Genomic DNA, 110,047 nt, shown 5'->3' on the forward strand with positions numbered 1-110,047 from the left:
AAAACAATAAATAATACAGCTTCATCAACTGCACCAAAGAATAAAACAATTAAATGTGGATTATTAAACATTAGGTCTCTCTCTTCCAAGTCCCTGCTAGTAAATGATTTAATAATTGATCAACGTATTGATTTATTCTGCCTTACAGAAACCTGGTTACAGCAGGATGAATATGTTAGTTTAAACGAATCAACACCCCCGAGTCACAGTAACTGTCAGAATGCTCGAAGCACAGGTCGAGGAGGAGGATTAGCTGCAATCTTCAATTCCAGCTTATTAATTAATCAAAGACCCAGACAAAGTTTTCATTCTTTTGAAAGCCTGACTCTTAGTCTTGTCCATCCTAATTGGGAAAATCAAAAACCTGTTTTATTTGTTATTATCTATCGTCCACCTGGTCCTTACTCAGAGTTTCTGTCTGATTTCTCAGACTTTTTATCTGATTTAGTGCTCAGTTCAGATAAAATCATTATAGTGGGTGATTTCAACATCCATGTAGATGCTGAGAATGACAGCCTCAACACTGCATTTAATCTATTGTTAGATTCAATTGGCTTCTCTCAAATTGTAAAGGAGCCCACCCACCACTTAATTCATACTCTGGATCTTGTCCTGACATATGGCATAGAAACTGAAGACTTAACAGTATTCCCTGAAAGCCCCCTCCTGTCTGATCATTTCTTAGTAACATTTACATTTACTTTAATGGATTACACAGCAGTGGGGAATAAGTTTAATTACAGTAGAAGTCTTTCTGAAAGTGCTGTAACTAAGTTTAAGGATCTAATTCCTTCATTGTTATGCTCTTACATAACATAACAGTTATGTTATACTCAGACACTCAGGAAAATCAGGGATGGAAAAAACATCTACAGGAAGAAGATGGAGGACCAGCTACAGCAGAGCAACATCAGTGGGGTTTGGAGGAGTTTGAACTCAATTTCAGGCCACAAACCAAGCCCTAGGGCTGTGGGAGACTTAGAGTGGGTTAACAACCTGAACCAGTTCTTTAACAGGTTTGACCAGCCACCCACCCCTCCCCCAGCCCAGTCCCCCCTGCTGTCAGCCCCACCATCTTTAATGACTGCCAACCTTTCTTCTTCTTGGGACCTCACACCTCTCAGCTCTCAGCCATCACCCACCCCCTTCACTTCTGAGGACTCCATCTCACAACCCCCATCCCCCACCTCCATCTTGTCCCTCTCAACTCATCATGTGAGGAAGGAGCTACGTAAGATCAAGGTGCGAAAGGCTGCTGGTCCAGACGGCATCAGCTCCAGGCTCCTGAGGTGCTGCGCAGATCAGCTGTGTGGCATCATGGGATACATGTTCAACCTGAGCTTGAAGCTGGGGAAAGTACCACAACTGTGGAAGACCTCCTGTGTGGTACCGGTACCAAAGACCAAACATCCAAAGGATCTTAGCAGCTACAGGCCGGTAGCCCTGACATCGCATCTAATGAAGACCCTCGAGAGGCTGGTCCTCAACCATCTACGCCTCATGGTGTCGTCTTCGTTGGACCCGCTGCAGTTCGCCTACCGGCCTGGCATCGGGGTGGATGACGCCATCATCTACCTCCTGCACCGAGCTCTGACCCACCTGGAGAAGCCTGGAAGCACTGTGAGGATCATGTTCTTTGATTTCTCCAGTGCTTTTAACACCATCCAGCCAGGACTTCTGAGAGACAAGCTGGAACTGTCAGGAGTGGACCACCACATCTCCGAGTGGATACTGGACTACCTCACTGACCGTCCACAGTACGTGAGGACACAGGGCTGTGTCTCTGACAGGCTGGTCTGCAGTACGGGGGCCCCACAGGGAACTGTGCTGGCACCGTTCCTCTTCACCCTCTACACTGCAGACTTCTCCATCAACTCCCCACGCTGCCATCTGCAGAAGTTCTCTGACGACTCTGCCATAGTTGGCCTCATCACAGGTGAGGATGACTCAGAGTACAGACAGTGGACTCAGGACTTTGTGGACTGGTGCCAGCGGAACCACCTCCTGATCAACGCCGCTAAAACCAAGGAGCTGGTGGTGGATTTCCGCAGGCGCAGACCCACCACACGGACACCGGTGAACATCCAGGGAGTGGACATTGAGATAGTGGACTCTTATAAGTACCTGGGTGTTCACCTAAACAATAAACTGGACTGGACTCATAACACTGATGCGCTCTACAGGAAGGGTCAGAGCAGACTCTACCTGCTGAGAAGGCTGAGGTCTTTTGGAGTGCAGGGGACACTCCTGAAGACCTTCTATGACTCTGTGGTGGCATCAGCCATCTTCTATGCAGCAGTATGTTGGAGCAGCAGCTTGTCTACAACTGAGAGGAAGAGGATAGACAAGCTCATCAGGAAAGCCAGCTCTGTCCTAGGATGTCCTCTCGACTCAGTGCAGGTGGTGGGAGACAGAAGGACTCTGACCAAAATAACATCACTGATGGACAAGGTCTCCCATCCCATGCATGAAACTGTTGCTGAGCTGGAGAGCTCCTTCAGTGACAGACTGCTGCATCCTAAATGCACAAAGGAGCGTTACCGCAGATCCTTCCTCCCAGCAGCTGTAAGACTTTATAACCATCACTGCTCCCAACAAAAACCACAATAGCCTACACAATGTAGGATAATATATAATAATAATAATAATAATATACTGTAAATAGTCCGGCACATCATGCACATTGTATATAGTGTTATTATTATTAGTAGTATTAAGGTTAATATTGTTTGTTGATTTTATATATATTCTTTTCTTAATAGTGTGAATTATTATATCTTTATTTATATTTATAATAACTGCGGCTGCTGTTACACCCAAATTTCCCCTCTGTGGGACAATAAAGGCTGTTTCTTCTTCTTCTTCTTCTTCTTCTCTTCAGTGCCAACACAGTACAGAGCAGCTACCTAAACTCTGCTCCCAGTGAGGTCGATTATCTCGTCAATAGTTTTACATCCTCACTGCGTATAACTTTGGATACTGTGGCTCCTCTGAAAAGGAAAGCTTCAAATCAGAAGTGCCTGACTCCGTGGTATAATTCACAAACGCACAGCTTAAAGCAGATAACCCGAAAGCTGGAGAGGGAATGGCGTCTCACTAAATTAGAAGATGCTCATTTAGCCGGGAAAAAGAGTTTGTTCCTCTATAAAAAAGCTCTCCGTAAAGCTAGGACATCTTACTATTCATCATTAATTGAAGAAAATAAGAACAACCCCAGGTTTCTTTTCAGCACTGTAGCCAGGCTGACAAAGAGTCAGAGCTCTGTAGAGCCGAGTATTCCTTTCACTTTAACTAGTAGTGACTTCATGGATTTCTTTACAAATAAAATTTTAGACATTAGAGAAAGAATTATTCATAACCATCTCAAAGATTATTCTTCATGTTCGGCTGCTTTCAGCACTGCTGGTATTTGTTTAGACTCTTTTGCTCCAGTTGATCTTTCAGAGTTAACTTCAATAGTTACTTCCTCCAAACCAGCAACATGTTTATTAGATCCCATTCCTACTAGACTGTTCAAAGAAGTCTTTCCAATTATTGATGCTTCAATCTTAAAAATGATCAATCAGTCTTTATTAGTTGGCTATGTACCACAGACCTTCAAGGTGGCTGTAATTAAACCTCTACTTAAAAAGCCATCACTGACCCAGCTGTCTTAGCTAATTATAGGCCAATCTCCAACCTTCCTTTTCTCTCAAAGATTCTTGAAAGAGTAGTTGTAAAACAGCTAACTGATCATCTGCAGAGGAACGGTTTATTTGAAGAGTTTCAGTCAGGTTTCAGAATTCATCACAGTACAGAAACAGCATTAGTGAAGGTTACAAATGATCTTCTTAGAGCCTCTGACAGTGGACTCATCTCTGTTCTTGTCCTGTTGGACCTCAGTGCAGCTTTTGATACTGTTGACCATAACATTTTATTACAGAGATTAGAGCTTGCTATAGGTATTAAAGGTACTGCACTGCAGTGGTTTGAATCATATTTATCTCATAGACTCCAATTTGTTCATGTAAATGGGGAGTCTTCTTCACACACTAAGGTTAATTATGGAGTTCCACAGGGTTCTGTGCTAGGACCAATTTTATTTACATTATACATGCTTCCCTTAGGCAGTATTATTAGAAAGCACTGCATCAATTTTCATTGTTATGCAGATGATACTCAGCTTTACCTATCAATGAAGCCAGATGACACACATCAATTAGTTAAACTGCAGGAATGTCTTAAAGACATTAAGGCCTGGATGACCTCTAATTTCCTGCTTCTGAATTCTTCTGAACTGAAATTCTTGTTCTCGGCCCCACAAATCTTAGAAACATGGTGTCTAACCAGATACTTACTCTGGATGGCATTACTTTGGCCTCCAGTAACACTGTGAGAAATCTTGGAGTCATTTTTGACCAGGATATGTCCTTCAATGCACATATTAAACAAATATGTAGGACCGCTTTTTTGCATTTGCGCAGTATTTCTAAAATTAGAAACATCCTTTCTCAGAGTGATGCTGAAAAGCTCATTCATGCATTTATTACTTCTAGGCTGGACTATTGTAATTCATTATTATCAGGCTGTCCTAAAAGCTCCCTGAAAAGCCTTCAGCTGATTCAAAATGCTGCAGCAGAGTACTGACAGGGACTAGAAAGAGAGAGCAGATTTCTCCCATATTGGCTTCTCTTCATTGGCTCCCTGTTAAATCTAGAATAGAATTTAAAATTCTTCTCCTCACATACAAGGTCTTGAATAATCAGGCACCATCTTATCTCAAAGACCTCATAGTACCATATCACCCCAATAGAGCACTTCACTCTCAGACTGCTGGCTTACTTGTGGTTCCTAGGATACTTAAGAGTAGAATGGGAGGCAGAGCCTTCAGCTTTCAGGCGCCTCTTCTGTGGAACCAGCTTCCAGCTTGGATTCAGGAGACAGACACCCTCTCTATTTTTAAGATTAGGCTTAAAACTTTCCTTTATGATAAAGCTTATAGTTAGGGCTGGATCAGGTGACCCTGAACCATCCCTTAGTTATGCTGCTATAGGCCTAGGCTGCTGGGGGGTTCACATAATGCACTGTTTCTCATTCACCTTATTTACTTTGTTTATACTCCACTCTGCATTTAATCATTAATTGATATTAATCTCTGGCTCTCTTCCACAGCATGTCTTTCTCTCCCCTCAGCCCAACCGGTTGCGGCAGATGACTGCCCCTCCCTGAGCCTGGTTCTGCTGGAAGTTTCTTCCTGTTAAAAGGGAGTTTTTCCTTTCCACTGTCACCAAGTGCTGCTCATAGGGGGTCGTTTAGACTGTTGGGTTTTCTCTGTATTATTGTAGGGTCTTTACCCACAATACAAAGCACCTTGAGGCGACAGTTTGTTGTGATTTGGCGCTATATAAATAAAATTGAATTGAATTGAATTGAATTGAATTAATATAGATGAAATTTAAATTCAGTTAAAGTATACTTTATCCTAAAAGCACAAAATATGCAATAATAATAATTTAAATAATATAAAATAAATATGCGTTTTGCATTTTTATTGTGGGTAGATCCTTTTGGCTTGGTCATCTTTCAAGTAGCTCGCAAGCTGAAAAAGTGTGGGCACCCTGCTTTAGGTGGTGCCCTGTGGTCTCTATCAACTGGTAATACTGATATATATAGAGTGTCTGACTAAGATGGCGCCAGTGTGTTTGGCGGGCCGTCAGTCATCCGCGTTTTTACTTGTGTTTCTCCTGTTTTTTTGTTTTATAATACGCAACAAGTCTATACTCGTATATGATCGATATTAAAAGTCGTGCGGAAAATCTAGGTGTAAACGGTGTAAACGGTATGAGTGACAGAATACCTTGCCTCCACAGAGAGCCCCCCATTCTTTCCGGGCGGCATTACCGGCCTCTCGGCGAAAACGCCGCCGTCATCGTGGGAAACGTGGAGGACAGCTGGTAAAGATCAAATGCCATCTAGCACGCTCGACTAACACCTTCACGGCTAAAAATGGATTATTATTTTTTTCTGGACCGTGGCGCCTTTTAGACCCCATTGACACTTGTTTAACGTACGTTGCTGGCCTGGATGAGCGTACCCTACCACGCCACTCCTGTTTCTCTGGACTCCGTTTGCGCGGAGCTACTCTGCAGAACTTGAGGACGTTACCCCAGGCCCCTCAGTCTGCCAACCTGCAGACTGCGGTTCCCTCTAGGTTGGGTTTGGTGAACGCAAGATCCTTAGCAAATAAAACCTTCATCCTGCAGGACTTTATTGTTTCCAGTGGTCTGGACCTGCAGAAACGTGATGGAAGATTATAATTTTGACGTTTAAGACAGATTCAAATTTAGTGACATCTGAGAACGCCACCTGTTGTGTTATTCCTAGCCCTGCGTTTATGTGCGTCTCTGTAGCTATAATGTCTTTTTCTGACTCTGATTTTTTTGGGTGGAGTTTGTGTGTGAGACACCTGCTGAAACACAAGTTATTGTCCAGATTGTATAAATGCTTCCCTTTTTTAGCCAAAATTTCATCATAAAGCATATTCCCCAGTCTTAACCGCTTACCACCACCGCCACTCCTGTTCCGTGCTACACTGACAACGAACTCAAGCTCATCGTCCTCCAGTGTATCGTCATTACTTTGCATAACTTGCGCTATCTCATCAAGAAAAATATCAGCGTTATAATCGTTGTCTGAATTTAACACAGCTTGTACGTCGCTAGATAAGCTAGGTCCTCTTAAAACAACGTTCAAAACACTGTCTGGGGGTGTACCGTCCACTGCGCGATCTATAACACCACTTAAACACTCTCTCACTACGGCTGGGGCTTGATCAGGATTATCTAATCTTATGTTTATGAAATCTACAGTCTAAATTCACGCCCATTAAAAACAGGTATATCCCTATCCATGCCGCCACATTGGAAAACTTCAGAAGGAGTGGAATCCACACGTCGTCATTAACACTGTCTGTAGTAACATCACTTCCCCCATTGGCAACAGCATTGCATGGTCTATGATGAGAGGAAGATGGCATCACAAGTTGATCACCATCAACACTAAGTGTGTTTGCATTATTGCTACAATCAACAATAGACACACCGTCACCCATCTGAGCCGGCGGTTGAATCAACCATTCATCTTCTCAAAAATCAATCAGGTCAGGGGCTACTACTACATCATTCACATCATAGCTATGAGATGAAATGTCTGACACACACAGAGCATTGGATTCGCAAGCAGCACCAATATCAGCAGGTAAAGCATCACAGCTAACAGGAACACAAGTTGTATGTGAGCGCTCGCAGTGTACACCCCCGCCGCTAGGGAGTGTGACAACTGCAGTAGCAGGGTTGGTACATCCGTCATATCCACTAACATTAGCATCGATAGCATTAGCACCACAAACATTACCATTAGCAACACAAACATTAGCAGCAGCAAGGTCAGCATCAGCAGTAACACACAGCGCATCCCCATCGCTAGGGGGTGGAACAACAGCAATAGCATTGATGGTAGCATATCCGCTAACATTAGCAACAGCAGTAGTGGCAGGATCGCAAAACATGTGGCTGTGTGAAGACTGAATATTGCAGTCTGTGTTGTTAACATCTACAGAATGTGGAATGCATGGTTCTGTTGTTTCAGAATTTAAAGATGGGTGATCATTGTCTAATGAAGACTGTGGGATCATCACACTTCTTTTTAGACCCTCACAGGATTTAATCAACTGATTAGTCAATATATTTAAAATGTACAGATGTGTACGAAGTTTATTATCTATATTCAAACTGTCAGAGGATTTAAATTTTTTCTTTGGGGGTTCCATTATTAATTGGTGATCAATTTGCTGTCCACGCAATATCCTTATACTTATTGACTCTAAAACAGTTTTTAAAATCTCCACAATGGCTAATTGTCCGTTTAAAATTTCTGTCACGAATTGTCTTGTTTCTTTTAATTCAGCAGTGGTTGTTTCTCTGTTACAATGTCTGATTTTGATGGAGTTTAAAACAGATGATAATAAATCCGGATTACAAAGATTTTTATGACTGATGACTTCAGGAGAAGGGGTTGATACAGCCCAAGCATTGTAAGCATCAAGCATTTCTTGATCACTTAAATCGTGAACATAATTATTTTTGGGATCTCCCACCCTCATACAACGTGGAATTGTGGGAAATAGTATCTTGTGTAGTGGTGGTGGTACAAAAAGAGTTGCGGTTGTCACCTGGTTCAGAGGAGTTGCACACTTGTCCTGGCAGAATCTGGTCCTCCTCCTCTTCGCTGAAAATTTCTCTGTTGTCCAGCCATTGTAAGTATTCGTTCAAAAGAGCGAGCTTGTCCTTTGCACAACTTTGTAGTGATGTAGGGTGTGAGACTGATTTATGATGTGAAGATGATCCAGCGAGAGCGTCCTCTCCCGTAGGCGATCTAATGTCCGCAGACAAGCTTCCGTGTGTGGGACGATAGCTTTCACTCCTGGGTCCGTGAAATAATGACTGGCGTCCTCCTGCTCCTTCTCCGTGATGAAACGCTCTCCTGTGGAATGGATGAATGAATGAATGAATATCACATAATAAAAATCAAATATAAATACAAAAACTGCTTTACTCACCAACGATTTTCAGATCCCCTTCTTGACGACTCAGCTAACGCTGCAAAAAAAAAAAAAGTATGGGTTTGAGAAAACGCATGGCTTTTAATTCAGACATACAGTGTTAAAAAGAAAAAAAAAAAAGACTCACGGTTTGTAACAACCTTCAACTCGCCCAACGGCCTCCTTATTATTTCTCCCGCTTCATTCGTGTAAGGTAAGATGAAATAATCTGGTGTACATAGGAACATTAGATAGAAAGTTTTTATTTTTAAGACAAAAGTATATATATATATATATATATATATATATATATATATATATATACAGGGGTTGGACAATGAAACTGAAACACCTGTCATTTTAGTGTGGGAGGTTTCATGGCTAAATTGGACCAGCCTGGTGGCCAGTCTTCATTAATTGCACATTGCACCAGTAAGAGCAGAGTGTGAAGGTCCAATTTAGGGTAAGAGCACAGTTTTGCTCAAAATATTGCAATGCACATAACATTATGGGTGACATACCAGAGTTCAAAAGAGGACAAATTGTTGGTGCACGTCTTGCTGGCGCATCTGTGACCAAGACAGCAAGTCTTTGTGATGTATCAAGAGCCACGGTATCCAGGGTAATGTCAGCATACCACCAAGAAGGACGAACCACATCCAACAGGATTAACTGTGGACGCAAGAGGAAGCTGTCTGAAAGGGATGTTCAGGTGCTAACCCGGATTGTATCCAAAAAACATAAAACCACGGCTGCCCAAATCACGGCAGAATTAAATGTGCACCTCAACTCTCCTGTTTCCACCAAAACTGTCCGTCGGGAGCTCCACAGGGTCAATATACACGGCCGGGCTGCTATAGCCAAACCTTTGGTCACTCGTGCCAATGCCAAACGTCGGTTTCAATGGTGCAAGGAGCGCAAATCTTGGGCTGTGGACAATGTGAAACATGTATTGTTCTCTGATGAGTCCACCTTTACTGTTTTCCCCACATCCGGGAGAGTTACGGTGTGGAGAAGCCCCAAAGAAGCGTACCACCCAGACTGTTGCATGCCCAGAGTGAAGCATGGGGGTGGATCAGTGATGGTTTGGGCTGCCATATCATGGCATTCCCTTGGCCCAATACTTGTGCTAGATGGGCGCGTCACTGCCAAGGACTACCGAACCATTCTGGAGGACCATGTGCATCCAATGGTTCAAACATTGAAGGCGGTGCCGTGTATCAGGATGACAATGCACCAATACACACAGTAAGACTGGTGAAAGATTGGTTTGATGAACATGAAAGTGAAGTTGAACATCTCCCATGGCCTGCACAGTCACCAGATCTAAATATTATTGAGCCACTTTGGGGTGTTTTGGAGGAGCGAGTCAGGAAACGTTTTCTTCCACCAGCATCACGTCGTGACCTTAAAATCCCTCTGACCACTGTGCAGGACTTGCATATGTCATTAACAAGACGAATTGACGCCATATTGGCCGCAAAAGGAGGCCCTACACCATACTAATAAATTATTGTGGTCTAAAACCAGGTGTTTCAGTTTCATTGTCCAACCCCTGTATGTATATATATATATATATATATATATATATATATATATGTGTGTGTGTGTGTGAGACCGATGTCTGTCTGGTCATATCTCTTTGCTGCTCAATGATCCACTCCGCATCAGTTGGTTGTGACAGCAGTTTATTATCTGCACAAAATATCACAGCAAATCAGTTGTTGTGGATAGAGATCGTGCGGACACTTAGCATGAGCTCTGTTTTGCCTGGAAAACAGCACCACTGTTAGCTGCTAGCTCAGTTGATAAAATAATGGCAGATACAAAGACATCTAACAATATCTATCAGCAAAACATGGTGAAAACAAAACAAGGAGCATAGTACACAACATAAAATAGTTAGCTTTTAGCTCTCAAGTACTCTGGGATGACTCAAATATTATGTTTTGTCCACACATATTCGCAGCCATGTTACCTCGTCTCAAGCAGTTCTATGCAGTGAGGCCGATCCACAGTTCCCACGACTGCTATACAGTGCAGGTACGACTGGCGACAGCAGATGGCGCTGTTTCATTCCCAATTTAGTGGGATTTAACAAAAGCTTATTTTACCTATGTTACATATATATATATATATATATATATATAAATATATATATATATATATATATATATATATATATATATATATATATATATATATATATATATAGATAGATATATATATAGATATATTATGGCGTTGAAACCACGCACCTCTTTAATCACGCACACTTCTGATGGGACGATTCTGACTGCGATTGTCTAAAATCAAACTGTGTATTTTTAAAAAAGAAATGAGATGGTATACAGAATACAATTTGGTTCACATAATTTTGTGTAAAAGAATATGCATACCTGAATCCATTTAAAAGACAGAGAGTGTAGCGATGCGCCGGAGTCAGTGAAAAAACTGGGAATAGAAAACCATGCGATCCTCTTCACAATGAGTGTTAGTGTTTTGAGACAATCTTCCCACTACCCCTGTTTTATAAGCCACGACCCTTTTTTATGAGTGAATGATCCATTGTTTTGAAACCGTCCCAGTCCTTTTTTCATGATCCCATTGTTTAGCATGGAAGAATGGATCCTCCGACACGTGTGTATTATCATTATTTCCTGAGAAGTCGCCGATGGGAAAATCAGATTGAAAATAACCACAAAGCGATTTAAGAAACTAGCGCTGAAATGTGAAAACACTAAACACTACAACCATCTGTTGTCGATGGGTTGTGGCGTTGTAAAAGCGACATGTTGCTGAGTTGGTTGATAGGAAATGTAGTGGATGTCAGTATATTATTTATTTATTTATTTTATCACTGCATAGACTTTTAGTAAGACCAATGGTGTAATTATTATTTGGGTGTGTGGAAATAAAAGCTAGGGTTTCAGGCGGAATCTGCTAACAGATATTTTTAACCTTTGATGTGCGCCCTGGGCCAGCCGGCTTTCTGTATGTAAATGATGTAGCGTAACACCCCACTGGTGAGCTCGGACATTGTCTTATTTAGCATTGTATTTTTATTAACCACTGTGTTGTCTTTTGCTGTCCCCTTGGCCAGATCTCTCTGAAAATGAATATGTAAAAGTCACTTTGCCAGAACGTGACTGCAGCTTCTGCCTGTGACAGGAGAGTTCTCTGTCACTCAGAATGAACTGATATCATTCATGTGAGATATGTTTGACAGATTAGAGGCCCAAAACTCATTTACACCAGTTTAAATACCAAAAATAATTTTTTAACAAATACCAAAAATTTCAAAAAGTGTCTCTGCAAAGGTTGCAGCTTTGTTTGCAGCGAGGTCCATGGAGTGGGGAGATGTGAAGTCCCAATGTAAGAAGTGTCATGGTCCTGGGCCGTCTGCCCAGCGTTCTGTGTTTAGTTTTATTTTCCCTGAGTTTTGTTGTTTCCCAGTTTGTTTTGATTCTTTTGTTCCCTTCGTCTCTGTCTCTCCTGCTTCGTTGGTCTTGTCTGTTTTGTCATTTTGTCTTGACCCTGACCTCCTGTTTTTTCATGTTGAGTTTTATTCCTAGTGTTGTGACCAGTCTGCGTCTCTGTCCCATGTCTGTGTGCCAGTCCCCCGTATGCAGTCTGCGTGTACCTTGGTTAGTCACTTCCTGTTTTATTTTACCAGTCTTGTGTTCCCTGTGCTTTGTGTTTAGTTTTGCTTCCCCTATGTTAGTCTCATTTGCTTCACCTGCTGTGCCCTGCTGTCTCCTCTTGCCCTGATTACCTATTGTTTATTTAAGCCCTCAGTTTTCATCTGTCTGTTGTCGCGTTGTCATCATTGGTCCCTATTCTGTGTGGCCATAGTTTGGACACCCCTGCTCTAACTGGTCACTGCAATTTTGTGTAGTGCACCTTTTCAAAAGCGAATGGGGATGAGACTCTTCTCGCTGGCCATGCATATCCAGCTCAGGAGTGGGAGATGGGTGTCACCCATGAGTTGATAATACACAATGTCACTGAGGGTAATAGTTCAATTCAGTTTTATTTATATACCAGATCACAACAGTCTCCTCAAAGCACTTTATATTGTAGTGTAAACACACAATAATACAGTATTATAGTAGTAGAATAATAATGTTATTGTAATAAATAGTAAAGTCAGAGGTTGGTTGCTGTAGCAGATATTTGGAATAAATTTATTATTTGCAGCACAGAATCAGGATAACCCACAGGAAGGTCTACATGCGCCGTCATAAACACTTGCCATGGCATAAGATTTTGGAAAACTTCTCCAGATCTGGGGTATCAAAATTCAATAATCCCACGTCTGAACAATAGGCTTAGCCAATTTTGTACTTTATTTCCATATCTTATTATTTGAAAGCATTAATGTGACATAAAATCTGTTCTTCTTGTCCATCACTTCCTCAGGCCTCAGGGTCTAAAGTGAATTAACATGTACACTCCTTTTATTGTATATCAATAATATATTTTTCCTGGGATCCAGGAAAATTTTTTTTTTTTTAATTGGATTTTTAAAACTTACCATACAACACAAATTGAACAGCAGCATAGCAGCTCAGACCCCAATATGTCATACACGGGAGAAAGTGAGAGAAAAAAAAAGGTCACTAAAATAAGATAAAATAGAATAAATAACAGCAACAGCACATTAATTTAAGCAAGACCCTGAAACATGATGGCTGAGATTTCAGGTTCGACATAGTCCAGATATGGTTCCCAAACCTTAATGAAAAAGTCTGTCTTGGAGTGTTAAGAGGCATTTAAAGTATTCCAAAGGCATTAAGTCCTGCAGTATCCTTTGCCAGCCTTTAACAGTAGGTCCTTTTACACTAGTCCATTGCATCAGGATATTTTTCCTTGCACTCAGTGTGAGTATGCAATACAGTCTTTTTTTATTCTTCGAGGTCACGTATTTATCAGGCAACCCTAATAGAAAGGACAGAGGGTTTATTTGTATACATATTCCCAATATTGTATTTCATAAATTATATCAGACACATATTTTTGCAGCTGAAGACACGACCAGAAACAATTTGTCAAAGTCCCAATTTCTGTTTTACACTGAAGACATATGGGAGACAGATCAGGACTTAAGTAATGTCTGCGGTTAGGTGAAATATGCATCCTATGATAAATTTTGAGCTGTATTGATCTTATTCCATTGCATACAGAAATGAATTTAGCAAATTTCTAAATCTTATACCAATTCTCATCGTCAATTAGAACTGAAAGTTCACGCTCCCAAGTGTCCTTCAGTGTGTGTAAAGGGGCCATAGAAACAGGGGGTAATACTTTGTATAGTATGCTTATAGACATCTTTATATTTCCCAGAAACAATGCGTTTTCAACTGATGAGACCACCAAATTTTCTGTCAAAGTTGTACTATGCTGAACGTAATGCCTTAGTTGCAGGTAGCAAAAGAGGTCTTGACTGGGGAGATTATGTTTCATGGACAGTTGTGCAAATGATATCAGTGTGTTGTCAGAAAAAACATCTTTCAGCATTATAATCTCTCTATCCCTCCATACATTGAAACCCCTCTCAGTCAAGCCAGACTGAAAATCAAGATTGTTCATTATGGGGGTGAAAAGTGAAGTGATCTTAAATCTCCCTTCCAGACAACGTACCAAACGACAGGCTTTAACTGTGTATAGTATAACAGGATCGCTGTTACTCAGTCTCACATCACTCATCCTGTTGAAAAACAACAAACATCTCAAATTATACCTTGTAAGAGAAGTTTCAATATCCAACCAGATAGAGTGTGAATTGTCTGTAATCCAAACATGTTGATATTTAAGGTGGCTACACAGCTGATGCACTCTGATATTTGGCAAATCCAGACCACCCTCAACGCCTGGCAGCTGCAAAATTGACATCTTGAGTTTGGGTCTGCATTTACTCCATATAAAAGAGCTCAGCCAGCCATTAATGGTTTTAATCTCCTTGTGTGAGAACACTATTGGGATCATCCTAATAGGATATAATAGACGAGGCAATATATTCGAACGGCCTGAGCGAACACACTGCTGCCGGCATCAAATGCCGGCATCAGAGACATTCTTTATGTTCAAGATGGCGGCGCGGATGACTGCTGCGGCCCTGAGCTCCTCAAGCCTCGGCAGCTATTTTATCTTTTTTATACTCTGTTCATTTTTCTTCATATCTGCGGGACTTCAGTATAGCAGAACATATTTGCTAGCTGTTGCAAACAATATAACTCATCACAAACATTGGGACTTTATCCCTCCGGAGATTCGAAGATATCCCGAGGGCATCAACATCATCCCTCCTCTGCTGAAGCGACACAGACGGCGGCGCGACAGAAAACAAAAGAGGGGGAAGAGGGGAGGACTAGCGGCTAAGCTAAAAGCTAAACCATTTAAGCCGGCCATTCCAAGTCTGTTTATAGCCAACACCCGATCGCTACATAACAAAATGGACAAACTAAGACTGCGGATCGTATCACACGAACTGGACTATTGTGCACTCATATTCACAGAGTCTTGGTTGGACTTAAACATCCCCGACGCCAGTATCACGCTAGCAGGAGGTACTATCTTCAGAGCGGACAGAACAGCGGACTCTGGTAAGAGCAAAGGAGGGGGGCTTTGCATTTACATTGACAATAGATGGTGCACAAATATCACTGTCAAAGACACTCACTGCTCTCCGGATATTGAATTTATGATGCTGCAGTGCAGACCGTTCTACCTGTGCAGAGAGTTTACATCAGTGACTATTATTGCTGTTTATGTCCCACCGCAGGCTAATGATAAACTAGCCATGGAGAAACTGTACTCTTCCATTAGTAAACAGTTAGCAGCACAACCAGACAGCATCGTCATCGCTGCAGGAGACTTTAATCATGCCAACCTAAAGTCTGTCCTGCCGAAATTCTACAAATATATAAACTTTCCCACACGAGAGAGGAACACTTTAGATCAGGTCTACTGCAACATCCCTCATGCTTACAGAGCCAGGCCCTTACCACATCTGGGGATCTCTGATCATCTGTCTCTGTCCCTAACACCAGCATATAAACCACTCATCTGCAGACAAAAACCAACTATAAAGACAGTTAGAGTATGAACTGAAGAAGCCACCTCAGCCCTGCAGAACTGCTTTGAGAATACAAATTGGGGAGTTTTTGCTGAGGGGACAGATTTGAATGGACACACATCAGCTGTGCTGGACTACATTAACTTCTGTGCTGAATGTGTGACCAAGACCACAACTATCAAAGTGCTGCCCAATCAGAAACCATGGTTCAACGGAGAACTGAGGTCCCTGCTCAAGGCTAGGAACTCTGCTTTCAAAAACAGGGACCTACTGACCTACAAGACAGCGAGAGCCAACCTGAGGAGAGGCATCATAAAAGCCAAGAACAAATACCAACTTCGTATCCAAGAGCACTTCAATCAAAATAACTCAAAAGGAATGTGGCAAGGAATAAAATCCCTCACTGGATACAGACTCACACCTCCAACCTCCACAGACAGTACCCACCCTGATATACTGAATCAGTTCTTTGCTCCCTTCGACCACAAGAATAACAACAACCTGGAATCCGCCACAAAGCCTAGGCGGGCAACTGATGACACCCTCATTCAGCTGCATCCAAATCAGGTCCATTCTGCTTTGCGCAGGATAAACACCGGCAAAGCCCCTGGACCAGATGGTGTTGCTGGACGCATTCTCAAGGCCTGCGCAAACCAGCTGTCAGGTGTGTTCACTACAATTTTCAACCTCTCACTGCAGCAATCTGTTGTTCCCACCTGCCTCAAATCGGCCATCATCATCCCAGTGGCAAAGAAAAACACAGTGATCTGCCTCAATGACTTCCGCCCGGTCGCTCTAACCCCCATCATCTCTAAATGCTTTGAGAGACTAATTGTCCCTCATATCAGATCTGCTATCCCTGCTGACCTCGACCAACATCAGTTTGCCTATAGCGCAAACAGGTCAACTGAGGATGCTGTGATCACAGCTCTCCACACAGCCCTCACTCACCTAGAACGGAAAAATTCATATGTGAGAATGCTATTTGTGGATTTCAGTTCAGCCTTTAATACAGTTATTCCACTAAACCTGGTTAAAAAACTGAGCGATCTGGGTCTGGGTAGTTCACTGTGTTCATGGATACTTGACTTCCTGAGCAACAGACCCCAAGTTGTCAGGTTGGGAGATCGCACATCCTCAACTGTCATCTTGAACACTGGTACCCCACAAGGATGTGTTCTCAGCCCCCTCCTCTACTCGCTCTTTACCCATGACTGCTCCCCCATTCACACCTCCAACACCATCATTAAGTTTGCTGATGACACCACCATTGTAGGACTGATCACGGACAACAACGAGTCAGCCTACAGGGAGGAGGTCCAACATCTGATAGCATGGTGCAATAAAAATAACTTGGAATTAAACCCCAACAAAACCAAGGAGCTGGTGGTGGATTTTAGAAGATCCACTCGCACTATGAGGGTTAGGGTTAGGGTTAACCCCTAACCCTATTAACGGAGTCGAGGTCGAGAGGGTGGAGAGCTTTAAGTTTCTTGGGGTGCACATCTCTGCTGACCTCACCTGGGCTCTCAACACTCGATACCAAGTGGGGAAGGCACAACAGAGACTGTACTTCCTCAGGAAGCTCAAGCACTCCCACCTCCCTCAACGCTTGCTGGTGAACTTTTACAGAGCTACCATCGAAAGCCTCCTGACCTACTGCTGCACAATCTGGTTCACCAGCTGCACAGCACGGGACAGAAGAGACCTGCAGCGAGTGGTGAGAGAGGCAGAAAAAATCACTGGTACCCCCCCCCCCCCCCCCCCCCCCCCTCCCCCCCTCAGTGACATCTACAACACCCGACTTCAGAAAAAGGCTCTCTGCATTGCAATGGACACTACTCACCCTGGATACTCTCTGTTTTCCATCCTCCCCGCAAAAAAGAGATTCAGACAGTTAAAGGCAAACACGAATAGGCTGAAACACAGCTTCTTCCCTCAGGCCGTGAAAGCCATCAATCCCCCACCTTCAGCCAAACTGTTCACCCTGATGGGCAAACAGCAGAACTAATGGACAATTGACTCAAATGGACAATTACAGTGAAATCCACCCCAATCCCCACCCCACCCCCCCATCTGCCAGCCCATCACCGACTGCACTCGTCACTTTAAACAATCTAAGCTTGTACATACTTTTCCTAGCATTGATATACTTACCTTAATCTACTACATTTACTTATTTATTGTTGTCTTGCATATGTTTTTTTTTTTTTTTTAATTACTGCCGCAGAGAGGATGCTAAACTGCATTTCACTGTTTTAACATTGTTCTTAGCATTGTTTCTTTTTTAACAGTGACAATAAAATGCTATTCTATTCTATTCTTGATCAGCGATATACGGCCAAGCCATGATATTGGTAAGGAGTTCCACCTATCCAAATTGTGTTTGATTTTATTAAATAAAGGACAAAAGTTTGTTTTATATATCTCGTTAAATCTCGGGGTAATGAAAATGTCCAGATATTCGATGTCTGCTGGTGCCCATCTGAAAGGCAATGGGGGCCAGATTACAGGCTTTGACTTAAGGCTCCCTAGCAGCATGGCCTCTGATTTACTCAAATTCACCTTTTATCCTGAAAATCTACTAAATGAGTCAATAACCTTTATCAACGCTGGGAGAGATATTTGAGGATTCGAAATAAATAATAAAATGTCGTCCGCATATAGGCATATCTTATGATGTTTGTCTTCATTAACCAGGTCTTGGATAGAGGGCATAGCCCTTATTGCCTCCACCAAAGGCTCGATTACAAGAGCGAACAAAAGCAGAGACAATGGACAACCCTGTCATGTTCCACGATGCAAAGGGAAAGCCTCTGATCGCACTCCATTTGTCAAGACACAGGATAAAGGGTGGTCATACAGCACATTAATCCACTGAACAAAGTTATCACCCAGACCAGATTTATTTAGGGAATAGAAAAGATAATCCCATTTTACCCTATCAAACACCTTTTCGGCATCTAAAGGAAGCACTAAACCATCAGTACCATGGTGCTGAAAACTCTGGATAACATTTAGGAGGCACCTGCCATTGTTGCCAGAACCACGGCCTCTAATGAAGCCCGTTTGGTCTTCCTTGACAATGCGTAGGAGAAGTTTTTTGAGATGGGTAGCTAACACTTTCAAGGGTATCTTTTTAGGTCTATATGAAGAGCAGAGCTCTGAGTTCTTACCCTTCTTTAAAAAGGGAGACATATGCTTCTCTTAGTGTTTGAAGCAGGCTATTTTGTTTGAACGAGTCATTAAACATATTCAACAGTGGGTCCCACGAGCAGATCGGCAAATTCTTTGAAGAAGTCAGCAGTAAACCCGTCAAGCCCAGGAGCCTTCCCACTTTTTAACTTCTTGATAGCATTTACAACTTTTTTTCTGGAGATGGGTGCATTAAGAATAGTTTGTTGTTCTGTTGTAATGCTGGGTAGCTTAATTTGTGAGAAAAAATCCTCCATTAGGTTATGTGCATCTATTGACTGTCTCGATGAATATAATTCGTAATAATTTATTTGAATGTTATCATGTACTCTTGTCCCTTTATGATCACAAATGACCACAATTGAATGGCAATCTGCTCTTTTCCTCATAAGGTAAGCCAAATACCTCCCCGGTTTATTGCCATGTTCATAAAATCTCTGACAAATTTAAGTTTAATCTCCTCTTGTTGTGTGAGTAGGCTGTTAAGAGCTGACTTAACTGCAGAAATTTCCTTTAACAGCTTAGTGGACGGGAGTCAATATATGCTTTCTCTTTCGCCTTGAGTTCATTGCTAAGTTCCTGTTGCTTTCTTAGTTTTTGCTTCCTTTTATTGGCCGAAAACGAAATTATCATACCCCTGACATATGCCTTACTAGTTTCCCACAGTAAGCAAGCATCATTTGTAGATTCAGAATTAATGTCAAAAAAGGTTGTCAGATGATTTTCAAGATAGTGTGTAAATGTGTGATCTTTAAAATAGTGTTATTTAGCCTCCATTGTCTGACTCTACCCCCAGTTCCTTTAAGAGAAATGTCAAGTGTCACACATGCGTGGTCAGAAATAAGAAAACTACCAAATAAGCAGGACAAAACCAAGTTAAGATAATGAGCTGGCAAGAGAAAATAGTCTATTCTGGTATGGCATGAATTGCTAAACCAGCAATCACCTAGATTCAATGGGCATATTTTCGAGGTTGCTCACGGAGACATAAATATGCTCCATAAGATAAGGCACAAAATAATTAAAATTACATCCTGTAATCAGTAAAGAGGAAAGAAACAAACTTTTATTTCTTCTCACTTTTTTTAACACGAAAACATTCAGTCTTGTGCTTACCACTCCAAAAGTTCCTAATCATATGAAGGTTGCTGGTTTAACACCGTCATCATCTACCAGGGAATTGAACGCATCACTGATGGTGTATGCAATGTTTGTGGACAGTTTAGTTTCCAATAGGGCTGCAACGATTCATCGATTAACTCGATTAATTCAATTCTAAAAATTATCGACACAAATTTACTGTGTCGATGCTTCGTTTAAACTCCGCAGCGCTCAGCTGTCTCGGTGTAAGCGGCGCTCCTCACTAGCATTAGCAGCATTAGTGCTCCGTCATCTTTTTGTGGGTTTATTGGTGGCTGCCAAACCAACATAGAACTGCATTACCGCCCCCTACTGGACTGGAGTGTGAATCACGAACGCGCACACACACACACACACACACACACACACACACACACACACACACACACACAGATTCTAAAAAGCTCTCCGTCGCTGCGATGGATTTCCTTTCACACAGAGTGGATCATCTAGAGTTCCCACCTGTCTCGTAAAATACAGAACCCCGTATGTTACGGGACTCCGTGGAATACGGCTCCATAACATGCGGGGTTCCGTACTTTACGGGACGGGTGGAAACTATCGCTGACATGCATTTCCACGCCTCCACTGCTCTCTGTGTGTCTGTGTGTGTTGTGCTTGCTGAGAATTTCAGCTGCTATTTTTGTCTTTACTTCAGCTGTAGCTACCAGAACTGGTTTGCTAGCGAGCGCGGGCCATTAGCACTAGCGATGTTCGGTACCGGAAGGCCCGCCCCCCAGGACCGAGGGGCTCCTTCAAAATATTTTTTATACTTTAATCCCTTATTAGTGACTAAATATAGACCTGCAGTAGAAACGTATTTTCGAGAATGCTTGTGAATACAAAGCATTACACCATTACTCACACATGCGCCATGGCTCCCGCAGCCACTAGTTTTTCAACACACTCATAGCAGGCAGCGGTTTGAACTGCGCAAGCGCAAAGAGGCGAAGCTGTGACGGTGAGCTCAAGTAGTGAAAAAGGAAACGTTTTTCCAGCGTCCAAAACAGCAGCTTTTTCTTTTAGTAACCATTTTAGTAAAATCTTTACTGGGAAACAGCTGGAGGTCCCTCATCAAGCACCTGATCAGCAAGTGTTAAGGTGAAGAAAGAACTTTGTAGCTGCTCCATTCACCGCTGTTTGTTCACACGGCAAAAACTGCAGTACGGAAGTTAAAATATGCAGATAAACTGTTAATAAAAAAAAAGTATTTCTTATCCGATTACTCGATTAATCGATGGAATAATCGATAGAATACTCGATTACTAAAATAATCGTTTTATGCAACCCTAGTTTCCAAAGAGTAGTCTCTGCAGTACTAGGATCTCACAGCTGTGTTGCAGCTGACTAGGATGATTAATTTTGCAGCATGGCTCTTCTCGATCCTCCTGCAGTGCAATCCTCAGTAGATGGAGTATGGCAATTTTAATGTTGTTTACTCTTTCTCAGATCCCTCTGGGAGTCCGGATGCACCCTGCAAGTCATGCTGTGACAGCCTGATTGCCCATCATTAAACATGCCCTGCATGGTTTGGTTTTTTTGTTTGTTTTTTTCCCCTATGGAGTTTACAGCCACTCCCTGCCTGGTGCCAAGCAGTTAGATTTTCTCCCTTTTTTATGACCCAGGCACTATGAAAAAAGCCAGTAAAGAAGCAGATGGAATTTTTTTCTCAAGCCATATCTTGGCTGTGAAGGCTGTTCATGCTGCATTCATCCCTTTGCAAAGGTTTCTTTCAATAAATCTCAGAAGATCAATTTGATTTCAGCTCTCAGTTTATTTTTCCACCACATTTCCTACCTTCAAACAGATGTTCTATATTCCAGCCAATACATAGCAGAGTGTTTTTAGATGGACCAGTATAACCATTCATACTCACTCACCAACATGGCCAATAATGAAGAAAACATATATTTATGTTTACCATAGTAATTATTATACACACTATGCTACAAGTTTGGTGTAGGAAATTCAATCAGCTAACAGAAGAAATAAATTTATCAAATAAATGTGACAACCACAAACAATAAATGATCCTTAGTGTAGCAGCAATCTTCAGGCCTTCATTGCCACTTCCGTAGGATGTAAAGTTTCTGACTCATGCTTTTAGGAGGCAGCTTGCAAACAAATATAAACTGCTGGCAGTGGTCAGAAAACTGTTGCTCCACATCCTGCTTACTAGCTTAACTCTGAACCTGCCATGTGGGCCCAACTACATACACCCATTCATGACAAATACCCACACTTTACAATAACAGAACAGATTCAAAATAGCAGGATGAACCAATGGAACATAATGTCTGAAATTACAAAATAAACAATCAAGATCAAACCAAAAGTGCTACAAATTAAATATCGTAACAAAATACTTAAACGTGGCTCAATTATATTTATATAGGGTGGGACTTTTTGATTAATTAATTACATAAAAAATTAACAAATTAAAAATTTTAACGCATTTTAATCGCACTTTACACCGTGGAACGTTTCTCAGTGCACGAGTGCAGTGCAGATTATATCGACGCACAATGTCCAGATACAGGGGCCGCATCGTTCGAAGGACCCGGCCCACGTCCTTTGCAGCCCATGAAGACCGCAAAGGCCGGAAGTGAGCGGCTAGCCTTCATATCAGCGTCACCTGCCCTCACCTTTCACCTCACCTCAGCTCATGTCGCCTAGCAAGCGTGAGTGCGAAGCACAGCTGTGTAAAAGCAGCTGGTTAAACGGAGAACGAACATTTGCTCCTTTTTGTGGTTTAATTTTAATTTTTTAATTCAAAATAAGCTGTTAAAACAAGCATAACAACATCAAGGAATACAGCTGAGAGAATGATTAACTTCCAACTATATTGAGACATTAATGTTGAATAAAACTATCCAGTTATGATGCTTAACTTTAATTTCAGGAGTTTGCTTATCACAGGAGCACTTCCACCCTTTGTTGGTCTGTGTAGCAGACTGGTGGGAAAATAAACAAAATTTTGAAGTTTAAGCTTATGTATATTGATTCATTCATCAACTAAACTTAAATTAATATTTATCATGTCAAATATTGAAATGTGATTAAAATGCGATTAATTTTCGATTAATTAATTACAAAGCTTGTAATTAATTCAATTAATTTTTTTAATCGAGTTCCACCTCTAATATAGGGATATATATATATATATATAGCCCTGTGGCCAGTCTTTGTCCTCCAAGCTAGGGTCTTCTGCCAGAAGCCTGGGAGTTTGAGGGTCCTGTGCAGTATCTTAACTGTTCCCAGGACTGCGCTCTTCTGGACAGCCATTTGCCCTGCTTGGGGGTCACTCTGAGTATTTTGATTACATCTCTTGCTCTTTCTTTTTGATGTTTCTATCACTTGGTATTACAATGTCTATCACTATGGCCTTCCTTCCTTTGTTTGTCCACCACTATGATATCCGGTTGGTTAGCCATCACAAGTTTGTCTGTCTGTATCTGGACGTCCTACGCTCGCATGCTCTTTGTGGATTACAGCTCAGCGTTCAGCACAATCATCCCGGACATTCTCACCACCAAACTGCACACCCTGGGCCTCCCCCCTCTCACATGTTACTGGATCAAGGACTTCTTAACCAACCGGCCCCAGACTGTGAGACTTGGCCCCCATCTCTCCTCCACCCGCACACTGAGCACTGGCTCCCCACAGGGCTGTGTGCTGAGCCCCCTCCTGTACTTCCTCTACACCCATGACTGCAGTCCGGCCCACAATAACAACCTCATCGTCAAAGTTGCTGACGACACCACAGTGGTCGGACTCATCTCAAAGGGAGATGAGGCAGCTTACAGAGAGGAGGTCCTGAATGACAGCCTGGAGTTCAGAGAACAACCTGGTACTGAACACCATGAAAACCAAAGAGATCATCATCGACTTCAGGAAGCACAGGACTGACCCAGCTCCCCTCTACATCAACGGCGAGCGTGTGGAGAGGGTCCACACCTTCAGGTTTCTTGGTGTCCTCATCTCTGCTGATCTCTCTTGGTCAGATAACATCACAGCTGTTATCAAGAAGGCTCAGCAGCGACTTCACTTCCTGAGGGTCCTCAGGAAGAACAACTTGGACTCAAACCTGCTGCTGACCTTCTACCGCTCATCCATTGAGAGCCTGCTGACGTACTGTATCACAGTATGGTACGGCAGCTGCACTGAGGCAGACAGGGTCAGGCTTCAGAGGGTAGTTGAGACAGCACAAAGAATCACCCTGGCTTTGACCTGTTTGACCTCTGGCAGGAGCTACAAAGCCAGAACAAACTGACTCAGGAACAGTTTCTTCACCAGAGCAATCACCACCCTGAAATCTCACACTCACCCACTGTAACTGTGCAACACCCACATCTCTGTGCAACATTATATTAGTCATACTGAACAATATCTATCACTCCTATATTGTGCAATATACGATATTCATTCACCAAGTACAAAACTCACATCTTCATTATATGTATACACTTATTTATTTTTTTTACAAAGTATATATATTTTTATACATTCTCCTATTTTCTGTATATTTTATACATTGTGTTTTATTTTTTGTATACTTTAGACTATATTACTATATTTTGGGTTTGCTGCACCTTATACTCAATAGTATTTTATAGTTTGTTAAGTCGTGTTGTTTTTGTTGTGTTATGCTATAAAATAATCCCAGTGTCCACATCTGAGGGCATTTTTCTCACAAAAATATGTAACAACCATGTAACAAAATACAACTTCCTTTTCAAAGAGCAAGCTTACTTTATATACACATCAGGTCCATCTAATTGGAAATATCTAGGAGGAATTAAAATGCATCCAAACAGGAGCTCAGGTATCAGGATGTTAAGTTACTTTTAAATTGTGAAAATCTATTCAAAATGGTTGATTTTTGGTAAAGAGATCTTTTCAAGAAAACAAAAGCTCTCACAGTATTAGTTTACAACCTACCCAAAGCCTACACCGTAAACCCTGATAAGTTGAATCTACTTAAAAAAAACCAAGGTAACTCGTTGCCTTAAATTTTTTAAGTAATGAAACAGTTTATTTAACTCAGCCTGTTAAGTAAGCATTACTCCATTTCCAATTGAACTAAATTGCATGTTCTAATTGACCAAACTTATCTTTTATAGTTCATGAAAAAATAAAATGTGTTTTGACCAATCCCCCCCTATCCTTTTCATGGCTGTGTGGGGGTGGTGGGGGCTGGAGCCTATCCCAGCTGCCAAGGCAGTAAGATGCAGGGTACACCCCGTACAGGTCACCACCCTGTTGCAGGGCTGACACAGACAACCATTCACACCTGTGGGCAATTTAGAGAGACCAGTTAACCTAACCCCAGTAACTGCATGTTGTGGGAGGAAACCCACACAGACACAGGGAGAACATACAAACTCCACACAGCAAGAGTCCCGGACTAAGGTGGAATTGAACCCAGACCTTCTAGATGGCATTCTAGCTGTGAGGCAGCACTGCTAACCATCATGCCACCATGCAGCTGCGCATTAACCCAGTCTGTTAAAACTGGTATAAACTAGATTTTTAGCAGGTGCAAAACTTGATGATATTAAGTTGTTTGAACACATGATTACAATAAAAGAGACCATCAAAAAGTACAGCCTACTCAGCATTAACAAGTAATGTTCACATTCTAGGCAATTTTAAGTAATATGAACTTAGTATTTTTAAGTGGAATCAAAATCTGGGTTTACAGTGCAGACAGGGAACTTTATAAGAGGCAAAGGGTTAAATCACAGCAGTTTCAGTCTTTTCTGGAGTAAATAGCTCCTGAATTTGGTGACGTGCCTTATTACACAGGTGTGATGAGCTGCCTGAGGAAATCTGTCAGTTCATATTAAGTGAAGGAAAAGCCTCAGCAGGGCTCCGGCATGAATGGTGGCTGTGAGAGTCGTTTTTCTCCTGAAGCATCATAATGCGTCCCTGCAGCTTCGGGGACTGGACCACGTGATTACGAGTCTCCACCGCTGTGTTTGCAGCTGCGCTTTTTGCTGATAAACTGGACACACTGCGCAGTTTGTACAGCGTTGTTCCGACTGTGAAGCGCAGACTGTGAAACTTTTCATCAGTGTGAAATATTTTCATTTTTTCTGATGTGATTTTTGAAGAATAATATAATTTTATATTTTATTTAATGTGTTGAGGGAAAAAGCTGCTGTATTCTGGCCATTCAAATTCATTTTACTGATTTAAATAATAATTTTTAATCCTGTTCGGCCCGCGAATCAGAATGTGTCTTCAATTTTGTCCCGTCCTGTGATTGACAGCCCTGAAACAAACAGGGTGGATGGAGCAGCTACAAAGGTCTCTGTTCTTCATGCTGCTGATCAGGTGGTTGATGAAGGACCTCCAGCTGTCCATTTTTAATCACTAATCAGGGATTAAAGCATAAAAATATTCTGACGGAGCCCCTTGATGCTGAAGGGGGGGCACACCAAACAATCGCAAGTAACATTCTGACACTCTCTGCACAGTGAGTAAAATGCGCACACAACCACACAAACAATGGAGGCATGGATGATCCACTTGTTTTAAATCATGCCTGAAATTTTCATTTGATCTTCGTTTTTCCTCTTACTTCTCTTCGCGTTCATGCCGGTCTCACTGGGAGCAGAGTTTAGGTAGCTGCTCTGTACTGTGTTGGCACTGAAGAGCATAACAATGAAGGAATTAGATCCTTAAACTTAGTTACAGCACTTTCAGAAAGACTTCTACTGTAATAAAACTTGTTCCCCACTGCTGTGTAATCCATTAAAGTAAATGTAAATGTTACTAAGAAATGATCAGACAGGAGGGGGCTTTCAGGGAATACTGTTAAGTCTTCAGTTTCTATGCCATATGTTAGGACAAGATCCAGAGTATGATTAAAGTGGTGGGTGGGCTCCTTTACATTTTGAGAGAATTGAATCTAACAATAGATTAAATGCAGTGTTGAGGCTGTCATTCTCAGCATCTACATGGATGTTAAAATCACCCACTATAATTATTTTATCTGAACTGAGCACTAAATCAGATAAAAAGTCTGAGAAATCAGACAGAAACTCTGAGTAAGGACCAGGTGGACGATAGATAATAACAAATAAAACAGGATTTGAACCAAGGATCTCCTGATAACTAGACACTTTAACCCACTGAGCCACAGTGCCACATGCACTATGGGTTCAATAATTCTGTGTCTGGAACACCACAATCCCAAACTGTGACTACCTCAGCTTCAGATTGTAGCTTAGAGCTGCAGATCTAACCTGCTCTGGAGCACGCTGTGTTTGAAAGAAGAGATCAGCACATGGAGAGTCACTGCCTGCTGACCAATCACATCTTTGGAAGCAGTGGCACCATTTCTTGAAGATCCCATGGAGCTTAGAGCACAGATAGCAAGATGATGTAGAGAGCCAGAAATAACTATCAATGTGAACAAAGTGTTTTAAAAGTCCTACTTTATACTCTGCATTTTGAAGCCTCTTGTTTGAGTCTGACTGCTCCCTGAATGCCTCACATACAGCTCCAAGACTTTCAGCCAAGGGCCAGAGATCCAAACACCTTCAAACACAACACCACACTTACTGGATCACTTCTCTTTGTTCTTCTTCTTTTGGTTTTATTGGAGTAGAGACAGATGAGCTCAGTGTGTCGGTGTTTGAAGCTGACCTTTATCCCTGTTACTCTAACAGTCGCATTCATATCAGTGTAATCAGGAGGATTTGGATTCAGTGCACAGCGCTGAATGTGTCCTAACAGTCAAGGGCGTAACTTTGGGTCCAACATTGGGGACCTATTTATTTATTTATTAAATCATTTAGTTTTCTAAAAGGATTCAGGAGATTTTGGGTTAACATATTAGAAATACATTGTAATGCTTTTACTATGTATTTATTTAACTTTCTTTGTACTCTGCACCTTCAACAATTAAGAAAAGGCTTACATTTTTCACCTTTCTTCCAACAGTAACAAGTATTTGACACTTTTAGAATCTATTATATGACACATCTAAATGTATCAATTTTCCAAGTGGAGTAATAGACGAGGCAGGCCGATGGACCTGGACGCACAGTGTTTCTGGACTTCTCCAGAATGGACAAATTGCCAGTCACCCTCTATGTGCGGGTGCCGCGTGTGCACAAATAACCACTTTTATCTTCTTTTCTTTTGACTCATTGTCAGATTAGGAGGAGCAGGTCTAACGGAGCTAACATACCTGAACGGTATTCATAGTGTGTCTGATACATAGCGGCATAGTTATTAAATCATCAGCTGACAATACGTATACATTTACCTCATTTTGATTTTCCACTTTTTACAAGGAGGTGTTGTTGACCAACAATGACAAATTGTTGGTTGTCCCTTTTTGTTCTCTTTTCATTTTTTTGAACTACCCCCCCACCCCCCCAGCAGCTGCTTCCACAGGCAAACGGTGAAGAAAGCGGGTTGGGTGATACCAAGTTTTTGTGTGTGTGTGGGGGTGGGAGTTAAATTACCAAATGATTAAACATGCTAGTATTTTACCCAAAATTGATAATGAATAAAGAAAATTAACATGTTATTCATGTAAGATGTTTTTTGAAAATCAAAATGATGTGACTTTATTTGGGGGGGTCAAACCCCCCCTATCCCCCCTGTGCTTGCTTTCAGTAGATGCAGGAACTCTCTCTGGACTGAATCCACAAACCAATGTCACAGTGTTCATGTATACAGTCGATCACAGCAGAGCCTTTACAGAAAGGCAGCAACCAGCAGCACATGAAGCCAACTAGACTGAAACACAGCAGCTGAGGATTTTCTGAGCTTTCAACAATCTCTTTCATACACTCTTCTTCTCTTTGTCCTGATGTGATGTCGTTTAAAAGAACTCTTATTGTGAAAGCTTTCAGGGACTCTACATCTGTTTCCTGTGGCTCGTTGGTAAGGGTATGATTCTCACTTTGGGTGTGAGAGGACCAAGAGAGAGGAATAAAGCGGAGGAAGCTGGTTTTCCAGGATCCAAAGGGAAACAGGAGGAATGAGCAGAGAGGAGACTCTCAGATGAAGACTCGCTGGATTAAACAGAACACTGTTCATAATGGAGAAGCTCAGCAGGGACATGTGATCATTGTGGACAGCATGAAAGCACAGAGCAGCTGTTGTTACGCTGTCGCAAAGATGAAGAAACTTCACAGAGGTCAAAGTTCACTCATAGCTCAATTTATGAAGCCGTGTTTTAGCTCCCCCACACCAGCTGGCGGCGGTAATGTGCACATTCATTGCTTGCCAGCCGCCAGTAGAGCGGAGGAAGAAGAAGCAGAGCTGCAGCTTCGTTTGTCTCTGCGGTCCGGGCTCATCTAAAGGTAAGCAGGAGCTACTTTAATGCGAGATCAGTTCATCTGGAGCTGAGCTCCTGAATGAGCTCTTCGGCTGCTCTCCTCAGTGTCTGTTCACTTTATTGTGAACACGCTGAGAGGAGAGAGAATGGAGACCAACACCAGCTAATCATTAGCTCAGCATGCTGGCAGAAGGTGGAGCACAAACTCTTGTTTCTCTGCCTGCTTCAAAGCTCTGCAGCCTCATTTCTATTTCAAGGAGAACAGGAAGTGCATGAGAGCGATGTGCTGCAGGATCAGGGTCACAACCGCAGGGTAATTAACACTTATTTGCTGCTGGTGGGATCTGCACAAACACCACAGCGGTGCCAGTATAACCAGTATTTGCTGTGTCAGCGTGATTAATGCTGATTCAGTCTGATCATGTTTCCTCTGAGCTGTAATGGGCCAGCCTGACTGGAATCAGGGGCGGAGAATCAGGCAGGGACGGCAGGGAGATGCCCCGCCCCCTGGAAACATGCTATGTCATTGGCAATGACGTGGACTGATGTCATTGCCAATGGTAATACCAAACTTTTGAATACAGGTCAAGGTTCAAGCCAAAAAAATGTTTCAACCCCCCCACCCCATTTTTTTTCCCTGAGGGGGAGTGTGCTAATCCCAACCACTAAATCCTGCTCCTGCTTGTTAATTGAGTGACAGGTATTTAACCAGAAACCACCTCTGAACAAAGACAGTAATCACAGTCTTTGTGGATGTCTTGTTACATTTCTCGGTTATGTATGTAAGACTGATGCAGAACTCTAAATCAGGCCTTATTAGATTGATAGTGATCATTTTTGCGTATACTCCAAAACAGTTACACTTATATCATGCATTTAATGTATCCCAGAGTGCCGTTTCCTTCCACTAATGGGTTTGCAGAAATGACGCAACTATCAATTTATTTCAGTAATCGAGTATTCCATCAATTAATCAAGTAATCAGATAAGAAAATTTTTTTTGTATTAACAATTCAACTGCATATTTTAACATCCATACTGCAGATTTCTCTGTGTGAAACAAGGTGGATGGAGCAGCTCCAAAGTTCTCTTCATGTTGCTGATCAGGTGGTCGATGAAGGACCTGCAGCTGTTTCCCGGTTGCTCCACCTGACCTCACCGTCTCAGCTGTTTCACGTGCAGAGAAACTGCACGTGAAACGCCCGCACGCCCGTAGCGAGATCACGTGTGCACATTGTGAATGAAACTGTCCATGCGGTGAAACGATACAGGCACAAGTGGCGATAATAGCAGCAACATAGCCAGGGCGGGGTACGCTCCTGTTTGCTAAATGCAGTGATAGCAGAGCTCCAAAACTGAAGCGGTGAAATTCTCAGCCCACAGCAAGGCGCAGCGCCTGGTGATCAACCGCGAGCTAGAACACTGTAGGTGCAGGATCTGTCAGGATGATGTGGCACTAAAATGTGAGCAAATAACTTGATCCTAAATATGGCTTCATAGTATTATTAGTCATGATAACTGGCATCACCTTTCTATTTATTTATTATTTAAATTTATAATGTAGTTATTTATATTCCAGTTTATAAGATAAGATAAGATAAGATAGTGTTTATTCGTCACATGCACAGTACAATGCACAGTGAAATGTATTTTGTACCTGCAACCATATATACACACACACATATATAAATAAGAAGAATAAAAATAAGCAATTCACACTATACACTATACACACTTTTACATGGAATTATAGATTATAGATTATAATATTTACATTGTGCAATAATGGTCCAGTTAGGGCTCAGAGTTGAGCAGACGGATGGCTTGTGGGTAAAAACTCTTCTTCAACCTTTCAGTCTTAGCCCTCAGGCAGCGGTAACGCCGGCCTGATGGGAGCAGGGAGAAGAGAGAGTGTCCGGGGTGGCTGGGCTGTTTTAGGATCTTCATGGCCCTCAGCCTGCACTGCTTGGTGTAAATGTCCTGCAGGTTGGGGAGGGTGGTTCTGATGGTCCGTTCAGCTGAACGAACCACCCTTTTTAGGGCCATGAAGTCCTGCTTGGTGCAGTTTCCCATCCAGGTGGTGATGCTCCCACGCATGATGCTCTCGATGGTGCAGGTGTAAAAGTTCCTGAGCACCTTGAGTGGGAGCTTGAAGTCTCTCAGCCGCCTGAGGAGGTAGAGACGCTGTCTGGCCTTCTTCACTGTGATGTTTATGTGATGAGTCCAGGACAGGTCCTGTGAGATGGTCACTCCCAGGTATTTGAAAGTGTCCACTCTTTCCACCTCAGCACCACTGATGACAAGTGGATGGTAGTCCCTCTGCTGCTTCCTGCTGAAGTCCACGATCAGTTCCTTCGTTTTGCTGACGTTGAGCAGGAGGTGGTTCTCCTGGCACCAGTTCTCCAGGCGGGAGACCTCTCTCCTGTAGGCTGTCTCCTCATTGTGAGAGATTAGTCCCACAACAGCAGTGTCGTCAGCAAACTTGATGATGACGTTGGACTCTGACGTGGCCTCGCAGTCATGGGTGTACAGTGAGTACAGCAGAGGGCTGAGCACACAGCCTTGGGGGGATCCAGTGTTGAGGGTGAGGGAGGATGAGGTGAGGTGACCCACTCGTACCACCTGTGGTCTGCTGGTCAGGAAGCTGTGAACCCACCTGCACAGGGATGGGCCCAGGCCCAGGTCCAGCAGCTTAGAGACCAGCCTGGAGGGAACTATGGTGTTGAATGCTGAGCTGTAATCTACAAACAGCACTCTCACATAGTTCCCCTTACCAGTGTCTATGTGTGAAAGGGTCTTGTGGAGGAGGAAGGATATGGCGTCATCTGTGGATCTGTCTGGCCGGTATGCAAACTGTAGTGGGTCGAGGGTGGTGGGCAGTGAGGAGGTGATGAATGTCTTGATGAGTCTCTCAAAACACTTCATCACCACAGAGGTGAGCGCTATGGGCCTGAAGTCATTGGGGCTGCTGGGGTGTGGTTTCTTTGGGACTATGATGGACTTTTTAAAGCAGGTGGGAATCACACACAGTTTCAGTGAGAGGTTGAATATCAGTGTAAACACAGGTGCCAGCTGGTCAGCGCAGGTCTTAAGGACACGTCCACTAATACCGTCTGGTCCAGCCGCTTTCCTGGTGTTTACATGTCTAAACGCCCTCCTCACGTCGCGCTCCGTCACAGTGAGTGTCTCCGCCCCTCCGGCTGGGAGCGCAGCGGGCTGTCGGCTTCCCGACTCAAAGCGCGCAAAGAAGATGTTGAGTTCATCAGCCAGAGAAGCGTCGGCACTCACCGGGTGTGTGTGTGGTGCTTTGTAGTCCGTGATGGTGCGTAGTCCCTGCCACAGTCCCCTGGAGTCAGACTGTTGTAGTTGCTGGTCCAGTCTGCGGCCGTAGCGATGTTTTGCCTCTTTCACCGCTCTGCGGACGTTGTATGATGCAACCTTGTAGTCCTCCATGTTCCCAGAGGCGAGGCCGGAGTTGTAGGCAACGGTGCGGGACCTCAGGGCGTCGCGGACAGATTTATCCACCCACGGCTTCTGGTTGGGAAAAGTCCGGATGGTCCTCCTAAGTGCAGTGTCATCAACAACTTTCCCAATAAATCCCACAACAGTTTCCGTAAACTCCTCAATGTCTCCGCCCGCGCTGCTGCGAAACATGTCCCAGTCGGTTGAATCCAACGCACCCTGCAGAGCGGCCTCTGTTTATTTATATATAGGTTATTTTTTATTTATATGTTCTGTATTTTTATATTTATTTATATTTTTTAAAGTACCAGTCAAAAGTTTGGACACTCTCCCATTTAAATGAATGTCCAAACTTTTGGTTGGTACTCTATATTTTATTGATGTATTCTGTATTTTATTTTCAAGAGATTGTAGAAGTTTGTCAGATTCACTGTTTAAGTGCAATAAAAACAGTGTGTTTTTTTTTTTTTTTTTCCATAATTGAGCAGCTGTGCTGGAGGCTGACACACTGACTGAAGACAATTAGTCTGAGTGGATCTGAACTTTCCTTCTTGATGGTTTCCATCTTGCTCTGACTGCAGCTGTAACAACACTGATTCCAGCAGGATGTGTGAAAAGCATTTTGACAGACACACAAAGCTGGACAGCTTTTGTTCTGAGGGTTTGGAGAGAGTGTGTCTCTGTGTGTGTGTCTGCGTTCAGTTTGTTCCTCTAATAGAAAATCAGTGTGCAGATGTTGATTCCTGCACTGACTGCTGTTCTTCAGCCTGTAGAAACCATCCTGGAGCTGCTGGAACAAATGAATCTTCTAAATGTTGCTTTGCTCAGGTTTTTGTTTGCTCTGCTTCTTTTTGTCAGAATCAAATACAAACAGTCGTCTCAGAGACGTCAGCATCTGAACAGGGACTCCAACCACAAACCTGTGGGTTACTAGTCGGCTCTTCAGACCTTCTGTCTTTGTTTCAAACAAGTTTCCCACCTACTGTTTCTAGATGCCCACCCTAACATAGGCTGGAACCGACCGTATCCCACAGAAGTATGCCTTAAAGGCCTCATCCCCCCAAACAGTGCAGTGTGGTAGCTTCTAATAAAGATCTGTTCTCCTGCAGCTGATCATCAGGAGGAGGAGAGTCTGACGGAGCAGCAGAGGAACATTTTCAGCCTCTACAGAGGAAACAATGAGTTCAACACAACAGGTGAGAAAAATATCAGTGTTACACTATTATTGAAACTGTGTGACTTGGTTTGTTTTATTATGGTCCCAGTTAGCACTGAAGTTACAACAAGACCAAATAAAAAGGTCACATTTTAACAGGACACTGAAACAAAGACATTAATAATCAAGATTCAGATCAAACCCACAGTTTATCACACAATACATCATTTTCATTGAACACTGTTTGATCTATAATGTCATTTTCATTACAGTTATAATTGGCTGTAGCTCAGTAGGTAGAGCAGGTCACCTATTGATCGGAAGGTCAGCGGTTCGATTCCTGGCTATTCCAGGTTACGTGCCAATGTATCCTTTGGCAAGATACTTAACCCCAAGTTGCTCTCTGACCGTCCTGTCGGAGTATGAATGTGTGTGAATGTTAGCTAATTAAAAGCACTTAGCTTAGTAAACATGGAAGTGCTTGTATGAATGGGAGTGCATGGGTGAATGTAAAACATGTTGTATAAGTGCTTTGAGTGCTCTGACTGAGTAGAAAAGCACTATATAAGAACTAGTCCATTTACCATAATTACACATTTCATATTTTCATAGCACTTTTCCATTCTATCCTCATTAGATGGTTCTTATGGGTGCTGGAAACACTAAAGAACATAATAAGCTTGAATTCAAACTGGAAAATCTAGAATCCAGTTGCAGGTGGCGGTCGGGACCCCCAGGTTTTTGATTGGGGAAAATGTAGCATGCTGTTCAAGGACCTCTGGGGCATAATCCTCCTAGATTGCAGTAGGGTGACCATGGAATTGCAAGTTGCCTCTTCAGGAATGTGCTTCACAGATAATGCTCTCCTCCACTTGAAAATAATGCAGCCTGATAATGACTGCCCTTGGCCTGTTAGTATATTCCAACCTGTTAGCCAAAAACTGGTGAGCTCGGTCTAAAGCACATCACCAAAAACTTCTGATAAAAATTCGGTGAAGAAAATGGTAGGACGTGGACCTTCAACAGACTTGGGAACACCGATAATACAAATGTTGTTGCATCTGCTGTGTAATTCTAGGTCAATAGCTTTAGCATGTAGCTTAGCATTAGCTTGTTTCAGCTCAGAGCATGATGCTTCCAGTGCACAGACCCGTTCATCCAGTGATTTTGAGTTGGCTTCAAGAGATGCAATTTTTTTGTTTTTTCTCCGTTGTCAGTTACTGTAAGTTGCAATTGGTCCATCTTAGACCCCAGTGTAGTGAGTGCAAGTCTGTGGTCCGCACAAATAGTGTTGTGGTGTTCCTCGAGCAGGATGGTCAGCTGTGCAACACTAACTTGCTGATCTGGGGCACTAGGTGAAGAAGCAGGCCTCTTTTCTGGTCTTACTCCCTGCTTTTGAGGCCATTCTCTGACTCACACATAGCTTATGATATAAGTAGATGTACTGTAAGGGATGATGATGAGAAATTAGCGGACGGGTTCGAGGGGGCTGGGTGAGGAAGGAGAGGGTTTAACGGAGAGCAGGCGTTACACATCCTACACTCTTGCCACCATCTTGGTTCTTCTGAAAGATCGAGGATTTTTAATCAAATTTTTTGAGTTGCCTGAATCGTTGCAGCATTAAAATTTGCATTTAATTTTCAATTTATGTATCAAAATACATGAAGGTTGGTATTTACCTTTCATGCTGGGATTTTTTTTTTTGTTTGTTTAATAGGAAGCCTGAAAATTTCATTTGATCTTAATTTTTCCTCTTACCTTTCCTCATGTTCATGCTGGTTGTCATTTCAATTTCTGTAGCGAAATCAAGTGTGCGCGCACGACCGTAGCAAGATCGTGCTTCCACATTGTGAGTGAAACCGCCCATGCCCTGTGGTAGATCGCAAATTACAGTGAAATGATATTGCGGCGATAATAGCAGTGATCTAGCCGGGGCGGAGTCTGTGGGGTGTGCTGCTGTTTGCTAATTGCAGTGACAGAGTTCCAAAAGTAAAGCAATAAAATCCTCAGCCTGGCATGAGTTCACCTCAGCAGGGCGCAGCGCCTGGCGATCAACCGCTAGCTAAAACAATGAGATACCAATGAGATAAATTGCTCTTTTTTTCTATTTTTTTCCCCTGTGCAAGGCTGCATGCACTATTGTCACCAATAGGTGGTGGTAATAATCCTAGTAGGTGTTTTAATATTTAATATTTAATAACTCTTAATATTAATGGAGCTTCAGGTTGTTCCACGACTGCGTTTCACTCACTGCCTCTGTTTGTATCTGTCACTGCAGGACCAACATGGACTGAGAAGTCAGCGCTCTCAGGAGGCTGACAAATCTCACAGAAGGAAAAAAGAAAAAAACTACACATGTGATCTGTGTGGGAGGAATTTTACTAGGACGATTTCATTAAAAAGACATCAAGTCATCCACACTGGAGAAAAATCATTCACCTGTGAGTTGTGTGGAAAGTCTTTTGCCCAGGCTGGAAACTTAATAAGACACCAACTCATCCACAGTGGAGAGAAATCATACAGGTGTGATCAGTGTGGCAGAGCTTTTAATCACAGTAGCAGCTTACAGAGGCATCAAGTTACCCACTCTGGAATTAAGGCATACAGCTGTGACTATTGTGGAAAAACTTTCAGTCTGCTAGGGAGCAGAAATATACACCTGCGCATTCACACTGGACACGATGTGTACTGCTGTGATCAGTGTGGCAAAAAGTTTGGAACAAATGCACAGTTAAAATCCCACATGGTTACCCACACTGAGGAGAGACCTTATCAATGTGACCTGTGTGATAAGACGTTCAAAGCTCCACGTTCCCTGAAAGCACACCAAGAGATCCACAGCAGAAAGAGACTCTACGAGTACAGTTACTGTGAGGTATGTATTTTTATTTTGAGCTTGTAATTTTAGCCTGACTGTTTGGAACAACTCTGCTTATTAAATGGTGTTAGCATGTTATCAATTCTACTGCATGTAAAGGCAGTGCTGGGAGAGTCATCACATTTTAATTTCAGTTATGATTTTTGCTTCCATGATCATAAGAAACTCAATTACTTTTTGTAGTTTCAAAAATGTAATCACTGTGATTCTGGCAGTTTCCTGGTATTAATTTATTTATTTAATATCTGCCTAAATGGGCCTTTATGTTGGTTTCCAGTGGCTTCTTCTTCAGTCAGATGTATATAGAATAAAAAACATTTAATGTCATTGTTACATCCCCTGGGTCTAGTAGGCAAGGGAGCAACATACGATCAAGAAAACAAAATCATCATCCAGAGTAGGAGATAATCATGGAAATTTGAAACTGCTGGCTAAGGCTTATCGTAGATTTGGTAAGATCGTTATTCACGTCGGCAGTAATGACACCCAGTTATGCCAATCGTAGGTCCCTAAGATTAATATTGACTCGGTGTGTAACTTTGCAAAAACGATGTCGGACTCTGTAGTTTTCTCTGGGCCCCTCCCCAATCAGACCAGGAGCCACATGTTTAGCCGCATGTTCTCCTTGAATCGCTGGCTGTCTGAGTGGTGTCCAAAAAATGACGTGGGCTTCATAGATAATTGGCAAAGTTTCTGGGGAAAACCTGGTCTTGTTAGGAGAGACGGCATCCATCCCACTTTGGATGGAGCAGCTCTCATTTCTAGAAATCTGGCCAAATTTATTAACCCTCCTAAAACCTGACTACCAAGGGTTGAGACCAGGAAGCAGAGTTGCAGTCTTACACGCCTCTCTGCAGCTTCTCTCCTCCTGCCATCCCCCCAAAACCCCATCCCCATAGAGTCGGTGCTGCTCCCAGACCACCAAAAACAAAGCTAAAATCAGCAAAAAGCTATTTAAGCATAAAAATTCAAAAACAATAAATAATACAGCTTCATCAACTGCACCAAAGAATAAAACAATTAAAGGTGGATTAGCCGCTACCTAAACTCTGCTCCCAGTGAGGTCGATTATCTCGTCAATAGTTTTACATCCTCACTGCGTATAACTTTGGATACTGTGGCTCCTCTGAAAAGGAAAGCTTCAAATTAGAAGTGCCTGACTCCGTGGTATAATTCGCAAATGCGCAGCTTAACCTGTTAACTGGCAGTGTCCCGCCCGCGGGATGTTTGTGGTGCTTTCCGACTTTGAAGCCTCATACGTCACAGTAAAGCTGCAGTCTGCCTGTACGATGCTTTTATATGACAGAGTAGACCCTCCGAATTGGATTGACACCCCATTTGGCCAATCATGTTATGAAATGAGTTTTCCAGAGCCAATACTGGTATGGTACAATACGGTCGGGTACTGCGTACCACTAAAAGATTCTGCGCTGGTACGCAGTACCGGCAAGAGTTTGTGCGGCTGTCTGCTGTAAAGCCGTCATTCAGAACCGGTCACGGCTGCACTTCGGGTCAGAATAGATCCGTTAGCAATAAGCAGTCTAAAACACGGCTTAATCAGTTAATAATGTTCCTTTGATCAGCCGACTCTGCGCTGATATGCCACGTCTCAATCAGCTGTTTGCTGCTATTGAGGGCAAGTAAGGGCGCTTCAGCAGCGATTGCCCGGCGTTAAAGGGATAAATCCAGAATAGAATTTAAAATCCTTCTCCTCACCTACAAGGTCTTTAATAATCAGGCACCATCTTATCTCAAAGACCTCATAGTACCATATCACTCCAACAGAGCACTTCTCTCTCAGACTGCTGGCTTACTTGTGGTTCCTCGGATACTTAAGAGTAGAATGGGAGGCAGAGCCTTCAGCTTTCAGGCCCCTCTTCTGTGGAACCAGCTTCCAGCTTGGATTCAGGAGACAGACACCCTCTCTATTTTTAAGATTAGGCTTAAAACTTTCCTTTATGATCAAGCTTATAGCTAGGGCTGGATCAGGTGACCCTGAACCCTCCCTTAATTATTAATGATATCCTCTTTACCCACAATACAAAGTACCTTGAGACAACTGAATTGAATTGAATTGAATTATTTTATGAATATATATGATATTGATGAATAGGTGTGTGTCCTTCATCACTGTGGATGTTTATGAGCTGATTGGCTGGGAGGATAAGGGGGCGGGGCATCACTGTGTGTGTGTTTGTGGCGATCAAGTGAACCAGTGATGGCGTGAGAGTGAGACAGTCAGTCAGGTTCATTCCTTCATGCCTGTACAGTTTTGGAGTAGTTACTGTCAGCAGCAGGGTTATTATAGTTAAGGAAAACGAACGAAATAACGAAAACTGAAATTGAAAAAACATTGTCGTTAACTGAAATAAATAAAAACTATAATTAAAAGGAAAAAACGATAACTAATTAAAACTGAATTGTGAGTTTACAAAACTAACTAAAACTAACTGAAATTATCGATAAGCTGACTTTCATTTACTTGTTTTTTTTTTTTTTTAAGCCTTGTGGATTGATATGAAATCCTTGTTTCCGCTCTCCGAGTTTAAGCTGGGAGCGCCACAGGACAACTGTGTGAGTGTGTGCGCATGTGCGTGCGCTCACCGCGCTGGTCCGCAAAGTAATGGCTGCGGTCTGCCGAGTCCCGTATGGAGGTTCTTTGAGTACAAACACCTGCACACAACCACAAGGCAGTTAACACACACAATCCAGCTACACAAGCATAAATGTGGACATGAGGTCGGCAACTTCTGTAGGTTGTGTACAGAGGCCGCAAAGGCCCTGCAGGTTTAATTAGCAGCATCTAACCAAGCTAGCTCCAAAACAGAAGCAGCTTCAGGTGGTGAGAACATCAGGATGCAGCTGGATTTGAGCTTTGACTCCTTCAAAGAGTTTGTTTTTGTCAAACACCACATGTAGCTGTTATTAATCTGCTGCACTGATGCTGAACTTTATTGTGGAGTTTATTGTAGAATTTATTGAGTTTGGGAGTTCATGTTTTTCTTTGTTTCTCCCTGTTGATGTTCATGTGTGTCCTTAATATTACACACATTTAGCATGTCTTGTGAACAGTTGGTTGTTGAATATATTTCTTTAAACTGTATCTTTTGTCAAGTTTTCATTACACAATAGTCACTTTTGCGCCTTGAATCTTGCACCTGATCAGGTATGAAAATACTAAAACTAATACTGAAACTAACTGAAACTAACTAAAACTAAGCATGAAACCAAAAATAAAAACTAATAAAAACGAGCAAAACCACTCTGAAAACTAATTAAAACTAACTGAATTAGAGAAAAAAAAGTTAAAAACTAACTAAAACTAAACTATAATGTAAAATCCAAAACTATTATAACCCTGGTCAGCAGTAACCCCTGCATTATAAATCAAAGGCGACTTTTGCTGCAATCTCTCGCCGATCCTTGCAACGTCCTGATGGACGCTGCCATATCAAGATTAACATAGAAGTGTATGGCCTAAAATTAAAAAGTTTTGCGAGATCTCGCAAAAGTAACTTGTGACATTGGAAAAGTACATCTCTCTCTCTTTTTTTTTTTTAAACTTTTCTTCCCATGTTCCATCCATCCTTCCATTCTCTCCCACTTATCCGGGGCGGGGTCGCGGGGGCAGGAGCCTAAGCAAAGAAGCCCAGGCTTCCCTCTCCCCAGCCACCTCCTCCAGCTCATCCGGAGGGACCCCAAGGTGTTCCCAGGCCAGCCGAGAGATATAATCCCTCCAACGTGTCCTGGGTCTACCACGGGGCCTCCTCCCAGTGGGACATGCCCAGAACACCTCACCCAAGAGGCGGCCAGGAGGCATCCTAATCAGATGCCCGAGCCACCTCAACTGGCTCCTTTCGATGTGGAGGAGCAGCGGCTCTACTCTGAGCCCCTCCCGGATGGCCGCACTCCTCACCTCATCTCTAAGGGAGAGGCCAGCCACCCTTCGAGGGAAACTCATTTCTGCCGCTTGTATTCGCGATCTTATTCTTTCGGTCACTACCCAAAGCTCGTGACCATAGGTGAGGTTAGGAACGTAGATCGACCGGTAAATCGAGAGCTTCGCTTTTACACTAAGCTCTCTCTTCACCACGACAGACCAGTGCAGCGTCCGCATCACTGCAGAAGCAGCCCCAATCCGTCTGTCGATCTCCCGCTCCCTTCTCCCATCACTCGTGAACAAGACCCCGAGATACTTGAACTCCTCCACTTTGGGCAAGAACTCATTCCTGAGCCGGAGAGGGCACTCCACCTTTTTCTGGCTGAGGACCATGGCCTCAGAGGTGCTGATTCTCATGCCGGCCGCTTCACACTCGGCTGCGAACCGTTCCACTGCGAGCTGGAGGCCACCCCCTGATGAAGCCAACAGAACCGCATCATCTGCAAAAAGCAGAGATGAAACTGTGAGGCCACCAAGGAAGAAGCCTTCCACCACCTGGCTACGCCTGTTTTTTTTTTTTTTTTTTTTTTTTTTTTTTCACCCATGTGCCTTGTGGGGTTCCGTACTTTTTAATACTTCCTATTATGTTAAAATAGAATCTGGTGAAATAAAATGTCATGAAAAGAGATCAACATTTTCTTTGTATACTTTTTTACTTTTGGGGGCGGGTCGGAAAAAGAGTATGCTTTGTACACTTTGGAAAATGTTGATAATTGTAAATCATCCCTAGAATAACGTTTATTTATAAGAAGAATGTTTTGTGTTGTGGCTTGTTTTTGGCAATCTCGAAACAGGAGACAATAGGCTAAAAACTCGCCAGAACACAACACAATCTCTAAATGGGAGATGCCACCTATCCTGCAAGGGGAGAAAAGAAAAGAAGGGATAGCGCTGTGGTCTGCATAAATAGGGTTGTGGTGTTTCTCGAGCAGGATGGTCAGCTGTGCAATGCTAACTTGCTGATCTTGGGCACCAGGTGAAGAAGCAGGCTCCTTCTTACTCTTACTCCCTGCTTTAGAGACCATTCTCCAACTCACACATAGCTTCTGATATAAGTAGATATACTGTAAGGGATGATGATGAGAAATTAGCGGACGGGTTCGAGGGGGCTGGGTGAGGAAGGAGAGGGTTTAACGGAGAGCAGGCGTTACACATCCTACACTCTTGCCACCATCTTGGTTCTTCTGAAAGATCAAGGATTTTTAATCAAATTTTTTGAGTTGCCTAAATCGTTGCAGCATTAAAATTTGCATTCAATTTTCAATTTATGTATCAAAATACATGAAGGTTGGTATTTACCTTTCATGCTGGGATTTTTTTTTTTGTTTGTTTAATAGTAAGCCTGAAATTTTCATTTGATCTTCATTTTTCCTCTTCTCCTCATGTTCATGCCAGTTGTCATTTCAATTTCTGTAGCGAAATCAAGCGTGCATGCACGACCATAGCGAGATTGCACATCCACATTGTGAATGAAACTGTCCATGCTCTGTGGTAGATTGCAAATTGTGGTGAAATGATATAGTAAGTAAAATTTCATTTATTTAGCACCTCTCAAGACATAAATCACAAAGTGCTTCACAACAGTAAAAAGAAGTCTAAAAAAATGAGTTTTTAGCTGTTTTTTAAAAGACACCTCCGTATCCACAGTTCTCATACTCAAGGGGATAGAGTTCCAGAGTCGGTGAGCCACTATATAGCAAAAGGACTGTCTCCTTTAGTTTTCAGCCTTATATGATGTAAGGCCAGTACGCCCTGATCCCATTACCTCAGAGACCTGGTGGGGATGTACAGATGCAAGAGTTCACTGAAATAAGTTGGTCCTTGACCATGAAGAGTTCTATAATTCAGGACCAGAGTCTTAAACTGGACTCTGAATTTAATGAGGAGCCAGTGCAGCTGGATCAGTAACGGTGTGGCGTGAGGATACTTGGAAGACTTTGTCAGAACCCTCAGAGCAGCATTCTGAACAACCTGGAGACACTCCAGGGAGTTTTGCCAAGACAGGTAAATAAAGCGTTATAATAATCCAGATGTGAGGAAATGAAGATGTGGATAGCAATCTCAAGTTCAGAACATGACACAATGGAACTTAACTTATCAAGGATCCTTAAATGATGGGAACAGGAGTGAACCAGAGATTTGACATAGGTATCTGAAGAGAACTCGGAGTCAAAGGTTACCCCAAGGTTCCCGATGGAAGATTTAGCAAATTTGCCAAGGGGACCAAGAGCTTGACAAATTTCCTCTTTTGTGCCCCTGACATTTGTCAGGGTCACAAAATTAATGTTGGGCTGTTCAAAAAAATAGCTGTGTCTGCATTTTTCTTTATAAACTCAAATACTCACTTTATGAACTGAAGAATCTTTAGGAATTAGCATTCTTGTGAATCACTAAACTAATATTTAGCACCATAACCACTGTTTTTGATAAGTGCTTCACAACTGTGTTGCATGGAGTCGACCAACTTCTGGCACCTGTGAACAGGTATTCCAGCTCAGGATGATTTAACAACTTTCCACAGTTCCTCTGCATTTCTTGGTTTTGCGTCAGAAACAGCATTACAAGTTTTCTATGGGATTAAGGTCCGAGGATCGGGCTGACCACTCCATAACTTTAATTTTGTTGGTCTGGAACCAAGATGCTGGTCGCTTACTGGTGTGTTTGGGGTCGTTGTCTATTTGAAGCATCCATTTCAAGGACATTTCCTCTTCAGCATAAGGCAGCATGACCTCTTCAAGGATTTTGATATATGCAAACTGATCCATGATCCCTGGTATGCAATAAACAGGCCCGACACCATAGTAAGAGAAACATCCCCATATCATGATGCTTGCACCACCATGCTTCACTGTGTACTGTGGGGTCGTCTGGCAAACTGTCTGGGCCCTTGGACCCAAAAAGAACCGTCTTACTTTCATCAGTCCACAAAATGTTTCTACATTTCTCTGCAGGCCAGTCGATGTGCTCTTTGGCAAATTGTAACCTCTTCAGCACATACCTTTTTTTTTTTCCCACAGTGGGACTTTATGGGGGCTTCTTGCCGGCAGGTTAGCTTCACACAGGCGTCTTCTAATTGTCACAGTACTCACAGGTAACATCAGACTGTCTCTGATCACCCTGGAGCTGATCATTGGCTGAGTCTTTGCCATCCTGGGTATTCTTCCATCCATTTCAATGGTAGTCTTCCATTTTCATCCATGTCTCTCTGGCTTTGCTTTCCATTTTAGAGCACTGGAGATCATTTTATTGTTTTCTGCACTTCTTTATATGTTTTCCCCTTTCCAATTAACATTTTAATCAAAGAACATTTTTCTTTTGAACAATGTCTGGAACGGCCCATTGTTCTCAGGTTTTCAGTGAGAAATGCATGTACAACATGTGTTGGCTTCATCCTTAAATAAGGGCCACCTGATTGATGCCTGTTTTTTCACAGAATGAACGACCTCACTGATTGGATTCTATACAGTAATCCCTCACTTATCGCGGGTGTTACGTTCCAGGACCACCTGCGATAAGTGAAAATCCGTGAAGTAGGGATGCTATATTTATTTTAATACGTATACATTATTTTAGTAGTTATACACTATTTTAAGTTTTTATAAACCCTCCCCACACACACTTATAAACCAAATTTATACATTACTGTACAACACGCACTACGCATGTGAAGAACGAGTATCGCAAAAACCTGCGAAACAGCAAAAATACTGCAACAAATATTTTACACTAATATTGATTGAAAACCCGCGAAACAGAGTCTCTGAAAAGCGAACCACAAAGTAGCAAGGGATCACTGTACTGCTATTTTTTTGAACATGCCCCTTTCAATTAATTATTCAGTTACACAGACTCAGGAGCATGCATCTCATGAATGTTGGGTCTGTTGGTTTTCTATGACTCTGCTACACCTACTGGTAAATTATTTGCCACGTAGTAATATGATTTCTACAAAAAATATTGATTGATCTGGTTAGTCATGTTGGACTGCTATTATTTTGAACACAACTGTATAATCAGCAACTGTAACTTAGAGACATGTTCAGGCTTAAAGGAAATATATAGATGAATGTCATCAGCATAACAGTGATGAGAAATGCCTTCAAAAGTGCTCAGGATGTGCTGTAAAGGAAGCAAATACAACAAAAATTAAAGCCGCAAGCAGCGTTAAAGGCCCTCGCCACCTGTGCACCCGCCAAACCCCGTGCGAGCCGCCTGTGAGCCCCCGCGAACCCCCAGCATGCCACCTACAAGCTCTGCAAACCCCCAGCCAGCCACTTGCAAGCCACACAAACCACCAGCGAGCCCCTTCTTTTACTGAATGTAAAACGTGAGTTAGAGCTGTTATTGCATGTGTTTCCAGTAGGTGGTGCTGCAACTGGAATTCAATAATGCCATGTGCTTGAGTTCAGGAGTGGATCCTTATCACACTTGTGAAGTTTCATGCAGATTGGACAATGAGTGTTTGAATTAGAGCAACTTCCTTGTTCCACAAGGGCGCTATAGCTGCATTCAATAATGTCATGTGGATGTGTTCAGGGGTGGGCCCTTATCACACTTGTGAAGTTTGAGGTTAATCGGACAAAGTATGTGAGAATGAGAGGCAGTTGAAATGTCACAGCAAAGGATCGAAGCTCGCCATTGCGCCAGGGCCACGCCCCTCTGCAAGTGTAACATCATCATGGGCTTTACTGGAAATGTTTGTGGTCAATGTACAGCTCAAAAGACGTGAATAAAGTGTGTCATGCAGAAATGTTAGGTTTTCCATTGAAAATGAATGGGGAATTGGGGGCGTGGTTACGGGGGCGGGGTGCAAAATGAGGCATGGGTCTGATTGGCTTTTTTGATCAGGGTCATATACAGAATGTGTAAACCAAATTTCATAATTCTAGGAGTAACTAAAATATGGGAGCTCCATGTAAATTTTAGTTTGATTATGTAGGGGGCGCTATTGCAGGAATTGCCATTGTTTCTCCATTTATGGATTCATGGTGGGTCTGTACATAAGTTATTAAAGTTTGGGAGAAATCGGGCAAAGCCTGTACGAGTGATGACAGAAAAGGTGAGGGTAAAAAAGGCCAAAACGAAGGCCAAATTCAGCGCCTCCTTGTGAAAAGACCGTTTAATATTCTATAAAACCATGAATAACTTTTGATACCCTGGTTGTGTAGATTATGCTGTGCAATTTTGGTGTAGGTATAACGCCCTAGGAGGAGATGTTTCAAATATGAGGTGTGGACAATTGCTGACATGGAAAAGGTCAAAGTTCAGGCCAAGATGGCTGACTTCCTGTTTGTTGAGTGGGGGTGCTCCAAGAGGATTTTTTGCTTGTCTTGACATGATCTGTGTGTGACACGAATTTCGTGGTTCTACATCAAAGTTGATCTTGGCTTCTCCCATAGGAAGCCGAAAAATTGACTTTTCTGGGGGGCGCCGTGGAGCCCCCTTTTAGAGTTTATTCTTGGCGACAGTAAAAAAAGAAATTTTTTGCCAGACCTGACCTCTGTGCAAAAATTTGTGAGTTTTCGTATATGTTCAGGGGGTCAAATTTGCAATGAAAGCCGAACAAAGAAAAAGAATAAGAATATAGAAAAAGAAGAATAATCACAAACGCTAACAATTCCAATTAGGCGCTTTTCCAGTGACCCTCATATATACATTTTCAAAAACGTTTCGAAATGACGCACGTCCCCATGAGGTCCGGGGTCACTTGCGACCGCGTCCCATGCGACCGCCCCCATTTTTGCACCTACCCCCCTTACAATCACAATAGGCTCCTCGCCGACCCTTCGGTTGGCTCGGGCCTAATAAGGGCCCTAAGACAGAACCTTGGGGCACACCACAAGCAAGTGAGGCTGGAGAGGACCTGTTTCTAGAGACACAGAAGCATCGTTCAGATAGATATGAAGTGAACCACTCTAAAGCAGACCCAGATACACCCACCGAGTGTCTCAGCCTATTGAGCAAGATTTGATGGTCAACAGAAGGCAGAAGTAAGGTCCAACAAAACAGAACATTCTCCTGCATCACTTCGCAACAAAATGTCACTGGAAACACTAACGAGAGCTGTTTCTGTGGAATGAACCCAGACTGATATTTGTGGAGGATATTGTGTTTGTCCAGGAAGCTGTTTAACTACAACCTTTTCAAGAATCTTAGATAGAAATGGTAATTTTGAAATTGATCTATAACTGTTGAAGATAGAAGGGTCAAGCTTGTTTTTTTTTTTTTTTTTTATAAAAAGATGGACATATATAGCCGCAAACGGCGATAATAGCAGCGATCTAGCCGGGGCGGAGTCCGCGGGGTGTGCTCCTGTTTGCTAATTGCAATGACAGAGTTCCGAAAGTGAAGCGGTGAAATCCTCAGCCCAGCACAAGGGCGATTTAGCAAGTTGCAGCACCTGGCGGTCAACCGCTACCTAGAACAATGACATAAATTTATGTTTCTTCTTTTTTTTTTTTTTTGTCCCCCGTACATGGCTGCATGTATTGCACTATTGTCACCAATAGATGGTGGTAATAATCCTAGTAGGTGTTTGGAGGCTACCACAAAAACTCTTAATATTAATGGAGCTTCAGGTTGTTCCACGACTGCGTTTCACTCACTGCCTCTGTTTGTATCTGTCACTGCAGGACCAACATGGACCGAGAAGTCAGTGCTCTCAGGAGGCTGACAAACCTCACAGAAGGAAGGGAGAAAAAAAATACACCTGTGATCTATGTGGGAGGGATTTTACCTGGAAGATTTCATTAAAAAGGCATCAAGTCATCCACACTGGAGAAAAATCATTCAGCTGTGAGTTGTGTGGAAAGTCGTTTGCCCAGGCTGGAAACTTAATAAGACACCAACTCATCCACAGTGGAGAGAAATCATACAGCTGTGGTCAGTGTGGCAGCGCTTTTAATCAAAGTAGCAGCTTACAGAGGCATCAAGTTACCCACTCTGGAATTAAGGCATACAGCTGTGACTATTGTGGAAAAACTTTCAGTCGGCTAGGGCACCGAAATATACACCTGCGCATTCACACTGGACACGATGTGTACTGCTGTGATCAGTGTGGCAAAAAGTTTGGAACAAATGCACAGTTAAAATCCCACATGGTTACCCACACTGAGGAGAGACCTTATCAATGTGACCTGTGTGATAAGAATTTTAAAGTTCCACGTTCCCTGAAAAGGCACCAACAGATGCACAGCAGAAAGAGACTCTACGAGTGCAGTTACTGTGAGGTATGTATTTTTATTACTGTGAATGCATTCACAGTATTGTTGTATTCTTTAATATTATTATTCTTCCGTACGTTTTTCCGTCGCTAAAAACTCAAACTGCTTAAGCTACAGAAACTGTTCTGGTATCAAAACGTTCAGCTTCTTCAGGAGAAGTGGGCTATTACTTTTCTGGTTCAAATCTTTAAGCATTAATTTTATATTATTTTTTCTGAATTTTTTTCCCCATTGAAAATGAATGGGGAAGTTTCAAATCCTTTTCAAATCCTTTAAGGATTTAAAAGCTAATAATGTCAGCATACTTTCAGCTAGAAAAACTATTTAAACTTTAAAACGAAGCCAAGCCTTTCAGCTATTCAGCTATTGCTTGGTGTTTCAAAATCTTTTACGGTTTAAGCACAGTGAGTGTTTAAGTTTAAGGAGTTTTTTCAGCCGTTTCAGAGTTTATAATGGTTGTGTATTGCGTTTGCTAGAGTGGGAGCCTGATTAGTAGAGTGGGAGACTTCAAAACTTTCATGTGGAAAATTTATTTTTAAACTGCCACTGTGTCCACACTCTTCACTCTACAGCCATCATTTTATGATTAAAATGTAGAGCTGCTTCTCTACTTTCAAACAATGCGTCTCTAAACCCTGTCTAATGTACACTTTTTAAACTGTAAGGGTTCAAACAGAGAGAGAACCTTCCAACTCCTTCATTAACCTCCATAGTAATTTCAGAGACCTGATTTTCTCCAAAGCAGAAATGAGCATCTTTTTTAAACTGCTCCCACAACCACAATTACACCACTGTTTAGAGCAGGTCCTTGTGGCGCTCACAGTTTAAAAATTATTTTGATAGGAGCTACGGTTTTTGATTTAGAAGCAGTTATTTGACAGTTGCACTGAGCCAAATTTGACAGAGATTTGGCCAGAGTGCATGCACCTCAGCAGGTAGGCAGTGCACCTGGCAAGTGTTTTCAGCTTGGGAGAGCTCTCTAATATGTATGCATGCAAACCTCACTCTTTGTGTGAGACTCCTGTTGGCTCAGACAGAGCAGGTTCAAGTCCCACTTTACCCCAAACTTAAAAGATTTTCCATTGAGTTTTGAACTTTAAATCTTTTCATATTCAATGATATTATACTGATTCTTTCCACAGTTTTCTGCACCTTCTTTCTCCTTCATGTTTAGGACAAAGTTTCAGTGTGTGTTTATTTCTTCAAGCCATTTTTGACCCTTTAAAACTTTTTATATTGACACTTTAGCAAACTTCAGCTGAACAAGAAAAAAATCTCGTTGCTTTTTTGCTGTGACTGCAGTCACCCCAGCACCCCAGAGAAGCAGCAGCTTTAATGACGCAATGTCAGAACAGCATGCTCAGGAAAAATGGCCAGAGGTCATCAGCTGCCATAGCCACTTTAGTCACTGTGGCCCGTTATCAGCCACCCTCAATAACAACACATTGACATCACAAACCAACATTCACAATGAAACCAACAAAACATCACTGAATAACTGATAAACACTGATAACTAAAACACCCACACACTAGCATAAAAAGTCCCACAAGTCCTTGCTCTGGTGGCTCCTCCCATTGGCTGCCACAACAGTAGATTCATTCTTTCCACAATTTTCTGCACTGTCATGCCCTTTCATGTTTAGGAGAATCATTCAGTGTATTTTAACATTTTCAACAAGATTCCCAAATATTTCAGGAATGACAGCAATTCAGCTGAAAGCCTTCAGTTGCAAAACATTAAACTACAGTACTAAACTTGGATTTAACTTCTCAATATGTTTTACGGTTTTTCTTCAACTCCAGTTTAAATTTCTTCAGGCTGATTCTTGCCATTTAAAACTTGTCAAATTCATTGATATTTTGGCAAGCTAGAACTGAAGTCCTTGTAGCTTCTGACAATTCATGTGATCACCTACTGGTTACACAGAGAAGCTGCATTTAATTTACACAAACTGAGAACACCTTAAACATGAAAAATGGCCCAAGGTCTTCAGCTGCCACAGCCACTTGAGTCATGGTGGTGCCCTTTCGATATCTTTTCTGGTTTTTCTTCAGCTGCACAACCCTTTATATTGATTGATAATTTAACAAAATTGAGTCATAGAAAAGAAAGATTCTTTGCCATCGCTGTGCTCACCTACTGGTTGCACATAGGACTGGCACTTTAATTACACAAACTTCAACAGGAAAAATGGCCCAAGGTCATCAGCTGCCATAGCCATCTCACTCATGGTGGCCATTTCACCCATTTCAATGTCTTTTATGGTTTTTCTTCAGCTGCTGTTAAAATTTCTTCATGCTGTTTTTCTGCCCTTTAAGCAAATCGAATTTAATTTAGCTACTTTCTTGACAATTTCAGCTGTTTTGCATTTCAAACTCATTTTTCAGCATTTTTCATCTGCTTTAACTCTTTCAGCCAATCAGAATTCAGCTCTGAAGCATTTCCTGGCATTTCAGCTCCAATCATTCAGCATGCAGCATTCACAGTGCATTTTCTTCAGGAAATGCTTTTTCTAGTTTTTAGCTTGTAATTTTAGCCTGACTGTTTGGAACAACTCTGCTTATTAAACTGTGTTAGCATGTTATCAATTCTACTGCATGTAAAGGCAGCACTGGGAGAGTCATCACATTTTAATTTTAGTTATGATTTTTGCTTCCATGATCATAAGAAACTGAATTACTTTTTGTAGTTTCAAAAATGTAATCACTGTGATTCTGGCAGCTTCCTGGTATATCATGGTATTATTATTATTTCTCCATAAATGGGCCTTTATGTTGGTTTCCAGTGGCTCCTTCTCTGGCCAGAGAAGGACTATTGGGAGGATTGTGGTTTTTTTTTTTTTTTTTTTTTTTTATGTGAATAGGTAGTGTTTACATTTACTGTAAGTTTTGAGCAATATACAATTTATTTATTTTGGGTGTGTGAAGGAATCACTGAAAATAGACTGGGGGGGGGGGGGTTGTGAATGAAGGCCTAACATTTTCCTTCTTTTACAAATTAGGGCAACCTCTGATTTATATTTCTATAATTATAATTAATTTGTACTATCAGTAACTTTGTGTATAGCAGAGGATTCCTCAGGGTAGTATCTTTGATTAGAGCCTCGCAAATGATGTCTCATGCGGACCTGAACCAAATACCAAAACAGAAATCTTGTTGAGCACTTTCTAGTTTACCGGCACAGCTTTCACAGTCCTTACGGTAGTGGTGAAGTGCCCAAGGAAACACACTGACCAATTGCATGCGAGTTTGGCAGTACCACATGATACCACCAAGCTGGTTCCTGCCGGCTTGTAAACTTTGTAACAAACAGGGTTATTATAGTTAACGAAACCGAACAAAATAGCAGAAACTGAAATTGAAAAAAACATTTTTGTTAACTGAATTAAATAAAAACTATAATTATAAGGAAAAACAATAACTAACAAACTGTATAGTGAGTTTACAAAACTAACTGAAATTATAGATGAAAATGACCTTCTTTTTCATTGTTTTATTTAAAACGCTTGTTGATTGATATGAAATAATTTTTTTTTCCCGCTCTAGCAGTTTAAGCTGGGAGCCCCATCGGGCAGCTGTGCATGTGTGTGCGCGTGCTCACTGCGCCGGTCTGCAAAGTAATGGCAGCGGTCTGCAGAGAAAGCAGCAGAATCCCATGAAGAGGTTTCTCGTCTGGTCCGCGCAGCCCGCAATGCTGTGATTAACCTGTTCAGTCCTTGTGCGTTTCTGGCTACTTTTCGCCACAGTGTTTGTTATTCTCTGACTGGTAAATTCAATCAGGAATAATAATCAAAGCATCAAAATAAGGACTCACAAATGTCAGCAAATTCCTGCAGGGAGACTGCTGAAACTGTTGGAATGGACGCGAGGGAATGAAGAAAGTTAAAAAACAGGGACAAATATGTTTGCAGCCAAAAAACTGAGCACAAAGAGTGAGGACCAAAAGACACCAGCACGTGACCACAAGGTAATTAACATACATAATCCAGATACACCCCGGGCGATCACTAGTGCTAATGTCGTTGCCTGCTAGCAAACTGTGGTGATAGCAATTGTTTCGGATCAGCTGAAATTCTTAGCCCAGCAACCACAGCACACGCACCCACACACACACACACACACACACACACACACACACACACACACACACACACACACACAAGGGTGCAGCGAGCAGTGGAGGCATGGAAAAACGTGTCGGCGACGATCCACTCGGTGTTAAAGGGTCACCCCCCCACCCACCTGGTTACACGGTGACACCTGAGAGCTGCAGCATTAAATGATGTATCAAAGCAACAACGTTGCGTCAATTTTTTTTTTTTAGAATCAATTTATTCAACTTACTCGAGGAATTGTACTGTACCTACTATGCAGTGTAAACTTTGAATAACATGGAATTATCATTTCATTTGCTTTTAGAAAAATTTCTAGAAGATGAAACATCATATACAGATCCAATATCTGACTACAACCTCTAAAATGAATGATAACGTTACCTGTAAGCTTTAAATTTGTAGTTTATGGGGGGCGCTGTTGAGCGGTCAATGGAGGAGAACGTGGGGTTTGTAGCTCCTGCCAATTTTGGTTAAAGAGGTGTTTATATTAAGGCTTTTATAGCAGTTATGTTGTTTAATACTAGGGCTAATGAAAGGTAGATCTGAGATTTTTATTTTTCCACAAAGTGCCTGTTTGTGCTTTTCTTTTTTTTTCTTTTTTAGTAACCCAGGTGTTTTTCTCTATACCTTTGTAATTTGGGCCTGAACACATACTTTTACACCACTTTGCAAGGTCAGCAAGGGGTAAATCTCGTACTATTCAGATGCAGCTAACGCTGGGCTTACAGGCCTCAGCTTCTGTGCCGCTAGCTCCGGAGGTGAATCTGGATGCCAACGCTCTAAAACTTGAGCTTATGTCTTCCTTGAAACAAGATATCGCCAAAATTATTAAGAAGGAATTGCAAGAGGTTCTCGGAGATGGTAAATGGACTAGCTCTTATATAGCGCTTTTCTACTCAGTCAGAGCACTCAAAGCGCTTATACAACACATTTTACATTTTACCCATGCATACAAGCACTTCCATATTAACTAAGCTAAGTGCTTTAATTATCTAATATTCACACACATTCATACTCCGACGGTTGCATCGGAGAGCAACTTGAGGTTAAATACCTTGCCCAAGGATACATTGGCATGTAGCCTGGAGTAGCCAGGAATCGAACCCCTGACCTTCCGATCAGTAGGAGATATTCAGTTGACTTCCCACAAATGTAGCCAACCTTTATGGCAGTTTAATTATCTCTTATTGGCAGATAAATAGTTTTGTGACTTTATTTCTAATGCAATTGACGAGGTTCTGGTGTTCAATAAGAATGGTTTTACTTCTCATTCATTGTTATGCAAGACACTTAAATCCTACCTCAGAGGACAAATAATTTACTACACAGCACTTTCTAATAAAAGATATAACTCAAGGCTGACTGAACTGACAACTGGATCAAAGATATGCCATAAATCCCTCACCAGAATTATTCAAAGAACGTATGGGTGTACAATCAGAAATTGATTTAATTTCTACCAGAGAAGCTGAACGCTTACTGTTGCATAGTCGAGGCTCATATTATGAATATGGTGACAAAGCTAGCTGTTTATTGGCACATCAGGTGCGGCATCAGGCCAGCTCTCGAATAATGTCTAGTATTCAAAATACCCAACATGTAATTACGACCGATCCCACTGAAATTAATGCCACCTTTAAATCATTTTATTCTTCCTTATATACATCGGAATTTCCCACAGACACTAATAAAATGGAAGAATGTCTTCATTTCTTCTTGCAGTATTTCAATAATATTTTAGTATTATATTTTATTATAGTGTGACATTAGTATTGTAGCACCACATTGTTAGCAGTTCAGCAGGACAGTGATATTGCAGTATTATGGTGATATTATTGCAGTGTTACGAAGGTAGTACTTGAGTATGACATGAAGGTTATTATAGTATTAAATGAGTATCCATCCAGCCATCCATCCATTTTTTTCAGCTTATCTGGGGCCTGGTCACGAGGGTAGCAGCCTAAGCAGAGAAGTCCAGACCTCCCTCTCCACAGCCACCTCCACCAGATCATGTTGGTGGACCCCAAGGCGTTCTCAGGCCAGCGTGAGATATTATCTCTCCAGCATGTCCTGAATCTGCCCTGGGGCCTCCTCCCAGTAGGACATGTCCAAACCACTTCAACAGGCTTCTTCGATGTGGAGGAGCAGCGGCTCTACTTTGAGCCCCTCCCGAAAGGGTGAGGAATGTGGCCAATCTCTAAGGGAGAGGCCAGCCACCCTTCAGAGGAAACTCATTTCTCCTGCTTGTATTTGCAGTATCATTCTTTTGGTCGCTACCCAAAGCTCATGACCATAGGTGAGGGTAGGGACGTAAATTGACCAGTAAATTGACAGCTTTGCTTTCACGCTCCACTCCCTCTTCATCAGAACAGACCGGTGCATTGTCCGTATCGCTGCAGACACGGCCCCAATCTGTCATCTACCATTTCCTTCTCCCGTCACACGTGATCAAGACCCCAATATAATTGAACTCCTCCACCTGGGGCAGCAACTTATCCCCGAGCCAATGTGGGCACTCCACTGTTTTCCGGCTGAGGACCATGGCCTCAGAGTTGGAGGTGCTAATTCTCATGCCAGCCGCTTCACACTCTGCTACGAACTGTTCCACTGCGAGCTGGAGGCCACCACCTGATGAAGCCAACAGGACCACATTGTCTGCAAAAAAGAGAGATGAGATTTTGAAGCCACCAAGCCAGAAGCCTTCCACCACTTGTCTACGCCTAGAAAAATTGTCCAAAAAAAAAAAATATGAATAGAATTGGTGACAAAGGGCAGCCCTGGCTTATTACCAGCAATATGGACCAAGCTCTCGCTGCCGTTGTTCAGGGACTCAATGGCCTGCAAAAACACCCAATACTCCTGCATCACCTCCCACAGGATACCCTGAATGACTTCTCCAAGTCCACAAAACATATGTAGACTGGACAAACTCCGACACACACTTCAATATCCTCGAGAGGATGAAGAGCTCATCCAGCGTTCCTTCTTAAAGATGGGGCCCACCACCCCAGTCTGCCAATCCAGTGGCACTGCACTAGATCTCCATGCAACTTTGCAGAGGCATGTCAACCAAGAGATCCCTACAGCATCCAGAGCCTTCAGGGGCCCTGCCATCAAGCAGTTGTGTAACCTTATGCCTCCAAACGTGCTGAATGCGACACAGCATACTTCAAAAGTGCTGCCATTCGTGGACTTAGGCAACAAATACCGTAATACCGCTATATGGCTGTGAAGTGCATTTTCTGAGCCTTCAGGAACCGTTTGAATTTTTCCGATAGGACAAACGGTCGTGGAGTTATGGTAAGAAGCCAGTCGATCAAAGTTCCTTTAATCAACCGACTCCGCACTGATACGCTACGTCTTAACCAGCTGTTTGCCGCTAGTAAGGGCAAGTAATCGGCGCTTCAGCGGCGATCGCCTGGTGTTATAGGGTTAACCACCTCAGTGACCTCACCCCCAGTGATGGGCGAGTCATCCCCAGACTCTGCTTCCAATACAGAAGGCGTGTCAGTGGGATTAAGGAGATCTTTCCACCGCCTGACTATAGCCTAAGTTGAAGTCAGTCGCTATAGTCACTATAGATCATGTGAGTAGAGCACAACTTTCCTGTCCTGAGTTGCCTGACGGTTTATCAGGAAAACAGTGCTTCCTGGCTTCAAAGCAGAATCGTTTTGAGGCCACCCAGAAGTCTTTTTCCATGGCCTCACCGAACTCCTCCCACACCCAAATTTTTGCTTTTGCCACCTCTTAAGCTGCATTCCTCTTGACCTTCTGGTATCCATCAGCTGCCTCTGGAGCCCAACAGCCTAAACAAGCCCGATAGTACTCTTTCTGTCCGCTTGATAGCTTGCTTCACATCCAGTGACCACCATCTGGTTTGGGGATTACCACCACGACAGGCACCAACCACCCGAGTGGTCAGAACATGTGGCCGTAGAGCTGATGATCTGATTATAAAAGGATCATCGACCTGGGCTCTAGGGTGCCACATGCACTTATAGACATTTTATCTTTGAACATGGTCTTTGTTATGGACAAATTATGGTTTATTGAGGCATTGAGGTGAGCCTGAGTATATCTAGGTGTTATCTCTCAACCTCATGTACTAGCTCAGGCTCCTTCCCCACCAGAGAGGTGACATTCCATGTCCCAATGGCAAGTCTCAATAGCCGGGGATCGGTCTGCCAGGGCCTCCATCCTTGGCCAGCGCCCAACACACATTGCACATGACAACCACAACACCTCCTGTGGGCGGTGGACCTACAGGAAGGTGGCCTGTGTCTTCTCTTCGGGCTGCGCCTGGCTGGGCACCATGGGCTAATGCCCGGCCACCAGACGCTCTTCCTCAAGCTCATTCTCCAGGCAGGGTAAACCGTTCTTTTGGTGACTGTTCCATAGGGGTCTTTGGAATCGATCTTTGTCTGGCCCCTCGCCCAGGACCTATTTGCTATTGGTGACCCTACCAGGGGGATAAGCCTCCAGACAACTGGGACACACAAACCCCTCCACCATGATAAGGTGGTGATTCACAGAGGAGTTAAATGAGTATTATTGTAGTATTGTGGTGGTAGTATTGTAGTTATTGTATCCTAGTAAACTGAGGGTTATAATGTAAATAGTAAAATGTAATTGGGCATTGGCAGAGATGCTCTTTATTTCAGGTGATGTACAGTATAAAAATGTTGAAGGGATTCCCTGACTTACACTGTCTTTGTGACTTTGTTTAGAAGCAGAGCCACACAGATGGATCCAGTTCTCAACCCTGTCGTCACTGCGGTGGTGGTAAAGCCTTTCGCTGTGACCTTTGTGGAAAAACCTTCAACTGGCAACGGAGCCTTACGTTGCATCAGCGTAGACACACTGGACACAAACTGAACTACTGCAAAGAATGTGGGAGAAGCTTCCCCACAACAAGTAAATTAAAACTTCATGAACTCTTCCACAGTGGGGTTAAAAAGCACGTCTGTGACCAGTGTGGGGCATCCTTCACCACTGCAGGCCACCTTAAAGCACACAAACGAGTCCACACAGGAGAGAAACCATACAAGTGCAGACACTGTGACAAAAGCTTCTCACAATCAAGTAATCGTAACCTTCATGAAAGTAGACACATTGGAGGGAACTACAGCTGTGACCAGTGTGACAAGAGCTTCAGGAATCTCACTTCATACGTCAAACATAAACGATCCCACGCTGCAAAGAAACTGTTTCACTGTTACCAATGTGCAAAAACATTCACTTCATTATCTGCTCTGTCCAAACATCAGCATGATCATGCAGGGCTGAAATCATTCCCATCCCTGGGTCACAATGAATCTACAAAGACACAAAGATCCTCTTCTGGTTGCAGGGTTAAACTTAAAAACCTTGAAATCCGGCTCCACAGAATTCCGATTCAATCTCCGGTAAAGAGTGTCAGCTAATGTCACACTTGGATCTGATGAGGGAGCTCTGATTTCTGGACTTGCGGTAAATAATCCTGAATCTGACATTTAGGAAGCTGCAAGTATAGATATATACATCAAGGTTTTTATTTTCCTTTGAGGAATTTTAATACTCTGAAATGTTATCAAAGGTTTCCCAGTTAAAATTGAATCCTTTCAGAAACAGCAGTATTTAGTAGTAGTATTTGTATTATAAAGTTGTTATATCCAACTGATATTGCAGCCAAACTTTATCTTAATTTTTAAAGGTTGGTGGAGTCCTTGTTTTATAAGCAGCAGCCATTGATAACTAATAACCTCATGTCTCATTAGAATTAAATTATTAACCTAAATAATTAGGGGACCCTGTCTATGGTTATGAATTTTAGCAGGTAATTAATATCCATTTATACCAGTACAATAACCAAGTTTGTTTTTAATTACAATAAATTTTTTTTTGTGTAATTTTAGTTTTAATCCAGTTTAGTTTGTTCCAAGTGTGGATTTATTGTAACGTAGGTTTTTCTTTGTTTCCTTTTCATTAGTTTGTGTTAGTTTTCTTTGTATTACAGTAATATGTGGAAGTGTTGTCAGGAAGAGGACAGATTTAGGAAGTACAGAGCACGTATTACAATTCAAACACAGCATCTTTGTGAATGACTCAGTGATGTAGAAATCCAAGTCTCAGACTGCCCACTGAGTTAGCTTTGAATCTTTTAATAATCCTTTTGATGCTTTTGATTTTAGTCATGGATGGAGACTTAAACATAATCAGCATTTTAACACTGAGCTAAAGAATGTGGAAAAGAGACTCATGGATCAACAGGATCTGCAGTCATTCACTCAAAAATTTCTCCCACCAGCTGAGTCATATATTTCAGTACATTTCCAGTGAGTCTTAATAGACACAGCATGCAGCGAGTGTATGGAAAGATGCTGTGGTAATCCCTGCTCTTAAATCCAGTTCTCCCAGAACTCTACGTGATTTCACACCAGCTGCTTTTAAAACCTTCCAACATGAACTCAAACCATCACCAGGATGTGAAACAGCAGCTGCTGTGTCTTTATGTCCAAAAAAGATGTAAACTGAAGTTGAACTGAGGCTGAGCTGTACTTCTGTGTAATACCAGTCTGTACCACAGGATGGAGCAGTAAGTCAGTGTAACTTTTATTTAATCAGGCAAAGAAGTCGTCCTTATTTCCAGGGGCAGCCTGCAGAAGGTAAAGCCTCTTGAGGAAATGGGGGTGAGGCAGCAAAGAAGTGCTGACAGGTAAAAACAGCAGCACATCAGAAACATCTCAGGAGCTTTTTAAAGTTTGCAGATGATCTGTTGTTGTTGCTCAGCTCCAGGACAGTGAGAGCAGCCTTGGCCCAGTCCTCTTTTCTTAATGCTCCTTAATGCTCTGTCTGTTACTGCCTTTGATTTAGCGTGGCAGTCAGTGGCTGATGTCTCTGTCAGTAAGAAGGCTGTAATACTGACACTGATGAACATGATGAAGAGCGCCTTGGACCTGTTTCATTTTTAAGAGCATAAACACAGATTTTTATTTCCCAGCAGCCAGATGAACAAACGAGTGTTTGTCTTCCATCATGTAGGGTGGATTTGTTCTGCTTTTTTCCTTCACTGTGTTTGATTCTGTTTCTGTGATGTTTGCATTCAGAAGCTCATCCATGTGAAAATGAAAACCTTTCCAAACCAAATGTACCTGCAGGAGCAAATAAACTCACCTGAACCTGAAGCCCTCTGATGTTTATGTTGGTGAATGTGACCACACTGACACACATTTCCTCTCACTTTGTATTTGTTAGCCATTAACCAAGGGCCTTAATATCTGGCCTTATTGTAGTAAATGTAACACAGAGTTCAAGAGAACAAATGTATATGTACACATGATTGCACTAATAATAATAATAATCTAGTTCCAAATCAATGTTGTATTTAACAGATATAATGTATGAATGAGAGCTAATTCTGTCCTGATTTTGAAGAACCAACATGTGGTGGAAGAAATTGAAAGGAAGTGTGAGTCAAGAAGATTTAGTCCTTCTTCCTCTGGACTTTGTGCTGAGAAGATGGAACAGCTGGAAGATGGGATTAAGATTCACAGCTGGATTATAAAGCACAGAGTGCAGGAGGATTAACCATCTCCAAACAGCTGCAGTCTGACAGCTGGATTTATCAGACTTTTCTTCTCTGCTGTATGGGATTATGAACACTGAGGGAATCAGGACTTTGGACCCTACTTTGGCATCTGGGTTCCATCAAATGTGCCAGAAGAAGAAACATTGTGCCGGCCTGGCAACAATTCTCCCTCCTCTCGCTGCAGAATCAGTGCTAGTATTTAGCATCAGCATACAATTATTTTAGTGGTTAATACTAATTGATTCTTCTGATTTGTTCTATAATGTGATTGATCTGTATGTGCTGTTCCTGCCTAGCTTAACCCTTTAACACCCAAGTATTATCCAGGCCGCCTGGACTTATCCTGTCATTCTGGCTGTGAAATGAAGGAAATAATTGTTGCTTGTTGCTTAGTTCCATTTCAAATAACAGGTACCAACAGGTATGGCGAGCTTGCTGTGATCAGGCTTGTGAAGTGCATTTTTTCTTTGTGCTTTGTTTGCACAACATAATTTTTGTTAGTAAACTTCATCACACTTGTTACAAGTTAAATGTTAAAGCACGTTAGGGAACAAGTTGTAACTCGTTTAACTGAAAGTGTGTGTGAGCAGGCTGGGATTGGCGTTTTGGCTGCCTCTCCCCACGCTCCCTCGCGAAGCGGGCCTGTGACAGCGGCGGCGGATCTGGCGTGTAAATCGACAGCGGCGAAGCTGCGACTGCGGCTGGGAGGTCGGCTAACTAAATTCCTGCCCTGTCTTTAATGTCTGTGCAATTCAGGCAGAAGAAGCACGAGGCACCCTAACAAAGCACATCCCCGCTTCAAAATCCAAAGAGCCGGACGAGCGGAAGTGAACTTTCTTCCCAACTTTCCCCAAGAATAAAACCAGAGCAGTGTGGAAGAAATGAGACTGCAGATGAAACATGAAGTTCAAAAGAGTGACTGAAACCTGAAGTTAATAGAAAACTTCATGCAGATGACCTTTGCCCTCCATCACCAGATCATTCAGGCACATCCATTGGTGAAAGACTTCCTGCAGCCGGGCCTTCAGATCCAATCACAGGTGAAACATACACTCAACTTTTTTTGTTCCTCTTTACCCATGTTTTCTATTTCCCTTGTCTCTACTGACTCGATCTTTTAATATTTATATATTTATTTCCAATAATAATGCAGTTGCCCTTATGGACTGTTCAGGATCAGTATTTAGGCGGTCTGTAGTGTTTCTCTTTGGTTTCATCCAGCCTCCCTCGCTTTTTTTTTTTTTTTTAATGAACAATAATGCCTCTTAATCAGATGATTGTTCCACTGTTGTCCTTTTGCCTTGTGTGTCTCTGGCTTTGTTTAGGTTTGTGCTGAAGTCCACGGTATCCCAAATGTCAGCCTGTGTAACCAGTGTTATGCTGATTATGACAAACGCACACCTAGACTGTCGGCTTTGTAGCGGTACAGAAAAAAGGCAGCACGCACGGGAAAGATATCGGGCACACTGCGTGATGAGATCCAGGTGAGATATCAGATGACTTTATTCTAATGAAGCTCCTAAGGACAGCTGTGTCTAAATGTGTCAGCGTCATCATCAAAATAAATATTGTGTACAATATAATCTCCCAAAACATGCTGACTTGCTTTAAGTCACATTCAGTTATAGACACAGAACAACAATTTACTGTCATTGATGTCTTTTAGAAAATGTTGAGCTCATTTTCCTGTGACATACATGTGGTTTTGGCTTAGGCTCTTTTTTTTGCTCCACTAGCAAAATAAGGCTTCACCGAGTATCAGTTCAAATCTACATCTGGTACAGACTAGTGACGATGCCCACCATTTACTTTATCTGTCAATATGCTGTAGTTACAGGTTTGAATTACCTGTGAAATGCTCATATGTAATATCTGCGTCCAGGGCAAACTTACAGTTGGACCCTCTCCTTTGTGCCTTTTTCAGCCGGAGAAGACAGATGCTCATCAACACTCCTGTTGTGCTTGTAACAGCGGTGAACGTGTGTTGTACAAGTCCAGTTAACATCACTCCTGCAAGCACTGCAACGGTGGTGGAAAATGATCATGTAAAAAGTGAAATCCCCATGTGGACCGATGCATTTACATTGTTGTTTGGATTGACACGTTCAGGCCCACAGCACTCACCTCTGTGGTGATGAAGTGTTTTGAAAGACTCATCAAGACATTCATCACCTCCTCACTGCCCACCACCCTCGACCCACTACAGTTCACATACCGGCCAGACAGATCCACAGATGACGCCATATCCTTCCTCCTCCACAAGACCCTTTCACACATAGACACCGGTAAGGGGAACTATGTGAGAGTGCTGTTTGTAGATTACAGCTCAGCATTCAACACCATAGTTCCCTCCAGGCTGGTCTCTAAGCTGCTGGACCTGGGCCTGGGCCCATCCCTGTGCAGGTGGGTTCACAGCTTCCTGACCAGCAGACCACAGGTGGTACGAGTGGGTCACCTCACCTCATCCTCCCTCACCCTCAACACTGGATCCCCCCAAGGCTGTGTGCTCAGCCCTCTGCTGTACTCACTGTACACCCATGACTGCGAGGCCACGTCAGAGTCCAACGTCATCATCAAGTTTGCTGACGACACTGCTGTTGCGGGACTAATCTCTCACAATGAGGAGACAGCCTACAGGAGAGAGGTCTCCCGCCTGGAGAACTGGTGCCAGGAGAACCACCTCCTGCTCAACGTCAGCAAAACGAAGGAACTGATCGTGGACTTCAGCAGGAAGCAGCAGAGGGACTACCATCCACTTGTCATCAGTGGTGCTGAGGTGGAAAGAGTGGACACTTTCAAATACCTGGGAGTGACCATCTCACAGGACCTGTCCTGGACTCATCACATAAACATCACTGTGAAGAAGGCCAGACAGCGTCTCTACCTCCTCAGGCGGCTGAGAGACTTCAAGCTCCCACTCAAGGTGCTCAGGAACTTTTACACCTGCACCATCGAGAGCATCATGCGTGGGAGCATCACCACCTGGATGGGAAACTGCACCAAGCAGGACTTCATGGCCCTAAAAAGGGTGGTTCGTTCAGCTGAACGGACCATCAGAACCACCCTCCCCAACCTGCAGGACATTTACACCAAGCAGTGCAGGCTGAGGGCCATGAAGATCCTAAAACAGCCCAGCCACCCCGGACACTCTCTCTTCTCCCTGCTCCCATCAGGCCGGCGTTACCGCTGCCTGAGGGCTAAGACTGAAAGGTTGAAGAAGAGTTTTTACCCACAAGCCATCCGTCTGCTCAACTCTGAGCCCTAACTGGACCATTATTGCACAATGTAAATATTATAATTTATAAAAGTGTGTATAGTGTATAGTATATAGAGTATAGTGTATAGTGTGAATTACTTTTTTTAATTTTTATTCTTCTTCTTATTTATATGTGTGTGTATATATGGTTGCAGGTACAAAATACATTTCACTGTGCATTGTACTGTGTATAACTGTGCATGTGACAAATAAACACTATCTTAATCTTAATCTTAATCAAAGCGGACAGCCTGCGCAGCGTTTTTTTTGTGACTGTGAAGTGCAGAAATTGCCAGGAGAGTTTGTAGCTGAGAAATGTGCAAGTTTTGAGCGCCTTGAAATGTGCAGATTGTTTTGCTGCTGTGATTTTTGTTGATAAACGTGAGTTTGGGCTGTTGTTTTTGCAGGGAGTTGTTGTGGAGCGCTCCCCCTAGTGGCGTTGAGTGTGATGACAGTGTTCGGGCCGGTGAGCCTATGGCAACCAAGTGGAATGCGCTGAGGCGTGTGTGTGTGTTGGTGGCATGTGTTTGTGAGTTAGTGTATTTGTTAAGTAAATGTGTTTGTGAGTTGTGGGTATTGTAGGCTTGCTTAGGTTGTAGTTGTGCGTTTTGTGTGTAAAGGTGAGTGTAAATGAAAGTGGTCGGGCAGTGGGCTCGAACCAGCGCTGTTTGGTTTGTAGGTCGGGAGTCCAGAATGGCGGCCCCTTTAGGCTGAGGGGCGGGGAAAGGCAGAGAGTGTGATGGCGGCGCGATTTAAAGGCGTCTGCGGGAGCGGCGCACTGACCCACGGTTGCCAAGTGGGGTATGCATGCCAGTGGATAGAGGCAGGCGAGACCTTTCCGGCAATATAGGTGATTTGAGTATAGGAGATGCCCTTTAGGAGTTAAAGCAAAAGAATGTTGATATTTTGCTTACCCAGAATGCATTGCAACCAGGAAGTAGTGTTTTTTGGTGAAGGGAAGGCCGTAGAGAGCTGGGACGACTTCCAGCTGGGGGTTTTGGAGCGTGGCCGTCCCACTGGTGCCACCCACATGCTGGTGCGGCTTGCGGTTGGTGAGATAGCAACCAGGAAGTGGTGTATTTTTGGGGCCATGTGGTGAAGGGCAGGCCGTAGAGAGTTGTTAGCACTTACTACCTGGGGTTTATTGGGCATGCCAGTTCCAGCTGCACAACCCGCATGCTTGGTGGGCCTTGCGGTTGCGGAGATGCCTTTTCCAGGCAGGTTCTGTTGGTTCTGTGGACAAGTTATCCATATATTGTTGGACTAATTTTGGTAGGCTTGGCCACTCCTGGGAAACATGGAGAGGAAAACAAGCTCATCCTCAAGATAGAAAAGACTACAGAGATCATGGCTGACTTCAGGAGGAAAGCCCCTCGACTGCACCCCCCTCGCCATCAGGGGCACTGAAGTGCAGAGAGTGGACAGCCACAAGTTCCTTGGCCTTCACGTATCATCTGACCTGAGCTGGTCTACGAAGACTGCAGCCACTGTGAAAAAAGGCTCAGAAGCGACTGCACTTCATCAGGCTGCTCAGGAAGGCTGGGCTGAGCTGCCGCCCCCTCACACAAGCCTACAGAGGCCTGGTGGAGAGCATCCTCACCACTGGCATCTCAGTGTGGTATGGCAACACCACTCAGGCTGAGAGGAAGGCTCTGCAGAGAGTCGTGAAAACTGCTGAAAACATTATCAGGACTAAACTCCCATCAGTGGACACAATTTACACACAACGATGCAAAAAGAGGGCACAGCACATAATCAGAGACCCATACCACCCTGCCCACTTTCTCCTCAGGCCCAAACACACAACAAACAGCCTGAGGAAAAGATGAGCAGACAGCATCATCACACACAGAACTAGATTCTGCAAAAGCTTCTTCCCTGCCACAGTCAGACTGATGGCAGAGCAAAGGACTGCTCACAGCCAAAATCCACTGTGCAGCACTCCTCACACAGCTAAAACCTCATGTGCAACATTTTATTTATTTATTCAGTTATTAAAATAACACTTGTTGGTGCAATATCTGTCAGGTCTGCATGTGCAATTTATACTGTGTTCTTTGTAACACTAAGTGTGCAATAACCGCTGTTCAGTATCCATCAACCTTCCATCTTTTGTATTTTTGTATATGTGTGCATATACATATATATATATTTATGTCAATATTTACATATTTTATTCTATACTTTTTATTTTATTATATTTTATTTTTATTTTCAATTCTTTCTACACTCCTACCCGAAAGCTCTGCACAAGAATTCCCAAACCTTATGTGTGAGTACAAATGGCAAATAAAGTCTTGAACTGAATTGAATTGAATTGAATGTTCACGACTGTTTTGATTTTTCCCATTTGTGGTTAATTGCTTTTAAGTGTGCCTAAAATTAGACCTATGCTAGTCGCTCAACCACATGTAATTATTATTCTGGCTTAGTCACTACAGTGATTTGAAATGTCTTATACTTAAATGCTTGGCTATTTGTAGCAAAGTGCTGCCATCAGTTTCTATGAAACTATGCAACTCCGGTCCATGCTGCTGACCGTGGTTCTGACCTGGGTTTCCTGTTTGTAAAGCAAGCGATAGACAGGTGACTTGTCTAAGTTTTACCCCGCCTTTATCCCATGATGGCTGGGATAGCCGCCACCCACCCCCCCACCCCCACTGTAGCAGGATGTGACAGACAGCAGCTCCACTGCATGACTGAAAAATAAGAATTTACCTGATGATGAATAAGAAGAAGAAGAAACAGCCTTTATTGTCCCACATAGGGGTAATTTGGGTGTAACAGCAGCCGCAGTTATTATATTAATATTATATTAATAATTTACACTATTGAGAAAAGAATATATATATATATATATATATATATATATATATATATATATATATATATATATATATATATATATATATATATATATAACAACAACAAGATTAACCTTATAATAATAATAATAATACCAATAATAATAATGTTATATACAATGTACATGATGTGCCTGTGTGTTGAGCCTTAACAGGCCGGACTATTTACAATATATTATATATTATCCTACAATGTGTAGGTTATTGTGGTTTTTGTTGGGAGCAGTGATGGTTATACAGTCTTACAGCTGCTGGAAGGAAGGGTCGATGATAAGGCTCCTCTGTGCATTTAGGATGCAGCAGTCTGTCACTGAAGGAGCTCTCCAGCTCAGCAACAGCTTCCTGCATGGGGTGGGAGACCTTGTCCATCAGTGATGTTATTTTGGTCAGAGTCCTTCTGTCTCCCACCACCTGCACTGAGTCGAGAGGACATCCTAGGACAGAGCTGGCTTTCCTGATGAGCTTGTCTATCCGCTTCCTCTCACCTGTAGATAAGCTGCTGCTCCAACATACTGCTGCATGGAAAATGGCTGATGCTACTACAGTGTCATAAAAGGTCTTCAGGAGCACCCCCTGCACTCCAAAAGACCTCAGCCTTCTCAGCAGGTAGAGTCTGCTCTGAACCTTCCTGTAGAGCGCATCAAACCTGTTAAAGAACTGGTTCAGGTTGCCCCCCCCCCCCAAGTCTCCCACGACCCTAGAGCTTGGTTTGTGGCCTGAAATTGAGTTCAAACTCCTCCAAACCCCACTGATGTTGCTCTGCTGTAGCTGGTCCTCCATCTTCTTTCTGTAGGTGTTTTTTTTTCCATCCCTGATTTTTCAGAGTTGATCCAGGGTTTATTGTTTGAAAAACACCTTACTCTCCTGATGGGCACAGTGTTTTCCACGCAGAAACTGATGTAATCCGTGAAGCTTTGTAGGTAACAGCATTATTGCTTTAATGCAGTGTATTATGACTTTGCGGGGCTCCAATAAACTCTGATGATCTGTTGCTCAATATTGTTGAACTGCGGAGAGAGATTACAGTGAGATTTTTATTGGTGCTAAAAGTGACAGATTGAATGCAGCTGGTGTTTGAGTGATGGTGCGGTTATCGCGGAGGATAAAGTGTGCTGCAGGGGCTGGCGTTTTGGCTGCCTCTCCCCACGCTCCCTCCGGCCCTAGCGCCCGAAGCGGGCCTGTGAACAGCGGCGCGATCTGGCGTGTAAATCGACAGCGGCGAAGCCGCAACTGCGGCCGGGAGGGCGTGCGGCCGGCCCTCGGTCGCCTGGATCTGTTAAACAGCGTAGTTTTAAGCCCTCGCAAATGGCCCTCGCCGGCCCGTGGCTTACAGGCACGCCCTGCCGGCTCAACCTGGTCTCGCGGCAGTTCGTGCAGTAGTCACGAAATTTAATCTATTGATTCGTGCTCATGAACACGAATTCCCTCTTTTTTTCGTGTTACTCGGCACGACTTCTAACCTCCCTGAAATGCAGTGGGATAAATTTCGTGCCTCTGAGCACGACTTCTAAGCAGCAGTATAAGCCGATTTTATTTATTTTTTTGTCCCTGTCCCCCCTTTTCCCCCCTTTTCTTTTGAACTGGAAGCTCTGAAGCTGAATTATGCCTTTAATTGCGATCCTTAAGCGCCACTTTTCCTTTTGACATTAATTTCTCCTTGTTTCATTTAATGTGGGGTGCTGCTTATGGTTGTAACGATGACATTTGTGGGGCTTTTTCAGGTCTAAATTTATATTTACGTGTTTATGGTTAGTGCTATATTCGGTGTCCAATTTTTTCTGTGAGTTCCGTGGTCTGAAGCCGTTTTTCCTCTGTGTTAAATCCATGAACTAACGATGAATAAATAAATGAACTACAGTACCCATGACCCCCATCGGCCGTGACCATGGTCACGCGTATTCCCGTTGCTGTTCAGGTAAATTGCATTAGTTCACCCGCTTCGGGTGTTATCAGGTAATTACTGACTTTATTAGCGGTTTTCAGGCCTGTAGATATGGGCCAGCAAGGGCCGTCTGCACCTCGTAGTCAGTCGAGAAGGCAGTTATCGTTCTAACGGAGGATCACTGACAGAGAAGGACTACAGACGAAGGACTACAGACAAAGGACTACAGAAGCCATGCTCGCTGACTTCCGGCGGATGCTGCAGTGTTCAGGTAAGAGGATTTCAATGGACCGCGTTTATATAGTGATATTATTAAGGCAGTGAGTTCAATAAGCACTTGAAATTGGGTTATGGTGGTGTAAGAGAGCGCTGATATCCCAACTCTGAGATGCATTTGTAGAGATTATTGCGGGTTTTGCCATCTTTGAGGCGCTAGCTTATGTTAGCGGATATCGTAGGAAAGCGTTCACTATTTAAACAATGTTATGACAGAAATATGAGCTTCTGGACTTACTAGTTAAGTAAAATGATTATTTTCAGCCACAGATTCCAAATAAATATCCCGATGAGCTTCAGTGCATCCATATTCAATATCTGCGAGTATAGTGCTTCATTTAATCTGCACTGAACTGACCCAGGGTTATCACAATGTAAAATAAAATTATACTGGTCTGAACACAGTTGCTGGATCAGGTGACCCTGAAGCCTCTCTTAGTTATGCTGCTGTAACGTGAGGGTTCGGGATATGCCACTGATTCTCTCTTAGCTAAAAGGAAACAGCACAATGGAGATGGATAATTTTCTCAGCTGCCGCTTTGTTTACTCCACCACACATTTTTGTGCACACCACAACTTCCTTGTTCCCACTTCCCGTGAGACTCACACAACCAATCAGAAGCCAGGAACTCCTAGCCTTAAGTAAATGTGGGAAAACCACAAAGGTACATTCAACACCGCATTAAAACTTCACTGAAATGTGCATCATTAAACATCCTAACGTACTTACCAAAAACATGTAAACACTAAATATAAATGCAAATATGTATATGCTTAGCTTCTGTAACCGCATCTCTATAAACTAACTGAAGTAAAAGTTTACCTCTAAACTTTACATTTTCCTCCCTCTCTCACATAAGAAACGTCCTCGTTTCACATAGGAAAGGAAAAAAAAAAAAGAGAGAAAGAGAAAATAAAACAAAGCAGCAAGCTACAAGTAAGAGAACAAAGAAACCCCCCCCAGCACAGTCATTTCAAAACATAGTCCTTAAGGTAACTGGGAGTCACCACTGGACGTCTGCTGCCTCGCAGTGAAAAAGTAGATCCTTGGCCAGTAGGTGGGGAGGGGACAGTGTCCGGGTGGGGAACAGTCAAAACATCAGGTCGAGGAGAAAGGGGCAAAGGGGAGGGAGAGTTGAGCTTTGACTGAGTAGGGGGTCGTGGCTGACACACCTGAGGGGCTGATGAAGGTGCAAGGCTGTGGTCATGCATGTTGTCGTTTCTCTTAGCCTTGGATGTGGAAAATTTAAAGGGCAAAGCACCTGATAATGCCGTCAACTGATGAAGCTGAGGCTGTAGCGGTATGTCACCAGTAGGTGGTTTGTTCCCAGTTTCAGGGAGAGGTGCATTGTAAGGTCTGAGACGATTATAGTGAATAATCTGAGACTTGTCTGATTGATCCAGGAGGTAATGAATCCTGTATGTGACACCAGGGGATTCATCCTCAGCACCAAGGCACTCAAGTATCTCAAAGGGGTCCTTCCAATGGGGAGCAAGTTTCTGTTTTGCTGTAGTGGGGTCATTTAACCACACAAAGTCACCAGGAGCATAAGCGGTGTGTTTGATGCCTTTATCATACTGTTGCTTCTGCTGGTTATGGGCAAAGTCTCTGTTCCCGGCAGCAGTACTGAAGGCGGACTGAAGCCTCTGAGTTAACTGTTTAACATAATCAGCAGGCGAACCTGGGGTACAAGAAGCAGGCATGTTGTTAGGTAACAGCATGTTAGCAGGCATCCGTGCTTCATGTCCATGTGTGAGAAAAAATGGAGTAAATCCAGTAGTAGAGTGAGGGCTAGTGTTGTAAGCCAAAGCAACTTGATTGAGACAGTTATCCCATTCACCAGGCTGCTGAAGGAGTGACTTCGCTAACTGATCAATAAGAGTTCTATTGAATCTCTCAATCATACCATCACACTGAGGATGATATGAGCTGGTACGTGTTTTTTGGATTCCCAGCAGGTGACACAGGTGTTTCACCAGATCAGATTCAAATTGACGTCCCTGATCCGTGTGCAGCATTTCAGGGATACCATGCTCACAGATGAAGTTTTCAAACAGACATTTTGCCACTGTTATTGAGCGTTGGTCTGGAATGGCATAGAGGTTGACATATTTGGAGAAATAATCCTGAACAACAAGCACATACCTGTTGCCATGACTTGTGATGGGGAGCTCAAGTATGTCAGCTGCCACCTTTTGAAATGGCTCAGTAGCAACAATTGTTCTCATTGGAGCTCTGTGCCGAGGTGTGGGATTTCTTCGGGCATCACATGGAGTGCACTTTGTACACCACATTTTGATGTCACGTGACATGAATGGCCAGTAATATAATTGCTGAGCACGTTTCAGGACTTTATCTGCTGCCAGATGACCTGTTACTGGGTTTCCATGCAGCAGCTGCAAGAGGGTGTCTTTTAAAGCCTGAGGAACAACCCACTGGTGCAGCAGTGACTTCGTGGAGGTATTGAAAACTTTACGACAAAGTAAACCATTATACAGGGTAAGTCTAGAGTACTCATGCCAAAGCACTTTCTCCACGGGCGAGCGTTTTTTCATGTGCCAGTGGGGTGGTTTCCGACCCTTAGCTTTCCAACCAATGACCTCTGACAGTACAGGATCGTTTTGTTGCTCCTCTCTTAGTTTATCCTCCGGTAACTCGAGCACAAAGGTGGATGAGACAGATGGTGCATCACAATGCAACTGTGGATCAAAAGACTCATTGCGTGCAACCTGTTTGGGGTCAGTGCTGCAGGAGCTGTGGTCAGGTGGGCTTGAGCAGCTTTCATCAGGTTGTAGGGTGGCTGGAGCACTACAAACCATGTTCTGTTCTGTGGGCATAACAGTAACAGGGCGGCGTGACATGGCATCTGCATTGAGGTGGCAGTGGCCATCTTTATGGATAACAGTCCATTCAAAAGGATCAAGTTCCAGGGCCCAGCGTGCACGTCGACCAGTCCTATCACTGTCAATGGGTATCTTTCTGAGACCCAAGAGGGGTTTGTGATCTGTGACAATAACAAACGGCTGCTTGTAGAGGTAGTGACGAAAATGTCTTACTGCCCAGACAATAGCCCAAAGTTCTCTATCATGAGTTGACCATTTTCTTTCTGCTTTTGTGAGCACATGGCTAGCATAGGCAATCACTTTCTCCTGATGTCCCTGTTTTTGAGCTAGCACAGCACCAATAGCAGTGGATGATGCATCAGTGTAGAGAGAAAAAGGCAATGTGAAGTCAGGGAATGAGACCACTGGAGGGTTTGAGAGTGCATGTTTCAGATACATGAATGCATCATTACACTGAGAAGTCCACTGGAAAATTGCATTCTTTTCGGTGAGTGCATGAAGGAAGACACTGTGATGTGCAAAGTTCCTAATGAACTTACGGTAATATGAACAGAGTCCCAAGAATGCTCTTACTTCTGTAGCTGTGCGGGGAATAGGCCAGTCTTGAACACTTGGCACATTTTTGGGGTCAGGCTGAATGCCATTTTTAGATACAATATGGCCTAGAAATTGTACCTGATCCTTGGCAAAAAAACATTTTGTTGGATTCAGCTTGAGGCCACTTGACTGGAATCGGGAGAAAATTTCTTCCAGGTGCTGTAGATGTTCAGCAAAAGAGCGGCTGTAAATGAGGACATCATCCAGGTACACTAAGCAGGTTTTCCAGGGAAGCCCACGAAGTACCATCTCCATTAGCCGCTGACATGTAGCTGGAGCATTTGTAAGTCCCACTGGCATAACTTTAAAGTGATAGAGCCCACTGCCTGTTGTGAAAGCTGTCTTCTCACGGTCTTCCTCTTCCAGTTCAACCTGCCAATAGCCGTGCTGAAGGTCCATGGTGGAGAACCAGGCAGAACCTGAGAGCGCATCCAGCGCATCATCAACTCTGGGGAGAGGATGAGAGTCTTTGATTGTCACTGCATTGAGTTTTCTATAGTCAAGACAAAAACGCCATGTGCCATTTTTCTTTCGCACTAACACAACTGGTGCAGCCCATGGACTGTAGCTTTCTTCAATGACATCTGCCTTTAAAAGGTTGTCCACTTGAGTCTGTATTTCTGCTCTTTGTTCGGGTGTTACTCTATAGGCTCTCTGTATAATTGGTGTGGTATTAGAGGTGCGAATATGGTGCTTGATAATACCTGTGCGACCTCTGTCTTCTGGATGCTTACTGAAGACTGCAGAATATCTCTCAAGAAGTGATTTTAGGGACTGAATTTGAGAGGGTGACAAGTTTGTTTCATCTATTTCAACTGGTGGGGACAAATCAGATACAGGCAAAGTTGCACAACATGTCTCATCAAGTGGTATGATGTCAACAGATGAGCCTGAATGAAACTCACCAATGTGTTGACCAGAATGCAGCTCTATGTCGTCACTGGAGGGATTCAACACACGGACCACAGTAGTACCATTCTGAACCTCACTGAGAGAGTGAGCCACAATAATGTCACAAACTGGATTTGGCATTAGGACACCATAATAGTCCGTCGGCACAGGAGAAGCAGGTGTGGCTGCTGACACACAGGCTGTGATGAGAGTTTCACTCATGAGATGGGTGCAGAGGATCTTGAAGAAGCTGTGCGCATTGCTGGCCGTTGTGAGAGGGCACGTGCAGCACTGCAACTGACTGCCACAGTTCAGTCTTCAGAACAGGTAGCTATGATTCATCCTAAGCCTGCTGAGGATAAACTTTATCAAGCAGTAGAGCAGCTTACACTCACTGTTACCAGTCTGAAGCATGAAGTACAGCAGCTAAGAGAGAAACAGAGTTACCTTGTCCAACGTTTGGACTCAAGACCGGATAGATCCTCTTATTCGGATGCTCAGTACAGCACACGCAGTTCATCCCCTTTACCTTACCATGCCAGACAACACCCGAGAGAATATTACTCACCGGAGCAATATTATCGTCATGATCCAGAGTCCCACTATGAGCGTCCCCCTTCCCCCATTCATCGAAGAGGTAATGCATGGGACTAGTGTTGTAGTCAAGACCACCTAACCCGAGACCGAGACAAGACCAAGACCAGAGGGTATCGAGACCGAGACAAGACCAAGACTTTTAGGGTCCGAGACCAGTCGAGACCAAGACCGAGGGGGAGCGAGACCGAGACAAGACCAAGACCAGTGCCTGTAACTACATGACACAATAAAATGTGAAAAATGATCAAAATCACTTCTCAAATTGATCTGAAAGATCCGCATTCCCATAAAATTACCCTGATATTAAAAACTCACAGCTCAAATAAATATAACCATCTTTATTTAATACTCCTGGGTATTAAATAAAGATCATTTATAAATAATACAGCTTCATCAACTGCACCAAAGAATAAAACAATTAAATGTGGATTGTTAAACATTAGGTCTCTCTCTTCCAAGTCCCTATTAGTAAATGATTTAATAATTGATCAACGTATTGATTTATTCTGCCTTACAGAAACCTGGTTACAGCAGGATGAATATGTTAGTTTAAATGAATCAACACCCCCGAGTCACAGTAACTGTCAGAATGCTCGAAGCACAGGTCGAGGAGGAGGATTAGCTGCAATCTTCAATTCCAGCTTATTAATTAATCAGAGACCCAGACAAAGTTTTCATTCTTTTGAAAGCCTGACTCTTAGTCTTGTCCATCCTAATTGGGAAAATCAAAAACCTGTTTTATTTGTTATTATCTATCGTCCACCTGGTCCCTACTCAGAGTTTCTGTCTGATTTCTCAGACTTTTTATCTGATTTAGTGCTCAGTTCAGATAAAATAGTTATAGTGGGTGATTTCAACATCCATGTAGATGCTGAGAATGACACCCTCAACACTGCATTTAATCTATTATTAGATTCAACTGGCTTCTCTCAAAATGTAAAGGAGCCCACCCACCACTTTAATCATACTCTGGATCTTGTCCTGACATATGGCATAGAAACTGAAGACTTAACAGTATTCCCTGAAAGCCCCCTCCTGTCTGATCATTTCTTAGTAACATTTACATTTACTTTAATGGATTACACAGCAGTGGGGAATAAGTTTAATTACAGTAGAAGTCTTTCTGAAAGTGCTGTAACTAAGTTTAAGGATCTAATTCCTTCATTGTTATGCTCTTCAGTGCCATGTGCCAACACAGTGCAGAGCAGCTACCTAAACTCTGCTCCCAGTGAGGTCGATTATCTCGTCAATAGTTTTACATCCTCACTGCGTATAACTTTGGATACTGTGGCTCCTCTGAAAAGGAAAGCTTCAAATCAGAAGTGCCTGACTCCTTGGTATAATTCACAAACGCACAGCTTAAAGCAGATAACCCGAAAGCTGGAGAGGGAATGGCGTCTCACTAAATTAGAAGATGCTCATTTAGCCTGGAAAAAGAGTTTGTTGCTCTATAAAAAAGCCCTCCGTAAAGCTAGGACATCTTACTATTCATCATTAATTGAAGAAAATAAGAACAACCCCAGGTTTGTTTTCAGCACTGTAGCCAGGCTGACAAAGAGTCAGAGCTCTGTAGAGCCGAGTATTCCTTTCACGTTAACTAGTAGTGACTTCATGGATTTCTTTACAAATAAAATTTTAGACATTCGAGAAAAAATTATTCATAACCATCTCAAAGATTATTCTTCATGTTCGGCTGTTTTCACCACTGCTGGTATTTGTTTAGACTCTTTTGCTCCAGTTGATCTTTCAGAGTTAACTTCAATAGTTACTTCCTCCAAACCAGCAACATGTTTGTTAGATCCCATTCCTACTAGACTGTTCAAAGAAGTCTTTCCAATTATTGATGCTTCAATCTTAAAAATGATCAATCAGTCTTTATTAGTTGGCTATGTACCACAGACCTTCAAGGTGGCTGTAATTAAACCTCTGCTTAAAAAGCCATCACTTGACCCAGCTGTCTTAGCTAATTATAGGCCAATCTCCAACCTTCCTTTTCTCTCAAAGATTCTTGAAAGAGTAGTTGTAAAACAGCTAACTGATCATCTGCAGAGGAACGGTTTATTTGAAGAGTTTCAGTCAGGTTTCAGAATTCATCACAGTACAGAAACAGCATTAGTGAAGGTTACAAATGATCTTCTTAGAGCCTCTGACAGTGGACTCATCTCTGTTCTTGTCCTGTTGGACCTCAGTGCAGCTTTTGATACTGTTGACCATAACATTTTATTACAGAGATTAGAGCTTGCTATAGGTATTAAAGGTACTGCACTGCAGTGGTTTGAATCATATTTATCTCATAGACTCCAATTTGTTCATGTAAATGGGGAGTCTTCTTCACACAGTAAGGTTAATTATGGAGTTCCACAGGGTTCTGTGCTAGGACCAATTTTATTTACATTATACATGCTTCCCTTAGGCAGTATTATTAGAAAGCACTGCATCAGTTTTCATTGTTATGCAGATGATACTCAGCTTTACCTATCAATGAAGCCAGATGACACACATCAATTAGTTAAACTGCAGGAATGTCTTAAAGATATTAAGGCCTGGATGACCTCTAATTTCCTCTAAAGACCGGTCTCGAGACCAAGACCGATCTCGAGTACTACAACACTACATGGGACACATATGACAAACCTGATCAACGCCAATATCCACCCCCACAACCATCCTCCCAGTACACCAGGCATGATCACCACGACACTGACACCAACTCCAACAGATACAGACGCAGTCCCAGCCCTGCTCCATGTAGAGATAGAGCAGCAGATCCACCCACTAGAAGCAGCATTCGCTTCCAGTCTCCTGAAAGGTCTGTACGCTTCAGCTCCAACCGACAGGGAAACTTTCATTAGCTGCTGTTGAGGGGCAAACATCAGCTACAGTATCACAGCCCCAGAATGACACCTCCCAGTTAATATGTCCTGACAGCGACCCAGAACCTGATGACTCAGTTTCTTCTAGCATCTTGGCTATCGTTGAAGGCATTGAAGTGTGTGCTTTAATTGACTCTGGCTCCTTTGTCTCCCTTGTGAGTGAGGATTTCCGAAACTCTCATCCAGCTTTAAAAAAAAGGCCTATGGCAGCATCCACAGTGCCAGCCCGTTCAGTCAACGGAGAACGTTTGGAAATTCTGGGCAAATTGACCATTGGGATTAGGCTTGGGAAACAGATATGGCAGCAAGAATTTGAAGTTCTCAGGGGTGCTTACCAGCCAGTCATATTAGGTTGGGACTTCCTGCAAAGACACCATGCCCTTCTTGACCTCAGAAACAAAGTGCTGCAACTGTGGGACATGAAAATTCCCCTGTTACCCAAACGACATGAGGTGGCTGCCTGCTGTAATGTTTCAGTGCTGGCACCAACCAAAAACCCTTTTTTTGGGAGGGTGACGATATATAACCTTGTTCAGCCTGTTTAGGAATGCACTGAGATCAATAACCTAATTTCCAACGCAGATCTGGAGAAACAGCAAAAACCAACGGGACCCTACACAGCCACAGATGCTGCTCCAGAACTTGAAGATCTAAACCATAAACACCAACCTGGGAAACTTGCTAAGTGTGACAGGTCCAACATAACCCCAGATACAGCCCAGCCACAGGGTGAACCAAATCTTTCAGATAATGACAACAGAGAACCAAACCTAAACTCACCAGCCTGCACCAACCTGACATTTCTCCTCCCTGAGTTAAATAGATGAATGGAAGTTAAGTGGTTACAAACATAAAAAACACGGGTCCACAGACAGGAGTAGTGAGCTGAAATCAACACAAAGCTACCTGAGAGGCTGTATTGAACTACTATATATAATTTAATCATTTGTCCTGACTGGTTTCACCTCAGATGGTCTTCTTTCTCCTTTTGGTAGATTTCTCCCACCTCTGTTTTAATGCCAAGAAGAAGAAGAAGCTGCTTCAGAGAAGTGTGCTTCATGGTCTCAGTGCACAGGCTGCCAGTCACACTCACACACAGCAACATGTGTTTTCACTGCCACAATCAAAACATTGAACAAAATTTATGTATTGTTGTTTGGAAATGTGTCACATTACTACATGCTAAGGTGTGTTATTAAAGAAAAAAATGAGTTCTATTTTTCTGGTTTGATGATATCCCAAGCTTTTGTTTCAAAATGATTATTTTCCACTGGACAAAATATTTACTGTTACACATTTATTTCTCATAGGGAATTTTTTCCATATTTTTCCATATTTCAGTCTCTGGTTCTTGAGAGTCATGGCTCTGTCTGGTCTCTGACAGAGATCCTTAAAAATATTATTGGAAAGTACCTATTAATTTTACTTTCTAACAGCTTTATGTGAATGTTATCTTTTCATGTATTATTTTTAATATATTGATCACAGTGTAGTGTACAGTAGAGGCATCCAACAATGATGAGACTGGGCTGCTTGTGTGTGATTTGGAAGGTTTGTGTCTGTCTGTGACTCTGCAGAGGTTAAAGCTGTGATCCAGTCTCAGTCTCTGACTGAAGGTTGCTGAGACTCTGATTAGATACACAATGTGAAGTTCACAATTCTCTAAACAAATAAAATTGTAATGACAAACATGAACATCTGTACTTATTTCAGAGACATGAATGTTTACAAACATAATATTTATTTTAAGGATTGGACTTCATAAAGCGCACTGATGTTAGAGTGTGTGTTCATATTTAAATCATTTTGTAGGCTGAAATTGTAACGGTGGACCTGAGATGGTCCAGAGAAAGTAAACACATGTTAATTGGAGTAATATCAACAACAGACTGAGACAGACAGCTGTGAAATGCGCACACAATGACGTCACCTCATTCACTGCTAGCTACACTGCTAGCTACATCGTATCATTCATGATCATCTATGTAAACAACGTTTAAAGATGCCGCCACAGCTCTGCAGCTGTAATTGTTTCAAATCATATATTTTTGTTCGTTTGAACTCTGAGGATGTTTTTAAAACGGTCTTAAAAGGCTATTGCTATGGTGGTTGTCATGGACGCCTCAGTAGCTTCTTAGGCTAACCTGGCGCGTCCGGTTCCTGCTGCTAGCTGTCTGCCGCAGGAAGGCTGCGTCCCATTTCAAAGAGCCGCCGCTCCGCCGTAACTGTGGCTCAAACACCACTTTATCCTTTAAGAAAAGGCCTTTTATAGCCACTGATGACACACACACACCTGTATGCACGTCACTGTCACAATGTGACTTCACGAAAACCTCTAAAGTATTGTTTATAAAATGGAAAATGAACCGGGCATTGATCTGATGATGGACTCTGGAGCTTGAAAAAGGCGACTGGACTTCTTTTTGTTTCTTGAAGACGTTTCACCTCTCATCCGAAAGGCTTCTTCAGGTCACCAACTTTCCCCCGCTTACAGTGCTGTCCTGAGCTCCCTTCCCAGACGTCTCAACCCCCATTCACACCCTTGTTCCAGTGACCTCAATAGGCCACAGAAAACAATGGAGCGGAGTCCTAAATTGGTTTCAACTGAAACCACTGATTAAATATGACCCACGCCCCCTTCACACCTGGGCACATGTGTTCACGCACATGATCAATAGAGGGTCATAACCACCTCCAGGGGACTACGCCCACAGGGGTTTAAATACCTGGGTCTCTCCACCTTTTGGTTGAGAACTGAAGAAGCCTTTCGGATGAGAGGTGAAACGTCTTCAAGAAACAAAAAGAAGTCCAGTCGCCTTTTTCAAGCTCCAGAGACTACTATGACCTGGATGACTGAGAATCTACACAGACATCTGATGATGGAGACTGGGGGCTCTGCAGCTGACGTTTCACAATCCTGATTGACTTGCTGTACATTCATATATGTGTTCCTGTTTCGGAGCACAGTGTTTTGCTGTCTGTTAGCTGTTATATCTGTATAACTCGATTTATCTGGATAATAACATATTTTAGTGTAATCGTCACCTACTTTAAATAGCATACTCTTTGCTGAATCACCTGTATTCACATTACTCACTTTATTTGTTTTTAGAAATTCGCTAGCTTAGCTCAGCTAGTAGCTTAGCCCTTAGCCGACTCACTACCAGCATGGCTTCTTCTCCTGTCTCTCCTGCACTTTCCTGCTCTGGGTGTCACATGTTTAGTTACTCCTCGGCCTCCTTTAGCAGTAACGGTACTTGTAATAAATGTAGTCTGTTTGTAGCTCTGGAGGCCAGGCTTTCTGAACTGGAGACTCGGCTCCGCACCCTGGAAAATCCTGCATCTAGCCAGGCCCCTGTAGCGGGTGCAGACCATGGTAGCTTAGCTGCCGTTAGCTCCCCCCCAGCAGATCCCGAGCAGCAGGGAAAACAGGCCAACTGGGTGACGGTGAGGAGGAAGCGTAGTCCTAAGCAGAAGCCCCGGGTACACCACCAACCTGTTCACGTCTCTAACCGTTTTTCTCCACTCGGCGACACACCCGCCGAGGAACAAACTCTGGTTATTGGTGACTCTGTTTTGAGAAACGTGAAGCTAGAGACACCAGCGACCATAGTCAAATGTCTTCCAGGGGCCAGAGCAGGCGACATTCATGGAAATTTGAAACTGCTGGCTAAGGCTAATCGTAGATTTGGTAAGATCGTTATTCACGTCGGCAGTAATGACACCCGGTTACGCCAATCGGAGGTCACTAAAATTAATATTGACTCGGTGTGTAACTTTGCAAAAACGATGTCGGACTCTGTAGTTTTCTCTGGGCCCCTCCCCAATCAGACCAGGAGCCACATGTTTAGCCGCATGTTCTCCTTGAATCGCTGGCTGTCTGAGTGGTGTCCAAAAAATGACGTGGGCTTCATAGATAATTGGCAAAGTTTCTGGGGAAAACCTGGTCTTGTTAGGAGAGACGGCATCCATCCCACTTTGGATGGAGCAGCTCTCATTTCTAGAAATATGGCCAAATTTATTAACCCTCCTAAAAACTGACTACCCAGGGTTGAGACCAGGAAGCAGAGTTGCAGTCTTACACGCCTCTCTGCAGCTTCTCTCCTCCTGCCATCCCCCCAAAACCCCATCCCCATAGAGTCGGTGCCTGCTCCCAGACCACCAAAAAACAAAGCTAAAATCAGCAAAAAACTATTTAAGCATAAAAATTCAAAAACAATAAATAATACAGCTTCATCAACTGCACCAAAAAATAAAACAATTAAATGTGGATTGTTAAACATTAGGTCTCTCTCTTCCAAGTCCCTGCTAGTAAATGATTTAATAATTGATCAACGTATTGATTTATTCTGCCTTACAGAAACCTGGTTACAGCAGGATGAATATGTTAGTTTAAATGAATCAACACCCCCGAGTCACAGTAACTGTCAGAATGCTCGAAGCACAGGTCGAGGAGGAGGATTAGCTGCAATCTTCAATTCCAGCTTATTAATTAATCAAAGACCCAGACAAAGTTTTCATTCTTTTGAAAGCCTGACTCTTAGTCTTGTCCATCCTAATTGGGAAAATCAAAAACCTGTTTTATTTGTTATTATCTATCGTCCACCTGGTCCTTACTCAGAGTTTCTGTCTGATTTCTCAGACTTTTTATCTGATTTAGTGCTCAGTTCAGATAAAATAGTTATAGTGGGTGATTTCAACATCCATGTAGATGCTGAGAATGACAGCCTCAACACTGCATTTAATCTATTGTTAGATTCAATTGGCTTCTCTCAAAATGTAAAGGAGCCCACCCACCACTTTAATCATACTCTGGATCTTGTCCTAACATATGGCATAGAAACTGAAGACTTAACAGTATTCCCTGAAAGCCCCCTCCTGTCTGATCATTTCTTAGTAACATTTACATTTACTTTAATGGATTACACAGCAGTGGGGAATAAGTTTAATTACAGTAGAAGTCTTTCTGAAAGTGCTGTAACTAAGTTTAAGGATCTAATTCCTTCATTGTTATGCTCTTCAGTGCCATGTGCCAACACAGTGCAGAGCAGCTACCTAAACTCTGCTCCCAGTGAGGTCGATTATCTCGTCAATAGTTTTACATCCTCACTGCGTATAACTTTGGATACTGTGGCTCCTCTGAAAAGGAAAGCTTCAAATCAGAAGTGCCTGACTCCGTGGTATAATTCACAAACGCACAGCTTAAAGCAGATAACCCGAAAGCTGGAGAGGGAATGGCGTCTCACTAAATTAGAAGATGCTCATTTAGCCTGGAAAAAAAGTTTGTTGCTCTATAAAAAAGCCCTCCGTAAAGCTAGGACATCTTACTATTCATCATTAATTGAAGAAAATAAGAACAACCCCAGGTTTCTTTTCAGCACTGTAGCCAGGCTGACAAAGAGTCAGAGCTCTGTAGAGCCGAGTATTCCTTTCACGTTAACTAGTAGTGACTTCATGGATTTCTTTACAAATAAAATTTTAGACATTCGAGAAAAAATTATTCATAACCATCTCAAAGATTATTCTTCATGTTCGGCTGCTTTCAGCACTGCTGGTATTTGTTTAGACTCTTTTGCTCCAGTTGATCTTTCAGAGTTAACTTCAATAGTTACTTCCTCCAAACCAGCAACATGTTTGTTAGATCCCATTCCTACTAGACTGTTCAAAGAAGTCTTTCCAATTATTGATGCTTCAATCTTAAAAATGATCAATCAGTCTTTATTAGTTGGCTATGTACCACAGACCTTCAAGGTGGCTGTAATTAAACCTCTGCTTAAAAAGCCATCACTTGACCCAGTTGTCTTAGCTAATTATAGGCCAATCTCCAACCTTCCTTTTCTCTCAAAGATTCTTGAAAGAGTAGTTGTAAAACAGCTAACTGATCATCTGCAGAGGAACGGTTTATTTGAAGAGTTTCAGTCAGGTTTCAGAATTCATCACAGTACAGAAACAGCATTAGTGAAGGTTACAAATGATCTTCTTAGAGCCTCTGACAGTGGACTCATCTCTGTTCTTGTCCTGTTGGACCTCAGTGCAGCTTTTGATACTGTTGACCATAACATTTTATTACAGAGATTAGAGCTTGCTATAGGTATTAAAGGTACTGCACTGCAGTGGTTTGAATCATATTTATCTCATAGACTCCAATTTGTTCATGTAAATGGGGAGTCTTCTTCACACACTAAGGTTAATTATGGAGTTCCACAGGGTTCTGTGCTAGGACCAATTTTATTTACATTATACATGCTTCCCTTAGGCAGTATTATTAGAAAGCATTGAATCAATTTTCATTGTTATGCAGATGATACTCAGCTTTACCTATCAATGAAGCCAGATGACACACATCAATTAGTTAAACTGCAGGAATGTCTTAAAGACATTAAGGCCTGGATGACCTCTAATTTCCTGCTTCTAAATTCAGATAAAACTGAAATTCTTGTTCTCGGCCCCACAAATCTTAGAAACATGGTGTCTAACCAGATACTTACTCTGGATGGCATTACTTTGGCCTCCAGTAACACTGTGAGAAATCTTGGAGTCATTTTTGACCAGGATATGTCCTTCAATGCACATATTAAACAAATATGTAGGACCGCTTTTTTGCATTTGCGCAATATTTCTAAAATTAGAAACATCCTTTCTCAGAGTGATGCTGAAAAGCTCATTCATGCATTTATTACTTCTAGGCTGGATTATTGTAATTCATTATTATCAGGCTGTCCTAAAAGCTTCCTGAAAAGCCTTCAGCTGATCCAAAATGCTGCAGCTAGAGTCCTGACAGGGACTAGAAAGAGAGAGCATATTTCTCCCATATTGGCTTCTCTTCATTGGCTCCCTGTTAAATCTAGAATAGAATTTAAAATTCTTCTCCTCACATACAAGGTCTTGAATAATCAGGCACCATCTTATCTCAAAGACCTCATAGTACCATACCGCCCCAACAGAGCACTTCGCTCTCAGACTGCTGGCTTACTTGTGGTTCCTCGGATACTTAAGAGTAGAATGGGAGGCAGAGCCTTCAGCTTTCAGGCGCCTCTTCTGTGGAACCAGCTTCCAGCTTGGATTCGGGAGACAGACACCCTCTCTATTTTTAAGATTAGGCTTAAAACTTTCCTTTATGATAAAGCTTATAGTTAGGGCTGGATCAGGTGACCCTGAACCATCCCTTAGTTATGCTGCTATAGGCCTAGTCTGCTGGGGGGTTCACATAATGCACTGTTTCTCATTCACCTTATTTACGTTGTTTATACTCCACTCTGCATTTAATCATTAATTGATATTAATCTCTGGCTCTCTTCCACAGCATGTCTTTCTCTCCCCTCAGCCCAACCGGTCGCGGCAGATGACTGCCCCTCCCTGAGCCTGGTTCTGCTGGAGGTTTCTTCCTGTTAAAAGGGAGTTTTTCCTTTCCACTGTCGCCAAGTGCTTGCTCATAGGGGGTCGTTTTGACTGTTGGGTTTTTTCTGTATTATTGTAGGGTCTTTACCCACAATACAAAGCGCCTTGAGGCAACAGTTTGTTGTGATTTGGCGCTATATAAATAAAATTGAATTGAATTGAATTGAATATACATACATACATACATACACACACACACACACACACACACACACACACACACACACACACATATATATATATATATATATATATGTATATGTGTGTGTGTGTGTGTGTGTATATACAGTATATATATATATGCAATATATATATACTGTATATATATATATGTATATATGTATATATATATATATATATATATATATATATATATATATATATATATATATATATATATATATATATATATGTATATGTGTGTGTGTGTGTGTGTATATACAGTATATATAGTATATATATATATGCAATATATATATACTGTATATATATATATATATATATATATATATATATATATATACGTTCCCATCCCTGGACCTCGCTTTGGCCTTTATCAACCTTTGAGACAGCCGACAGCGAGTTTTCTTACAAACGTTGGCAACAGTGGCCCAGATAAAAAAGGAGGAACCCCACAGTGTTTTCGTTAAATTTGATATTCTAACATTAAACAATATGGGACAAAAGTGATCTATGTAATTTGGGTCAACGCAAAGCAATAAAGTTATTTATTTCATAAAGTTTATTTATAGCTCCAAACGTATTTATGGTGTTTTTCTCTTCACTTTTCCAAAGATGTTTTTCCTCTCTCCTACAGCCTGGATTGCAACTACAGTGGTACCTCGAAATACGAATTTAATTCGTTCCAGAGCCGAGCTGGTAAGTAGAGCAGCTCGTATCTCGAACAAATTTTCCCCATTTAAAATAAAGGAAATAGATTTAATCCGTTCCAGCCCTTTGACAAGTCCCCGAAATATCCAAAATTATGAAAAAATCAATGTTTTCAATTAAGAAAAAGACAATTATACATAGATGAAACATGAAAAATAAATAAAAGAAAAATGTATAGAATCTTACCTTGGCGACAGATGAGCGCGGCTAACGGAGAGCGGCTGAGGAGAGAGGCAGGGAGCAAAAGACGAGTAGTAGGCAGTTTGTCCCTTCCAAACCCCCGTTTCCTGTTTATCGCTCCGCCACAAGTTGACCGGGCGCACACCCAAACAAACAAAAATGTGTCTGCATACACCTCAGAAAGTAGCTGCGGTCCTGATGGGAGACGTATCATAGGCCCATGCTGATTTAATTCAACGTGCTAATACCGAGAAGCACACACGCACACAAAAAAAAAAAAACCTGTGCACCCTTCTCTTCTGAGGCTAAGAACCATGGATTTCACTGCTCCAAAACACAATGAAACAAAACAAAGAAGTGAGCTATACTGTTTAAAAGCGGCCTCAGTTTAACACAGTGTTGGGTTGATAGTTGGGCTTTTTTGGGCTTGTTTTCACAGAGCTGGTTGCATGTTTCTATCGCAAAATCTGGCAACACTGGATACTACTTGACTCTGCTGCGCCGGTAAAACGTGAGAAGAACGATTGTGGCGCCGACGTGCCAACTATCGGTGGCGTCCTGAAGCTCCGCTCCTATTTTGGAACTAAGCTGGTATCTAGAGCAGAAATTTTGCTCGAGCCGCGGCTCGTATCTCGAAAAACTTGCATGTGGAGCAGCTCGCATCTCGAGGTACCACTGTACAGCCAAATGAACAATTATGCAAATTAGGCAATGACGTCATACAGCGACTTCTATTTTTAGCAGTGGAAAATTTCCCGTATTTTTAAATACAAAACTTGACAGGTAAACTTTACCTATTTGTTATTTTAAATGCCTTGTTTGTACAGACGGATAAATAAAGGTTGTTTAAAAAAAAGTATTCTTGAAAACCAAACGTACTTGGATTTTCCCGCCTCTACCCTGATTTTCGCCCAGCAACAGCGCTGCTCCCTCCCACTCGCAACGGAAAGAGAAGCAGCTTCTGCAGACTGGGTAAGAGGGACCGAAAAACGGTCCGTTTTCTGTTTTTTCTTTCTGTTTCAATAACCAAAATGTACACGGAGTATGTGTAATTAATAAAATGTCAATTTCTATTATTTCTGTTAACATGTGATGATAGCAGTTCAATTCTGGGTGCCAGTTTTCCGAGCCAGGCAAACTAGCAAACTCTGCCTTCATTGTTCAAATGTGTTCCGCTATTTTCCTAGCAAAGTCTTGAATAAACTCGCCTTCTGTAAAAAGAAAGGTTTGTCATGTTTATCAGTCAACATAGCCACTTCATGGCAGATTTCATTTGACTCAAGTGCCAAATAAGCAGAGTAGGGATGGGACCCTGATTTCAACACTGCGTCGAGCTTCCCAACAGTGTTGCCAGATCTCGCGACAGAAACAAGCAACCAGCTCTATGAAAACAAGCCCAAAAGAAGCCCAACTGGCAGCTCACAACACTGTGTAAACCTGAGTATAAACAGTATAGCTCTATAACAGTATAACTCACTTCTTTGTTTTGTGTCATTGTGTTTTGGAGCAGTCAAACCCATGGTTCTTATAGAAGAGAAGGGCGCACAGTTTTTTTGTGTGTGTGTGCTTCTCTGTATTAGCATGTTGAACTAAATCAGCATGGTGAGCACATATTTCACACTTGCAAAATCTGGGGAATGCCTTTGGTACGTCTCCCATTAGGACCGCAGCTACTTTCAGAGGTGTATGCGGACACTATTTTATTTATTTTTTGGGGGGGGGGGGGGCAGGAGGAGGGGACGTGAAGGAGCACAGGGGGTGCCTAATCAGCACCGTTCCTCTGTTACTGATCATTTCATGCGCACAGCTCTTAAATACAGAAAATGCCGACTAGAGAAATAATTTCGTCGCATCGCTTTGGCAACCCCCTCTTGTGCAGCGCCCCTATGCATTGCATATAGTGCATACCCACTTTTAGCGCCACTGTCTCCCATCTGAGCTCGGATCCCACATCACGCGACCATGGCCAAGCGAGGCTTTTGGGTGTTTAATTCCTGCTCCTTCGAGGCAACCGAGGCCCCAGGATTAACTTTTTTGTTCCTTTTTTAAATATCAGTAGAATTCAGCTTCAGGGGCACAGAGACTTGACAAGATAGGCCTGGACCCCCGAAGCCCGTCCATAAGCTGACACTACAACCTGTGACCTGCACAGCAGGAGGATTCCTACTGAAAACAAATGCTTTTTTATTCAAAATAACAAACAAAAGAACACATCCAGGCCATCTGTTCCTTAACAATTCTCATGACAATTTTTTTCTTTTTTTATTCCCACTGAGGCTTCTGGTGTAAATGTCCCATAAACAGGAGAAGAAAGGCTGCAGGTTCCGAGCTTTGGTCAGACGTTACAGTAATGTCACAAGATACGACGTTCACACTAGTATATGTCACAAATAAAGTTTGGTTCAGAGGTCGCTCAGTGGAGGACGGCGTGTTTCCTCACATTTATAAAGGTACTGGTCAGTGTGAAGATGTGAAAATGACTGTTGCGACTGGTACAGTCAATTACTAAGCAACTGTAAGAGGCTCACGAATGTTAACCGAGCGAATATAGTACTTGTTCAAGCGCTCTGTTCACTACAGTCACAGCTTACTTTAACAGTCTCCTTGTTTCTCCAAACCATTGCGGTGAACATCATTCTTGATAGTCAAGTATAATCAGTAGCTTTGTTTGGACTTGTGCAGGGCTCGTCTCAGTCATTGTTTCGTTAAACAGCATTATAGAGATGTGGCGATAACCAAATTTGCCAGCAGGTGTCACTGTGAAGATGGTTTTTCAGATAGTTTCGAAGCCTCGATACAATTCAGGCACAAATGCTTCATTGTTTTGCCCATCACTAATTAACACTGCATATTTCGATTCACAGAAAAAAATAATGGGACAAGGCTCCTCTGAGAGTGTGCGGAGGGAGGTTGATGAAAGAGTAGGTATCAGCATTTTTAATGTTTTAGAGCAGTGTTTCCCAAAGTGTGGGGCGCAGTAATAACTGAAATTCAGTGTACAGTTACATATTTATATAAATGTATTTATTTATATACAAAGTGAATTAAAAGTGGTAATAGCAGGTGGTTAGTTTGTGATATTACTTTGACCTGAAATTACTGCTTTTGTATTGAAGTTTGTGTCCCAGTGGCAAGTGGGTCCGCAGCACTCTTGACTCTGCGTGTGTGTGTGTGTGTGTGTGTGTGTGTGTGTGTGTGTGTGTGTGTGTGTGTGTGTGTGTGTGTGTGTGTGTGTGTGTGTGTGTAGTTTGATTACACCTTGGCCCTCATGCAGGGCAGAAGTCGCCTGCTCTTCCAGCATTATGCTGTCTACTACGGCATAAGTGCAGTGGGACTGACAGCACTGTAAGATTCTGACACACACGCACAGATTGACTTTCCTGCCTTGTGTTTGTATTTATCTTCTTTAATCATGTTTCCATGTCTTCTCTGCCACTGTTTTTCTTCAGCGCCATAAAAAGGAGAAACATCTTTTTTATGGCCCCACTGGTCCCGCAGACCTGCATTTTGAATTTGTTATATGATGCCGGCTATGGGACGTTTGTTGAACGTGCCAAAAGTAAGTCTAGAAAGTCATCATCATTTTGAGAAAATATCTTTAACATTTAATATTTACTGAATAAAATATAGTAAATATTACCATTTACTGAGATGATACATTTTTGTGCTGATGAGCAAATGTATGAATGCAATAACAAAATTAAATGGCTAAGGAAAAAAAAGAAGAAAAGAAATCAGAGTCTAATTACAACCCATTAATTTTGTTTTTCAGATGAAGCAGCAAAGATCACCAAAAAATGATGATTTTTTTTAAACATGTAATTATTAAAAATTAAAAGTTCTTTTAAAATTCTGCTCTTTGTTCCATTTTCTTTATATAGGAAGCAAATACACACATGCCTGCAATAAGCTGAAACACTTTATTTTTATCAGATGACAAAGGTTTTTTTGGATTGCAGTGAATACAGACAGGTGCTTGTACATTATGAGTGCGTGAACATGAAGACAATATAGAGAAGGGAGTCTGAATGACAACTACGGAGCCTTTAGGAAACTTGCTGAGGACTGAGACACTTGTTCACCACAGAGCTCACCATGTTGACCCCCTGGCACAGTGGACAGCAGCTGGCGAGACTGGAGCATCCATTCGTTCCTAACACATTACCCAGTCCATATCAGTATAGATAGACACATATGAATGGAAGACCAGTGATAATGAAATTATATAAATATGGTCACAGGACAGGCGCAGAAAGGCTCGTACATAAAGTATACAGTGTTCTAGCTAGTGGTTGATTGCCCTGGCACCGGGCTGAGGATTTCACCTTAACTTTCGGAGTTCTTCTCTCACTGCATTTAGCAAACAGGAGCCCGCCCCGCGGACTTCTCCCTGGCTAGATCGCTGTTCTTTTTAAATCGCTGCTTGTGCGTGTATTATTTCACTGCAATTTGCAATGTACCACAGAGCACAGAAAGTTCACAATGTGCACGACTGATCTCCCTACGGTCGTGCGCGCGCTTGATTTCTCGGGCTACAGAAATCGAAATGACAGCCTGCATGAACGCGAGGAGAAGTAAGTAGAAAAATGAAGATCAAATGAAAATTTCAGGGATGATTTAACGCGAGTGGATCATCGCTGACAAGTTTTTCCACGTCTCCATTGCTCTGTGCTGTGAGTGCGCGTGTGTGGCTGCGCGCGCGCGTTTTGCTCGCTGTGCAGAGAATGTCAGCTGTTATGTTCTCTTTACGTCACCTGTAGCCACCAGAACCATCGCGATAACCACAGTTTGCTTGGGGGGGCTGCCAGAGCACTAGCGATGGTTTGGTGCATGACATCATTAAAGCTCATGCAGCCCCCCCCCAAAAAAAACAAAAAAGCAAAAGCAGCTGTTTTATGTGCAGTCTGTCTGCACACGCGCAGCAAGTGCAAAGAGGCGGAGCAGTTACTGCGAGGGTCCGCTCAGGTGGAGCGAAAGACGTCCAAAGCAGCAGCGTTTGCTCCTGTAACCACCTTAAAACCTTTACTGGGAAACAGCTGGAGGTCCTTCATCAACACCTGATCAGCAACATGAAGAAAAGAGAACTTTGGAGCTGTTCGATCCACCCTGTTTGTTTCACACAGGGAAACTGCTGTGCGGAAGTTAAAATGTGCAGATGAACTGTTAATACGAAAAGTTATTTCTTATTCGATTACTTGATTGATGGAGTAATTGATAGAATACTTGATTACTAAAATTGATAGTTGCAGCCCCACTGGTAAATAAATATAAGTCAAGTCAAGTCAAGTCAAGTTTATTTATAAAGCACATTTAAAACAACGACGTTGACCAAAGTGCTGTACAAGATCTGTAACCCCAAGGACTATACTAAATAAAAATAAAAATATATAAATAAATAAATAAAATAATAAAATAAAAATAAATAAATAAAAACATTAAGAACAATAAATAACATAAGAAAATTAAAAATTAAAACGTTTAAAACAAGTACCATAAAATACCATAAAACAATCATCTAAAAGGAGGTAGCACTGCAGCCAAATGCCAAGGAAAAGAAATGTGTTTTTAATAGAGATTTAAATGTGTGTATCGTCTGAGCTGTGCGAATATGGAGAGGTAGATCGTTCCATAGCTTTGGTGCTGCTGCTGCAAAAGCTCGATCACCTCTCTGTTTTAGTCTAGTTTTAGGCCTCTGTAAGAGCAGCTGGTTCGATGACCTCAGAGCTCTTACAGGGGTGTGACAGTGAAGCAGCTCAGACAGATACAAAGGTGCCAGTCCGTTTAAGGCTTTAAAAGTAAGCAATAAAATCTTAAAATCGATTCTAAAACGGACAGGGAGCCAGTGAAGGGATGACAGGACTGGGGTAATGTGTTCATGCTTTTTTAAACCGGTTAAAAGACGAGCTGCCGCATTCTGGACTACCTGCAGGCGGCGCACAGATGATTGATCTATGCCAAAGTACAGAGAATTACAGTAGTCCAGGCGGGAAGTAATAAAAGCATGAATAACTTTTTCCAGGTCCTGCTGTGGGAGATAAGGTTTTACCTTGGCAATAACTCTGAGTTGGTAAAAACTGATTTTGGTAACAGCACTTACTTGCTTCTCCATTTTAAAACTACTATCTAAAATGACACCCAGATTTTTCACAGCATCATGACAGTGAGGAGCCAAATGACTCGGAGTGCCAGAGGAGTAGCTTGAGGGGTCAAATTTACCAAAGCATATGACCTCGGTTTTGCTTTCATTAAGATTTAGGAAATTGTTTCTCATCCAGGACTTGATGTCACTTAGACAGTTCAGCAGGGGTTCCCATGGATCTCTGCTGTTCAGTTTGATGGGCATATACACCTGGATGTCGTCAGCAAAACAGTGGAAACAAATATTATGTTTCCTAAAAATCGACCCTAGAGGCAACATATACAATGAGAAAAGAATTGGGCCCAGAATGGACCCCTGAGGCACTCCACAAGAAAGCTTTGCTGTGGTAGAAAAACAGTTTCCTAGATGGACAGAGAAACTTCTATCAGTAAGATAAGATCTGAACCAAGTCAGAACCGTGCCTTTAATGCCAATTTCATGTTCTAGGCGGGATAGAAGGATCTCGTGGTCCACAGTGTCAAAGGCAGCTGACAGATCTAGAAGTACTAAAACTGCAGGACTACCAGAGTCCACAGTTAAAAGCAGATCGTTAAAAACTCTTAAAAGAGCCGTCTCTGTGCTGTGACGCATTCTAAAACCTGACTGAAACTTTTCCCACATTCCATGTTCACTTAAAAATGCTTGAAGTTGCTTAAAAACAACTTTTTCAAGAACCTTGGATAAAAATGGTAATTTAGAAATTGGTCTGTAATTTGAAAGAACATCAGGGTCAAGGTTCTTCTTCTTGATTAGAGGCTGTACAACTGCATGTTTAAAGGCAGCTGGAACACAACCAGATGCAAGCGCACTGTTAATCAGAGCGAGGATAGTTGGTCCCACTGAATCAAAAGCCTCTTTAAAAAGGCGAGACGGAACACAGTCTGTGGGAGAGTTTACAGGTCTCATATTTTGAATCACCTCCTTTAGTGTGGAGAGTGTGACAGGCTCAAACTGCTCAAAGACAGCTCTGCTGGGAGGAGGTGCAGATGAGTCTGTTTCAGGCTGAGGTGATGAAGGCCTGAGGGCAGAAATTTTTTCCACAAAAAATTTCTTAAAGTTTTCACACAGTGCAGGACAGACCTTGGCTTGGTTCACATTACAGCGAGGATCAGCGAGTGAATTAAAAACACTAAAAAGAAAATGAGGCCTGTGACTGTTACTTGAAACAATGTTAGAGAAATAAGCAGACTTTGCATATTTTACTGCTTTCTGGTATTTCAAGTAAACAGTTACGCAGGATCTCTAAGGAGACATGGAGCTTATCCTTTTTCCACTTTCTCTCAGCGCGTCTGCACTCACGTCTGAGAGCGCGGGTTGTCTCATCCAGCCAGGGCTGGGAGGAAGGTTTGGTGCGTTTGGTTGTAAAAGGGGCAATACAGTCCAGTACAGCAGTACAAGTAGATATAAAAGAGTTAGTGAAGTCCTCGGTATTCAGGCTCAAGCAAAAATCCAAATTGCTTAAGTCAGAGTTTTTAAAAGCAGTTGCAAAATCAGCAGCGCATGAAGAGTTAACCAAGCGCACACGACGTGTAGAGGATACTCTATTTATCCCAGAGCTGGGGAGCGCTGCTGTAAATAAAACAGGAAAATGGTCCGATATACCACAGTCACGTATCCCTGTGATGCAGACTCTAAGTCCATAAGACAACACCAGATCCAGTGTGTGACCTTTTTCATGAGTGGGACCACACACGAGTTGTGTTAAGTTAAAAGAGTCAATAAGCGAGGCAAATTCTTTAACCAGTGGACCACTCTCACAACACACATGAATATTAAAGTCGCCAACAATTAAAATACGGTCATATTTTAGTATGAGACCCGTCAGCAAGTCAGCAAAGTCACCAATGAAGGAGAAAGTGACTGTTAAGGATTGCAATTAAAGAGGCATAATTCAGCTTCCTGCGCTTCCAGTTCAAAAGAAAGAATAAACGTGATGAAAAATAAATAAATAAATAATACAGCTTATACTCAGTGATGGAGGGGTGATGATTTGGGCTTTTTTGCAGCTACAGGACCTGGGCAGCTTGCAGTCACAGTCAATCATGATCTCCTCTGTATACCAAACAGCTCTTCAGCCTGTTTGTTCACAATATTGAGAAAGTCCTTCACTGTGCTCTCCTCCCATGATGCAGAGCTGTGATCCTCCTCAAACAGGGCAGCCACCTCCTCCAGAATCTGAGCTGTGAAAGCCAGTTTCTCCTCAGCCTGGAAGAACAACAACAGTCTCAGATGGCTTCATGGACTCTTTCCCACCACTGCTCCAATAACAGCAGGTTTCTCTTTGAAAACATTGTTTTTAAGTAAAAGTTGAGGTTGACTTACTGATTTTGATGCCTGGTGGTACAGGTGATTAGGGAAGGTCACGCGGCAGTCGCTTTCCTTTTCTTCTGTGGAGGCGGTCTGCAGACACAGCACTGATATGTTTGTGTATATTTTCTTATTGACAAACTGAAATTTTCTTTATTCCTGCAGCATCAGTAAAGATGCTGATGTTTTTATTTTTACGGAGTAAAATCACACATCAGAAACATGTTCTTTGGACATTCTCTGCTTTTCACTCATTTCAATCCAGCTTTTAAACAAGGACAACACAAACAGCACAGTGTTCAGTGTGTCCTTAAAAAAAAAAAAAAAAAAAAAAAAAAAGAGAGAAACTATGCAGGAGATTCCCATCATCTGAAAGTCATGATCTAAACAAACAGCAAAGAGCTGACGCAGGACCTGAGAGAGGCATCTGACCCTGCAGGTGCTGCATTCACTGACGCCTCATCAGGAGCGTCAAGAAGCAGCTCTAAAGGAAGACAAACAGTGGAAAGCATCCGATTGTCATTTTTCAGCATGACAGTGATCCCAAACACGCTGCCAATGCAGTAACAGCATACCTGGACAGGAAAACACACAGGTGAACACCATCACCTCATTTATTTATACTAGCACAGTGTTTTTCAACCAGTGTGCCTCAGCACATTAGTGTGCTGTGGGAGATCGTCAGGTGTGCCGTGGGAAATTATCCAGTTTCACGTAATATGCCACGAGCACTAACAAATCAGAGCCGGGACGGGGGCGGGGCAAATGACCGGGCCCTTTATACCCAAATAATAAACATCATTTTACAACATACACATGCCCAGAACAGCGGGAATGTGTATGTTATGAAGTGCCACTCATGTTAGCTTAAGGCCGTTTCACACCGGACGCATAAATTCCGTGCGAATGTTTCGTGCGTTAAAAATATATTTCGGACTCTCCTGTTCTTAATGCAGCCGTTCACACCGACCGCGTCATTTCACAGGACGAATTTGCGGCATTTATTTTTTCGGATCAAGTTCGATTTTTCTGACTTTCGCAAGCGAACGAACAGGACTGACCAATCAGAGCGCTGCATTTAGCAGCATGCGAGGTCATAGCTCAAAACGCGCACCAATGTACTGAATATACAGTGATGTGGGAACAATAAAATCATAATATTTTACCTCAGACACACAGCTACACGCTGCTCCGGGTCAGTCGGCTCTCTGATATTATCCTCTGCCTCCTCACATGTGATCCCAACTCTGCCAACAAGAGCTCAAACTGTCCCACTGACATCCTGAAATATGAGTGAAAGCATCCGTGATGCAGCTTCAGCTCCGGGATCAAACCATGAAACTCTCCCTGCTGCTGCTTTCTTATGAGTTGGATGAACCCAGAATCTGTTTCTTCCTTCTCTTGTTTAGAAACATCACAACCTCATTACATCATCGTTTGATGTCGACTTCCTTTCTTTCACAGTGCGTTTTATGAGGGCGATTTATTCGCAAAAACGCAGCACATCCGGTGTGAAACGGCCTTTAGAGTGAAAATAAAGCCAGTCATGCAGTCCAACATCTTATTCAATATTTTACACCTACTACATCACTAAAGTCAGTCGGTCTTGTAAAGTTTTGAGCAACCATGACTCAGTCCTGACTGTGGCAACCTTTAAAACCCCCGTGTAAAACATGAATGATGGGTGATGTATAGTGGGTTGTATACTGTGCACATTGAGCCATGCATATTGTGATATAATCAAGACAGGGCCCTCCTTCTCCACCTCGCCTCGGACGTGACAGAGGCCTGGCTACCTGAAATCTTATTCTCCTCTCCTCTCTCCCATCCGGGCCCCCTCTAGCCCCGGGCCGGGGGCGTGTCGCCCTCCCAGCCCCTCCAGAAGCTCCGCCCCTGTACCTGTTTGTGTCTCCTTTTACCGACTCCTACAGTCTTGTGATTTATAGCTTGTGAACTCGTTTTTTAGATCAAGTAATTTTTGCTGTTTTTACATTGGAGGTTAAAGGGGTCTGAAGTGTGAAATACTATTTACTTTCAAGTGTGAGACACTTTACTGCCAAAAGTATTTGCTCAAATGCCTTCACTCACATGTGAACCTGAGTAACATCCCATTCTCAATGAAATGACTAATAGGGAAGGAAGATGTGTTTTGGAGGACAAGTGTAAAGAGCTGAATAAAATATATTTACATGCATATTTGATGGTCGTTATCTTGGCTGGGCTCTATGACAGGATGAATCAACAGTCAAAATATGGGATGGAAAGACGGGCAGGGCTTTATTTTGTGCTACAATGTGTGGAGAATTTTAATATTTTTTTTTAAATATTTTTTAATATTTAAGAGTCAATTGCTATAAGAAATAAAAGAGACAAGCTGGCAGTATTAGGAGACAAGTGGCCAGAGTAATTGCCACTACTCTATAACCCAGGCCGTAATGAAATAGCAATGAAAGGCTAGTGGCATTCAGAGGTCAGTGCCCATTCAAGCAATATATGTCTTCCAAACGAGCTCAAAAAGTAATAAATAAATAATGTTCATTTCAGGCTAAAAAAAAAAAAGAAGGGCTTAAACAAATTGTATTTTCAAAAACCCAATAATCTGTATGCTCATTTGTCTGGATTTTAAGTCACAGGGTCAATTTGACCCTGAACAAAAGAGGTGTCTCATGTTAAATTATAAAATTGTCATGTACATGATCACTGAACTGAGTGGCAAAAGAACACCACTGCACTAAGTATTGATTGAAATGGTCAGTAATGTAATTAATAATCAGACCCAAATAATATTTATTGGAAATTGTTGACTTCTGACACTTTTGGATAAATAAAACTGGCCCTGAGTCAAAGTGACTCAGGAACTCATTACTGAGAATGTATTGAGAAACGAACATAAGGTTAAACGACCTGAAAATGTAAATTAACAAACAATAAAAATAAAATAAAGCCAGGCGGAATTAATTGTTTTAAACCTGCCTGCTACATCACGGGGAATAAGCACACGAAGAAGACCCACTTCCGCCACAAAGGTCACGTGACTTCCGGTTTAGAACAACAACTTCCTGTGGCGGTCCGGAATAGTTGATGTATGGCGGCGCCCTCTTGCATGCAGCCAGGTACTCTTGTTTATTTGAGGAAATTAACAATAATAATGATACAAAATCATAAAGAACCTCACTGCATTTTTTTCTTGCATGATTATTGTTCGCTTGTTTTTCATTTATTTTCACACTGGACCAACGGTGCTTGGTAGCTTCATCAATAGGAACACACACTTGTGTGAATGTAATAAAACACATTACTTATGTATTACTGCAGGTGTTATATGATACTGATTGAAGTTTTTTCTCCCTCTCTGCTCTCCACTATAGATTTCCTCCATCCTGGCTCCCTTCCTGTGAAGATGTTGGAGGAAGATCAGTTAGGGCGGGAAGAATGTGGGAAAAATCAGCTGGATGTATGGAAGCCGTTCCTGCTGTGAGAGTCATGTTTAAAAGAGTCTGCAGCCACAGAGCAGCGCTGTCACCAAACTGACTGTTTCTGTTTTGCTCTTTCACTTCTGTTGTCTCTCTTTAATTCTTAGTTTCCTCTCCTTTCCTCTTGTGTTTATATTCATAGACGTACATACGCAGACGTCGCATTGAGCGGGGCGGCCCGTTGCTGTCACACGTCAGCACAGCCACCATATTGGATGTGGCAGATCTGCACTGTAAAATAATCCAAGTAAATGGACTGAACTTCATGAAGAGCCTTTCTACAAAGTTCTGTAAGTTAATGTGTTTCACTCACACATTCAAACATGCACTTAATCTGATAATTATGTTAAATAATCCAGGTATGTTAGGGTGCAGCAGCAAACCAGCGTCTGTATTTCTATTGTTTTTATGAGTGTTTACAGCTGTTTGTAAAGCTGTTACTGTGATGAGAAATGTCTACCATAGCCAGATCCTGACATGGAGATTATGACATCTGCAGGTTTATGAATAAAAAAAAACATTTTTATATTCACTGATTTTTAGCAATTTAAATATTATTAATGAAAATCTTTAATACAAAATATGAACAAAGGTTACAAATTAAAGTAAGACACTGCAAAAGACACCGATCTACTTTATTTTCTTTTAGCAATGAACCTGTATAGTAAAATTATAGATCCATGTTTTATTGCATAGAATAAATTTTTATGGTTAAAAAGTAAAACAAAAAAAAAAAGCTGTTTCCAATGTTTGTAAAGTGCTTCATAAATTAAATGTATTATTATAATCACACAAATGCAGAAACAGAGTGAGGAGCAGACAGCAGCAAACAGAAGGTCTGAAGATCAGTCTGTGTCAGAGTCATTAGTTCAGGGAGATGCAGTTCAGTAAGAGTTTCATTGTTTGGAGGCTGGTTTCAGTGTGAGACTACATTGTATTATCTGCAAGTTATGTTTTCAAAATTTTGTTATTGCCAAATACAATTTTTTTTAAAAATTGTTCACTCTTACCTGTGAAAGGTGAGCCCATGTGTTTAAGAACATGGTATCTGATGGCTTTATGTCACCAATCAGATACCGTTCCCCCTATAATAAACTGGGGCAACGGTAACTGATGACCCAATGACAGCCATCACATACCGCTTTCTGCCGCGTGGGGAGTGCGGAGCGGCGAGGAGACGGTGGGGAAACAGTATCCGATGGGGAACCGCGACTCGACGGAACACCGGACCCCATATTGAGGAGCTCCTACAGAATATTTTTTATGCTTTAATCCCTGATTAGCGAATAAAAATAGAGCTGCATTAGAAATGAAATTTGGAGGATGCTTGTGAATAAAAAGCATTACAGCATTAAGCTCAAGAGAACTTTGTAGCTGCTCCATCCACTCTGTTTGTTTCACTGCAGTGAATCTGCAGTACATAAGTTAAAATGTGCAGATGAACTGTTAATACGAAAAAGTATTTCTTATCCGATTACTTGATTAATTCCATCCATTCAATTTCTGGCTAGAAGCCTGGTAACCTGTTCTTGATGTGGCTAGAGACAGTGAACTCAGGGGTAATAAACCACTGGAAAGGGGATGGGGTGCAATTACTTTTACCACACAGGGACATGTATGTTTGGATTTTCTCGTCCCTTATGAATAAACACCTCCATTTAAAAATAGCATTTTGTGTTAATTCGTGTTATCTTTGATTAATATTTAAACTGGCTTGATGTTCAGAAACACTGTTGCATGGCAAAAATGCCAAAAAAAAGGAAGAGGTGTGTGTGTGTGTGTGTGTGTGTGTGTGTGTGTGTGTGTGTGTGTGTGTGTGTGTGTGTGTGTGTATAAATAACATTTGATATGGTTTCACACAGGATAGAGAGGCTCTGGCGTGATCTGTGGATGGGGGTCACATGCGTTTTCTACAATGTTCTACACCAACTTGAAGAGCAGGATCTCTTGGATCTCAGCAGCCCTCTGCACTTGTTTTGCTGTCATTATGTTTTCTTGCCTTGCTTGCAAGTGAACCTTGACATATTTCGTCAAGGATGGGACAATCACCCACTGAGAACTGAACAAAATCTCACACCCAATCAGCTGTGGGAACTGGGACAGATAAACCATCCAGTGGTTGACCCAGAGGTACTTGCATCTTATGAATTTATTTAATTTGTTGCAACTAATGAAGCACAACAAATTATTTATATTTTTATTTTTTCTATGTGGTGCAGTTTCCCCATATAAACTGGGAGGAGAGTGGTCTAGTTCCTGATCCACATGGTAAATGGTAAATGGTAAATGGACTAGTTCTTATATAGCGCTTTTCTACTCAGTCAGAGCACTCAAAGCGCTTATAATGCTGAAGTGCGAGTACCAGAGTTAGACAGCCCACTCACAGATCATCAGATGGAGATGCTGCGGGAACAAATTGACCCTTTACAACCCTCAGAGTCTAGTGGCATGGACATTTACATTGATACTCTGCAGTATCTTGAAACATTACTTGTGACAAGTTAGATAACTACTTGTTAAAAAAAAAGGCTAAACATGTACAAATGTATAAACACAAACATCATTCTATATATACTGTCTAAAGAACTGATGACAAAAATGTTTCCTTTATGACCTTTAATGTATAACAAGACCAAGTACTCACAAAGTTGTTTTGTAATGCCCCTATTTTTTTGGAATTTTGCATCAAAAAGCCAAATGCATTACATGGAATGCTTGAGAAATCATCAAATAGTTACCTCAAGGAATACATTGTACTTTATGTCAAGACAATGCGAATAATGAACAATATGTGTCCAAAGTTGATTGGCTAACAATTAAATGACTTAGTATTCAAACATCCTTGCCATTTTGAACTTCAATTATTCAACCAAAGGAACACCGTAACACTGAGATTTCAAACAAGACCAAAACCAGTCTCAGCAGATTTTAGACACACCATCATGTCTTCAAACAGAGCCTGGTAAGTGCTGTAATGGCTTGGAAGGCGTAAACGCTCACTACACGTGGATGAAGTGGGCAGGTGCCTTGGTCCGGTTGACTGCACTATTTCGAGCTTGAGTTCCTTGCTTGGAACCTCCCAGCCAACCCAAAATCTCAGGAGCTGGCGTAGATTGTCAGAAGATGCTAGGAGTACAAATAAAGGCATCTGGTGTTTTACAATGTGTGTTGAATTTCCCGTACAACTGAGTCATTCATAAAGTCAACTTTGAAATCATATATTGATCTGAAACCTTTTTCAATCTACACAACATATATGTTGGAATTTTCTGTCCTGTAAAACTATGAACCATCTGAATATCAGTTGCCATGTAGTGATTAACCTGTACAGTGGAGAAACATTGTCCAAATTTCCACGCAGACATTTTACCTTCTTCAACAAACCGACGGAATAACCCTGCCACCTGCAAAGTCTCCGATTCCAAGTCATCGCTGTCTTCACTCTCACCAGTTTGCCTTGCCTGGGGACAAATGATTGACTGCAGGACCATCTGTAATTGTAGAAATTAAATAACAGTAGGTTTTTTAGACTATAATCGCATTATTAGATACATCTTTGTAATGCTTAAACACACTGTACATCCACCTGGGGTGTGATCTCCACTTCCCTTTCTCTGGGGAAGAGGAGTGGAACAACATCTGGTCTGGAGGTGATCAGTGGCCAGATACCTGTTTCTTTTAGTCCCCTTTTCAGGTGCTTTATTTGCACACTGACTCGACCGATGGCCTGTAAATTGTAAACTTCAGTAATGTAATAAAATTTCACATTTCAATATTGATTTCTCATGTACACTAGGACATTAGTTATTGAAGTTAACTAACACGATAAACTGATAAGTTCAATACAAATAATGAAAAAATAAAAAAGTGAAGATGTTTATTACAGCATGAGAGAGGAGCTGCTGTAAGAGAAGTTTATTTGTCCCCTTGCTTGGTACAGGGAAATACCACTCCATACACAGACCGGACAATCTTGAAGTCTCTTCCTCAGTCATTTCTTCTTTCAGCAGCTGTAAAAAAAAAAAAAGCATTACTGTATTTATGAAAAGACGATAGATAGCTGGATTACATCTTTGAGACATATGCTACATGTAAGAAACTGATTATTAAGTTAATTTACTTACAAGACCTATGGTCTCTCTGTGGTCAAGATCTGTGCAGTCCTTTAGGGAAAGATATGTTGTGGCCAACTCCTTTGAACTGCTCGTCAAGGAATGCACCACTGCCAAGCTGAGCCCAGACAAAGTTGGACCTCCATTAATTACTGAGTGGCCAATCAGCCGACCAGCCATAACGAAAAGCTCACTATCAACAAGCACTGCTGATGTAGTTGGTACAAGGTGATCAGTTTCCCCTTCAAACATTGCTGTGACTGCAGCATTTCCTTGAAAGAGAAAAAAAGATAATACATATCAGTTGTTATTTTTTAATGTACTAAACATCCATCCATCCATTCGCTTCCGTTCATCCTGTTCAGGGTCGCGGGGGGTCTGGAGCCTATCCCAGCTGTCATAGGGCGAGACGCGGGGTACACTCTGTACAGGTCGCCAGCCTGTCGCAGGGCCAACACAGAGAGACAAACAACCTTTCACACACATTCACACTCTCATCCACACCTACGGGCAATTTAGTGTAGCCAATTAACCTAACCCCAGTAACTGTATGTCTTTGGAATGTGGGAGGAAACCCACGCAAGCACGGGGAGAACATGCAAACTCCACACAGAGAGAGGGAGAGGCCTGGGCCAAGGTGGAATCGAACCCAGACCTTCCAGATGGTATTCTAACTGTGAGGCAGCAGTGCACCACTGCACCACCGTGCTGCCCTGTACTAAACATAACACTTCAAATGTAGAGTTTTACATTTACACTGGGACGCCTTCTATTTAATATCTACATGCTCCCACTAGCCCAGATTCTAACAAGTAATAAGAATAGTTATCATAACTATGCAGATGATACACAGCTCTACATTATGTCACCAGGTGACTGAACCCATCCCAGCACTAAACATGATGATTTGCTGTGTACTTGATTGATGTTTTTAATGATTTTAATGATTGTACTGCACATTTGTTTAATGTTTTTTATGATGTAAAGCACTCTGAATTGTGAAATGTGCTTTACAAATGAATTTTTACTTTACTTTAATTTTTAATTATTTCTTTTGAAGTTATGAAAAACTAGTTTGTGTTATGTCAAACCACAAATATTTTTAGAACCACTGGTAAAGTTGCTTACAGGAATGAATACACTGGAAGGTAAGAATACATACCCAAGTTCATTTTAAATCCTTGTTTCAGTTTGGCAATGGCAGATGAGATGGTATGTCTTGTCACGCCTTTACCAACTGCAGCATCTCCTATAATACAAAAATGGTTGCTAAATCTATCATTTTTTTTTTTATATCCTGTAAAACTGATTTGAAGTACTACCTTGAATGCGACAGTGAAAAGGAGCTGCCCACTGGATCTTGTCACGCTTGTGCTTATAAAAAGAAATGAGAGACATATCTCCATAGCATCCATAGTGAGTACAAGCGTCTTCTGGTTAACTCCTCCTTGCTTCAGTTGTTTGAGAAACATCTCAACCGCCATGTGTGGCTCTTTAACTATTTTCCATGCTGGCAAATTGATAAGTAAAATAAAATGATTCTTGTTACAGCATTTGTACACAGCAATCATGTCTTTAATAAAAAAACATATTTCCAAAATGATGACATGTCTACTATGGTATATTACCTTCAGTACTTTCAATTTCTGCAGGCAAACAAGGTCCCGGAATTGCAGAAGACGGCCCAGCCAGATCTGGGTCTACCTCCAATACTCCCTCACTTCTGAAGGCAAAAGTGTGGTTTCAGCAGTAGTGACTACAGCTATGACACAATCTTAGACAGAGTACCTTTTGAAATATTTCATAAGGGATAAACAATGTAAATAAACTGTAATTATAAAGTTCCTTTGCAGTTGTGTCTGAACACTCAAAGCACTTTAACATTACATGCCCTATTCATTCAAACACATCGCCTTCTAGATTAATGTATAAATGACACATCTCTTAGTAATTACAATTGAAATAGCTAAAATGGCTACAAGTCCATTTTAGCTTTTTAGACAATATTTCAAACAAAAATTTTCCTTTTACACTTTGGTCTCCTCCTGTAGAGGCTAGCCAAGCTTTGACAAAACTCTGATGAACAGAATCCTAATATTAAAAGCCACCCCTCCCAAAAAATCCAAAACAAAAAAGCAACACATTAATACCTGTCACAACATTCACTGGCATGATAAGGAAGCACAGACTTTAAGAAGTCCCTCTGACATATGGGGCAGGTCTGTACAAAAAATGATAGTTGTATAAGTATTAAAAATCACAAGACAAATTATGTTTTTTTGAAAGAATTTTAGACTTTCTTAGCTTAACTTTAGAGACAAACAAAACAAGGAATTTCATGCAGAACATGTTTCACAGTGTAAATTGTGGACAGTGATCCTACTATATGTAGAAATACCTCTCTTTCCCCCAAATCTTCCATTGTTGCTTCTTGTTCAACCAATACGTCAAATTCACCATCCTCATCCTCATGAACCTCTATAGGTTTACAATGATCCTGTTTAAATTTGAAAGATTACTGTAGGTATTGCAACACACATAGACAGACAGATATCAACTAAACCCTAAACCAAGAAATTTACAGTAGACATGTTGAGTTACAAATAGATGGCATTAAAAAACTTACTTTTGCCATTGGTGTGCAAACTCCAGCATGCAGTGCCAGCATTTGTAGTGGCATGGTTGTTTTGCATGCCACACAGGGCACCTGAGGCATTCTGGAAACCTCTGCAGCATCAAAGGGTAGTGGGTCTGTGTCCATTTCCTCAGCTGAGTGAAGCTGACACCCCACCCACGTGAAAAATTCCAGCAAATAGACTGAGCGGTTAGTGTTTCGTTTGTGCTGGCTTGTGCCGTTAAAACTAGCGTTTGTGCTGCTTTCGTTTTTGAGTTATTAAAAATTATTTTTTAGGTCATCCAAAGGTCACCATCCCCCATCATGCTCCAAAACAAACCAGAGTGGTCTACTTTTTTAGTGCTTCATTTGTGCTGGTTTGTGCCGTTAAAACTAGCGTTTGTGCTGCTTTCGTTTCGGAGATATGAATTATTATTTTTGGCCGATAATGTTCAAATAGTTGAGCGCTGCCGTCTGACCGCTGATGGCCGAGGAATCCACACCACTGCACCATTGTGTGGTCTGCAGCGATATTTCCTCCGGTCTGGCAGATCAGTTCAAAGACCTCATTGAATTCTGTAAAATAGTCCATCATCGATTCACAAAATGACTCTACTGACGATATTAGACAGAAACAAGCTGCGAGTGCGGCGCAGCCGGTGTGGAAAGCAGCCAAATTCAACAAGAAGTGGAAACATTGTTCCAAAAATAGACACTGTACGCAGTAAACCGCAGAAAACGATGATGAATTTTATTCTACATGTTCCTGGCCTATTTTACGCACGTTTTGAAAAAACGTGGGGGGTGACATTATCGGCCAAAATAATAATTATGCACCCCCTGCACTCCAAAAGACCTCAGCCTTCTCAGCAGGTAGAGTCTGCTCTGAACCTTCCTGTAGAGCGCATCAAACCTGTTAAAGAACTGGTTCAGGTTGTCCCCCCCCCAAGTCTCCCACGACCCTAGGGCTTGGTTTGTGTCCTGAAATTGAGTTCAAACTCCTCCAAACCCCACTGATGTTGCTCTGCTGTAGCTGGTCCTCCATCTTCTTTCTGTAGGTGTTTTTTTTCCATCCCTGATTTTTCAGAGTTTATCCAGGGTTTATTGTTTGAAAAACACCTTACTCTCCTGATGGGCACAGTGTTTTCCACGCAGAAACTGATGTAATCCGTGAAGCTTTGTAGGTAATAGCATTATTGCTTTAATGCAGCGTATTATGACTTTGCGGGGCTCCAATAAACTCTGATGATCTGTTGCTCAATATTGTTGAACTGCGGAGAGAGATTACAGTGAGATTTTTATTGGTGCTGAAAGTGACAGATTGAATGCAGCTGGTGTTTGAGTGATGGTGCGGTTATCGCGGAGGATAAAGTGTGCTGCAGGGGCTGGCGTTTTGGCTGCCTCTCCCCACGCTCCCTCCGGCCCTAGCGCCCGAAGCGGGCCTGTGAACAGCGGTGCGATCTGGTGTGTAAATCGACAGCGGCGAAGCCGCAACTGCGGCCGGGAGGGCGTGCGGCCGGCCCTCGGTCGCCTGGATCTGTTAAACAGCGTAGTTTTAAGCCCTCGCAAAGGGCCCTCGCCGGCCCGTGGCTTACAGGCACGCCCTGCCGGCTTGAGACCCGCTGCTGGCTTACCACGTTTTTGTATCGTCCCTCGTCTCCAATAAGCCACGTACGATGAGTCCCATTTGCCTCTTCTAATAGGGACAAGGCATTTCTTATTGTTTTCAATGTTTCCTTTTTAAGACCACGTTCTCTCATCTCCGCTCTTCACTCTCAGCTCAGCTGGCCGGCCCTGCAGCGCTCGTTTGGTGTGGCGGCATCGTTAAGGGTTGTTTACATAGATGATCACATGCGATGCCACGTAGCCAGCAGTGAATGTCGTTGGGTGCGCATTTCACAGCTGGGTAAAGGCATCACCTCAATATTATTCTAAAAAACGTGTGTGTGTGTGTGTGTGTGTGTTTACTTTCTCTGGACCAGCTCAGGTCACACTGTTACAATTTCAGCCTCCGAGTGAGACTTTTGACCTGCGTAAGATCCAGTCCTGAGGTGCCTCAGTGGCCATTTGATTTGTTGGTTTGTGGTGTGAAATAAATAGGCGCTACAGCGCCGTTCCCAGCGCCGTGTTGGCAGGTGCACATTTTGCTGCCAAAGCGGACAGCCTGCGCAGCTTTTTTTTTTGTGACTGTGAAGTGCAGAAATTGCCAGGAGAGTTTGTAGCTGAGAAATGTGCAAGTTTTGAGCGCCTTGAAATGTGCAGATTGTTTTGCTGCTGTGATTTTTGTTGATAAACGTGAGTTTGGGCTGTTGTTTTTGCAGGGAGTTGTTGTGGAGCGCTCCCCCTAGTGGCGTTGAGTGTGATGACAGTGTTCGGGCCGGTGAGCCTATGGCAACCAAGTGGAATGCGCTGAGGCGTGTGTGTGTGTGTGTGTTTGTGAGTTAGTGTATTTGTTAAGTAAATGTGTTTGTGAGTTGTGGGTATTGTAGGCTTGCTTAGGTTGTAGTTGTGCGTTTTGTGTGTAAAGGTGAGTGTAAATGAAAGTGGTCGGGCAGTGGGCTCGAACCAGCGCTGTTTGGTTTGTAGGTCGGGAGTCCAGAATGGCGGCCCCTTTAGGCTGAGGGGCGGGGAAAGGTAAGGGGTGTGATGGCGGCGCGATTTCAAGGCGTCTGCGGGAGCGGCGCACTGACCCACGGTTGCCAAGTGGGGTATGCATGCCAGTGGATAGAGGCAGGCGAGACCTTTCCGGCAATATAGGTGATTTGAGTATAGGAGATGCCCTTTAGGAGTTAAAGCAAAAGAATGTTGATATTTTGCTTACCCAGAATGCATTGCAACCAGGAAGTAGTGTTTTTTGGTGAAGGGAAGGCCGTAGAGAGCTGGGACGACTTCCAGCTGGGGGTTTTGGAGCGTGGCCGTCCCACTGGTGCCACCCACATGCTGGTGCGGCTTGCGGTTGGTGAGATAGCAACCAGGAAGTGGTGTATTTTTGGGGCCATGTGGTGAAGGGCAGGCCGTAGAGAGTTGTTAGCACTTACTACCTGGGGTTTATTGGGCATGCCAGTTCCAGCTGCACAACCCGCATGCTTGGTGGGCCTTGCGGTTGCGGAGATGCCTTTTCCAGGCAGGTTCTGTTGGTTCTGTGGACAAGTTATCCATATATTGTTGGACTAATTTTGGTAGGCTTGGCCACTCCTGGGAAACATGGAGAGGAAAACAAGCTCATCCTCAAGATAGAAAAGACTACAGAGATCATGGCTGACTTCAGGAGGAAAGCCCCTCAACTGCACCCCCCTCGCCATCAGGGGCACTGAAGTGCAGAGAGTGGACAGCCACAAGTTCCTTGGCCTTCACGTATCATCTGACCTGAGCTGGTCTACGAAGACTGCAGCCACTGTGAAAAAAGGCTCAGAAGCGACTGCACTTCATCAGGCTGCTCAGGAAGGCTGGGCTGAGCTGCCGCCCCCTCACACAAGCCTACAGAGGCCTGGTGGAGAGCATCCTCACCACTGGCATCTCAGTGTGGTATGGCAACACCACTCAGGCTGAGAGGAAGGCTCTGCAGAGAGGGTTAGGATATGGGGTTCGGGCCCTTCTCCCAAAGGAGAAAGAAGGTGCACGGTCCATCCACCCGTCGGACCTCCAGTACCCCTGGTCTCCATCAACCTGACGGGGACGCTGGCGCCTCCGTCCACGGCGCACCACTGTCCAGCCGTCCATGTTTGTCTTTGTGTGTTTATGTAGTCTGTTTTTATGTTTTTAAATGCAAACAAAAAATGCTTCCCCTAAAGGGGGAAGAAACTAGTGCTAAAAATAAAATATTACTTTTAATGTCTTTTACGTGTTTGTCAAAATAATTCTGTCTTTTAAATGTGAACAAAAAATGCTTTCCCAAAAGGGGAAAGAAACAAGTTCAACTAAAATATTTGTTTACTTCAAAAAATAATTATATAAACAACTAAGGAAGGGTGTGCCAAAAAAAACGACGTTTCGATCCTCTCTGGATCTTCTTCAGGTCTGGCACACCAAAAAACTCGAAAAGGCTAGCTTTCGAATGGCTGGGAAGAGCGTGAAGTTCATCCGGTGAAAGCCAAATGAACAATGAGCTCTGTAAGCGAATGCGCTCGTTTTGTAGCGTTCGCCTTTTACAAAACCCGTTTTAAATTGTACATACTCCCTTCCTTTTTTAGCTCGACCCTGTATACATTCCCCCTTTTTTAACTACATCAGTATATGAATTACCAAACCCTTATCTACCCTTAATACATATGTTTTTAATTATCCCAACCATTTTTAACCTTTTAACTTTTCAGCCCCCTCTGTTCATTTTTAACATAAATCCCACGCCATGTGCTTAATATATAAATGTATATCTTAACCTCCGAACTCCTACATTAATTTTTCCACTCCCCCTGCAATTTTAAAATTATTTTCCCCTTATGAAATGATTGGCCCATCAGGGTTGAAGGTATTTGGGGTTAGGGCAATCCAATTAGGGTTGAGGTTAGAGGTTAAATTGGGGTTATGGTTAGGGGTTAGGGTTAGGGTCAAAGTTAGGGGTTGGGGTTAGGGTTAGGGTTAGGGGGTTAGGTTTAAGGTAAGTACCGAGGGGAAACCCCCCCGGAATGCACGGGCCATCGGGGTCGGGAAGCTGGACCCCACCCTGGATCAAAAAATTGCCCGTCTTGGGCTTGCATGCATACTTCTTGAGCCGCCGCGACGTTTCGGCCTTTATTGGCCTTCTTCAGGCTGGGGCTCGAATTTTTTAGCTTTTTTGTTGTAGCTCTTTTTTAGCTTTCTTAGCTTTTGTAGTTGTAGCTCTTTTTAGCTTTCTTAGCTTTTTTAGTTGTAGCTTTTTTTAGTTGTAGTTCCTTTTTAGCTTTTTTAGCTTGTGTAGTTGTAGCTCGTTTTTAGCTTTTTCTTTGTTTTCTTTTCCCTCTTTTTCTTGTTTTCTTCGGGCACCCCACCGTCTGCCTGTCGGCTCCCTGACATTCCTTATATACTGCTCTTTCTTCTGGCCTTTCGTTTGTGCTTTATTTTAGCGTCTTTCTATTTTTGTTCTGGCCCTGTTTGCTTTTTGTTTTCAGCTTGGCCTCTGTTATTTGGCACCCCCTGTTGTCTGCCCTTGGGCTCCCTATACTTCCTGTTCCTTTCCGTTTGTTCTTCCTGTTTGTCCTTTTGTATCCAAATTTCCCTTCTGTTTTTCTGTCCTGATTTCCCTTCCCCTTTTTTTCTTTTTGTTGTATGTTTTTCTGTCCTAATTTCCCTTTCCTATTTCCTTTTTTGTTTGTTGTCCACTTTTGGATTTAAATTTTAGGTTTAGGTTGTGGGTAAAATTAGGGTTAGGGTTAGGGGATGGAGGAGGGTTAGGGTTAGGTATTGGGGTTAGGGTTAGGGTTAGGGTTGGGGTAGGATTAGGTTAGGAGGGTTAAGTTAGCAGGGCGGGGGGACCTCCCAGTCGCCAGGCACTGGGGTTAGGGGTTAGGGTTAGGGTAGGGTTAGGTTTTGTGATAGAACTAGGGGTCCCAGCCTTGCCGGGTCCCCTAATATGCACGGGCCATCGTGGGACAGGTGGCTAGTGCCCCCTAGTCAAAAAATTGCCCATTCTTGGGTTGTAATATGGCCATTGTGATTTCCTTGAGCCCGTCGCGACGTTTCGGCCTCTCTTGGCCTTCTTCAGGCTCGGACTCAAGGTCTGTTCCCAGTTCTTGGGTTTATATACTCTCCCTTCTTATGTTTTTTTCGTTCTGTTTTTTTTCCGTTCTGTTTTTTTTCGTAAACTTTTGCTTGTATTCCCTTTCTATTCCTCTGTTGTTTTTCTTTACTCTTTATTTCTCTTTTTCTTATTCTCTTCTTTTCTGGCACCCCCTTTGTCTGCCCTTTTGGCTCACTAACTTCCTGTTCCTTTGTTTTTATTTCGGCCTTTGTTACTTTACTTTTTTTGTTGCTTGGCCTTTCTTATCTTTTTCTTATATGGCACCCCCAGTGTCTGCCCGACTTGGGCTCCCCTACTTGTCTTTTGTGTTTCTATTTTCCTATTTTTCTTTGACTTTCTGTTTGTCTTTTCCATTTCCCACTTTTGGTTTTGATGTTCCTGTTTTTTTTAGAGATGTCCCAATCTAGGGTTAGGGTTGGATTAGGGGTAGGATAGGGGTAGGGGTAGTTTAGATGTGCCCAATCTAGGGTTAGGGTTAGGGTTAGGGTTAGGGTTAGGGCCCAGGGAGAGAGTGGTTAGGGTTAGGGTTATCTAACCGGCAGGTCTGTCCCTTCACCTTGTGACCCCCTCAAAAATTGTCCCCCATTTTCCCTTTCTTTCCTCTGTTTCTGTACTCCTTTCTTTGTCTTTATTCGTTCCTTTTTTGGTTTTTTTTTAAAAGAAAAATTATCCTCCATTTCCCCTTTCTTTTCTCTGTTTCTGTGCTCTTTCTTTGTCTTTATTCTTCCTTTTTTTTGGTTTTAAGTGTTTGGGGGCACCACCCATCCCACGAGGCACTGGCTGGTTAGGTTTTGTGATAGAACTAGGGGTCCCAGCCTTGCCGGGTCCCCTAATATGCACGGGCCATCGTGGGACAGGTGGCTAGTGCCCCCTAGTCAAAAAATTGCCCATTCTTGGGTTGTAATATGGCCATTGTGATTTCCTTGAGCCCGTCGCGACGTTTCGGCCTCTCTTGGCCTTCTTCAGGCTCGGACTCAAGGTCTGTTCCCATTTCTTGGGTTTATATACTCTCCCTTCTTATGTTTTTTTCGTTCTGTTTTTTTTCCGTTCTGTTTTTTTCGTAAACTTTTGCTTGTATTCTCTTTCTATTCCTCTGTCGTTTTCTTTACTCTTTTTTTCTCTTTTTCTTATTCTCTTCTTTTCTGGCACCCCCTTTGTCTGCCCTTTTGGCTCACTAACTTCCTGTTCCTTTGTTTTTTATTTTGGCCTTTGTTACTTTACTTTTTTGTTGCTTGGCCTTTCTTATCTTTTTCTTTATGGCACCCCCAGTGTCTGCCCGGCTTGGGCTCCCCTACTTGTCCTTTGTGTTTCTGTCGTCCTATTTCCCTTTGGTTTTCTGTTTGTCTTTTCCATTTCCCAATTTGGTTTTGATGTTCCTGTTTTTTTTAGAGATGTCCCAATCTAGGGTTAGGTTGGATTAGGGGTAGGATAGGGGTAGGGGTAGTTTAGATGTGCCCAATCTAGGGTTAGGGTTAGGGTTGGGTTAGGGTTAGGGTTA

General features: G+C 42.5%; 1 protein-coding gene and 1 long non-coding RNA gene across 4 annotated transcripts; both read left to right on the top strand.

Moving 5' to 3' along the window:
• Positions 1 to 33,903: 33,903 nt before the first annotated feature.
• LOC115774806 (zinc finger protein 883-like) lies at positions 33,904 to 74,925 on the top strand. 3 transcript variants are annotated; one of them, XR_004019209.1, is made up of 6 exons: positions 33,904 to 33,953; positions 36,192 to 36,788; positions 47,364 to 47,960; positions 56,800 to 60,679; positions 60,965 to 61,123; positions 61,564 to 61,852. XR_004019209.1 is itself a non-coding variant. In XM_030722224.1 (4 exons), the coding sequence occupies exons 1-4, from the start codon at positions 33,936 to 33,938 to the stop codon at positions 51,576 to 51,578; spliced, it is 1,287 nt and encodes a 428-aa protein (XP_030578084.1). In that variant the 5' UTR covers positions 33,904 to 33,935; the 3' UTR covers positions 51,579 to 51,639. The 3 variants fall into 3 exon arrangements, 1 of the variants encoding a protein (XP_030578084.1); XR_004019210.1 differs by lacking the exons at positions 60,965 to 61,123; positions 61,564 to 61,852 and adding an exon at positions 74,915 to 74,925 and having other exon boundaries at positions 56,800 to 58,159; XM_030722224.1 differs by lacking the exons at positions 56,800 to 60,679; positions 60,965 to 61,123; positions 61,564 to 61,852 and adding an exon at positions 51,504 to 51,639.
• Positions 74,926 to 83,863: 8,938 nt separating this feature from the next.
• On the top strand, positions 83,864 to 87,506 carry LOC115773888 (uncharacterized). Its single transcript, XR_004019129.1, has 3 exons — positions 83,864 to 83,996; positions 87,053 to 87,109; positions 87,436 to 87,506. It is a non-coding gene; the product is annotated as an uncharacterized LOC115773888 (long non-coding RNA).
• Positions 87,507 to 110,047: the final 22,541 nt, after the last annotated feature.

The sequence above is a fragment of the Archocentrus centrarchus genome, chromosome 24 (assembly GCF_007364275.1).
Source record: "Archocentrus centrarchus isolate MPI-CPG fArcCen1 chromosome 24, fArcCen1, whole genome shotgun sequence".
Classification (NCBI taxonomy): domain Eukaryota; kingdom Metazoa; phylum Chordata; class Actinopteri; order Cichliformes; family Cichlidae; genus Archocentrus; species Archocentrus centrarchus.

Bases quoted from the DNA above. Each gene is read 5' to 3' on its own strand.
- LOC115774806 (XM_030722224.1), top strand. The intron at 36,789-47,363 runs GTATGTATTTTT...CTGTCACTGCAG, and splicing joins ACGAGTACAGTTACTGTGAG to GACCAACATGGACCGAGAAG. The intron at 47,961-51,503 runs GTATGTATTTTT...TTCCCGCTCTAG, and splicing joins ACGAGTGCAGTTACTGTGAG to CAGTTTAAGCTGGGAGCCCC.